This window comes from Coregonus clupeaformis, chromosome 29, assembly GCF_020615455.1.
Source record: "Coregonus clupeaformis isolate EN_2021a chromosome 29, ASM2061545v1, whole genome shotgun sequence".
Classification (NCBI taxonomy): Eukaryota; Metazoa; Chordata; class Actinopteri; order Salmoniformes; family Salmonidae; genus Coregonus; species Coregonus clupeaformis.
In genome coordinates this window covers 65,300,428-65,444,606 of record NC_059220.1, presented here as the reverse complement: position 1 = coordinate 65,444,606, position 144,179 = coordinate 65,300,428, and the positions used below count along the sequence as shown (strand labels likewise).

The following is a 144,179-nucleotide window of genomic DNA, read 5'->3' as shown; positions in this document are numbered from 1 at the left end:
GGTGGATTACTTTTAAACACTCATCCATCATCTCAAAATGTGTTTGCATTAACAGCTTATGCCATTTGTTTAGTGTTTTCTTAGCACACTGTGACAGACATTTTCTGGTTTTCCTGTCAGCTTGTCAATGTGACCTTTTCATGTGTTGTTGTGATGGTACTCTTCATCGGAGGGCATAATGAATGGAGAGTGTCATCTCATGTCAAGCCATGCTGCCATTCCTGTCAACACTTCATGTTAGCCTGTATTTATCAGTGCGATAAGATGGCTTTAATCCAGGAAGTAGCTCACCTCATAAAGGACACAGTGTGGTAAGAAAATATGTTCAATGGTAAGATAATTCTCCATCTACTGAGAAAATAACATACAAAGGGTTTGATTCTTAAACAGTGTTTCCCAACCCTGGTCCTTAAGTACCCCCAACAGTACACATTTTTATTGTAACCCTGGACAAGCACACCTGATTTCAACTAGTCAACTAATCATCAAGCCCTCAATGAGCTGAATGAGGTGCATTTTGTCCAGTTCTACAATAAAAATGTGTACTATTGGGGGTACTCGAGGACCAGGGTTGGGAAACATTTCTCTAAAACAATGGCTGAAACTTGTCGGTCACTCAAACTCTGACTGGATATTTGAGGCTGATATCTTTCACATGTTGGAGGGGGTGTGAAAATTGTGATTTGTCCACTAAAATGGCTGAATATTCCAGCTGAACAAACCTGATGAGGTCAAATGATTATCAAAGCTGCTGAACCAGAGAGTTGCTACATGGGCACTTGAAAGGGAAGCCACTGACAGTCCAAGGCTTCCACGTCTGCAAGAAAAGGGGGTGGACGGTATGTATAGAAATGCAGCTGTAAGCACTGGAATTATTAACATTTAGGTGTGCTTACAAGACAGTATTAATTCAAAGTAAGCAAAAAATGAAAAAGGCTGCAGTGCTGTAGATGAGGGAAGCCCACGTCCTCCCTTTTATTCTCTCATTTACTATTCATGTCATAACCTGCCCTCCATGACCCAATCCTACTTTTTTTGCAAGGATTGGACAGAGCAAAAAAAAAAGTATCCAGGCAACTGCATATCTCATCATTGACCTCTACATGCATCTACATATCTGGTTCATAGGGGGGTTTGTCTTTGAAGGGGTTTTGACACTTTTCAATAATTTGTACTTTTATATGAGGTCATAGCATTGGACTGGTCATGGTTTGTTGTGTCTTTCGAAAACCTACGTCAAAACCTATTTTCTGGATTAGGATACACACAGTCATACAGGACAGTAAACCAATATCTTAGTCAATAACAATGATGGAGGACAATATAAAATCTATAACGCCTTATTTGGTGTGATGTTGGGAAATCCCCTATGGTTTTCTGCTTCCATAAATGTACCTTTTTACTTATTCTAATGTCCTCCATCAATACTTTTTTGAGAAGCCTGTTTGAGAAGATATTTGCCTTTAACGTTAAATGTCATAAGTGGTTTCAAGATCATTAATGATGCTTATCATGTTTGACTATAATTAAATGTATATAATGCACAATTATTTACAACGTCCTTCAAAGACTGGCTAACATCTTAACATTCATAAACACACATTTTTGAAGGTCTTTTAGTTTGTCTATCATACATTTTTTTTGTGAAAACGTAAAGCTAACACACCAGTGATTTAGCTGTATAGAACACTGTTGTAGAAATAGATCTACAAGCAAAGGAAATGAGGACTTCAGGTGGATCACAGTATGTCAACAACAAAAACTCTTCACTTATTCATGGATTGTTTTGGTACACCAAACAACCTTGAAACATGAATGAAACGTCCCAGAGGCTGCTGGCTGGCAGAGGGAGGGATGTCAGTACTGGACCCACCAAGTGCCTCAGTCTATCACTAGACCCTTCAAGGCAGTCTAGTTAGCTGATGGAAGAGAATTGAAAGGCGAATCAATAGAGATCCCAGCTTAAATGTAGAGTGATTTTAATTGGCTTAGTGTTATTGACTGCTGCTTCCCTCTGGCTCCTGGACTTGTATTGTTCCTAAAGGCAACATTTTCTCCGGCTCTACAAAATGGAGATATGCTAATATTCAGCTAGCTGTTCATTAGATGGAATGAGCTCAAATGAGGAGTGACAAGTGCAATTCAGATAAATGTCTGTTAGGAACAACTTGATTTTGGTGCCCACTGTGTCTTTAGTGTGCATGAGAAGACATATAGTGTATTTTTAAGATCAATGTGTATAACCAAACACTGCATTCCACAGTAAGAACATCATACCAAAGGTCAAGCATGGTGGTGGTGGTGTGATGGTTTGGGGATGCTTTGCTGCCTCAGGACCTGGACGACTTGCCTTAATAGAAGGAACCATGAATTCTGCTCTGTATCAGATAATTCTACAGGAGTATGTCAGACCATCTGTCTGTGAGCTGAAGCGCAGCTGGGTCATGCAGCAAGACAATGATCCAAAACACACAATCAAGTCTACATGCAAATTGCTAAAAAGCAACAAATAGGACGTTTTGGAATGGCCTAGTCAAAGTCCAGACCTAATCCCAATTGAGATGTTGTGGCAGGACTTGAAACGAGCAGTTCATGCTTGAAAACCCACACGTTACTGAGTTAAAGCAGTTCTGCATGGAAGAGTGGGCCAAAATTCCTCCACAGCGACGTGAGAGACTGATCAACAACTACAGGAGTCATTGCAGCTAAAGGTGGCACAACCAGTTATTGAGTGTAAGGGGGCAATTACTTTTTCACACAGGGGAATTGGGTGTTGCATAACTTTGTTTATGAAATAAATGAAATAAATGTAATTGTTGTGTTATTTGTTCACTTATGTTCCCTTTATCTAATATTAGGTTTTGGTTGAAGATCTGATAACATTCAGTATTACAAATATGCAAAAGTAGAGAAAATTAGAAAGGGGGCAAATACTTTTTCATAGCACTGTATATGCATTAGGACTGTCCATGACCCCAAAAAATATTGGTCGACAGAGTGGTCTATTCGTTCGACCAATCGGTTGGTCAACATTTTTAAACGTGTATTTTTCCATATACAGACACACCCTATGTTTGAATAAAATCAACTATATGTAGGCTACTTTGCCAGTTGCTTTAAGCACTGCAATTAAGTGTTAAGACACACAAATTACTAAAGAGGAGCCAGAGATCAATATAGCCTAACCAGAAGAAGAAAATCTGTTCCCGACCCGACTCCTCCATTTTTACATTTACATTTTAGTCATTTAGCAGACGCTCTTATCCAGAGCAACTTACAGTTAGTGAGTGCATACATTTTTCATACTGGCCCCCCGTGGGAAACAAACCCACAACCCTGGCGTTGCAAATCAAATCAAATCAAATCAAATTTTATTGGTCACATGCGTCGAATACAACAGGTGCAGACATTACAGTGAAATGCTTACTTACAGCCCTTAACCAACAGTGCATTTATTTTTAACAAAAAAAGAACAACAAAAAAAGTGTTGAGAAAAAAAAGAGCAGAAGTAAAATAAAATAACAGTAGGGAGGCTATATATACAGGGGGGTACCGTTGCAGAGTCAATGTGCGGGGGCACCGGCTAGTTGAGGTAGTTGAGGTAATATGTACATGTGGGTAGAGTTAAAGTGACTATGCATAAATAATTAACAGAGTAGCAGCAGCGTAAAAGGATGGGGTGGGGGGCAGTGCAAATAGTCTGGGTAGCCATGATTAGCTGTTCAGGAGTCTTATGGCTTGGGGGTAGAAGCTGTTGAGAAGTCTTTTGGACCTAGACTTGGCACTCCGGTACCGCTTGCCGTGCGGTAGCAGAGAGAACAGTCTATGACTAGGGTGGCTGGAGTCTTTGACAATTTTGAGGGCCTTCCTCTGACACCGCCTGGTATAGAGGTCCTGGATGGCAGGAAGCTTGGCCCCAGTGATGTACTGGGCCGTACGCACTACCCTCTGTAGTGCCTTGCGGTCGGAGGCCAAGCAGTTGCCATACCAGGCGGTGATGCAACCAGTCAGGATGCTCTCGATGGTGCAGCTGTAGAATTTTTTTGAGGATCTGAGGACCCATGCCAAATATTTTCAGTCTCCTGAGGGGGAATAGGCTTTGTCGTGCCCTCTTCACGACTGTCTTGGTGTGTTTGGACCATGATAGTTCGTTGGTGATGTGGACACCAAGGAACTTGAAGCTCTCAACCTGTTCCACTACAGCCCCGTCGATGAGAATGGGGCGTGCTCAGTCCTCTTTTTTTTCCTGTAGTCCACAATCATCTCCTTTGTCTTGGTCACGTTGAGGGAGAGGTTGTTGTCCTGGCACCACACGGCCAGGTCTCTGACCTCCTCCCTATAGGCTGTCTCATCGTTGTCGGTGATCAGGCCTACCACTGTTGTGTTGTCGGCAAACTTAATGATGGTGTTGGAGTCGTGCCTGGCCATGCAGTCATGGGTGAACAGAGAGTACAGGAGGGGACTGAGCACGCACCCCTGAGGGGCCCCCGTGTTGAGGATCAGTGTGGCAGATGTGTTGTTACCTACCCTTACCACCTGGGGGCGGCCCGTCAGGATGTCCAGGATCCAGTTGCAGAGGGAGGTGTTTAGTCCCAGGATCCTTAGCTTAGTGATGAGCTTAGAGGGCACTATGCAAGCGCCATGCTCTACCAACTGAGCTACAGATTCTGCCATTATGCTCCTGAAGTAGCTGGTAATAGGCTACCAGTATAGCATATTACAACCAATGTGTTGTGATAATTGCTTCGTTTGCTCTATAACCTGTTAATTCATATGCCTTGTGACCGTGATATATAGGCCTAAGGCCGAGACAAGAAGACACAGTGGCAGAATAAATTCAACCACACTTGTTTTATCACAAAACCGAATAGCAACCTCTGTCCAGTGAAGTCCATAAAGCATATTGCATGTACAGTAACAGACAATTACATGTCCTACAGCATGGTCAAACAAGTTAATGTTTCCGACATTTTCGGACCACTAAACAACTATTGATTTAGAACCACAGAGAGTTACCGCAAGTCGCTCTGTACAGTACATGCTTTTATTTTTTGTTGTCCTAGGCTACCTGGCTAAAATGCTTGCTTGCTAGCCTAACTTCCATTCATGGGCAACGTTAGCTAGTTAACATTAGCCTTCTACATCTAGCTACATCCATCCTCTCAGGCCAGGGACACAACAATGTATGAATGTATGAATTAATAGTTGGATCAGAATCGCCATTATAATCATTGGCCAGTATGGAGAATTAAGTAAAACCACAAGTCCAAATCCTTATCTCCATCCATGGCTAATTTAGGAAAGGGATCATTTTAGCTAGCTGGCTAGCTAGCCATCGGAGGACAACAACACAAGGAGATGCAACAATTCAAGTTTTTCTGTCAATGAGGTATGCTCTCAATGGGATTTGATAGGAGTGACAATTTTTTTTGGTGCGCCAGGACCATTCACAGTTGAGCTCGCTCAGTTTAGCTCAATGCTGATTGGCACATATTTTATACTTTTTTTTGTCAAGGGAGGCCAGATGCTCGCTTCATATCTCAAAATCAATGTCATGTGGTTAATCAAAATTATATCTAAATGAAAATGCTCTGGATAAGAGTGTCTGCTAAATGATGTAAATGTAAAATGATACACATCTAAAAGTAACTTCTATTGCCATTACCAATATGTAAAAATGGCCTACATAAAGCCAACAAATAAAAACATTGCAGCCTGCAGGTAGAAAATATCCTGATAAAAATAAATATCCTATAAATCACATTGGCTATGCATGGCCTGTCTGCAAGGAACTTGAAACATTGTATCAAATATTAACTTGGGTCTGGCCTGAAGCTCATGCTAGCAAACTTGCAACATTGTATAAAATATTCTGGGCCCTCAAGAGTTTCCTGCGCCAGTGAGCTCCGGACAGACACAGCTGTAGGCTATTTGTGCAAGTGATAAGAAGTAATCAGGTAGGCCTTTTTTATGACATTTCCACCGGATCAGAGCATGACATTTTTCCCCCTTTTAATAATAATATGCCACTTAGCAGACGCTTTTATCCAAAGCGACTTACAGTCATGCGTGCATACATTTTTGTGTATGGGTGGTCCTGGGGATCGAACCCACTACCCTGGCGTTACAAGCGCCATGCTCTACCAGCTGAGCTACAGAGGACCACTGCAGGTGTGGTTATCGAAATGGAGAGAGCTGAATAGATTTTTCAAATAGGCTACATTGAGGAACTATTGTCACTCAATGGATGTAAAAACAGACTTTGTTTACTTGCTTTTTGATGTGAAGAAAACATTTATTTGAGAAGGTCCACAGTGATGGTGAGTTAAGACAATCAGAAATAGTAACAGATACCCAAATGGGCACATTTATAAGCCTACATTTGCACGCAGGCCAGGTAGCCTAGGCCGAGTTATATGCGTAATCAGGTGCACGTGCATGCTCCAAACAAAAGACAATGAATAAATTGACAACTGGTGAAAGGAATGAAATAAACCAAAACCTTTTCCTCACAAGTGTAGCCTAGGTTGTGCGCTCTGCAAACGTGTCCACTCCTACAATGACAACTCTAAGACTGTAATATTATTATATTGAATGCATGAACAGAAATGACCATAACCAAACAAACATTGTAGATTACCAATTATGTTAATTAACGGTAAATGTCCTACTGGTGACACTGGTGTGCCATTCCCACGGCCTCCGCAATGGATTAGTCCACTCAGACAGGCGTGAATCAGACAGGTGTGAATCAGACAGGTGTGTCGTGTGCCATAACATTATTTGTATATATTTGAAACTGCTCGACTAAAAACATATTGGTCGGACAACAGCCTATTGACTAAACAATTGACCAGTCGACTAAATGGGGTCAGCCCTAATATTCATATACATTTTCTTGCACCACAAGATACTTTAGATCAGCTTTTGTCATTCTGATAGACCAATAGGAGATGTAGTTTACAGTGCGTACACTGACTGTGCAGTTTCCTTTTGGTACGGTAATTGAGTACTGCAGGTCCACCCATGACACAGACAATGTAAAACTCTTGTTTGACATCTGACATAATGGCATATCCTCATGCATGAGATATAATAATAATAATAATAATAATATGCCATTTAGCAGACGCTTTTATCCAAAGCGACAGTCATGCGTGCATACATTTTTGTGTATGGGTGGTCCCGGGGTTCAAACGATATAAAAATACCAGAGGAGAAATTCAGTAACATTTCATTTTAGATGATTAATTGAAAGCAGTAAGAGTTTCATTAACCAATGAGAAAGTGGTTAAAAATACTGTAGATAAACATTCCTAATGGGGCTCCATAAAATGGTAAGAGTAGAATATGACAGTCAATGTGACTCAAGGATCTTAATGAATTCTTAAGATCTGCTGATGAAAACACTTTTAGCAGATAGAAAGGTGAGCTTCAAGACTCTGAAAAGCTCTGCTCTGATAGGGAGAGAGAAGACGTGGGAAGAATGTCAACTCCCCAGTTTCTAACGACAGCAGGAGATGTTTAAAACTTTCTGGAAATATTAGAGATGAATTATATATTGATTAATCAATTAGCTGAGGCAATACAAACTATTCAAAATACAGTTTAGAATTATGTTTAAATTGTGCCGTCAAACAACACTGTTTGGGTAGGGACTGGTAAGGATTACAATAAACAAGTAGTCAAAATACCACCATTTATTTCCTATCCCAACTTTGAAAACTTGCTGAATATTGTCAACACTGCACTTAACATATCTAATATTCATCACTTTTCAAGCTTTTATAACAGTTTATCAACATGACATTAATATGTTATTGCTGTTATCATTAGCATTAAAAATGGTCTTGTCCGTTATACCTACCACTCTACCTTATATTATAACCTATTAGGAACATATGACATTGATGGTGAGTCTTATCAATGTAATCATCATTTTCAATGGTGGATAATAGCCTACATACTCTTACAGTGTAAGAGACCTAGATATGCAAGCCATAGCAGGGAAATTATCTCTCTTTTTCATGGGGGACAAATTGTGAAAGGCAGGAACAGGTACAGTATCACAGTAAGGAGAGAACCAGGAGTCCCTTTCACTCCCAGCTATAAAATATGCAAGCGCTGCACATGATAATAAAATAAGACCTGAAATGTAGCCCTTAACTTTTGCTACATGCACAGTCAGCACGAGGGAATTACTGGTAGATTAACTTGGAGTACCCCTCTGTTTATTGCGTTAGAGCAGCTCTAACAAGCTAGTTTAATAATGCATATTCACTCATGCATATATTTTTGGCACTGTGTCAAGTACAGTGGATTAAACGAGTTTATAATCTCAAAACTGACACGTTCTATATCAGGCTTTGTTATTGAGCACCCTTTAAATGCCTTTTATAGAGGACCTAATGGCCATCGGGAGATGTTATAATTTCTCAGATCTCGCAAACCCCTAAAATCATTCTCAAGTTAGTGTCTATTAAAACAAATATAATAATGTACGAGTTCTATAATTGTTGAACTCAAACAGTGAGGTGTTAATTACTATCTATTGTTGAACATTTTCAAAGAGCTGTTGTATTTCAGTTGCTGTGAACTGTAAAGGCAGAGTCTTCGCTCAATGGCAGCTCAGTGCTTTTCTTTGCCATGTTTGAAGATTTGGTGAAGGATGACGCCATCTCCCATGCACTCTCTAACAGCCACTCTCTGGTGCTAGAGTCGATACTCCACCTACTGAGGTATTGATGGAATGGAGAGCTGGAGGATAGGCTTGAACTATTGCCAAACCTTTAGCAGAGGGAGAGAGAGAGAGAGAGAGAGAGAGAGACACAAACTAAGATTTCATTTTTCATTAATAACCCATCTAGGATGGTGTTGCTGTAACCCCACTGCTAGATGTTAAATATGTTAATATCTCCCACCACATGGATCATTCGTCAGGAACTTGGCAGATGGGGTTTTTATCCAAGTCAGATGTACCAACACGTGGATCCCCTTTTCTGTGCATTTCAATGGTTGATTCACCATGCTTTTCATATGGAAACAATATCTGCCTGTGTTCGATAATAAAAAGTTAATACGTAAATCCAATGACATTATATATTGAACAAAAATATAAATGCACCATGCAACAATTTGAAAGATTTTACTGAGTTACAGTTCATATGAGGAAATCAGCCAATTTAAATAAATTAATTAGGCTCTAATCTATGGATTTCACATGACTGAGAATACAGATATGCATCTGTTGGTCACAGATACCTTAAAAGAAATGGGTCTCAGGTACGGGGGGGTTCAATGCAAATAGTCTGGGGAGCCATAGAAGCCTCTTGTACCTAGACTTGGCGCTCCGGTACCGCTTGCCGTGCGGTAGCAGAGAGAACAGTCTGACCAGGGTGGCTGGAGTCTTTGACAATATTTAGGGACTTCCTCTGACACCACCTGGTATAGAGGTCCTGGATGGCAGGAAGCTTGGCCCCAGTGATGTACTGGGCCATACGCACTACCCTCCGAAGTGCCTTGCGGTCGGAGGCCGAGCAGTTGCCATACCAGGCAGTGATGCAACCAGTCAGGATGCTCTCGATGGTGCAGCTGTAGAACATTTTGAGGATCTGAGGACCCATGCCAAATCTTTTCAGTCTCCTTAGGTTTTATCGTGCTCTCTTCACGACTGTCTTGGTGTGCTTGGACCATGTTAGTTTGTTGGTGATGTGGACACCAAGGAACTTGAAGCTCTCAACCTGCTCCACTACATCCCCGTCGATGAGAATGGGGGTGTGCTCGGTCATCTCCTTTGTCTTGATCACGTTGAGGGAGAGGTTGTTGTCCTGGCACCACACGGCCAGGTCTCTGACCTCCTCCCTATAGGCTGTATCGTCGTTGTCGGTGATCATGCCTACCACTGTTGTGTCATCTGCAAACATAATTATGGTGTTGGAGTCGTGCCTGGCCATGTAGTTATGACTGAACAGGGAGTACAGGAGGGGACTGAGCACGCACCCCTGAGGGGCCCCCATGTTGAGGATCAACGTGGCGGATGTATTGTTACCTACCCTTACCACCTGGGGGGCGGCCTGTAAGGAAGTCCAGGATCCAGTTGCAGAGGGAGGTGTTTAGTCCCAGGGTCCTTAGCTTAGTGATGAACTTTGAGGGCACTATGGTGTTGAACGCTGAGCTGTAGTCAATGAATAGCATTCTCACACAGGTGTTCCTTTTGTCCTGGTGTAAAAGGGCAGTGTGGAGTGCAATAGAGATTGTATCATCTGTGGATCTGTTGGGGCAGTATGCAAATTGAGTGGGTCTAGGGTTTCTGGGATAATGGTGTTGATGTGAGCCATGACCAGCCTTTCAAAGCACTTCATGGCTACAGATGTGAGTGCTACGGGTCGGTAGTCATTTAGGCAGGTTACCTTAGTGTTCTTGGGCACAGGGACTATGGTGGTCTGCTTGAAACATGTTGGTATTACAGACTTAGACAGGGAGAGGTTGAAAATGTCAGTGAAGACACTTGCCAGTTGGTTAGCGCATGCTTGGAGTACACGTCCTGGTAATCCATCTGGCCCTGCGGCCTTGTGAATGTTGACCTGTTTAAAGGTCTTACTGACATCGGCTACGGAAAGCGTGATCACACAGTCGTCTGGAACAGCTGATGCTCTCATGCATGTTTCAGTGTTACTTGCCTCGAAGCGAGCATAGAAGTAATTTAGCTCATCTGGTAGGCTTGTGTCACTGGGCAGCTCGCTGCTGTGCTTCCCTTTGTAGTCTGTAATAGTTTGCAAGCCCTGCCACATCCGACGAGCGTCGGAGCCGGTGTAGTACGATTCGATCTTAGTCCTGTATTGACGCTTTGCCTGTTTGATGGTTCGTCGGAGGGCATAGCGGGATTTCTTATAAGCTTCCGGGTTAGAGTCCCGCTCCTTAAAAGTGGGCAGCTCTACCCTTTAGCTCAGTGTGGATGTTGCCTGTAATCCATGGCTTCCGGTTGGTGTATGTACGTACAGTCACTGTGGGGACGACGACATCGATGCACTTATTGACAAAGCCAGTGACTGATGTGGTGTACTCCTCAACAGGGGCGGCCTGTTCAATAGGGCGATATGGGCGACGCACTGCCAAACGGGAAAAGGAAGGGATTTTTTTTCTAATCAATTATATCACGGCAACAGTAGTTATCAGTGTTGTAATCTATACGTCTGATCTGCCACAGTGCCACACTGCCACTAAATGTCGAATCAGGCTAAAGTCGTGCTTCAAATGGCTCCCCCCCCTTTTGGGGCGATTTCAGTCAGGTTGAAAATCGCCCAGAAGTCTCTCATAGCCTCTAATGTAAAATCTATTTTTTTCAAATTTCAGAGCCTTCAATACAATCTCTATGGGTGTCTGAGGGCTTGCACTTACGCGCTTTCGTCATACGTAACATAACGTAACCATGAACGTAACTGAGAAAAGAGCGGATTGTGTCTTTGAAAGAAGTTCCTTTTTGTCGGCGAACAAATGAAGATAAATTGGCAACGAAACAATTAGGACCTCCCAGACCAAATTTAATAATTCAACAGGTTTCTACTAAAGGCGGAAAGTCCTACACCCGAGGATTTTCCAAAAATTGGTACGAACGGAAAAATAACATTGCCACTCAACTTGATGAGGGATACAGGCTAGCTGTCCGCCGCCACAACGATGAGGTTTACTGGAGAACTGAGACCAAGTAGAGACTTTGGACAGGGTGGATATGGTATAATAAAGGCAGTTTATTCAGAGGTAAAGATATCTGGAATCGCGTGCACGGACCCGTTCGTCAAACTCTTAGGGAGCTATAAATTAAGCCCCATTACTTACCATATCAGATAAGAGAAATTGCTGCAGCTACATATATTTTACATCCTGGCCCTACATAGTTCACTATTTGCATCACTTACCAAAATATTACATGTGGTCATATATGCTTGGAAAGTGGAGATGCCATAGAACGTCAAAAAAGTAAACATTGCTGGAGACACATTGCCGTTTTGGAGAAGACATCGCGTTTGCTAGCGAAGAGATTTGTTGTGGCAAATGAACTTGGGCTGGGAATTGCCAGGAACCTCACGATAAGATATATGCATCAGCATTGCGAGTCTCATGATTCTATACGTATTGCGATTCGATACTGTGATTTTATTGCGCACCATATGTCTGTTGCAGAGGGATCAGAAAGCCATGAGAACGAGTTTTGATCAGTCATGGAAATAAAAGTGCTGAAAACAAATTGGCTCCCAATGTGAAAAGATTGAGAACAAGCTATGAAGGAACAATAATGGTGTTTTGGTGCAGGTACAGCCAACTAGCGCTAAAATATTGCGATATTGTCAATACAGTATATCGTAAAGTATCACTATGTAACTCGATTTCTTTCACCCCAATCCCTCAAATTAACGGTAAATAACTGAATTGTTTGCCCCACATTTAGCTAAGATGATTAGCTAGCCAGCTAAAATGTTTTATTTAGTTAGCAGTCGCATCTACAATAGTTTACTGTCAATAACATGTCTCCAAAAATGACGCGGTGTCTCCAATTGTGTTGACATTTTACAATTGCGATGCGCATCCATGAGTATCCACTTTCTGTAGCTCAGCTGGTAGAGCATGGCGCTTGTAACGCCAAGGTAGTGGGTTCGATCCCCGGGACCACCCATACACAAAAATGTATGCACGCATGACTGTAAGTCGCTTTGGATAAAAGCGTCTGCTAAATGGCATATTATTATTATTATTATTATCTGAAGAGAGCCCCCAAACATTGTGTGCAGACATTTTATGCAATAAATGAAGTAGGTTGAATCTAGTAGTTCTGATCTTCTGATTGGTCCTGATGAGTTGGGCGAGGTCCCCTCCAGGCTACTGTCACTGTTGCATTGGCTCTGAGTCGGGTTCTTTGTCTTCAAATGTTCAGCCTAAGAGAGGGGATTTTGTGTGTGTGTGTGTGTGTGTGTGTGTGTGTTTAACAGTGATGATGTGTGTGTGTGTGTGTTTGTGTGTGTGTGTGTGTGTGTCCTCAGAGCAAGAACTCGTGAGTTGGAAGAACTGAGAGGCCTATGGCGTGGGTGTTGTCCTTGGCCACCTGCTGACAAGGCTGACAAGATAGGACCCTTTTATCCATTGTTATTGGATAGGAACAGAACTTATAACCAGCTCCTGACCTAAATAGATCTTAGCACAACATTTTACTCAACATATCATATTCCATATTCACTATAACAAATATATTTACTACGACATTAGCAAGAACCGCCACATCCTCAGCCGGCTAATCCAGTGTGTGAAGTTTTGCGGAGTGTTTGAGTTAGCTTTGCGAGGCAAAGATGAAACTGAGGGCTCCACCAACCCTGGTAAGCCAACACTTTTGAGATCAGTCAATAAATGCTTCTGGTATTGACTTATATGCTGCCCCTGTCTTCATGTTGTTGCTGGACATATCTTTTTTTAAATGTGTGTAGGTCACCTAAATCATCAGAAAAATTGCCCCCCCTGAGAATTTTTTCAGGAGCCGCCACTGCTCCTCAATGCCATTGGAAGAATCCCGGAACATATTCCAGTCTGTGCTCGCAAAACAGTCCTGTAGCTTAGCATCTGCTTCATCTGACCACTTTTTTTATTGACCGAGTCACTGGCGCTTCCTGCTTTAGTTTTTGCTTTTAAGCAGGAATCAGGAGGATAGAATTATGTCACAACGTTGACATCAGCAAACCGCTCGCCCACACACCCTCAAATTGCACACACCCTCAAAAATTTGAGACATCTGTGACATTGTGTTTTGATACAAAACTGCACATTTTAGAGTGCCATTTTATTGTCCCCAGCCCTAGTTGCACCTGTGTAATGATCATGCTGTTTAATCAGCTTCTTGATATACCACACCTGTCAGGTGGATGGATTACCTTGGCAAAGGAGAAATGCTCACTAACAGGGATGTAAACAAATTTGTGCACAAAATTTGAGAGAAATAAGCTTGTTGTGCGTATGGAAATTTCTGGGATCTTTTATTTCAGCTCATGAAACATAGGACCAACACTTTACATGCTGCGTTTATATTTTTGTTCAGTGTAGGTGAAAGAGATCATCAGATCTTGGTGTTAGCAGCGCTGTAACAAGGTAGAGTTTGTAGACGCAGATGGCGAACTGTGCATTGTTATTACCCAGTTGACCAAATATGGAGAAAGGCATTTGTGTGTTCCACACACAAGCCCCCTTCAAACTGCTCTACAACCAGTGTCTGACCGAAATCAAATATTAGATGTTTATCGCTGTATTGGGTTTATTTATGCAATAAGTGTTTTTCTCAATTTACCCAGTCCTGGATCTCCATATTCAGTACGAGAAAATACCTTTGATGGTGTAGTTTGTATCTTAATAATCGTCATAATACTGTACCCCCCTTGATGATCAGTGTTATTGTTTCCGTAAACACCAACTTTGTCTGAAATACATTACTTTATTCTGTTGCATTTAGATTCAAAGTCAAGGCAACACTTTGCTGTTGTTGACTATAACAAAGCATCATCAACAACACAATCATGGAACAAACCTCTACTCACAACCTGGTGTCAGAGCATTTCGTATTATTCTGAATGTAATTCCGATGATAATATGATATGTTACGTGTCATATGGTATGTATTAATTTGTGGATGTCCATCACCAATTTTGTATGATATGTTACGAATTACAATTGTAGTATATGTTACGAATTTGCAAAACAGACAATATGCTATGAATTTGCAAAACATACAATATGTTACGAATTTCCAAACGTATGATATGTTACGAATTCTTGATCGGTGCTAACAATAAATAGCTTGCTAACATTAGCTAGGCTAGGGGTTAGAGTTAAGATTAAGTATAGGAGTTAGGTTAAAGGGTTAAGGTTATGGTTAGGGGAAGGGTTAGCTAACATGCTAAGTAGTTGCAAAGTAGCAAAAAAATTGTAAGTAGTTCAAAAGTTGCTAATTAGCTAAAATGCTAAAGTTGTCCATGATGAGACTCAAACTCGCAACCTTTGGGTTGCTAGACGTTCGCATTATACGCCCACCCATCCAACCAGTCACCCTACTTTCGTTTTTGCCTTAAGTAACCTTCTGTCTTATGTAACCATACCAAACGTAACATATCATCCTAATCTTAATGTCCCGGATTTAGTTTACTATGTTACGTCTATGAGACCAGGCTGCATCTCAAGGGAAAGCGGGAGTCAAGTATTAAGGAAAATTGCACAAAACAATGCCATCCGGTTACCCAACACTATGAAAAGTGACTGGTTTGCAAAAATCCACTTCATCAGATTCTGTCATGCTGACATGTATCACTGTAAATACTGTGTTTTCTAAGTTATACAATACTCTACTACTTATACATTCGTCCTTACGCTCAGGTAATATGGCTTGTTCATGCTGCCATACATGCATCCAAACAAACAAACAAATAAACAAACAAACACGAGGACCAGGAAACGTTTATCAACTATCATTTTCTATTGTTGTTTTTAATGTATAATGTAAAATTTTTTATGGTTCTGAGACTCTTAAATGTAATGAAGCATTACTTCCCTCGCCATACATTGACTATGATGTTGTTCTTGTTGTGGTTGTTGTGTACAGTAAGGGAACTATTTCTATTATATATGCTTGGGATTGTAACTATACTACAGGCAATGGAGATAACTTCCTCAACACTTGACTACCGCTTGAAGAAAACAACTATCAAATTTTCGTTGCCCCATTCCTTTCGTTGCCCAAGTCTCATCTGATTGATGATGTTGGAGATTAAGTATTATTTACACCACAGCAGCCCACCATTAAACAGTGTAATATATGCTGTTTACAGTAACAACCTGCAGTGAGGGGAATACATTTGAATGCATTTCCATGAGATTAAAATGTTTTAAGTGTTTATGCGCTGACCCGAGGATGTTCAGATGGGTACTGTCCTCTCTTCCACCGAATGTTCCTAGGATAAAAATGAAGGCTGTTCTGAATGTTCCAGTCGGCCGGCAAGGGGCTCTCGGCAAACACACTTTCATGTGCTCAGCCTGACAGGCTTTTGAAGTAAGTGGTAGAGTCTGAGATTAGGCTGGGAGGATATCAGGTCGGCCTTTAGGGAGAGACGTTACCTGATGTTTATCCTCATCCTCCAACTTTAAGGCAACATTTTCAGAGAAAATATACTCATTTAGAACTACTGTACTGTATACCTGAGTGAACTCTATACCTGAGTGAACTGGTATACCTGAGTGAGCAAACAAAATGGAAAAAATATTCACTCCATATTCTATTAAGATGTTAGATATTGCATAGAAATATGTAGATGTAAAACGCTGTTCACTCAGAGTGGCTTCTGGCCATCATTAGTATCCTTAACAGATTTCCCTTTTAGTGTTTTACTTTATTTAATAAGGGGGAGTATTTCTATTTCTGCTTAAAGTTAGGCTTGATGTCTTGATGTTTTTCCAGAAGGTAGGAGGAGAACCACAGCTTGGACACCTCAAAAGCTTCACTCCAGGGACAAGGATTCTCTAGGAGGATAAACTAAACCTGTCTCTACTTCTATCCATGTGCATCCAGGCAAAGACCACATTAAAGTGTCACTACACATCTTCATCAATATTTCCAGCCGAAATATTTTCTAATTCTGCAGCACCCACAAACTGCATAACGGTACATACCTAGAACATTATGATAAGGATTGTAGGATTGAAGTACCACTAGTGACAGAATAAATAGTTCCTAAAGGAGGCCTCCGTTTGTACAGACATTAATGTACAGACTTTAGGTATTGGTCATAGCTTTCGAAAACACAGTTTACTCATAAGTTACCAGTGAGCAAGTCCCACAACCAAGGACAGATTAGCTCTCCAGATTCATCTACATCTCAGCACTCAAGAGGTTAAATACATTGCAAGTACATTAGAAGGCATATACAGTACAGTACCCCTGGCATTATATCTATAAAGTATTGTGCTGATTGAGTAATTTATTTAATTAAGCCTGCAGTTGCATTCTGCCACAAACAATGTTTTATGCATTTTGAAATCCTATTTATGGTATTCATATTTTAAATGTGTGCGTTAGTATTTATATCATTGATTAGTTCAAAGGAGCTACTATCCATGTCTATATAAAGTAGAACAATTCCTGATTTTGCGCTTGGATAGAGGATGACTTTACTGTTGACTTCAAGGTATAGCTATGTCTGATTTGATTACATCATTGAATAACCATGCCAATATGAAGCTACGTTTTTGGTCGGAGAGCAGCAAACCTCTTCCAATCAGTTTTAGGAGGGATATTAGAAATGTTTCGAAAAAAAATGTGTAGGTCATGCGATACCTTCAAACTTTTACCTGCCCACAAACATGTCCTATCATGCACTTTAGTAACCGTTGTCTTGAAAACTCAACTTACAGTCAACTAATACACCACTCATTTATTCTTGATACCACCTTAACCCCCACTGTCCGTGAATCTACAGTAGTGCTCCGATAGTGTCCTTTACTGTGATCATAACCCATCCATCCTTCAGGGGAAAAATCATTGGAATTTAAAATCATCCTTTTCTTTGGCCCTGGCATCTCAATTAGCAACAGGGGCAAGCGACAGAGACCATCCGGTAAGGCTGGGTCTCTGGAAGGAAGGTTCCTCTCCAGATTAGGGACGCCCATATGGTCCTGTCATGTTCCTCCCTAATGAGGATTAATGGCAGTCATGACAGTCTCTTCTTCCAGAGCCAGAGACAACCACACTTAAAGCCCACTTAACTTGGAACTCCGTCTGAACTACAGTAGATGCCAAAGTCCCTTAATCGCGATGTCAAAGTTTTGAGACCCCAGAAAGTCTCCCCTTTTAGACCCATGCTTTTGGCGTTCCCATATTTGTATATGATTTCTGCTGTCTTACTAAGACAATGTCAAAGATTTCTTATCTCTGGTGTATTTTTCACTTTTCATATGTAATTCAGAATTGAACAGAGGGTTTGAGTTTTAAAGCAGTAAAGCAGATGGTGTGTTAGAGTTTGTAGTAAATGTGTTGTGCAGGAAACAAGGTCCTGTCATTTCAATTAAAGATGAGTCTGCGTTGCTGAAATCGTCTACAGTACATCTACGTTCTCTGAATGACGCATCAGAAGGCAAAAGTTGTGTCTGAACACAAGTGCTGAAAGAAACCGAATGAAAAGACAACTCATTAGTCCTACTAGCAATGTCTCTGTTTCTGAACATTTTATTTGTTTTCTAGCATCTCATGGGGAAAGCCGAGGATATTCAATATAGCTGTCACATCAAGGCCATAATGTTTTTCATTGTAACAATGTAGTTTCTCCCCATTCAAAGCTGCTGTCTGCAATGTCCTATTCAACTTCCTCTGAAAGGGAGATATCTACTCACAGCTTTTCAGGCTACGGCAAGGTCCCGTTGTCTTTGTTTCCGCAAACACATGCAAACTGCTTTGTGTTCAACACACAGGGGACAGATAGGTGAGTGAGTTCCAGTGGGAAAGCATTGCTTACCTACTCACACTATGGGGAAAAACACTGTCAATTGAACAGTGCTGGATTAACACATTTTCAGACCGGTATACCCTATGTCTACATCATTGCACACATACTGTGGCCATTGAGGGAAGAGCAAAGAAATCTAGTATGGGGGTACAATCTCAGGATTAATTCTGTGATTTGGTTATCAGATTACAAAAATTAATTATATGTACTGTCTGATTAATCATTTTAAATGTCCCTTTGGATAGGGATAGTGTAAGTAAGTTAATCAAAGGCAGGAAGGAATACAAAGTGAGCAATACAATTATGCACATCAATGAATGTTTCCTTTACATTTCCAATTTCCACATCAAGCTTAAACCAATTTGTCTCCATTCAACATATTTCCATTAACACCCCCCCCCCCCACATAATGAAATATTGTCCATGTAAAAATGTTGGACACGGTAGAGAAAACATTCATCAAAAATGTTAACTTACCTTGATATACGGTATTAGCATTATCTGTACCGTAAAAAAAATACCAGTCAACATTAAAATGCCTACCGAGGTTGGAAACGTAATCCTTTTGGGTTTTGATCTGAACATTTTCATGGATTTTTTTGGGTTTGATACTTTTTTCCACCTGTACTGTTTGTGTGTTGAGGTGTGAGAATGTGTAGCACAGCTCTTTTACAGTATGGTGATGAATGATGGCTGGGACTTTCAATTCCCTCTGATACTCACCATCCATCTGCACTCGTTTTTTACTTGCTCACACACATATTATATGAGGTGAAACAACATACAGTAAATGTTATTTTTGAATCAATTTTACATTTTATTGGTGATCAAAAACGAGAGAGATGGACCTCAAAAGTCCAAAACCAAAGGCTTTTAATGAGCGATAGTTTACTTTCCCCTTTAACTGTAAAGACTGATATATTAATCACTGAAGGAGCTGTAATATGAATGAGTTATTGAGCAGATAAATTCACAGCGTGAATCTGCCTTTTCCTTTAGAAAAGGGGGATACTGTCCAGCTGATTCACACTTAGTATCACAATGTATAAGATACAAAGCCAGAAATCCTCTAGGTTTGTCCTCCCATTATGAGCTCATGTGTATCTATCTGTCTCCAACTGGAGACGAACTGGAAGAGTGGAGCAATGGGATTGTAGGGGAGGGGATGGTTGACTTTAGGAGTGGTTGTCCTGTGTTGGATTTGGAACATTACATCCTGATGGATTTCATGTTCGATCAGTGTATCTGGTCCCTTATAGAGGAGCCTATTGTGGGGTTTGGCCAGGATGGCTAAGTGCTGTACCGTGAGGCTCTGAGGGGACCTTACTCCTGTCTGTCCACACAGCCATAGTTTGTGTACTCCTGCCTTGGTCAGACTGACGGCTGATCCCAGAGTATGTAAATTATGCACACGAACATACACATGCATGTACATAAGCACACACACATGCAAGAGTACACACACACACATGCATGCCGTAAGCACACACTCACTCCCCTCAAAAACAACAGGGAAGAGTGTGGATGAAACCCTCACCTCATTCTGGCCCCTGTCACAAACGCTTCTTGTCGTCAGGCGTTCATTGGCTCCACTGAGCTGGTTGCCAGGCAACCCAGGCTGCATTAATATGCGCGGTAGAGGGAGCAGGGGAAGCCTCTTCTCTCTGGAGCGTGGCAACTGCTACGACAGCGTCAGCATGGGTAGGAGACTGAAGCACCTGCTCTTATAGCCATCCAGCGCACACACACTGTTCAGTAGACAGCAAAGGAAACACAGCCACTGGAGCAGAGTCACAGGAAAAGCCTGGTTAGGTTGCTAACAATTTACAGGGGGTAATCCACTGTCTGAAATCAGTTGAAGTTGTTGGTTGTTTGAATTTCTATTTAATTTTTTACATTAAAATTGAAAAGCCAGCTGAAACTGTTTTAAATTTGCTAAGCCAAAGTTTGACAGTGTGAACTAGTATTTTAAAAAGGATGGTATATCGTATGGTCTAGTATGTATTTTAGGGTTGACGTGTACAGTACTCTGATGTGAGAAAGAGGACTAAAGTATTTGGTGGAATCAACCGGGCTTTGCAAAGCAAAAAGAGGGGAGAGTGAATTTTACACATGAAACCACTTCCCTCATCATCTGACTCCCCACTTCAACCTGACATCATCTCCCCATCAGAAGAGGAGTGGAGAGGAGAGCAGTACTGCTCCAGCTCCGGCTCGTCAACGCTGGGGAGGAGAAACTGACGACAGAGCGAACTTGGTCACTAGTGAGATGCAACTCGGGGAGGGAACGCTCAACTGCCGCGGGGTACGACATCTGACTAAAGAACCCCTCGAATTGGACAGCCTGGAAGACGAGCCAGCCCTCTCCCTCGCATCCAGTGCCCCTCCACTGCCAAAGTATGAGAGGAGCTGACTTTTCCCTTAGTTGCCAAGGATGTCTGTGCACTACGGAAAGGCAAACAACCCCTCCAGCATGTCCAATGCTATGTTCCTCCTGATGCTCTGCAAGGTAAGTCATCTACAAAAGTCTCACCCTGGTTCGCATGCAGTCAACTGGGGTTACCATATGTCAAGCTGACAGCTCCTCATGCGCTGTGGGCACTTGTATCTTGTTCCTGCTTGTTGACAACAACAGAGTTATAGAGGCTTATTACTATAACCTAGATTTTTTATCATGGTTGTTTTCTCTTTTTGCAGTTCAACTAAGCAAATTATTAGCTATTCTTTTTAAATGTTCTTAATAATATCTATTTTTGTCTAGAGGAAAATGTTGAGAAAATAATAGTCATGGAAATATTAGGGTTTTAATATTTTCGGGTAAGGTGTTAACTTAGTTACGTCTAGCGGTAAAGAACAAAGCTTAGATTTGAGATTCATAAAAATTATGTTCCTCTTCTGTCTCCTGTACAAAAAACCAAACAGTTTAATAGTGTTTTATGATTGCACCTCTTCTGTAAAATTTGACATTTTATGCAAAATAAGATATTTAACTATTAATTTCTCTTGAGGATATTGGGATATTGGCGCAGTGCTAGATGCAGAAGACAATGTATTACAAGCTCTTTCTTTTTCTTTGTCACTAGATTTCAATTAGAAGAGGTAATATAAAATTGGGTCAAGATCGATATGTGTGATGTGGCTCTAGGGAGTCTTAGTAACTGGGCGGTCAACTATAATGAGTAAATCAAGAAAATCTCATAAAATATTAAATGTGCTTAATTTAGTGAAAGTGTGTGTGTGCGGGGTTGTGCAAGGGTGAATTTGTGTGCATGTGTTTATTTATTTATGTATGTATGTGTGTGTGTGTGTGTGTGTGCCTTGCAAAAGTATTCAGATCCCTTGGATTTCTTCACATTTTATTGTGTTACAAAGTGGGATTAAAATGTATTTTAATTGTCATTTTTTGTCAACAATCTGCACAAAATACTCTGGATGTGAAATATATATATATATATATATATTTTTTTTTTTCTTTAGATTAATACAAATTAAATAACTAAAATATAGTTATTGCACTAGTATTCAGCTTCTTGGATAAATACATTTTAGAAACACCTTTGGCATCGATTACAGCTTTGAGTCTTCTTGGGTTAGTCTACACTGAGTGTACAAAACATTAAGGACTCCTGCTCTTTCTATGACAGACTGACCAGGTGAATCCAGGTGAAAGCTATGATCCCTTATTGATGTCACCTGTTAAATCCACTTAATCAGTGTATCTGAAGGGGAGGAGACCGGTTAAAGAAGGATTTTTAAGCCTTGAGACAATTGAGACATGGATTGTGTATGTGTGCCATTCAGAGAGTGAATGGGCAAGACAAAATATTTAAGTGCCTTTGAACAGGGTATTGTAGTAGGTGCCAGGCGCACCGGTTTGTGTCAAGAACTGCAACGCTGCTGGGTTTTTCACGATCAACAGTTTCCCGTGTGTATCAAGAATGGTCCACCACCCAAAGGACATCCAGCCAACTTGACACAACTGTGGGAAGCATTGGAGTCAACATGGGCCAGCATTCCTGTGGAACGCTTTCAACACCTTGTAGAGTCCATGCCTCAATGAATTGAGGCTGTTCTGTCCTAAATGTTTTGTACAATCAGTGTATAAGAGCTTTGCACACCTGGATTGTGCAATATTTGGCCATTATTATTTTTCAAAGTTCTTCAAGCTCTGTCAAGATGTTGGGGATCATGGCTAGAGAGCCATTTTAAAGTATTGACATAGCTTTTCAAGCAGCTTTAAGTCAAAACTGTAACTTGGCCACTCAGGAAATTTCACTGTCTTCTTGGTAAGCAACTCCAGTGTAGATTTGGCCTTGTGTTGTAGGTTATTGTCCTGCTGAAAGGTGAATTCCTCTACCAGTCTCTGGTGTAATGCAGACGGAAGCAGGTTTTCCTCTAGGATTTTGCCTGTGATGAGTTCCATTCCATTTCTTTTTATCCTGAAAAACTCCCCAGTATTTGTCGAGGTCAAGTATACCCATACCATGATGCTGTGACGAGTACTGAGGATACGAAGAGGCAGGACGCAGACGCAGGAATCAACAAGGTAAAGGTTTACATAACAAAGAGCGAGTAAATGACACAACGTTAACAATTACACACAACAATGACTGAACAGTCCAGGGCTATATAGTGGTGGTGATGAGGTGCAGGTGCGCTGGAGGTGATTAGGGTGCATTGGGTTTCCATTCCTGTGTTGCCGATGTGGTGCGCTCAGTCCGGTGGCTCAGTAGACCGGCGAATCAGAGTGCCAGAGGGAGCAATGGGAGGAGACGTGACAGATGCAGCCACCACCATGCTTGAAAATAAGGAGGATGTTACTCAGTGATGTGTTTTGTTGGATTTGTCCCGAACATAAGGCTTTGCATTTAGGCCCAAAAGTGTAGTCCTTTGCTGTGTTTTTTTTTACAGTATTACTTTACATGTTTTGGAATATTTTTACTCTGTATATTTGTATTCTTCTTTTCACTCTGTCATTTAGGTCATCATCTTGGAGTTACTACAATGTTGTTGATCCATCCTCAGTTTTCTCCTATCACAACCATTTAACTCTGTAGCTGTTTTAAAAATCACCAATGGCCTCATGGTAACATTCCTGAGCAGTTTAATTCCTGTCCGCGGCTCAGTTCATAAGGATGACTGTATCTTTGATTTGTCTGGGTGGTTTAATACATAATTCACAGCATAATTATTAACATGACCATGCTAAAACAGATATTCAATGTTTGATTTGTTATTGTCACCCATCTACCAATCACTCCCCTTCTTTATGATTATGTTATTTGTTAAGCCAAATTTTAGTCCTGAACTAATTTAGGATTGCCTAAACAAAGGGACTGAATACTTTTGCAATGACTATATTTTAGTTATTCACTTTGACATTAGAGTATTTTGTGTAGATACAAAAAAAGACAATTAAATCCACTTGAATCCCACTTGTAACACAATAAAATGTGAAGAAATCCAAGGGTCCAAAGGGTCTGAATACCGTTGCAGGGCACTGTACAGTACACTCTGAATGAGTGGGGGGTTGTTGTTTTAAAACAATGCCAAAAGCAACTCTGCCTGTCAGACCCAGTTAACATCTGGAAATGTTTGACATGCTCAGAATTATTCAAGTGGCAAAAGGTTTACTCTTCACTGATCTGCAGACGCTGAACCAGACTAGGTGTAGCTGGAGAGCCTGGATGTGTTGTTCCAGGTATGAACGTTCCCTTGTTTCCATCATGATGCACTTTTTTTCTTGGCCACACTTGCAGCTTTTGTTCTAAAAGACAGGAACCAGGGTCCTCATTTATAAACATTGCATGTACAAAATATATCCTAAAACATGCGTGCGCCAGTTTTCCCACAAAAGTTGGCATTTATAAAAACTGAACTTGGCGTGAGAATGTCCTTACTTCCATTCAAACTTAAGACCAAGGCTCTCCAACCCTGTTCCTGGAGAGCTACCCTCCTGTAGGTTTTCACTCCAACCCTGTTCCTGGAGAGCAACCCTCCTGTAGGTTTTCACTCCAACCCTGCTCCTGGAGAGCTACCCTCCTGTAGGTTTTCACTCCAACCCTGCTCCTGGAGAGCTACCCTGTAGGTTTTCACTCCAACCCTGTTCCTGGAGAGCTACCCTCCTGTAGGTTTTCACTCCAATCCCAGTTTTAACTAACCTGATTCATCTTATAAACCAGCTCATTACTAGAATCAGGTGCGCTAGATTAGGGTTGGAATGAAAACCTACAGAATGGTAGCTCTCCAGGAACAGGGTTGGAGAGCCCTGCTTTAGTCCATGCGTACCCACATTTTCTAGTGGTTGAAGTATTCTACTACAAGCAGGCAAGTATAGGCCTTAGTATTTTGTGCAAATGGGGGATATGATGACACGCTTATTCATATTTTAAAAAATCTGGAAAACATAATAACAAGATGCAGCAATTTGCCATTAGTGAAAAGTATGAAAATCTATGTGTTTTATTTTGGAATCTAAAGTAATTAGACATCTATTTCCTATTAATTTTATTTTCATAACCATTGCAGAATAAATTCCTCACCTTTTCTGGCAGTGATGGGTTCAAATTCCCGAAGTAGCTATATAATACAAATTACCATGTGCATCCAATAATTTAACTGGGTTTAGTAGTCTAGTAAATAGATAGGTTATGTATTTCAAGTTTTGCTGAACGTGATTTTTTTGGAACTAGCCTAGACAATGTTTCTGAATTCGCGGGAAGTCCAGCATATTTAGGTTGCGTGAAAGGTTTAAGCAAAACATTGTTGAATTCAAACGTTCTGCTGATAGGTCCACAACAATTTGAAACTGTCACAGTCCTTTGTCAAATACAGCATAAGTTACTGCAAAATATTAACATTTTCTGCCAACACTTCCAAACACATTTGATCTCGCCATTGCTCTTTCTTTTAGAAACTGCCATAGCCTAATTCCAATAGTTCCAGATTATACAGCAAATCAAGGGTGTTATTGGAACCATAAAAGGTGAATGTAGGGCGTGTTCCAGATGGAGTTATAATGCTTGTTCACACATGCACAGTTTTAGGACGGGTCTAATTTATAACGGGAAACGTATGGCATGCGCCAAGTTTATAAATCTCTATATTTTTAGAGGTAGGTATTCTTTTCAGAAATGGCGCACGCAGCTATTTAGTGTGACATTTACGTAAAGGTTATAAATGAGGCCCCAAGTGTGAATAATTACTTTTTAAACCAGTTTATGACCTAAAAAGTAAATGCTTGCTTCAACAAAAGTATCTACTGGAGAAATTACAGATTTCGTTTTTTAAAAGCTCCGGAAAAAAACGTATTTCACGACGGTATTTGCACTATAACTGGATAGTTTTTGCATAATGATAACTAATAATAATGGACTAAATTTGAATCAATTATTTTAGTCTTGCTTTAATGTTATGCACATGGTTTTTAATGCACTAGTGCTGAGTGATTAGTGCTTTTTGAGGTCGGTTTGGTTTCGGTTTGATTATTAAAAAATTATCAAACATTAAATTAAATGCTGTAACAACACAGAATAAAACAATTGATAAAAGTCCCATGATGGTGGTGACTGCCCATTACTGCTTATCACTTATTAACCATCATTTATTCACATTACTTTAATAAAATATTTCAGCTGTTGTGTATATTACATTTGTTTTATTTGATGACTTTATTATTTAATTCCAAGTCATCACCTCATCTCTATAGAGCTGCTGCCTATACTGTCTGACAAAATCACAATTGTATTAGTCCTTCAAAGTAAGGCATACTTTTATGACTGCTGAATACCAACTATCAATCACTTAGATAATGTATTTTTAGGTAGAGATACCTCGCGAAGCAACTGCTCTCCTCTTGATCATGCATTCTTCTCTCTTCTTTCCATCTCCGTGTCTGCGTCAAACAGACCGACAAGGAGCGCAATGGATTATGGTCATTGCAGTCAATTACCATGTTTTCTGTACTGAACTATGTAGAATATTGGCCTTTTGGAAACTACAACTCCCTACTACATCGCATAGTTCGGGTTTGATCTGATTCATCTCTAGAGAAACTGGCATCGAGCTCACAGAAGAAAAATAAATAATGGAATTCAAATAATTGAACCAATGTCAGTCAAAAATAACCACATTTTCAGTTAATCGCTCAGCACTACAATGCTCCAATCACAAGTATTACACAAGTATATATAGTTTGAAGGTCCTCAGCAACTAATTGTGTATAGTGCGACCAGGAATCTGTATTTTGGTGTAGTTTTCTTACTATAAGCTTACAAAAGTGACTACTTAAGTACACAAAGTAACCCACAAAGAAAGCCTAACAGGTGTAAAACAAAGCGAAGATGACATACAGTACCCATGCGGCCATTGAGTAGAGTGCATTGTATAGTCCAAATGCCACTGATTGCAACACACCTTTCCTGTTGTAAAGCGTGAGTACTGGACCGGGCAGCCAGCGCAGTAGAGGTTTGTCTGGATGGACTCCAGAGCGTTTGTTTGAGAGGAGCAGCACTGCACTCTGTGGTAAAGCTGTTTCTCTGCTCCTAGTTTTGGCAGGGCCTTCATCTCTCTCTCTCTCTCTCTCTCTCTCTCTCTCAAGTGCAGTTTGTATCAGCAGCGAGCAGGCGTATTCAAGCATTAGGGCCCATCCAGCAGCATACTACACAATGTGTGCCATTCAGTTCGAGGGAAGCCCTGTTTATAGCACTCCCCAAGAGGGGCAATCACAGTCCATTGTTGACTTCAAGTTGGATTTCACCTGTTGTCCATCATGAATATAATTGACTTAATTGAATTAGCTTATTCTTACCCAAATGATATTTGCTGCATAAAACATGCTTCAGAAATTAGTAATTGGTGAAGTAATGATTGATTGGTTAATAGTTCTGCATTGTTTGAATCGAAAATCATCATAACCGCACCTCTCTTGCTTGTTCCAATTGTCCCCATGAGACCACAAATGCCACAAGATGTTACCAAAACTTGACATATAACTTGTTTCACTTGTCAAGCCTTGGTAACATCTGCGACCAACATCGAGTTGAAAGGTCCATTATGTGGGTTGGTGCCCATATAATACCTGGTCAACCCTCTCACCCTCAACTCTCACCCTACTTACTTCACAGACTCTCACTAGACTGTATTATACTGTAATAGATGTGAAGCAAGGAAACGTAAAGGGAAAAAAGTACAGCAGGGCCTGAGAGCTGACTGAGGACACAATAAAAGCTAATTTGTCCTCATGCAGACCTGTTCCAAAGGTTACACAAATTTCAATTACACCAATGGAGGATTTGCAAATGAGCCTTAATAATCTGGATGTCGCAGATGTTAATTATAGCAAACAATAGTGTGAAATGGGATTAATCATCAGCCACAGAAGATGAACTGTATTATTTTTTGTAGACAATGTGATGGATGGGGAACAGACACCAGCTGAATGTTAAACTTTCACTTATGGGGGTTTGCCCACAAGTGGATTCAACTAAAGGGTGATAACTATAATGATAAATTATACATAACTATAAACGTTGGCGAGCATCCACACCATCAAACCGTTTTTCGTTTATCGTTCTACAGTACACCTGTCAATCAACTGATCAACGCATCCTACTGCACACTGTAGGCTTATTAATAAGGTGGTAACACCGACCATTCAGTGCTTCAGGGTGTGTTCATTGTCATAGTGACAACTGCAAATAATACTTCAATGTAGCCTACATGTAATGAAAAATCATATTTTAAAATCATAGAAACATAGAAATCATAGAAAGTCATAGAAACTCTCATTTAAATGTAGCAATTCAACAACAAACTACGTTTAGCCCGTGCATCTTTTACATCATGGCTTTGCTTGTCTCGTTGCTCAAGTGGTTTGCAAGTGATTTCCATTTTTCTAATGATTGTCAATTTTTTTGGATCTTCTTTTTCGATGTGCTCATCTCTCTGTCTGTCCTGTTAATTTGGCCTAGGCCTATTTTACATTCAGCAATTACAAAGAGCAAGCCTGCTTCTCTCCACGAAAAGGCTATTAGGCTTAGTATAAAAAATGCAAAAATAAATGTCCTATAGCTTTTGCAGCCTATAGCTTTTCTTGGGATTTCACATGAAGAGGAATAGCGGAGAGGCTTGCGTAGCCTATAGCCTATTGCGCACGGGAACAGCTGGAAGAGAGAGGCTAGAGATGTGTAGCCGAAGTAAGAAACGAAAATTAGCTAAATATTAGGCCATTCATTAGCTAAATAGTAGAGCTATAAATATTTACATGTCAAAGTGAAATATTTTTTTTTACAGATTATTTAATGGCAGATCTGTGCGTTCCTCAAGGCTGCGCTCTGCGGTCCCGGACACGTAAATCTCCACTATTGATTAGGCCTATGTTTTTAGACAAGAAACGTATTCTACTTAGGCTATAACAACACAATGCAATGAGGACTGTATTATTGTTAGCGAGTGAGTACACAAGTATTGTCTAGGGCTGTAAACTGCAGTGATGTAGGCCTAGACTAATTTGAATAACCGCTCACACGCCCTGTTTTGAATGCTTCATGCCGAAATAACTGCATATAGCCAAGGCCTGATTTTGCAACAATTTGGATGAGTTATGGGTCTATTCTCAACAGTTTAGAAGGTCCAGAAAGGTACATTAGCAGGCTACTCATATGGTGTATTTTGATCACACCATCGCGCGCTCTCTCTCTCTCTCCTTTCAAACTCTCCTAATTCACATACAGCAAGCAAGAGCAAGCTGGAATTTCTCATCGAAAGGATAGTAGTAGTAAATAAAATGCTTGAATTATATGTACAACAAGCTAATGTAGTCTAGCTTTTCTGGGACTCCCAGAGCTAGGAGGAATAGCTGTAGCTGAGAGGCAGCGGAGAGGCAAGGTGATCAATTGCAGAAGAAAAACCATGTGAAGACAGACTAGAGATGTGTAGCCTATTAGCAAGAAGCTTGTATGCAACCCATCATTCATTAGCTAAATATTAGGCCTAATACTACAGTGAATAGCCCATACCCAATGAATTTACACAGTGAAATATATTTTTTAATCAGATTATGAAATGACAGGAAACCCTGACCTCCAGGGGGCCCCCATTGATTTTGTTAGTCACTCTCACTCAATATCATTAACATGGCATAAGTCATGGCAAAATGTCTAGAATTGTAGGAAATTAGGTTTAAAACTGCAAACATTTCTCTCCACCCCATGGCAAAATCAGTAGAATTGCAGGAAATTAGCTTTAAAACTGTAAAAATGTCTCTCTACCCCATGGCAAAATGAGTAGAATTGCATGAAATTTGTTATAGAATTGCTAAATTTACTTTCTGCCCCATGGCAAAATGTGTAGAACTGCAGGAAACTTGCTTTGACCTTTTACTGCGCTAAATCAGGGTCACACACTATGTTTCTTGGTAGTATTAAACAAAGTATACACCTCACACACATGGTTATGGGCTTGAAAAAAAAGAACACTCCTGTACCATGTCAGATATAGAGTTGACATTTATAGAAGTTTGAGAATGCATCCCAATATTACACTTTATATACTGTATATATACTGTATATATATACAGTATATATCTCCGCCCGTCAAGAGGGTGGCCACAAATAAATGTTGCTCGCTTGGTGGGGGGCCCCCAATCAAATTTCGCCTACAAGATTCAATCGCTAGGTTTGCTTCAGTTTCATCCCATTAAGGAAAGGCAAGAAACACAAAACTGGCACCTGTTGTCATTCATCGCACATATGCTGATCATCATCACTTGCTTAAATACATAAAAGTGTGTTATGCTAATTTCAGTTACATTATTTGTCCCCCCTCTCTTATTAAGAGATGGAGTCCATGAGAGGCTACTTTTGGATACTTTCTGAATGGACATAGAGATAAGCGAACACACACACACACACACCTTAAATGGACCCATCAATCAAAGCCACCAGCACATCTCAGACACAGACAAATCACATTTCTCCTTTCCTAAAAACGTATTAAAACCTAGGCTCATCTTCAAATCTTGGCTGTAGTCCATCAAAACGTAGGCCTAGGCTACATTACAGCATAATGCTTTATACCATGGCATTGTTGAATACTCGTTTCTTATTGGCTTGAAGGGTATTCTAGAGCGTGCATTATTTAAGTGATAATGGCTGAGAAGCCGGTGTTTGGAGGATATATTGGCACGGTATTGTTAGGCCCGAGACGAAATTGAGGGCGAGCAAACCATGCCAATATATCCTCCAAACACCAGCTTCGAGGGCATTATCTCTTTTATACAATGGGTTACCAACATATTCAAATACTGATTGACATATTTTCATTAAAAACGTTATTTTGATGAATTTATTTATATTATTTCATCCTTTCACAAGATATAGTCCCGACACAAATCTAGGGTTGCTACCCAAGCTAAATAGTAGAGCTATAAATATTTACATGTCAAAGTGAAATATTTTTTTTTACAGATTATTTAATGGCAGATCTGTGCGTTCCTCAAGGCTGCGCTCTGCGGTCCCGGACACGTAAATCTCCACTATTGATTAGGCCTATGTTTTTAGACAAGAAACGTATTCTACTTAGGCTATAACAACACAATGCAATGAGGACTGTATTATTGTTAGCGAGTGAGTACACAAGTATTGTCTAGGGCTGTAAACTGCAGTGATGTAGGCCTAGACTAATTTGAATAACCGCTCACACGCCCTGTTTTGAATGCTTCATGCCGAAATAACTGCATATAGCCAAGGCCTGATTTTGCAACAATTTGGATGAGTTATGGGTCTATTCTCAACAGTTTAGAAGGTCCAGAAAGGTACATTAGCAGGCTACTCATATGGTGTATTTTGATCACACCATCGCGCGCTCTCTCTCTCTCCTTTCAAACTCTCCTAATTCACATACAGCAAGCAAGAGCAAGCTGGAATTTCTCATCGAAAGGATAGTAGTAGTAAATAAAATGCTTGAATTATATGTACAACAAGCTAATGTAGTCTAGCTTTTCTGGGACTCCCAGAGCTAGGAGGAATAGCTGTAGCTGAGAGGCAGCGGAGAGGCAAGGTGATCAATTGCAGAAGAAAAACCATGTGAAGACAGACTAGAGATGTGTAGCCTATTAGCAAGAAGCTTGTATGCAACCCATCATTCATTAGCTAAATATTAGGCCTAATACTACAGTGAATAGCCCATACCCAATGAATTTACACAGTGAAATATATTTTTTAATCAGATTATGAAATGACAGGAAACCCTGACCTCCAGGGGGCCCCCATTGATTTTGTTAGTCACTCTCACTCAATATCATTAACATGGCATAAGTCATGGCAAAATGTCTAGAATTGTAGGAAATTAGGTTTAAAACTGCAAACATTTCTCTCCACCCCATGGCAAAATCAGTAGAATTGCAGGAAATTAGCTTTAAAACTGTAAAAATGTCTCTCTACCCCATGGCAAAATGAGTAGAATTGCATGAAATTTGTTATAGAATTGCTAAATTTACTTTCTGCCCCATGGCAAAATGTGTAGAACTGCAGGAAACTTGCTTTGACCTTTTACTGCGCTAAATCAGGGTCACACACTATGTTTCTTGGTAGTATTAAACAAAGTATACACCTCACACACATGGTTATGGGCTTGAAAAAAAAGAACACTCCTGTACCATGTCAGATATAGAGTTGACATTTATAGAAGTTTGAGAATGCATCCCAATATTACACTTTATATACTGTATATATACTGTATATATATACAGTATATATCTCCGCCGTCAAGAGGGTGGCCACAAATAAATGTTGCTCGCTTGGTGGGGGGCCCCCAATCAAATTTCGCCTACAAGATTCAATCGCTAGGTTTGCTTCAGTTTCATCCCATTAAGGAAAGGCAAGAAACACAAAACTGGCACCTGTTGTCATTCATCGCACATATGCTGATCATCATCACTTGCTTAAATACATAAAAGTGTGTTATGCTAATTTCAGTTACATTATTTGTCCCCCCTCTCTTATTAAGAGATGGAGTCCATGAGAGGCTACTTTTGGATACTTTCTGAATGGACATAGAGATAAGCGAACACACACACACACACACCTTAAATGGACCCATCAATCAAAGCCACCAGCACATCTCAGACACAGACAAATCACATTTCTCCTTTCCTAAAAACGTATTAAAACCTAGGCTCATCTTCAAATCTTGGCTGTAGTCCATCAAAACGTAGGCCTAGGCTACATTACAGCATAATGCTTTATACCATGGCATTGTTGAATACTCGTTTCTTATTGGCTTGAAGGGTATTCTAGAGCGTGCATTATTTAAGTGATAATGGCTGAGAAGCCGGTGTTTGGAGGATATATTGGCACGGTATTGTTAGGCCCGAGACGAAATTGAGGGCGAGCAAACCATGCCAATATATCCTCCAAACACCAGCTTCGAGGGCATTATCTCTTTTATACAATGGGTTACCAACATATTCAAATACTGATTGACATATTTTCATTAAAAACGTTATTTTGATGAATTTATTTATATTATTTCATCCTTTCACAAGATATAGTCCCGACACAAATCTAGGGTTGCTACCCAAGCCGGCTGGTCGTTCGTTCTATCAGCTCGGTTGCCAGAGACGCGACCCGGTCTTTCAGTCTTTTTGTTCTGTATCCCAGTCGTTCGTTCTAAATGTTCTATTGCCATACTGGCTGACAATGTTCTTATCCCTTGCTTGCTAGCTAGCCAACTATGGCTAACTTACAGTCACGCCAGAAGTAGCTGCATTTGCATTTGTTTAAGCTGTTTTCTAGTGTCATCTATTTCGATACATCCATAACAATGAGCTAATGAGGCGCGATTTCGCCTGGCATAGAAAATGTGCTCACGTGTCAGGACACTGTTGTTCAGAGGAGCTAGCCAACAACACAGCTAACACAATCACTTCAAACTGAAGCTGGAAAGACTGCAAACTAGCTGCACTTCGTTTCGTTATACTTTTTTTCAATTGACATTTCTTTGTATATATCCATAAAAATTATGCCAGCTGAATCATGATTTCGACTGGCTGAGAAACGCTGCCTGCCTGTCTGTCTCGTCCCGACTCCCGACACGTTCATTACTATGGGACAGCTGGAGATCGAATTTGAATATTGAAACAATGTTGCAAATGTCGGAGAGACAGACAGCAAGGTTTATAGAAATCTCCGCCGTTGAAAACGAAATGTTAGTCTAAAAAATGTGAGATAATGTCTATATGCTTTTTATAGCGGAGATCAAGTTTATAAATTGCCTGGCTGGGCTGATAAAACAGTGGATTGCGCAGTCAGATGGAACAGAGTAAATACGCATTTTAACGTCATATATTTAGCCGGTTGTAACTTGTGGAATAGACACTGGCAATCAGCATTCAGGATTAGACCCACCCGTTGCGTAATTCCCTATAACGCATGGTATATTGGCACGGTGGAATTCAATGGCTATAGTTCATTCTTACATGTTTTGTTTGAGCTGCTTTTTAAAGCAAAAGTCTAATTGAAAACATTATTTGTATTGTTGAATTAGATTTTCATAATAACAAGCTATGACTGATGATTTGCTTAGCTAAACAAGCTGGTCGGTTTGTTTGCTTACCATGGCAACTACTGTAGCTAGTAAACGTGCTAGCTACTACATTTCTACTGGCAAATGAACACATTTCTAGTGTTAAATGTGTTCAATTATAGCCATGGTATAAAAGGGATAATCAACTTGGGCCTCTATGCGTTCTCTGGAAAATAATGCAACTCCATGGAGTTGGCCAAAGATTTGCCGATACTGTTTGCCAGAAGCCTGATTTTTCAGTAAGGGCATTCACAATGAACTGGCAGGGAAGTTTGAATGGCGAGGGCTTCTCTGGTGTGATGTGATCACATTGGCTGGTGGTAAAAATGCAATTAAAGGGAATCCTCTGTTCTCCCGGCGTTCAGTGTTTATATTTACAATGAAATGTATTACATCAGAATGCCCAATGTTAGAATGTTTCCAATCAAATGTATGAATTAACTTAGAATGTTTTCCTATCAGTCTAATTTGCATACACTTTGTGATTGGATGATAGCTGTGAGGGTATCGAATCAGGATCAAATCCTCTGATATCCTCGAGCTCATTAATGATAGAATGTTTATGAGATTGCCGAATGGCCAGCCTCGCACACATAGAAACAAGAATGCTTCAAAAGAACGCATTTTTGATTGGTTGTCAATGTTTTATCGTCGGAGGGACAGTGAAAAAAACACTCTGAAAGTGATCCAAACAATAGCTCTCGTTATCGTTCCCCAATCTTTTTGTAGTTATCGTTCTAGTGTGAACGCTCCTGTTCACTTGAACAGTTATAGTTATCGTCCTTGGTGTGGACAGACCTTAAGACTGTGGTGTGTTTTCTCAAAGTCACACTGGAAAATGGTCTCCCAGGGAACTGAAAGGAAAATGTGTATGTCCTGTCATTAACCTATCCTTCAATCCATTTGATTTTGTTGTAATTATTGATGATGTGAGCCAAAGAAAGGGATGATACTGTCATGACTTGCCCTCATGGGTTGAGGATCAAACATTCCTGCTAGGCAAAGGTTTGAACACCCCCTTTCCTGGAGGCCAGTTTTATGACTTAACAGCCGGTCATAAATAGTTTGCAGAAAAGTACTCCTTTTGGTCTCTAGTATGGGAAGAAATAATTTCCCTGTGAGACAAAGGTAAGTCTTCTCGCCAAGACTCCAACATCCAAAAGTGGATAATGAAACAATATTCCTACTTAAAAGAATGTGGGAAATGGTCAGTGGGGATCTAAAGAATAATCATGTCATATTGTAATAACTGTAACTCGGAAAGTGTACATATTCTATCTATCAAGTTTACATCTAAATGTTGTATAAAATATATGATTAAGTATGAGAGTATTTTGGTGAATATAGGAATGTGATTTTAGTCTTCTAATGAGATAATAGTTTTTCATATAAACTATGCACAGTGACTAGCCACGCCCCGAGTGGCATCAGAGATCGTGTAAACATGATGGAACGCCTCTTTTACCCCGAGTGCATAAAAAGCCTTGAAAAACAAATCAACCTTTAGACCAGCAGACGTGAAGCGTGAGCTAAACATTGCAAATGGTTGAAACTCTACAGACCAAGAAGCTTGAAGCATGAGCTAAACATTACAAAATGGTCTAAAACAACAACTCCATTACCAAAGGAAGACCAGCAGACGTGAAGCGTGAGCCAAACATTGCAAATGGTTGAATTTCTACCCAGACCAGCAAGCCACACAGCTTAAAATGGTTGAAACTCTACAGACCAGCAGACGTGAAGCGTGAGCTTAACATTGTAAAATGGTTGAATTTCTACAAGACCAGAAAGACCAGAAAACGTGAGACGTTAGTCCACAAGTTTGAATTGGAGAAACTCTGAAACTCTCAACCTCTACACGAGGTGAATAAGAAGACAATGCACTAGACCTTATCATTTCAGTCTGCAGCTGGCATGTATAGTCGTCTAGAGAACTTTCACTAAAGACACGAAGTGGGAAGGACAATCCCTCTCAGACAACCGCTGGTACATGTGAAGTATCTATTCTAACCAGCACTACGACCAGAAACTCTACCAAGGACATTGGGCTCTCTGGTGGGCAAACCAGAGTCCTACATCATCAACTCAACTATCGAGGACAGCTACACGTAAATACATGTTGCATTTCTAATCCGAATGAGCGTTATTAGGGTGCATAAGTATTATGATTACTGTGAGCATAGTCTCCAAAGTAACCACGATAGTTTGAATCTCTGTCTCTCCCTTCCACTCTGACCCTCCTTCTACCCAAGCAATCATGCTAATGTTAGTCCAGTCCACTAGGGACCTGTTTTCATTGTATTATGTTAGTAATCAATAACCTATGTGTGTTTGTATTGTGTTATTAGTTAGTTAGTTAGTAAATAAATAATTAAGCCAATTTGTGTATTACTGATTCATCAATAAGGTTAGGGTTCTTGCAGGTTCAAGGATTATGTTCAGAATGAGACTGATAAGAGGTAATTATTTGATAAGTGACTGTTATCGATATATAACATATCTTCTAAGAGTTTAATTCGGGAGATGGTAACTCGTTCAACAACTTCTTCCGTGGTGCCCCAAATTCCTAATTAGTTAATTGTTAAATGATTAATTTAATCGAGTTACAATTAAACATAGTTAGGTGATTCGATAAATAACAGTCATACATTAAAGTAAGTCACGTCACGACAATACTGTAGGCCAACAAATGGGTTCGAACTCACAGTGTGTTATACTAGCTGTTCCGTCTCGCTTCCGCATTGTCTCCGTGCTGCTCTGCTGTTTGTTGCTACTTGGCTACCTGCCAAACTATTCACGTTTTACTTTTAATAAACGTTTAATCAATCTCTGTGTTCAACAAATTTACAAACTTTTTAGTTTTGTCCTCACTCATCTTTTTTCGTTAAACTTTTTTCACCCCGGACGTTTATCCCGAGACAGAAGAGTCATTTTCCTGTGCGTTCTAGCTGCCAACTTTACGTTATTTTCCTTTTTTCCATCGCAACTTTTTTCCCTTATTCAACTTTTTCACTCCGGACGCTTTATCTGGACATGGTTCATCAACATCTTCAACAGCCGAAGCTAAGTAGTAACATTAACATGATGTCTTCTAATTGCAGTCGCTGTACTCATAATATACAGGAGAATTCTCGCCTTACGGCGAGAATAGCTGTGCTACAAGCCCAGCTTCAGACGCAATCGTTAGGCAAGGGTAATATCAGTGTAGGAAAGGAAGAAACAGCGTCTGTGCCACCAGTAAGTACAGACAGTAACGTTAGTATAAATCCCCCCGCACAGTCCCCGCAGCCGGACAACTTTCTCATGGCTTCTGGAGGGAAATACTGTTGGAATGCTCAACCGGTGTCGCTCATTCAGCCGACAGAAACCTTCAACCGGTTTTCCCCATTATGTAGCGAGTCGGAGTCTGAGTCTGAGTCTTCTCTAGTCTCTACTCCTCCCGTTACGGGGTCTGAGACTCGAAGGCTCCCACCATTAGCTCTGACAAATTGAAAACCCTAGTCATTGGCGACTCCATTACCCGCAGTATTAGACTTAAAACGAATCACCCAGCGATCATACACTGTTTACCAGGGGGCAGGGCTACCGACGTTAAGGCTAATCTAAAGATGGTGCTGGCTAAAGCTAAAACTGGCGAGTGTAGAGAGTATAGAGATATTGTTATCCACGTCGGCACCAACGATGTTAGGATGAAACAGTCAGAGGTCACCAAGTGCAACATAGCTTCAGCGTGTAAATCAGCTAGAAAGATGTGTCGGCATCGAGTAATTGTCTCTGGCCCCCTCCCAGTTAGGGGAAGTGATGAGCTCTACAGCAGAGTCTCAGCACTCAATCGCTGGTTGAAAACTGTTTTCTGCCCCTCCCAAAAGATAACATTTGTGGATAATTGGCCCTCTTTCTGGGACTCACCCACAAACAGGACCAAGCCTGACCTGCTGAGGAGTGACGGACTCCATCCTAGCCGGAGGGGTGCTCTCCTCTTATCTACCAACATAGATAGGGCTCTAACTCCTCTAGCCCCACAGTGAAATAGGGTGCAGGCCAGGCAGCAGGCTGTTAGCCAACCTGCCAGCTTAGTGGAGTCTGCCAATAGCATAGTCAGTGTAGTCAGCTCAGCCATACCCATTGAGACTGTGTCTGTGCCTCGACCTAGGTTGGGCAAAACTAAACATGGTGGTGTTCACCCTAGCAATCTTATTAGGATAAAGACCTCCTCCATTCCTGCCATTATTGAAAGAGATCGTGATACCTCACATCTCAAAATAGGGTTACTTAATGTTAGATCCCTCACTTCAAAGGCAGTCATAGTCAATGAACTAATCACTGATCATAATCTTGATGTGATTGGCCTGACTGAAACATGGCTTAAGCCTGATGAATTTGCTGTGTTAAATGAGGCCTCCCCTCCTGGTTACACTAGTGACCATATTCCCCGTGCATCCCGCAAAGGCGGAGGTGTTGCTAACATTTACGATAGCAAATTTCAATTTACAAAAAAAAAATGGCGTTTTCATCTTTTGAGCTTCTAGTCATGAAATCTATGCAGCCTACTCAATCACTTTTTATAGCTACTGTTTACAGGCCTCCTGGGCCATATACAGCGTTCCTCTCTGAGTTTCCTGAATTCCTATCAGACCTTGTAGTCATAGCAGATCATATTCTAATTTTTGGTGATTTTAATATTCACATGGAGAAGTCCACAGACCCACTCCAAAAGTCTTTCGGAGCCATTATCGACTCAGTGGGTTTTGTCCAACATGTCTCTGGACCTACTCACTGCCACAGTCATACTCTGGACCTAGTTTTGTCCCATGGAATAAATGTTGTAGATCTTAATGTTTTTCCACAAAATCCTGGACTATCGGACCACCATTTTATTACGTTTGCAATCGCAACAAATAATCTGCTCAGACCCCAACCAAGGAGCATCAAAAGTCGTGCTATAAATTCTCAGACAACACAAAAATTCATTGATGCCCTTCCAGACTCCTTCTGCCTACCCAAGGACGTCAGAGGACAAAAATCAGTTAACCACTTAACTGAGGAACTCAATTTAACCTTGCACAATACCCTAGATGCAGTTGCACCCCCTAAAAACGAAAGACATTTGTCATAAGAAACTAGCTCCCTGGTATACAGAAAATACCCGAGCTTTGAAGCAAGCTTCCAGGAAATTGGAACGGAAATGGCGCCACACCAAACTGGAAGTCTTCCGACTAGCTTGGAAAGACAGTACCGTGCAGTACCGAAGAGCCCTCACTGCTGCTCGATCATCCTACTTTTCCAAATTAATCGAGGAAAATAAGAACAATCCAAAATTTCTTTTTGATACTGTTGCAAAGCTAACTAAAAAGCAGCATTCCCCAAGAGAGGATGGTTTTCACTTCAGCAGTGATAAATTCATGAACTTCTTTGAGGAAAAGATCATGACCATTAGAAAGCAAATTACGGACTCCTCTTTGAATCTGCGTATTCCTCCAGGGCTTAGCTGTCCTGGATCTGCACAGCTCTGCGAGGGCCTGGGATCGGGAGAGACACTTAAGTGTTTTAGTACTATATCTCTTGACACAATGATGAAAATAATCATGGCCTCTAAACCTTCAAGCTGCATACTGGATCCTATTCCTACTAAACTGCTGAAGGAGCTGCTTCCTGTGCTTGGCCCTCCTATGTTGAACATAATAAACAGCTCTCTATCCACCGGATGTGTACCAAACTCACTAAAAGTGGCAGTGATAAAGCCTCTCTTGAAAAAGCCAAACCTTGACCCGGAAAATATAAAAAACTATCGGCCTATATCGAATCTTCCATTCCTCTCAAAAATTTTAGAAAAAGCTGTTGCGCAGCAACTCACTGCCTTTCTGAAGACAAACAATGTATACGAAATGCTTCAGTCTGGTTTTAGACCCCATCATAGCACTGAGACTGCACTTGTGAAGGTGGTAAATGACCTTTTAATGGCGTCAGACCGAGGCTCTGCATCTGTCCTCGTGCTACTAGACCTTAGTGCTGCCTTTGACACCATCGATCACCACATTCTTTTGGAGAGACTGGAAACCCAAATTGGTCTACACGGACAAGTTCTGGCCTGGTTTAGATCCTACCTGTCGGAAAGATATCAGTTTGTCTCTGTGAATGGTCTGTCCTCCGACAAATCAACTGTACATTTCGGTGTTCCTCAAGGTTCCGTTTTAGGACCACTATTGTTTTCACTATATATTTTACCTCTTGGGGATGTTATTCGAAAAACATAATGTTAACTTTCACTGCTATGCGGATGACACACAGCTGTACATTTCAATGAAGCATGGTGAAGCCCCAAAATTGCCCTCGCTAGAAGCCTGTGTTTCAGACATAAGGAAGTGGATGGCTGAAAACTTTTACTTTTAAACTCGGACAAAACAGAGATGCTTGTTCTAGGTCCCAAGAAACAAAGAGATCTTCTGTTAAATCTGACAATTCATCTTGATGGTTGTAAAGTCGTCTCAAATAAAACTGTGAAGGACCTAGGCGTTACTCTTGACCCTGATCTCTCTTTTGACGAACATATCAAGACTGTTTCAAGGACAGCTTTTTTCCATCTACGTAACATTGCAAAAATCAGAAATTTTCTGTCCAAAAATGATGCAGAAAAATTAATCCATGCATTTGTTACTTCTAGGTTAGACTACTGCAATGCTCTATTTTCCGGCTACCCGGATAAAGCACTAAATAAACTTCAGTTAGTGCTAAATACGGCTGCTAGAATCCTGACTAGAACCAAGAAATTTGATCATATTACTCCAGTGCTAGCTTCCCTACACTGGCTTCCTGTTAAGGCAAGGGCTGATTTCAAGGTTTTACTGTTAACCTATAAAGCGTTACATGGGCTTGCTCCTACCTATCTTTCCGAGTTGGTCCTGCCGTACATACCAATACGTACGCTACGGTCACAAGACGCAGGCCTCCTAATTGTCCCTAGAATTTCTAAGCAAACAGCGGGAGGCAGGGCTTTCTCCTATAGATCTCCATTTTTATGGAACAGTCTGCCTACCCATGTGAGAGACGCAGACTCGGTCTCAACCTTTAAGTCTTTACTGAAGACTTATCTCTTCAGTAGGTCATATGATTGAGTGTAGTCTGGCCCAGGAGTGTGAAGGTGAACGGAAAGGCTGGAGCAACGAACAGCCCTTGCTGTCTCTGCCGGGCCGGTTCCCCTCTCCACTGGGGTTCTCTGCCTCTAACCCTGTTGCAGGGGCTGAGTCACTGGCCTGCTGGTGCTCTTTCATGCCGTCCCTGGGGGGTGCGTCACTTGAGTGGGTTGAGTTACTGACGTGATCTTCCTGTCTGGGTTGGCGCCCTCCCCCCTTGGTTTGTGCTGTGGTGGAGACCTCTGTGGGCTATACTCGGCCTTGTCTCAGGATTGTAAGTTGGTGGTTGGGGATATCCCTCTAGTGGTGCGGGGGCTGTGCTTTGGCCGGAGTGGGTGGGGTTATATCCTTCCTGTTTGGCCCTGTCCGGGGTTTCTTCGGATGGGGCCACAGTGTCTCCGGACCGCTCCTGTCTCAGCCTCCAGTATTTATGCTGCAGTAGTTTATGTGTCGGGGGCTGGGGTTAGTTGGTTATACCTGGAGTACTTCTCCTGTCTTATCCAGTGTCCTGTGTGAATTTAAGTATGCTCTCTCTAATTCTCTCGTTCTCTCTTTCTCTCTGAGAACCTGAGCCCTAGGACCATACGTCAGGACTACCGGGCATGATGACACCTTGCTGTCCCCAGTCCGCCTGGCCTTGCTGCTATTCCAGTTTCAACTGTTCTGCCTGCGGCTACGAAACCCCTACCTGTCCCAGACCTGCTGTTTTCAACTCTAAATGATCGGCTATGAAAAGCCAACTGAGAGACCTGAGCCCTAGGACCATACGTCGGGACTACCGGCCGTGGTGACTCCTTGCTGTCCCCAGTCCGCCTGGCCTTGCTGCTATTCCAGTTTAAACTGTTCTGCCTGCGGTTATGGAACCCCTACCTGTCCCAGACCTGCTGTTTTAAACTCTAATGATCGGCTATGAAAAGCCAACTGAGATTTATTCCTGATTATTATTTGACCATGCTTGTCACTTATGAACATTTTTGAACATCTTGGCATGGTTCTGTTATAATCTCCACCCGGCACAGCCAGAAGAGGACTGGCCACCCCTCATAGCCTGGTTCCTCTCTAGGTTTCTTCCTAGGTTTTGCCTTTCTAGGGAGTTTTTCCTAGCCACCGTGCTTCTACACCTGCATTACTAGCTGTTTGGGGTTTTAGGCTGGGTTTCTGTACAGCACTTCGAGATATTAGCTGATGTAAGAAGGGCTATATAAAATAAAATTGATTGATTGATTGATTCTCCATGGGACTCATCTTTCAATTTGAATCATACTTTTGAGGTTATTATCAATATAACATCAGTTTCACATTCAAGACACCATCTCCAGGTCAAAACTATACAACACACCAACCAAGGCTTGAAGCAGGTGGTATTTCTATTTTTAATGTACATGAGTTTTCATGCTTTTACAGTTACAAGTGTACACATGAAAACTACTGACCCGTTAGAGGAGCTAGCTTTGGTCCTCTGGGTCGTGTCCGGATGCCAACCTGCCCAGGCTGCTCCTCCTGTGGGCCGACAACATGCACCACAGACCTGGCTAATGTACCCCTCATAAACCATAAGCTATATAGAGACATAAGTGCAAGCGTGGAGAGTGATTTCATCCCGTGAGCCATTCGCACGATGACCAGTGTGTCAATCAAGATGGTCTCTTAGCTGCTCCTTGACAGTGTTTTCCACTATGGCGGAAGGCAACTAGTGTGTCAGGTCAATCATCTTGGGCAATCCGCTGAGCTATGCTTCTTTCCTCCCCTTCATCCCCTTCCTTCAGTGAGTCAAACAACAACTGGAATGAGAATGTGTTATTAAGAAATCTAAGAAATAGGAATAAAGAACCTATGAATGAGTAACACATTTTCTTCATCTGAAGTACTAGTGTGATCTTTCCAATAAAATAGATACTTATAAGATATATTTTAAATACCTACAATTAGTTCATTTCAATTTATAAACGCTGGATATGAGGCAGATGATAGAAAAATCAACAATGTGGACTAGTATTTGACTACATCTTTTTCCAGTTGTAAAACCCATTTACAGCACTGCCCTACCAAGCAAAAAGGCAGTAACTGCTCATTTGGTTGAAAATGAGTTACTGTCATGTTTGTTACATTAAATACATGCTTAATCATGTGGACAAGTATCCTGCCTTTATTGTGTTGTATTTTGGAGAAAATGGGGGTCATGTTAGCAGTAATTGCATAAGGTTACTGTGAAACCAAGGTAAATAAAAGCCATTTTTCTCAGTTCCACACTATGAGCAGTTACTGCCTTTTTGCTTGGTAGGGCAGAGCAGATGACTATATTTTATTCAGTGGATGATGGAAATTAATATATTTTGATAAAATCTTTTCCATGCACTTAAATAAAGATTATTCTGTAAAAGCATGAAGAAAAGGAATGCAACATGCAGAAGCAGCTGTGATGTGTGTGACCCTACATCCCTACTGTTTGTGTGTGTGTGTGTGTGTGTGTGTGTGTGTGTGTGTGTGTGTGTGTGAGAGAGAGAGAGGGGGTTGCAGGGTCTGTGTTTATCTATCAGAGCTTGCCTAGCACATTTTGCCATGAAAATAAAACAACTCAGCATACATTATGTTTTATTTGCCCAATATTTCAAATTGACACAATCTCCTACATCAAAATCAGGTTATTCAGCAAATGTCTGATAACACAGTGATTAGGGTGCAGTGAGCATTGCTAACTCTATATGACATGTATTCACCCTCCTCTTCACACTTTGAAGCAGATAATGAGCTATGGTACATGCATCATACAAAACACAAATCGTTTTCAAAACTGTTGAAAGATGTAAAGCCCATAAAGCTATTTATTTATTTTCAACTACTGGCTTTCACAGATTTCCAATTATGTTGTAATTTCTCTGCTCCAAATAATTGACAAAAGTCATTTAGATTTATTTGTTTATATTCCTTATGGCTTGTTACGACTGTTTCTCAATATACAAGCAGAACAGTTGATTCATACATTGATTTATTTTGTGTGTCTCTTCTTTTCCAGACTGGTCTGAAAGGGAAACTGCAGACCTTTCCTGAGAAAATGGTAAACACTGCCATCTGTGATGAAGAAAGAGGAATGCAAGACAAGGAAGGTATAGAGGAGTCCATTCTGGCCATGCTTGGGATCATCGGCACTATTCTCAACCTGGTAGTCATCATCTTTGTCTACATCTACACCACGCTGTGAATAAACTCATTTGCATTGAACAGGCCTACTGGGCCTGCTGGCTGCAGCCATGTTGTTTGGCTGGGGGTTGAGACTGTGCCGAGGTGGCACTGTGTCGTCGATAGACTTTCCCAACTACCAAAGGGATCTAAGGCTGTGTGATTACCGCATTAAATGTAACCTACGGCAGTGTCATAGAGCAGTGCTGAAACTCTGTCTATGGGAGACTGGCCCATTCATATGGGGCCTTTGTCTGGGGGTGTCAGTATCATCCCTAGTCTCTGATGCTACTTTGACCTTTTAACCTGTAAATATGCATGAGGCTAGCACGAGCCACGCTCTCAAGATCCAGCTTTCTTTCACGGGTGCCAAGCCGAGGAGAAAGTAAAGAGACTGCAATCTGGTGTAAAATAAGCTTAAAGCACTGCAGCAGTCTTTTGAAAAAGCCTGATAAACATTTTGATATTAAAAGGGATGATGCAGCATAACCAGAGGATGGAAAGATGACATTCTGGAGAAAAGGCATGGTTAGTGCTATCCGGGTTCCTTTGAACGTCCCTACCCTAAACCCTAACCCTAACCTATACCCCTACACTTACAGTTGAAGTCGGAAGTTTACATACACCTCAGCCAAATACATTTAAACTCAGTTTTTCACAATTCCTGACATTTAATCCTAGTAAAAATTCCCTGTCTTAGGTCAGTTAGGATCACCACTTTATTTTAAGAATGTGAAATGTCAGAATAATAGTAGAGAGAATGATTTATTTCAGCTTTTATTTATTTCATCACATTCCCAGTGGGTCAGAAGTTTACATACACTCAATTAGTATTTGGTAGCATTGCCTTTAAATTGTTTTACTTGGGTCAAACGTTTCGGGTAGCCTTCCACAAGCTTCCCACAATAAGTTGGGTGAATTTTGGCCCATTCCTCCTGACAGAGCTGGTGTAACTGAGTCAGGTTTGTAGGCCTCCTTGCTCGTACACGCTTTTTCAGTTCTGCCCACAAATGTTCTATAGGATTGAGGTCAGGGCTTTGTGATGGCCACTCCAATACCTTGACTTTGTTGTCCTTAAGCCATTTTGCCACAACTTTGGAAGTATGCTTGGGGTCATTGTCCATTTGGAAGACCCATTTGCGACCAAGCTTTAACTTCCTGACTGATGTCTTGAGATGTTGCATCAATATATCCACATAATTTTCCTTCCTCATGATGCCATCTATTTTGTGAAGTGCACCAGTCCCTCCAGCAGCAAAGCACCCCCACAGCATGATGCTGCCACCCCCGTGCTTCACGGTTGGGATGGTGTTCTTCGGCTTGCAAGCATCCCCCTTTTTCCTCCAAACATAACGATGGTCATTATGGCCAAACAGTTATATTTTAGTTTCATCAGACCAGAGGACATTTCTCCAACAAGTACGATCTTTGTCCCCATGTGCAGTTGCAAACCGTAGTCTGGCTTTTTTATGGAGGTTTTGGAGCAGTGGCTTCTTCCTTACTGAGCGGCCCTTCAGGTTATATCAATATAGGACTTGTTTTACTGTGGATATAGATAATTTTGTACCTGTTTCCTCCAGCATCTTCACAAGGTCCTTTACTGTTGTTCTGGGATTGATTTGCACTTTTCGCACCAAAGTAGGTTCTTCTCTAGGAGACAGAACGTGTCTCCTTCCTGAGCGGTATGACGGCTGCATGGTCCCATGGTGTTTATACTTGCGTAGTATTGTTTGTACAGATGAACGTGGTAACTTCAGGCGTTTGGAAATTGCTCCCAAGGATGAACCAGACTTGTGGAGGTCTACAAATTGTTTTCTGAGGTCTTTGGTGATTTATTTTCATTTTCCCATGATGTCAAGCAAAGAGGCACTGAGTTTGAAGGAAGGCCTTGAAATACATCCACAGGTACACTTCCAATTGACTCAAATGATGTCAATTAGCCTATCAGAAGCTTCTAAAACCATGACATAATTTTCTGGAATTTTCCAAGCTGTTGAAAGGCACAGTCAACTTAGTGTATGTCACCTTCTGACCCACTGTAATTGTGATACAGTGAATTATAAGTGAAATAATCTGTCTGTAAACAATTGTTGGAAAAATTACTTGTGTCATGCACAAAGTAGATGTCCTAACCGACTTGCCAAAACGATAGTTTGTTAACAAAAAATGTGTGGAGTCGTTGAAAAACAAGTTTTAATGACTCCAACCTAAGTGTATGTAAACTTCCGACTTCAACTGTACCTTAACTATAACCCTTACCTAACCCTAACCTTAACCATTACCTTAACCATTTTAAATTTCAACTTCAATGAGGTAGGGACATCCCATGGATCTTGGATTGCAAGGACCGAAAAGGCATGTACAGTATGAGTAAATGGATAATTTAGCCACAACTCTTTTTACACGAGTACTATCATATTTTAAAACAAAAAATGTTTACAGAAAAATACTTTGAACTGAGTGTGTTTAGTGGGTAGGCAATGTGTAAGTCAACCTGAGTTTATGATGGTTCTATGCTATTTATTGTTGTGTTCTGATTTCTATTTTCAGAAAAAAACATTTTGGACCCTTTTACTTTACATCATTTATTTACTGTAAGTACAGTGATAGAAAAGGAGACAACCATTTTTGGAAGGATCTCTATTTTGGCACTAGCAAAATGAGGAGGAAATGCTCAATTTCTAAGAGTTCTTGTTAGTGTTGTTGAGAGAAATTTTTTTTCAGGAGTATCAAGAATCCAAGTGAATTAAATTATGTTTGAGTTTTGTTTTCTGGAGGTAGGTAGGTATTTGGTGAAGTAGGGCATAGCATCAAATATGATCACAAACAGGTGATCTTCATGAGACATGATAGAGTATTAAAATGTGCATTTAAAATGGTGATATGGGAAATAATATTTATACAGTATAATCAATCACTTTATCTAAATGTATATAGCATTTACTGAGCTTTGGAGCTTCAATTGAATAGACTACGTTTTGTGTTGCCCCCTCCTTCAGGACTGTGCCAAGTAAGTAATCAAACGTAAACTTCTGCATATTGACTGTGTTGCCTTGAGATTATATGTACAGTGAATTTAAAAGCACAATTTAGATATGACTATTCACAGTATGTACGAATGTATGGGCAAATGTGTGTAAAGTGTGTACACTGCAGCCTACAACCTCTTGTGAATTTAAGAAAGTGCCTAAATTCAAGTTCAGTATCTCAATCCCATCGTTCAGATCTCAAAGCAGAAGAGGATAACATACAAGGGGATCTATCGGCAAGACATACCACACAGAACAAAGTCTGTGAAAGTGCTTCTCGGCTATTGAACCTGCCCTAATGGCTATCTACAGTACAACAGCTCCATAACGCTGGTAACTAATTACAGATGATCCTAGCTCATTGTATTATGATATCCTCCATCAACTTTATATCTACTCTTGATTTCCATTAGGAGCCATTAGAAAAGGTTCAAAATTACTCCCAAAGGTGACGTGTTCCTATTCCATTTACTCCAGAATTGGCAGAGACTTGGATGGGGACAGTAGTGGAGTAAGTACATGGACAATGTTGAGAATGTATTTCAGATTTGTAATTTAATTTTAAGTTCTTGCCATTTTGTTTCTATTTCTGTTGTTGTGTAATTGAAATACTTAGTGAAACTAGGTGCTATGAAATGCAGTTTCATAGCATTGCATGGGTCTCAGTATCCATCAGCATCCCTTTTATTTACCTTTTATTTGATATTTTTACATCCCAGATGTATTTTTACATCCTTATTTTCAATTATCAGAGCCAGTCTCCCAGACTCCTGGATAAAAAGCATGCTCAATGAAAACTGTAAAGTGCTTGTTAGTCCAGGATTAGTCTTAATCTACGTCTGGGAAAACTGGCCCGCAAAGCCCATTACACGTAGTTTAACAGGTAATACTGGAAGAAGTACTCCCAGTACTGGAAAACTCCCAAACATTCTCAGATCTTCCTTTTGTTTTCATGTCTAAGATTCAGAGTTTTGTTGCGTGCCGTTTTGTTAAAAATAATGAAATAAAACCTATAAAAAATATTAAATGACACAATGTTTCCTTTGATTATCTTCAAGGATCATGGTGAAAGGTCAAACAAATGTATTCAGTCAGACTTATATTTGGTAACTTTCATAAGTGTCATTTTTAAAAGACTCATCTTTCTACAGAATATCTGGATTTTCCAAATTTGTTTGAAGTTGAGAGATCGTTTAGTGACGTTTGGGAAATGATTTACAACTGAAAGTGAAAGGCACTCACAATCACTCTCAACAGAGAGCTTTGAAGAAATAACTTATTCCCCACTGACAGTCAGACAGAGATAAATACACTTATTTTGAGGGAGAAAATTGAATTTAGAGTTGATAGCGTTCCACACAACGAGACAGACTTCTCTGTCAAATTCCAAATCAAACTGAAAGACAGAAAAAAAGAAAAGAACACAAAGCACGGCGGACAAAGAGACCAAAACAAGTTTCTTTTTTATTTAGTCTCCTTGTTGTATGAATCATTTAGGTCATATATGTGTCAAAATAATTTCTCCCTCTATTGGGAATACACTGGAATTCCAAACAGACTGGAATAATCCTGTTCTGGAAAAAAGAAAGAAAAGAAAAACAGCTTAACACATTTTTTGAATATATTGGATTAGGCAACGAACCAAGTAAACAGTGTTGTTTGAAGATGCACAGCTGCTTAAATTCAACCAAGCCCAGGAGCCTGCTTTAAGCTATGGTTTCACCTACAGCAGCCAACAGCCTCAGTTCATTTCCCTTTGAAGCTGGGAGATGCTTCCTGAAGAATGGGTAGAAGACTGCAAAGTACCAAAGAGAGATGATTCAATCAACCTCATTGTCCATGTACTGAGCATTTGTATGTTTTAATCTGTATGTTTAAAATGGGCAGTGCAGCTACAAACGTGATTATCTTGTTTTTTTCCCACACTATGAGGTCGAAATAACACTCTGGTATTGTGAAAATGATGATAATGCCCTTTTTGTGTAAGAGCTGTTGACCCACATCATGAAGTCACAATGTGATCTTATTATAATATACCAATGACTGTTGATCTGGGTGGGTAAGGGTGTGGGCTCTAGACCACCTTATCAGCAAATCAGGGCTGTGTATGTAAATATTTTCAGATTTGTTTCCTAACGCCCACACAACCAGACTGAGAATTTGAAGGACCAAAGGAAGCTCAGGGAAATAAATGATAGAAAAATATATTTTGGAGTTATTTTCATTTTTTTTTAAACACACAGCTTCCTTTTTTTTACAAAGACTGCATGGGTGCTTAAAATGTTTGGTTGGATAATCTATTCAACAAACAAACGTCACAACAACAAGATACAGTATGCACAACAGTTATATTTATCAAGTTCAACTCAAACATTAGAGCTGCTTTAAAAAATGGATTCTTCCAACACATTTGAGTTATTCTTTCCAATGCACTCAAGGCATATTGCATACAATACACATTTGCCTTTGCCAAATTGTAAACACTACATAACAGTGCAGGCAAATAAAAAATTCAGGATCCATACTTCAACTAGAAATATTACACTCTGGGACAGCATCAGCATGTACTCTGTCCCTCAAATGATTATTCTCAATGAGAAATAGGATCACATGTGTCATCTGCCTGAGGAAAAAGCTGTATGCCACAGTTTGACTACGAAATGTGATGTTTTCCAAACAGCTATGGTTGGTAAACGTACGTTTTTTTACATATTAAGTTGAGACACTGTTACCTAACTCTGCAAAAGTGAAGCCAAACACTCAACTCACTTAAGGTTTCACATCTGGTTAAGTTAGGGGAAAGGGGGATACCTAGTCAGTTGTACAACTGAATGCATTCAACTGAAATGTGTCTTCCGCATTTAACCCAACCCCTCTGAACCAGAGAGGTGCAGGGGGCTGCCTTAATCGACTTCCATGTCATCGGTGTCCGGGGAACTGCCTTGCTCAGGGGCAAAATGACAGATTTTTTACCTTGTCAGCTCGGGGATTCAATCCAGCAACCTTTTGGTTACTGGCCCAACGCGCCTACGCGCCAGGCTACTTGCCGCCCCAAACCTTAAAGGGTTAAGGTTTGGGATAGGGTTAAAATAGGGTTAAGTTTAGGAATTAATTCTGAGTGGTTAAGGGTGAAGGTTTGGGAAAGGCTTGCCTATCACTGGGAAAGCGTGGCTTTTACGCCCCTCCACCATCCCCGTTTATAAAGCTCACTGTTGCCCCTAGTGGCCGGTTTTGAAGGCAATTCTATACATTCTTGGGACCTGGATGAATGTCTAACTTTGACTTCAAACAAGAGCGATCTCCCTGGTACGCTGGTATCTAAATCTTAATATGAATCTCAATAGATACAATGTAAAGATATCAACACGATCCACATTTATTACGTTATTCCACCTTTATTTGTGACAGAAAAGAGGCTTTGGTAATGCTGCCATGTTTTCACGAAGCACATACCCTGGTCAAATCAAGCTAAGTCAAGCGGTGAGCATATTAAAAGTAATTTGTGTTTAGTGCAATATTATGACAGGCTATGGCGAGTTGCATAATCCCACAGAGGGAGGAAGGAGTGGTAATCCAGCCCATCATTGTGCTTGATGAGCCAATTCAGGTTCAGAGTTCACCTACTGCTCTCATTCTGAATTCTTGTTCCCTGAAGCAGGCTGTCCCAGGTAATCAAGCGCTCTCATCATGCATATGTAAACACACAGGGACTGTATGTCATGTTACTTTCATTCCACAGTTTTCAGTCAAAGATTGATCTACATTTCTCTTCCCCTAAGTAAAGATGCTTCAAATATGTATGCAAAGTATCATTAACCTTTGACCCTAAAACACTATCCTTGAATACCCTTGTCTCCTTCTTCATAATCACTGAATGGAGAGTACTGCATGGATGAATGCATAACCTATCCAGTCCTCACAAAGGAAAGGAGATCAGGAGACGAGGAGAAAGTTGGCCATTCAAGAGTATTATTCAGACTGTGAAAGGTGAAACACAGGAAGGCACTGTAGGATAGAGCTATCCCATTGCTGGTCCCTCTCTGTAACAACAAGGTCAGAGTTCACCTAGGAGTCCCCACACAGAGCTACCCTACAGCCTCGCTTTGCTGTATCCAACAATTAAGGATGTGAGAGGATTTCCCCAATAGATGTGTTCTACATACTGTAGCATATCCAGCAGCCCACCCACCTGCCTTCTGCTTCCCTCACATTTATTCATGCAGTGAAGTAAATCCTGTCATCAGAACAGGAGTGGGGCTGAAAGCCATGACAAATCCTGATATAAATGTAAAACTCAAGAAGAAAAAGCTAAAGTGTCAGGTTTAGTGAAAAGGGTGTCCGATTACAGATTTTCCTTGTAGAGTGTTTCTGCTGAGTATAATGTTCATATTGAAAACACAGTGACTAAAATGCATTGATCAAGAGGAGGATTTGTTGCAGCGGAGGGTGCAGAGCTGGTGGCCGGGGTAGGGGTAGCCAGGTAGCCATGGCCAGCCGTAGCAAAATGCTTGTTGAAATTCTCGATTATCGTAGATTCATCGGTAGTGACAGTGTTTCCTAGCCTCAGTGCAGTGGGCAGCTGGGAGGAGGTGCTCTTATTCTCCATGGACTTTACAGTGTCCCAAAACTTTTTGGAGTTAGTGCTATAGGATGCACATTTCTGTATGAAAAAGTTAGCCTTTGCTTTCCTAACTGATTGTGTATATTGGTTCCTGACTTCCCTGAAAAGTTGCATATCGCGGGGGCTGTTCGATGCTAATGCAGTACGCCACAGGCACAGGAAATACTTACTATACATGCATCTTTGTAGGTAACCTCAGATATAGACCACTGCGCCACTCCCGAGTGGCACAGTGGTCTAAGGCTCTGTCGTAGCTGGCTGTGACTGGGAGACCCATGGGGCGGTGCACAATTGGTCCAGAGTAGGGGAGGGAATGGCCGGCAGGGATGTAGCTCAGTTGGTAGAGCATGGCGTTTGCAACGCCAGGGTTGTGGGTTCGATTCCCATATGGGGGGGCCAGTATGAAGAAAAAATAAATGTATGCACTCACTAACTGTAAATCGCTCTGGATAAGAGCATCTGCTAAATGACGTAAATGTAATATAATCCTGTACAGGCAGATAAACATGATAAAGTATGATTTTCAAACAAGAACATATCTTTAAGTTTGCCGTTTTAATAACGTTTGGCAAACAATATTGTTTTTTACTGCAGACCTCTATCAAGGCAATGACTACAATCCATCCTACTCCAGTAATAGTGATGGTCTTTTCAGTTTCAGCACTTAAAATGTTGTCCAGAGAGAAAGTAATGAGGACTTTTCATCACAGGCACCCTACTGAGTGAAGACTGAACTATGTCAGTTTTAAAATCGGCCCGTTAGATATCCAACATCCTTTATTAACATAATAATAATAATAATAATAATAATAATAATAATAACAAGACAGGACAGGACAAGAAGGTGAGAAAGTAATTAAAAGTTAAAGATGCTTCAAAGTGCTTTGTCTCGCATTTAGGATACAAGCCAAGGACTTTCACTTCAAGTAAGGGAACAAATATGCTTTGTAGTCATCTTTAGTTAAATGTACAGTACCAGTCAAAAGTTTGGACACACATACTCATTCAACGGTTTGTCTTTATTTAAAAAAAAAATTACATTGTAGAATAATAGTGAACACATCAAAACTATGAAATAACACATATGGAATAATGTAGTAACCAAAAAACTGTTAAACAAATCAAAATATATTTCATATTTGAGATTCTTCAAATAGCCACCCTTTGCCTTGATGACAGCTTTGCACACTCTTGGCATTCTCTCAACCAGCTTCACCTGGAATGCTTTTCCAACAGTCTTGAAGGAGTTCCCACATATGCTGAGCACTTGTTGGCTGCTTTTCCTTCACTCTACCGTCTGATTCATCCCAAACCATCTCAATTGGGTTGAGGTCGGGGGATTGTGGAGGCCAGGTAATCTGATGCAGCACTCCATCACTCTCCTTCTTGGTAAAATAGCCCTTACACCGCCTGGAGGTGTGTTGGGTCATAGTCCCACTAAGCCCAAACCAGATGGGATGGTGTATCATTGCAGAATGCTGTGATAGCCATGCTGGTTAAGTGAGCCTTGAGTTCTAAATAGATCACAGACAGTGTCACCAGCAAAGCACCCCAACACCATAACACCTCCTCCATGCTTTAAGGTGGGAACTACACATGCGGAGATCATCCGTTCACCCACATCGCGTCTCTCAAAGAGAAGGCGGTTTGAACCAAAAATCTCAAATTTGGACTCCAGACCAAAGGACAAATTTCCACCTGTCTAATCTCCATTGCTCGTGTTTCTTGGCCCAAGCAGGTCTCTTCTTATTATTGTGGTCCTTTAGTAGGGGTTTCTTGGCAGCAATTTGACCATGAAGGCCTGATTCACACAGTCTGTTACTTAAACTCTGTGAAGCATTTATTTGGGCTGCAATCTCTGAGGTTGGTAACTCTAATGAACTTAACCTCTGTTCTTGAAATGTTCCGTATTGACTGACCTTCATGTCTTAAAGTAATGATGGACTGCTGTTACTCTGTAGCTCAATTGGTAGAGCATGGCGCTTGTAACGCCAGCGTAGTGGGTTCGATCCCCGGGACCACCAATACGTAAAAATGTGACTGTAAGTCGCTTTGGATAAAAGCGTCTGCTAAATGGCATATTATAATGATGGACTGTCGTTTCTCTTTACTTATTTGAGCTGTTCTTGTCATAATATGGATTGGTCTTTTACCAAATAGGGCTATCTTCTGTATACCCCCCTACCTTGTCACAACACAACTGATTGGCTCAAACTCATTAAGAAGGAAAAAAAATCCACAAATTAACTTTTAAGAAGGCACACCTGTTAATTGAAATGCATTCCAGGTGACTTCCTCATGAAGCTGGTTGAGATAATGCCAAGAGTGTACAAAGCTGTCATCAAGGCAAAGGGTGGCTATTTGAAGAATCTCAAATATAAAATATATTTTGATTTGTTTAACACTTTTTTGATTACTACATGATTCCATATGTGTTATTGGTAGTGTAGGTCATCATTATATGTTATATGCATGTTTTCACCAGTGGCGACCCGTCATTCAGGGCAGGTGTGGCAGAGCCCCACCTGTTTTGAGCCCCACCTGTTTAGTAAAAAAATACTATATATATATATATATACAGTGGGGGAAATAAGTATTTAGTCAGCCACCAATTGTGCAAGTTCTCCCACTTTAAAAGATGAGAGAGGCCTGTAATTTTCATCATAGGTACACGTCAACTATGACAGACAAAATGAGAAAAGAAATTCCAGAAAATCACATTGTAGGATTTTTTATGAATTTATTTGCAAATTATGGTGGAAAATAAGTATTTGGTCAATAACAAAAGTTTCTCAATACTTTGTTATATACCCTTTGTTGGCAATGACACAGGTCAAACATTTTCTGTAAGTCTTCACAAGGTTTTCACACACTGTTGCTGGTATTTTGGCCCATTCCTCCATGCAGATCTCCTCTAGAGCAGTGATGTTTTGGGGCTGTCGCTGGGCAACACGGACTTTCAACTCCCTCCAAAGATTTTCTATGGGGTTGAGATCTGGATACTGGCTAGGCCACTCCAGGACCTTGAAATGCTTCTTACGAAGCCACTCCTTTGTTGCCCGGGCGGTGTGTTTGGGATCATTGTCATGCTGAAAGACCCAGCCACGTTTCATCTTCAATGCCCTTGCTGATGGAAGGAGGTTTTCACTCAAAATCTCACGATACATGGCCCCATTCATTCTAATCCTTTACACGGATCAGTCGTCCTGGTCCCTTTGCAGAAAAACAGCCCCAAAGCATGATGTTTCCACCCCCATGCTTCACAGTAGGTATGGTGTTCTTTGGATGCAACTCAGCATTCTTTGTCCTCCAAACACGACGAGTTGAGTTTTTACCAAAAGTTCTATTTTGGTTTCATCTGACCATATGACATTCTCCCAATCCTCTTCTGGATCATCCAAATGCACTCTAGCAAACTTCAGACGGGCCTGGACATGTACTGGCTTAAGCAGGGGGACACGTCTGGCACTGCAGGATTTGAGTCCCTGGCGGCGTAGTGTGTTACTGATGGTAGGCTTTGTTACTTTGGTCCCAGCTCTCTGCAGGTCATTCACTAGGTCCCCCCGTGTGGTTCTGGGATTTTTGCTCACCGTTCTTGTGATCATTTTGACCCCACGGGGTGAGATCTTGCGTGGAGCCCCAGATCGAGGGAGATTATCAGTGGTCTTGTATGTCTTCCATTTCCTAATAATTGCTCCCACAGTTGATTTCTTCAAATCAAGCTGCTTACCTATTGCAGATTCAGTCTTCCCAGCCTGGTGCAGGTCTACAATTTTGTTTCTGGTGTCCTTTGACAGCTCTTTGGTCTTGGCCATAGTGGAGTTTGGAGTGTGACTGTTTGAGGTTGTGGACAGGTGTCTTTTATACTGATAACAAGTTCAAACAGGTGCCATTAATACAGGTAACGAGTTGAGGACAGAGGAGCCTCTTAAAGAAGTTACAGGTCTGTGAGAGCCAGAAATCTTGCTTGTTTGTAGGTGACCAAATACTAATTTTCCACCATAATTTGCAAATAAATTCATTAAAAATCCTACAATGTGATTTTCTGGATTGTTTTTTCTCATTTTGTCTGTCATTACAGGCCTCTCTCATCTTTTTAAGTTGGAGAACTTGCACAATTGGTGGCTGACTAAATACTTTTTTTCCCCCACTGTATATATATATATATATATATATATATATATATATATATATATATATATATATATATATATTATTTCTTTTGCAAGTTATTTTGGCATTAATAGGTGTCACATATCAGTTTGTAAACAATGTTAAAAAAAAGTCATTGAGTTAATAAAGCCAATTACAAAGATGGTCTCTTCTTTGCTTTTTTTTGTAAGGCAGCTCCAAAATGCAGGTGTTTCAGCCTAGCTCAGTGCTTTCTGTGGTGGTGGGGCAGCCAGCGGATAATACAGAGCGTAGGGGTTGGTAACGTTCTCTAGTTGCGCCGTGATTGGCTCAGTGTTCTGTCACTCATGGGGACACTACATCACTGCAGAATCTACGGGGAGGGCTAGAAAATTCAAGCCCCTTGGGTGCTGCCATTAATTTACATTAGAAGTGCCCATCCAAGAATGCTCAAGGTCATTGGCCACAGATAAAATGACGTCAAATCATGTTATATCTACCGTAGCTTTGATTGGACTGATCATGTCAACATCATACTTTCAAAATCTTAGCTAGCAAGCTAGACAAGTAGTCATCATCATGAATCAAGTCGACAATCTACTGGCAAATCCTTCTCAATCCTTGTCATATGAAGAGAAATTATAGATAAAACGTATCAGTGCTCATCGGCCATTGGACATAAACATTACATAACAAGTTGGAAATCGCAAATTCATCAGTGGCTAACTACAAGTGTTGCAAAGCAATCACTAGCCTGTTATTCAGTGGAGAGAGTGTGTGGTCCAAGTCTGGGTTTAAGGGTCTCTTTTCCAAGCTTAAAAAGATAAACATTCACATGCAACACCATGGGCCAGAAAATACATTGGATACATTGGCCATGCTGTCAATCGAGCATGACTTCTGCTGCGTTCAAAACAACTGGGAAATCTCAGACTTCAGTGACTTCAACACAACTGGGAACTTGGAAAAAAACTAGTTCCGACTGGGATAATACGTTTTGAACTGTCATCCAAATCAGAATTTCAAGTCGGGAACTTGGGCGTCTTTCTAGAGCTCCGACCTGAAGATCACTGACGTCATGATTCAACCTTGTTTTTTTCAGAGTTCCCAGTTGTCTTGAAAGCACCATAAATCCAGAGAATGCCAGACTTTGATGACAAAGTTTGATGACAAAATCTGCCCACAAGAAGGACCACCGCGCCACCTTCCTGTTCAAGTGAGCACAGCACAACAAGGTGAGTCAAAATATTTATTGTATGCTGCTGCATAAATGATGTAATATGCCAGGGAGATATGTATACTGTAGCTAAGAAAGTAATACTAAGTGTATGTTGTGTAGTAAGCTGTTAGTAGTCCATGTGCCTCACCCTAATAATTTGGTCCCTCTCCCCCTCATAACTTAGCCTACTGTTCTGACTTGGTGGTGCACATATAGCCTATAGCCTGTTTTAGAGAAATGTTAACATCGAATATTGTAAGAGCTTTCATTGTCTGCTTTTTGCCCCCTTTATTTATCCTACGGTTCTGAGTTGGTGTACAGGGAGAATACTGTAAGAACGGCCCATGTTCTGAATTCTGTCAATGTACATTTCAAAAGTGCTGAACAAATAGTTATATTGACTATGTCCGTCTTAGCTCGCTCATTAATGTCTTAATCGAAATTACCGATTGCCTCTTATCCACTCATCGTTCTCTTGTGCCATAGTTTGTACATCTTAATTGTCAGTAGAAGCCACATTTGTTTAAGCAAGGCAGCCATATCAGCTATGTTTTTTAAAAAGGCAGTAAGTGAGGCTGAATGAACTTGCCAGACAAGGCTCCGCTGATAGCCAGGTTTAGCGGTGGTAAGGATTCACTCCATGGTGCTGAAAAGAAAGCGCTGTTGTTGGGACAGCTTTATGTGGGCACCGTTTGTCACCGTTATTAGTGTTCTGTTGTGTTGTGTAGTAGCTTTGCTGGCATTAATCTAAAAACATTTTTTTGAGTTTGCCCCACCAAGATTTACATGCTATGTATTTTGCTCTAAAATCATTACACTACTTGTAAATTGTAGAAATACTAATTCTGCTCCCTATTTTGGTATTTCAGAAGTTTAGAAGTTAAACGTATTGCTTGTCTGCATAAAAGCCTGTCAGGCAAATAAAAAGCTGCCAGAAAAGGTCATTCAAAAAACATACATGCAGGTGTAAATAAAATAGGTTAGTGCTATTCCCGGATCCTTGGGACATCCCTACCCTAAACCCTAACCCTAATCTTAACCTTAAGCTTAACCCCTACCCTTACCCTAACCATAACCACAACCATAACCCTTACCTAACCCTTACCATAACTATTTAAAATGTCAACTTCAATGGGGTAGGGACGTCCCAAGGATCATGGACCAAATAAAATATGCTTTATAATTCAGATTATGACATTCAACTAAGAATACCTAAACTGGCAAGATACTGTACATCAAAGTGGCTCCTACTTTTCCATTGCAGGAAGGATATGATAAAACGAGGAGAAATGACCTTGGCTAAATTACATTCTGGCAATAAGGCTGATAGAGGGTGTTGAAAGCACTGTATGAAAACTGTTTGCATAATTTCAGGAAGGCTCTTTTAACATGAGTGAGTCCTGACTATGATTAATTATGCTAATATTTACTTAGGGCCTGGTGTTACAGAACAGCATGATGAAATAGCCTTCTTGTCATCCGTCAGCCTAGTTTTGCCTTTAATCCCAGAAGATCTTCCCAAATGCTGTGTTAGCCAACTGGAACGCTTTAAGCTGGATGATTTTCACTTGGACTACATGTTGGCATGGAATAAGTCGCAATCCCTCAGCTATAGCTGCTTTGGAGTGTTCCAGAATTGTCCTCAACCTACATGTGCTTGCAGTACACCCAGGTTTGCTTGCATCATGTCTGTATTGCTGTATTTCAGCATATCTCTACTGTGAGTTTATTCTTGAATGGATCAAAGTCATGTGTCTCTGGTGTATTCTTCAATTGATTTACCTGCCAATTCCTGTCAAAGCAATTTTTTACTTTATATTCATTGGTAAGCAGAAAGCAAACAGCCTTTTTGTATTGTGTTGGAGAAGACTGGATCCAGAAATGAAAAGTTGTTTTTTTAATGAGGAGGAGGGACATCTGTGCTCTGTTGTCTCAGAGTCAGAGTAGTATCAAGGCACAGTCTATCTGTCACTGTTGCCTCTCCCTGAAGTTGTGCCCACAAAACAAACACTAACAAAACCCGGACAAAACTCATCAATAAATGAGGCAACTGCTTTTCTGACCCAGGAACATGTTGTAGGATGTTGGTTGGGAAATGCAGTATAAATGCATAGGGTCAGGGAAAAAAAGGGCTTAATTGTTAAGATACTGTATTTTACATTCAGCAAGAGTAAGCTCGAGTTTATTCCAAGGTAATTTAGTGGTGGTTAACTGCATGCACAGGCCTGCAGGTTTTAAGCTTACCGCTCAATTAGCGTTTTACACTGGGAAGAGAGGATGATGTGACTTTCTGGCAAAATAATTAGGAGTAGTAGACCTGAGGTAGTGTGAAAAAGCTGCAGACACTGTGGTCCTCAAAGGCTGAAACACTCCAATTCACTTAATAAATCAGCCTCTATATTACTGAGCACTGAGGTAGTATGTTAGCCTTTGAGCTGCTGAATGTACAGTACAGATATACAGTAGAACATTTAATTTCACTCTGTGAAGCATGTTATGGACACAAACACAAATGCTGTCTGAAACATAATTGTAGGGCAGTGCTGTTTGTGCATGTTAACAAGGTATACTTTAGCATGCCCAGTGTCTTGTTTATAAGAAGTATTATCTGTGTATACAGTAAGTGAGAAGAACATAATCTCATTCGAAGTATCAACTCATAAGAATATCGAAATAATAGGAAAAAAATATATATACTGCACAAAACTATTAAATCATTCTGTGTAGTCATTTTGGGTCACTCAGGGTTTGTGTGAGAGAGTAAAGGTAATTCCCCTCAGCTAGGAGGACCACTGGTCAACAGTTCACTGTCATTGGAGAGAGCAGAAGTCACGCTCGGTCAGTGAGCAATACCACTCACACAGCTCAGAGAGGACCACAAGTCTCAATGAACCTCGTTAAGATGTTGCCACAGCGACTCCGGTCGGGCATTTGGCTGAGGCCCATGTCATAATGGGGTTACTGTCAACACAGTCAGATTCTGTCACGGTAGGGCTATACAATACGTACAGCTGTCAGGCCCTGTACGGGAGAAGGCAATCTGTTTGGACTGTAGCCACCCGTTTAGGGGCTATGTGGGATGGAGTTGGAGACACTGACAGAACAGACATTGCGAGAGGAGGACGAGTGCCAAGGAAAAGCGGGGATATCTCTCTTTGAGCCGTCAGAATGATTTCACAGCCCCACAGACAAGTCTGTTTTCAAAGTGTGGATGAGCAGAATGGTCCAACTAAACCCAGGGATGGATAATGATGAGCTTAAAGCGGTTGGTTAGCATGCTGTGTTGTGTTGCACACTGCCCTCTGCTGATGGCTGTTTGCTTTTGGGTTTGGATGTGATTGTTTTGATTGACTTCATTTATCCACATAACTTTTAATTCTTCCTAATTCATGTGAGATTTAGAATAACATTTAAACTTCAGAATGGTATCAGTGTACTGTAATGAGTGTGTTCACAATGGGCATTTTGTGACCATTCACCCCCTGTGCTGTATAGGTTAAGTATCTTCATGGCTCTAAAGTACACACACACAAGGATGAGTCATTCATCTATCTAGCAGTGTTTTCAACATCATATAAAACACTACTGAATCATTGACGCCAAGGTAGTGGGTTCGATCCCCGGGACCACCCATACACAAAAAAAAAATAATGTATGCACGCATGACTGTAAGTCGCTTTGGATAAAAGCGTCTGCTAAATGGCATATTATATTATATTATATTATATTATATTATATTATTATTATATTATTATATTATATTATTGATATCATTGAATATTCTATTTTATCAGTTTTTAAGCAACTTTAAGTTTCAGGTTCTGAAGTTTGCAAACATATCACATCACATATGTGAGATCAAGCGTACCCAACCAAGCCTTAACAAATTAGGGTAAGAGTGTTACGAATGAATCATTGTTACTGTATATTCACCAGTGGAGGCTGCTGAGGGGAGGACGGCTCATCATAATGGACGGAATGGAGCAAATGGACGGAACGGAATGGCATCAAACACATGGAAACCATTTGTTTGATGTGTTTGATACTTTTCCACAGATTCCGCTCCAGCCATTACCACAAGCCCGTCCTCCCCAATTCAGGTGCCACTAACCGCCTGTGATATTCACCCATCCCTATTCCTTCTCACTGAAAACCTGTCAAAAACCTGCTGTGCAAGCTCAACAAAATGTGAGATTTGCTGACCTCTAGTGAGACACAAGGTAATAGCAGATCTTTCTAACAAAATGGAATGGCTAGATGGTTATGATGACCAGTAAATGTGAGGGAGATTTGTGCTCCTCAACTCTAATCTTGGAAGTTCTTCAGGTCATATGTATGGGAAAGGGAAATATGGTAATACATGTCAGCCAATATAATAAAACAATTTAATAAATGAATAATATGAATAGTAAATAAAGAAATACATGTCAGCCTGTACACATGGTCAGTGCACACTATCCAGTTTTGTAGATTTACAGTATTTATAAATTTTCCAATGAAAATAAATACAAAATCAATTCTACCTATGTAGAGACTGATATTCCTCTCAGCCAATTGTACAACACTGCACACTATGTTCACTAGCAATAGTATTTCACATTTCTTTCAAGTTCAGTATTGAGACTAACTATTGGGGAAAACTCATGTTTTCCATACCTCTTATTGTGTGCTAAGGTACTTCCATCTCTGAGACTCTCCCTGCAAGGAAGTGCATCCCCAAACTAACAAGCCTGTCTGTCTGGAGTGGTTTGATTGTACTGTCTGTGTCTTGCGAGAAAGTGGGTCAACATGGGCACTTACTCAGAGACATAGGCCGTGTACGAGAGGATCAAAACTGCAATGTATCATGGGTAAATTGTGACTGACTGACTGATCTACAAATTTATTATGAGTAGTTATTTATGATGCAAGGTTCTTTGTAGATCATTCAGTCAGTAGTCGCCTGCACAGTCAGCTGCAATGTCGAACAAGCCCATAGCCTTACCCAGAAGTCACAGCCCACAGAGAATCAGGATGTTTCCCAGGAAATGAGCCATGCAGTGCAGTATCAAAGACTACCACATAGGTGTTTCCCAGCAGTTTGAGGAGCTCTGACACTTTTGAGGCAATTAAAGACACCTCCTCAATTGCAGAGATATAGTATAGTGTATGAACTCAATATGAGGTCTCTTACCTTCCTGATTCTCTGACTCTGGCTGTGGCTTTGGTTTATTGCACGACCATCTGGGATTTGGAGAGAAAAATAAGCACACCAGAAAACAAAGGTTCGTAGATGAATGACTCACTCTGAATAGAATGTGACCAGAAAAGACAAACATGATTAGTGTTGACAGGTTATATTGTGTTCAGAAATCATCACATTGCTAGATGGACCTTTGGCAGTGAACACACACTGGACAAACAAAGTTCCCTCTTTAAAGTTGCACTTAATCAAATCTAATAGAATGCAATATACTGTATACCTTACATTGTACTGTGTGGTAAGAATAACCAGCACTTCAACAAAGGTCCTCTTTTCATGAGTGCTGTTACTGTAATGGTCTAATTTCTCCTAAATGTAGATTTTTCTCTCATCTGTCCATCTCCTAACATGTTGTCACTGTCACTTGTCCACTCAAGCTTAACATTGTTGTGATCTATCACCCACCAGGTGCCCTTGGAGAGTTCCTCAATGAGCTTGACACCTTGATAAGCTAATTTGCCGACGATGGCTCACCTCTCATCGTACTGGGCGACTTCAAACCCCTGACGAATGACTTCAGCTCATTTCTTTCCAACTCTTTTTTTCCTCTCATTGCCTCTTTTGACCTCACCCTTTTCCCAGTCCCCTCCCACTCACAAGGCAGGCAATACACTTGAACTAATCTTTCCTAGAGGCTGTTCGCCTACTGATCTCCCTGCAACCCCCCTCGAGGTCTCTGTTCACTACTTTGTTTATTTTTCTCTCCCTCTCTACTCCAACCCTACCCAGATGGTCATGCAATCTTCGCTCTCTCTCTCCCACTATTCTCTCCCCTTCTATCCTATCATATTTTCCTTCTGCTAAATCATTCTCCCTCCTGTCTCCTGACTCTGCCTCTTCAACTCTCCTCTTCTCCCTTTCCGTCTCCTTTTGACTCCCACTCTCCCCTTTCCTTCCTCCCTCACTGCGTGCTCACAGAATAGGGATGTGGGCAGCTAAGCGAAAATGGAGGAAAACTAAACTTCCGGGGGAACTACAGTATCATCATCAACTACAGTGGAACTACAGTATCATCGTTCCACTCCCTCCTCTTCTTTTGTATCTGCTGCTAAAGCCGCTTTCTATCACTCTAAATTCCAAGCCTCTGCCACCAACACTGGGAAACTCTTTTCCACCTTCTCCTCTCTCCTTAATCCTCCACCTCCTCCCCCTCCCTCTTCCCATTCTGCAGACAACTTTGAAAAAAAGGTTGATGACATCCACTCCTCATTCACTCAGCTTACTGAGTCCACTGGTCCCACTCACACATAACTACCCTATGTCTTGACCTCTTTCTCCCCTCTCTCTCCAGACGAAATCCTGTGACTAGTGATGTCCAGTCGCCCGACAACCTGCCCACTTGACCCCATCCCCTCTTCCCTTCTCCAGACTATCTCCTGGGACCTTCTCCCATTCCTCACTTCCCTCATCAACTCATCCCTGACCACTGGCTGCGTCCCCTCTGACTTTAAGATGGCCAGAGACGCTCCCCTCCTCAAGAAACTAACACTCAACCCCTCTGATGTCAAAAACTAAAGACTGGTGTTTTATTTTCTTTCTATAACACTTGAGCGTGCTGTCTCTGACCAACTCTCTTGTTATCTCTCTCAGAACAATCTTCTTGACCCTAACCAGTCAGCCTTCAAGCCGGGTCACTCAACTGAGACTGCTCTTCTTTGTATCACAGAGGCTCTCTGCTCTGCCAAAGCTTACTCTCTCTCCTTTGTTCTCATTCTCCTAGATCTATCTAATGCTTTCGACACCGTGAACCATTAGATCCTCCTCTGCACCCTCTCAGGGCTGGGCATCTTAAGACAGAATTGCATCCTACCTGGCAGGTTGCTCCTACCAGGTTGCATGGAGAGAATCTGTCTGCACCACATGCTCTCACTACTGGTGTCCCCCAGGGCTCAGTTCTAGGCCCTCTCCTCTTTTCTCTATACACCAAGTCACTCGTCTCCATCATATCCTCTTATGGTCTCTCCTATAATTGCTATTCAGATGACACTCAAGTACTTTTCTGACTCCAACCCTTCTGACACCTAGGTGGCGACACGCATCTCTGCGCGCCTGGCCGATATCTCAGCTTGGATGTCGGCCCACCACCTCAAGCTCAACCTCGACAAGACGGAGCTGCTCTTCCTGCCAGGGAAGGCCTGCCCGCTCCAAGACCTCTCCATCATGGTTGACAACTCCACGGTGTCCCCCTCCCAGAGCGCAAAGAACCTTGGCTTGACCCTGGACAACAAATCAAATCAAATTGTATTTATCACATGCGCCGAATACAACAGGTGTAGACCTTACAGTAAAATGCCCTTAACCAACAATGCAGTTTTAAGAAAGAATTTTAAGAAAAACACACAAAAAAATACAATATAAAATAATACAAAATATAAGTAACAAATAATGAAAGAGCAGCAGTAAAAATAATAATAGCGAGGCTATATACAGGAGGTACCGGTACCGAGTAAATGTGCAGGGGCACCGGTTAGTCGAGGTAATTGAGGCAATATGTACATGTAGGTAGAGTTATTAAAGTGACTATGCATAGATAATAAACAGAGAGTAGCAGCAGCATTAGATATTCAGGAGTCTTATGGCTTGGGGGTAGAAGCTATTTAGAAGCCTCTTGGACCTAGACTTAGCGCTCCGGTACCACTTGCCTTCCTCTGACACCGCCTGGTATAGATGTCCTGGATAGCAGGAAACTTGGCCCAGTGATGTACTGGACATTACGCACTACCCTCTGCCTTGCGGTCGGAGGCCGAGCAGTTGCCATACCAGGCAGCTGTAGAACCTTTGAGGATCAGAGGACCCATGCCAAATCTTTTCAGTCTCCTTAGGGGGAATAGGTTTTGTCATGCCCTCTTCGTGCCCTGTTGTTCTCTGCAAACATCAAAGTAGTTACACGCTTCCGCTACTTCAAATGACATTGAGAGTACATTTGGCCAGTGGACAATATGTAGGATGGCTCTTACATGCGTTGGTTTCCCCCCTGGCGACCACAAATGTGACAGGGATTGTTTCCGAGGTGCTGTATTAGTTCATGTAAATTTGCAGAGAGTGCTTGGCCACACTCAGTTGGTGACAAGTTTTATGCACCAGTGCAGCAAACACGAGAAGTGCATACCGGAAACAGCCCAATTAAGATAAAAGCAGGAGTTCCAGGCAGCACGGGGCACGCAACCACTCCCCTCGTCTGTGGCAAGCTCTCACCAACTCTGCCTCATGTTCATCATATTAAATATGAAGCAATTACACAGCCCTATACTCAACCACGCTGCTACTTATCCTCACATTTGAGCTAAAAAAGATCCCCTTGTTGTTTCCTTGTTTTCATCTCCTGGGAGAGAACTTCAGCACAAACTTGTCATCTTTGTGAGGTGTACATCCCTGTGTGTTTCTCCAATCTCGTCTGAGAATTATGCTGATAGGAAAAGATGAGGGATAAATTCTTGAAGTTGCATTTGGATGAATAAATTAGAAGCTAAACTGGAATACATTTGCATGCAGATGAGATTAAGATCCTGACACAAGCTCATTATTGGTCTCTCTCTCCTCCCATTCCACTGAACATCATCATCAGGGTTTTCCCATAATTCATTCAAGGGTTGGCGTTGACGCTAAGAACAACGCTCACTGGCAGGCTTTTGTGATGAATCACATTAACACTCAGATGAGACTGGAATACAAGACAGTGGTGATTAGGTTATGCTTTAGTTGTTAAAAGGTTCAGTTGTCTTGATAAACTGTTCATGTGTCCCCTGGACTCTAAAGCAGTCTTATTTACAGGCTAAACAATGTCCTCTGCCCCGTCTTACCACTGGAAAATATTACTACAATTTACACATTATATAGCAAACACTATCCACATATCCTAGCGTGAATGACTCGCCTTTGGGAAGCCATTAATGTCCAGTGATTAAAAAAACTATTGAGTTTAGCAGCTTTCAGAAAGCAATATGAAATGTGTCTAGGTCATACGGTACTTTATATTATGCCTCTTTTTTAGGGGTGTCTGCCTGGTGAACATGTGGACTACGCTCTTGCTTTTCTCATTGGGACACCATCATCATAAGTTACAGTGGTGCTGCTAAAAACTTTCCATCCAGCTCTAGCTAAGCAGGTGGGTGTCTAACCTGGATTCTCTGCACTGGTTCATTGGAGGGCATGTTTTGTCTGTGGCACACAATCTCTTGCTAATCCAATTAATTAGCCCTGCTGCAACGTAAATCTTCGTGCAGCACAATTTAAATTAAGTCAAAGCGTGTCCCGCAGGTTAAAATTATCCAATTATATTTAGATTTACTAATGTGTTGCTTCCGTTTTCCAACTGTCCTTTCGCTGGCGTGGAAACGAACGCAGCAAGCATGCAAATGTTTCTAAAGAAGAAGGGGAGGAAATGGCCTGTCATAAGCTGCTGCCTGAACATAAATGGAATGAAAAACAAGGTGGGGGTGGGAGTGAGGGGTGGGAGGTGGGGTCCGTGGGGAAATCTAGTGAGAAACGTAGAGCGAGGCTCAGCCCCCCCATCCCCTTGCCATCAGTTACCTGAGTACATACTCCTCTCCCCCCCAGACACACCCATGTAATGTCTGCTGTTTGAGCCGGAGGCTACGTGATTGAAACCCTGATGTCCTACTGTCTATGTGGGATTAACAGAGGCCAGAAGCTGATAACCTACTCTCACGGACAAACATGCTCTAGTTAAGACCTCCTTTTAGGATATCATCACTGCAGTTTGACATCAGTTACTGCAAGCAGTAACATTTGACATTAACTGCAAAAAGTTGTGATCACACTCAAATTTACGAGCATTAGATAAAGGTTACGAGATGTCATATCTACCTTCAGGATGCTCGATAGATGTCCTTTGGTATTCTGCTTTACATCTACCTCTCCATGCAAATTCATAATACACAGAGTGTACAAAACATTAGGAACACCTTCAGAACAGCCTCAATTGGTCAGGGCATCAAATCAAATCAAATCAAATCAAATTTTATTGGTCACATGCGCCGAATACAACAGGTGCAGACATTACAGTGAAATGCTTACTTACAGCCCTTAACCAACAGTGCATTTATTTTAAACAAAAAAGTAAGAATAAAACAACAACAAAAAAGTGTTGAGAAAAAAAGAGCAGAAGTAAAAATAAAGTGACAGTAGGGAGGCTATATATACAATAGAATAAAGTGACAGTAGGGAGGCTATATATACAGGGGGGTACCGTTGCATAGTCAATGTGCGGGGGCACCGGCTAGTTGAGGTAGTTGAGGTAATATGTACATGTGGGTAGAGTTAAAGTGACTATGCATAAATACTTAACAGAGTAGCAGCAGCGTAAAAAGTATGGGGTGGGGGGCAGTGCAAATAGTCCGGGTAGCCATGATTAGCTGTTCAGGAGTCTTATGGCTTGGGGTAGAAGCTGTTGAGAAGTCTTTTGGACCTAGACTTGGCACTCCGGTACCGCTTGCCGTGCGGTAGCAGAGAGAACAGTCTATGACTAGGGTGACTGGAGTCTTTGACAATTTTGAGGGCCTTCCTCTGACACCGCCTGGTATAGAGGTCCTGGATGGCAGGGAGCTTTGCCCCTGTGATGTACTGGGCCGTACGCACTACCCTCTGTAGTGCCTTGCGGTCAGAGGCCAAGCAGTTGCCATACCAGGCGGTGATGCAACCAGTCAGGATGCTCTCGATGGTGCAGCTGTAGAATTTTTGAGGATCTGAGGACCCATGCCAAATCTTTTTAGTCTCCTGAGGGGGAATAGGCTTTGTCGTGCCCTCTTCACGACTGTCTTGGTGTGTTTGGACCATGATAGTTCGTTGGTGATGTGGACACCAAGGAACTTGAAGCTCTCAACCTGTTCCACTACAGCCCCGTCGATGAGAATGGGGGCGTGCTCAGTCCTCTTTTTTTTTCCCTGTAGTCCACAATCATCTCCTTTGTCTTGGTCACGTTGAGGGAGAGGTTGTTGTCCTGGCACCACACGGCCAGATCTCTGACCTCCTCCCTATAGGCTGTCTCATCGTTGTCGGTGATCAGGCCTACCACTGTTGTGTCGTCGGCAAACTTAATGATGGTGTTGGAGTCGTGCCTGGCCATGCAGTCATGGGTGAACAGAGAGTACAGGAGGGGACTGAGCACGCACCCCTGAGGGGCCCCCGTGTTGAGGATCAGTGTGGCAGATGTGTTGTTACCTACCCTCACCACCTGGGGGCGGCCCGTCAGGAAGTCCAGGATCCAGTTGCAGAGGGAGGTGTTTAGTCCCAGGATCCTTAGCTTAGTGATGAGCTTTGAGGGCACTATGGTGTTGAATGCTGAGCTGTAGTCAATGAATAGCATTCTCACGTAGGTGTTCCTCTTGTCCAGGTGGGAAAGGGCAGTGTGGAGTGCGATAGAGATTGCATCATCTGTGGATCTGTTGGGGGCGGTATGCAAATTGGAGTGGGTCTAGGGTTTCTGGGATTATGCTGTTGATGTGAGCCATGACCAGTCTTTCAAAGCACTTCATGGCTACAGACGTCAGTGCCACGGGTCGGTAATCATTTAGGCAGGTTATCTTAGAGTTCTTGGGCACGGGGACTATGGTGGTCTGCTTGAAACATGTTGGTATTACAGACTCAGTCAGGGACATGTTGAAAATGTCAGTGAAGACACTTGCCAGTTGGTCAGCACATGCTCGGAGTACACGTCCTGGTAATCCGTCTGGCCCTGCGGCCTTGTGAATGTTGACCTGCTTAAAAGTCTTACTCACATCGGCTACGGAGAGCGTGATCACATAGTCGTCCCGGAACAGCTGGTGCTCTCATGCATGCTTCAGTGTTGCTTGCCTCGAGCGAGCATAGAAGTGGTTTAGCTCTGTCTGGTAGGCTTGTGTCACTGGGCAGCTCGCGGCTGTGCTTCCCTTTGTAGTCTGTAATAGTTTTCAAGCCCTGCCACATCCGACGAGCGTCAGAGCCAGTGTAGTATGATTCAATCTTAGACCTGTATTGACTCTTTGCCTGTTTGATGGTTCGTCGGAGGTCATAGCGGGATTTCTTATAAGCGTCCGGGTTAGAGTCCCGTTCCTTGAAAGCGGCAGCTCTACCCTTTAGCTCAGTGCGGATGTTTCCTGTAATCCATGGCTTCTGGTTGGGGTATGTACGTACGGTCACTGTGGGGACGACATCATCGATGCACTTACTGATGAAGCCAGTGACTGATGTGGTGTACTCCTCAATGCTGTCTGAAGAATCCCGGAACATGTTCCAGTCTGTGCTAGCAAAACAGTCCTGTAGCTTAGCATCTGCGTCATCTGACCACTTTTTTACTTAGCCGAATCACTGGTGCTTCCTGCTTCAGTTTTTGCTTATAAGCAGGAATCAGGAGGATAGAGTTATGGTCAGATTTGCCAAATGGAGGGCGAGGGAGAGCTTTGTATGCGTCTCTGTGTGTGGAGTAAAGGTGGTCTAGAGTTTTTTCCCCTCTGGTTGCACATTTAACATGCTGGTAGAAATTAGGTAGAACGGATTTAAGTTTCCCTGCATTAAAGTCCCCTGCTACTAGGAGCGCTGCATCTGGATGAGCGTTTTCCTGTTGATTAATGGCCTTGTACAACTCATTCAGTGCAATCTTAATGCCAGCATTGGTTTGTGGTGGTAAATAGACAGCTATGAAAAATATAGATGAGAACTCTCTTGGTAAATAGTGTGGTCTACAGCTTATCATAAGATACTCTACCTCAGGCGAGCAAAACCTTGAGACTTCCTTAGTATTTGATTTTGTGCACCAGCTGTTGTTTACAAATATACAGAGACCGCCACCCCTCGTCTTACCCGAGTCTGCCGTTCTGTCCTGCCGATGTAGCGTATAGCCTGCTAGCTGAATGTTATCATTGTCGTCGTTCAGCCACGACTCCGTGAAACATAAGATATTACAGTTTTTAATGTCCCGTTGGTAGGATAACCGTAATCGTAATCATGGACTCTACAAGGTGTCGAAAGCGTTCCACAGGGATGCTGGCCCATGTTGACCTCAGTGCTTCCCACAGTTGTGTCAAGTTGGCTGGTAGTGGATCTCTACTCCGAATAGCTCGTTCCATCTCATCCCACAGATGATCAATTGTATTGAGATCTGTTGACTGGGCAGGCCACTGCTGTAAGCTGAATTCACTGTCATGTTCGTGGAACCATTCCTGGACAATCCTAGCCTTGTGGCAGGGGGCATTATCCAGCTGAAAAAATCCACTGCTGCCATGAAGGGATGCACCTGATGGGCAATTATGTTCAGATATCCTGTGGCATTCAAACGTTGCTCCACTTTTATCAAGGGGCCCAATGTGTGCCATGAAAACACACCCCACATCATCACACTACCACCACCAGCCTGCAATGTCGACACGCGGCATGATGGATGCATGTACTCATGTGGTTTTCTCCATACCCTAGTCCTCGCATCAGCGTGAAACAGCAGGAACCAGGATTCATCAGACAAGGCAATGGCTTTCTAATTCTCCAGTGTCCAGTGTTTTCGTTCCTTAGCCCACTGCAACGGCAGTTTCTTGTTTTTTGCTGAAAGAAGTGGAACTCTAAGGTCGTCGGCTGCCATACCCCATTTGTGTCAAGTTACAACGATTTGTGCATTCCTTTATGGGTCTTTGGGCACCAATGTTGTACTGGAGTGTCAGTTGACTAACTCTAGCCTGTCTGTTGCTCTGCACAATTTGTGTCAGCCTCCTTTGTCCTATTTCATCAATGACACATTTTCGACCACTGGCCTGCCGTTTAAAAACCCAGCAGCGTTGCAGTATTTGACACACTCAAATCGATGTGCCTGGCACCTACTACCATACCCTGTTCAAAGGCACTTAAATATTTGTGATCCGTTTCAGGAAACGAGGCGTATGTCGCGGGTCACTACTTCACAGGAGAGCCGTTTGAACGTAAACTATTTTTAAAAATCAAAATGCCTTTTCTTGGCAGAAATGCCTTCTCGGACATGTGAACTTTCATGTGCCTTAATAACAAACTTGTATGCCATCTGTAAATACGAATAAAATGGTTAAATTATGAGCCTAGTTGGTTTAGCCAAAGAAAAAGACAGCAACCTTCCCGCTAGCCATGATTGGCTGAGATAATGAGTGGGCTGGACATGCCGAGAGATGAGTTTGGATTGGTCTGCCATATAGCTCGCTTCTGTCTATTTGAGCTGGTCAGTATGTCTAGGTAATCCTGTCTAACGCAGCTTTTTTTAATGTATTGTGTATTAAAACTGCATAAGTGTTGCTCTCCACTTTCTGGAGGACCGAGTTGTGAAATCAGCGGAATTCGAGTATGATAGCTAAGGAGATGGAGAAAACACCTGTCTCTGGATTACATCTTCAAACTAAGGGCAACCATGGCATCCGACAGGAGACGCATCCATCCATGAATGATGTATACGGGTAAGATAGTCTAGCTAGCTACATTTTCAGATATTACACGTTTCTAATTTTGACAGAAAGAGCCATTTGCTTGGCTAGCTATAGCCTAATGTTAGCTAGCTAACATTGAACCTGGTTGGTTAGCTACCTGCAGATTCATACAGGGTAGTAACGTCATGAGTTGTGATTATGGTTCATTGTTTACCTAGCTAGCTAGCTACGTCTTAACAAAAGACTCCACTATGCAAGTAACCATTTCGGGTGCGTTCGTAAATTCAGTCTGGCCATCTACTCCGATTTCAGAGAACTCTCGTCTGAGTGTGCCAGAGCGCAGAATAACTGATTCATTTACGAACTCTCAACACCCATTGAATATGGCCGGTGTCAGTAAACGTCGGCAAAAAAGCTTAATTAAATTGTTGCCAGCAGCACAGTTACAGTCACCAACACTCTGGATAACATGAAAACAGACTAACCAGCTCTGCTAGGGCGAGTAAAATGGTCAGAGTGGGGTGTTCTCTCATTATGTGTCTGGAAGTAGCTAGCAAGCTAGCCGATGTTAGCCAGTTAGCTTGGGTGCTTGACTGCCGTTGTGAGGTCAGAACTTTCGGATCAACCCTACTCATCGGCCAGAGTGTCCGTTGTGCACTCTGAACGCTCCGAGAGCGACACGTTTTGAATTTACGAACGGACAATCTGACAGCACAGTTGCAGTCACCAACACTCTGGATAACATAACAGCCTAACCAGCTCTGCTAGGGCGAGTAATGTTCAGTGAGCTGTTCTGTCATTTGTGTCTGGAAGTAGCTAGCAAGTTAGCTTGGGTGCTTGACTTCTGTTGTTAGTACAGAACGCTCGGATCAACCCTTAAAGAGATGGGTGGGGCTAAAGCTTAAGAGGGTGTGAACGATGCTGAATGGGTGTAGACAAAGAAGGGCTCTCCAGTAGTAGTACCAAAAGATTCAAAGTCCATTTTCTCAAAAGTGAGTTTACAAGTTGATCAACTTTCAAAACAAAATTACTTTCCCATTGTTCCTCAACTGTAGTGTATGATATACCATTTTGTAGTTCTGAGTCTCTAATTTGATCCAATGTAAAAAAACACAATTTCAAATTTTGCTACATAAGACCGATTTGTCTTGCCCATTCACCCTCTGAATGGCACACATACACTGAACACCTGCGGTTTGAGTGTGTCAAGAACTGCAACGCTGATGGGTTTTTCACACTCAACAGTTTCCCGTGTGTATCAAGAATGGTCCACCATCCAAAGGACATCTGCCAACTTGACACAACTGTAGGAAGCATTGGAATCAACATAAGCCAGCATCCCTGTGGAACGCTTTCCACACCTTGTAGAGTCCATGCCCGACGATTTGTTCCTAATGTTTTGTATACTCAGTGTACACAATCCATGTCTCAATTGTCTCAAGGCTCAAAAATCCTTCTTTAACCTGTCTCCTCCCCTTCATCTACACTGATTGAAGTGAATTTAAGTTTAGTAGAAAAAATCAATAAGGGATCATAGTTTTCACCTGGATCATAGTCAGTCTATGTCATGGAAAGAGCAGGTGTTCCTAATATTTTGTACACTCAGTGTATAATGCAATGGTGTAAAACGTGCCATGCATTGCACAAGGAGATTGCATTTGTGGTAGTCAGAAGTCTGAACATGCGATCTGAAGCGGAGGACGGGGAAGGAAGCTCAGCGGATTGGGAGTGAAGGGGGAGGTCATGACCTCTAGATGATGGGACATGGATGCATTTTGGCAGGTACCTGTTACAGACAGGACTGCTCTTATTAACATAACTTATTTTAAAAGCATGGGAACTGGTTAATAATGTTATTTTATATCCCAGACATTTTTTTCTATGTCCCACAAAAAAACTCAACAAAGCGACCTATGCAAAGCCTCTGTCACTCAGAAACGTATTCCAGTGTCTGCCTGCAAGCTGATAATCTTTGCCAGTGTGTGTGCATGTTTAGGCTACCTGCCCCTCCCCCCTCTGAAGCATTGGCTACTGTACTGATATTACAAGCGTGAATCAGAAGATAGGGAGAGAGATTTTTAATTAGCTAGAGAATAATGGATTAACTTTTTCAATTCTAGTTATGGATACTATAGGCCTAGTTATCACGTTTCATGTTGGAACAGTGGAACGGAACGAAGAAAATAGTGGTTATGTTCAGAACGAAAAGATTGGAAAATAATTTCTGTTCCAAACCCTGATGCTAAAAAAACGCAATTAAAGAAATGCTGTGACCTTGACCAGCCAGTGGTGTGATGGCCTTTTTGCTTCCCATTTAGTTTCACAGGATAGGGCCTGTAAATAGATTACAATAAATCGTTTTTAAATTGTAAAGTATATTTATACCAGCACAAAAGCACTCAGAGGCTGTTGTCTGAGGCTGACACATTGATGATGACACTAGATGCAATATAAGTCCTGAACAAGATTAGCTATTCCCTCCTAGTCCCCAACAACGGCCTGCCTTCTGTGTCTGAAAGGTTTGGTCTCTATGACATTGGAGGACTGAGAGTAATACAAATGCTCACTCAAATGATTTCATTTTAGAAAATTATCCTAAAGCTATTTAATAATTATTACAACAAATACCTATTCAACAAGTTGTACATTCAAAACTATTCTATTTGACATGCCTTATTCCTTTACATCAAGGAGGAAATAAATATTAAAAAGAGGCTTCCATGCAATATTTATCCAATAAGGCAACCCAATGAACTCATATGTTTGTGGGGCGAGAGGGGTTGGATGAGCTGACTCTATAATGTACAGTAAATGTCAGAAACCTACTACACTTTACTTGTTCTTCAGAGTGCAAAGACAGGTTTGATATTTATTTTTACATGGAAAACACACTTTCTTGGCTTGGAAGCTTACTTTGGTAAGTGTTAAACTGATTAAGAGAGTGGAACTAATCTCTTCAAGTAATTTGAGATAAAATAAAACACAGAGAGGTTAGCCCTGACCTGAGGCAACAACAGCAGTATAACTTAGGATAATGTGAAGCACTTAATTAATGGCGAAAGCTAAAGGGGAAATAATGTGTCATGCTATCACTGTCCCTTGTCAAAACTATGATACCATGGCAGATTTGAACATAATAATGATGGGAGATCATTTCTATGATAACTTTTAAATATGAATCTTTTGGTTTTAATTAGAAAGAGCAAAGGATTATATAGTTCCTCCTCCTGGGCCAAACACACTGCGGTGCTATTCTCATTCACGCAACTGAAATGGAATCTCATTTGCAAAGATGTTTGCATTCTACGAGGAAATACATTATTATGTTGTCACGAAGGGTGTCGGGTTGGAAAGGTTATACATGCAATACCAAGAGAGATTGTTACATATGTATTGGCTTGACGGTTCACACAGGAAAGTTCAAAGATTTGACAGAAGAACTTCTGAACCCTAAATCTTTAACAAGAGCATGTTTAACATGTTTGTTATGTTAAAAAATAGATAATAATGAATATTAAAATGTCTACATATCCACACAGGGAAGAGAAAACACAATGGAAAAACATTTATTCTTCAGCTAGGTCGCTAGAGTATTATTTCCAAGAGCCAATACATGTTCTATAGTACAGTACTGAGAAAACATTAGCAATTACTCACACAGATGTACACACATCCGCTATACAGAACAAACACAAACACACTCATTATTTATATTTTAATGTGTGTGTCATCTTAATGTAAGTGACTCAATATATGAGTATGCTAGTGTGCTCACTGTTTAACATTCTTAAGCTGTCCTTGGACTGTACAGTAGGTGTTGTGGTAAATAAAAACAGTGGGGGGAAAAAGTATTTAGTCAGCCACCAATTGTGCAAGTTCTCCCACTTAAAAAGATGAGAGAGGCCTGTAATTTTCATCATAGGTACACGTCAACTATGACAGACAAAATGAGACGAAAAAAAATCCAGAAAATCACATTGTAGGATTTTTAATGAATTTATTTGCAAATTATGGTGAAAAATAAGTATTTGGTCAATAACAAAAGTTTCTCAATACTTTGTTATATACCCTTTGTTGGCAATGACACAGGTCAAACGTTTTCTGTAAGTCTTCACAAGGTTTTCACACACTGTTGCTGGTATTTTGGCCCATTCCTCCATGCAGATCTCCTCTAGAGCAGTGATGTTTTGGGGCTGTCGCTGGGCAATACGGACTTTCTACTCCCTCCAAATATTTTCTATGGGGTTGAGATCTGGAGACTGGCTAGGCCACTCCAGGACCTTAAAATGCTTCTTACGAAGCCACTCCTTCGTTGCCCGGGCGGTGTGTTTGGGATCATTGTCATGCTGAAAGACCCAGCCACGTTTCATCTTCAATGCCCTTGCTGATGGAAGGAGGTTTTCACTCAAAATCTCACGATACATGGCCCCATTCATTCTAATCCTTTACACGGATCAGTCGTCCTGGTCCCTTTGCAGAAAAACAGCCCCAAAGCATGATGTTTCCACCCCCATGCTTCACAGTAGGTATGGTGTTCTTTGGATGCAACTCAGCATTCTTTGTCCTCCAAACACGACGAGTTGAGTTTTTACCAAAAAGTTCTATTTTGGTTTCATCTGACCATATGACATTCTCCCAATCCTCTTCTGGATCATCCAAATGCACTCTAGCAAACTTCAGACGGGCCTGGACATGTACTGGCTTAAGCAGGGGGGACACGTCTGGCACTGCAGGATTTGAGTCCCTGGCAGCGTAGTGTGTTACTGATGGTAGGCTTTGTTACTTTGGTCCCAGCTCTCTGCAGGTCATTCACTAGGTCCCCCCGTGTGGTTCTGGGATTTTTGCTCACCGTTCTTGTGATCATTTTGACCCCACGGGGTGAGATCTTGCGTGGGGCCCAAGATCGAGGGAGATTATCAGTGGTCTTGTATGTCTTCCATTTCCTAATAATTGCTCCCACAGTTGATTTCTTCAAACCAAGCTGCTTACCTATTGCAGATTCAGTCTTCCCAGCCTGGTGCAGGTCTACAATTTTGTTTCTGGTGTCCTTTGACAGCTCTTTGGTCTTGGCCATAGTGGAGTTTGGAGTGTGACTGTTTGAGGTTGTGGACAGGTGTCTTTTATACTGATAACAAGTTCAAACAGGTGCCATTAATACAGGTAACGAGTGGAGGACAGAGGAGCCTCTTAAAGAAGAAGTTACAGGTCTGTGAGAGCCAGAAATCTTGCTTGTTTGTAGGTGACCAAATACTTATTTTCCACCATAATTTGCAAATAAATTCATAAAAAATCCTACAATGTGATTTTCTGGAGAAAAAAAATCTCAAATTGTCTGTCATAGTTGACGTGTACCTATGATGAAAATTACAGGCCTCTCTCATCTTTTTAAGTGGGAGAACTTGCACAATTGGTGGCTGACTAAATACTTTTTTCCCCCACTGTAATTCAAATAAAGTTCCAAAGGGAGTTGAGGAGTTGCTTGAAGAAAATGCTTGCAGTGTTTTATTCAAATGCATACATATCAATTACTGCAAAACTTTTTCAGAAGATTGACTTTGTATTCCACCCAAGATGATGTACAGTATGATGTGCTTTCATATCCGCTAAGCCTTGTGCCAGAGACAACATCAGAGCTTTGAACAAGCCCTATATAGCTTACAAGAATACATAACATGAGTCAAGAGAGTTTAGATATTAGGCTTCAATATCATTTCATTCAGTAGACATTATGTACAGCTTCTACAATTGAAGCCAAACTAGGTTTCTGTAAGGTTTTCTAGATCTGTCGACAAAACAAACAGCCCATGACTCCGTATTGCTGATTGTGGATGGTTGACCTTCGGGTGGTGTGGAGATCATTGCTCCTAGCTGTCATGAAACTATGGAAGTCATGGCAACAAACACAGCAGAGTGTAAAGTCAGAGCCATGCATTAGCGTCATAAACTGGACTGACGTGTGACGTCAGCAATGGTAAGTTATGGGCCATTATTCAGCCACTGAGGACAGGGAGACGTAAATGGAATAAGTACAGTAAGACCTTGGTCAGATGTCTCTAAGGATGAGGCTGAATGCCACAAAGCGATGGAGAAATGCATGCATGCTAGACAATAGGCATGAGCGTCACATGTGATGTAAACTCTGGGTGAGAGAAAGGATATGGACCAACCAAGGGGTCACCAGGGACTCCATTTGCTGAAAGTCAACCGCCTGCCCTGCTTCTTTCGCACATTGACAAATGTTGACAAATGGGTGTCCATGTGCTGTGACTTTCAGGGGAGTGAGAGAGAGATTCAGCCTCCAGGTATGATGCCTGCCACACAGAGTGGTATACTGCTGTGTTTGCCTTTTTTTCTCTCTGGTGGAGGAGGTGGAGGAGAAGGAGGAAGAAGAGTACAAGGGTACATGTGGCACATGTGTGTTCCAGCTTGGAACTGCAAAGCCAGCTCCCTAACAGGCATACATGAATCACTCTGATGCCTGCCATTGGCTGATGGAGGGTCTGGTAAATAAGACCTGAAGGTTGGATGACAGGGGGTCATCCTGACATCACGACGCCCACTTGCCCTCTCCAGCTGCTCACAGATGGGCACTCCATGCCAACTCCCCACCCTATCCCCATTACCCAACCCCACTACCACCCACTCACCCTGGGCACTGTGTGGATCCAATGAGACAGCTACTTCCTGCCTGGGAATAGCTATAGAGTGAACCACAATTGCATCAGTGACTGGTGCCACTTTGCCTTATCCCATCTGACTAGGCAGTTACAGCTGTGCTGCGGGCTCTGAGAAACACAATGTAACAACAGCCGACTACAATTTGGATTGTAATAATGAAGAAATGCTTTAATTTAGCCGGCCCAGATGTGGTGTGCAGGTGCTGTGGGGAACCTATCACATAACCTACCTTCTTAATTTGCTGTTGCCATAGCTGCCTGATTCTGGAGCTCTGGATTCTGGAGCTCTGGATTCTAGTGGAACTGAAAATGGAACTAGATTATGATTTCACTATGTGGTAATAAACAGCTTGAAAGCATCACAAGCTACAACAATGTAGAAATAATTATTCTTCACAATGGAATTATTCTAAAAAATCAAAAGAGCATTATTTCCAAACCCTTTGATGTTGTCATACTTTCTTGTCAGGACCAATACTTGAGCTAACAATTTCAAGATAAGCCAGATAAGAGGCATATGATGCTATGTGTATATTATAGCTACTTTAGTGCAATTCCTCTGCAGGATTATTTGTGTGGAAAATAGCCAACAGTTCACCAACAGCTGCTAGCTATAAGGAGATAGTTAGCAATGTTTTCTGACAGAAGGTTAGTATATGAGCACTTGAAAGAGGTATTTTGAATACCAAATGTTATGAATGTTGTGTAGAGCTCAATCCCGCTGGGTTGCTCATGGTAAAACACATACATGAGAAACTTGATGAATTGCAATATATTCAGCTGAGCATTAATAATGAATAATGTACCTATTTGAGTATGCATCAATTGACATGAAGCAAACAAAGACAGGGGAAGCAGATACACAGGGGCCATGTTGATGTGTCTATGTCTGTGTCTAGGTACGTGTGTCTAGGTTTGTGTGGGTGTGGCGAGAGGACCATCAATTTTCCAATCCCTCCATCTGCTTTGACAAATGCTAAACCAAGGTGGCTGAGTGTTCCCATAAAACCTAATTTCCCTCATGGTTTTGGTCCAAAATCCCTATCTGGCAGCTTCATATTGCATTTTGATTTATTAGTCTTCGATTTCGATACTCGTAATGCTATTCATAAGGTTCCTACCCACACAGCTGCCTCAGTCAAATTAAGGAACAACAAAAGTCCCACAAGATTAAGGACGTTTAGGAGTGCTCAGAGAGTGTGACCGCCCACTGAGCGAGAGAGACACACATACATAACACCAATGGCTGTGCACTGGGTCTCTTATCACTGCTCTGTGACAGCAACAACAGAATCAGTCAGCCACAGGCAGCAGGCATTCATAAATGTTTATCAGGTAGCATCCCAGCTCATTACAATGCGCAGACTGAAACAACCTGGGCTGACGTATTTTGTTTGTTTGCTAAGTAGTCTAGTCTTGCATACATTGTTTTGTCGTTATCTTATTTTTTGAAAAAGGGAAAATTAACCCCCATTGTTTTCAGTATTCTATAAGATGCTGACAATAATAACTACCATCTTATCTATAATAACCACAGCTATAACCTTCTGTAAGTCAGATATGAACATCTTGAGTGCAGAACCTAACTCAATTGTAGCTCAATTGGTAGAGCATGGCGCTTGTAATGCCAGGGTAGTGGGTTCGATCCCTGGGACCACCCATACGTAAAAATGTATGCACACATGACTGTAAGTCGCTTTGGATACAAGCGTCTGCTAAATGGCATATTATTATATTATTAGAACCGCCAGCACAAGAGTGGATTACCAAAAGTATTTATGGGTCATTCTACAGATTTGGTGACATTTCAGTATTGTCAGTGTCCCAAGATGTACTAGTGTTATAACTTGTCAGAACATTTATCAAACTACACTTAAATTACAACATTTCAAAGTTTTACATGTTTTTAATATGGAGTAGAGAATATGATTTTAAACAGAGATGAATTTCAATACTTATATGTTTGCTTTTCTTAGGAGTATTAAGAATTTCGCCTGTCCCTATTGACCATCATGCAAATGGCGTGACTCATTTTGAGTACACAGTGTTAAATAATAATGCTTTTTTTTGTTAAATTAATTGTATATGCCCCCCTTATTATGCATAATCCATTTTCTCAGCATAAGACATTTTATTTTCTGAGAAATTCAGGCTTTTACCCCTGTCCTTGTATTTCTTTCAACCCCGTAACGCAACAATACCCCCCACTCACAATTAAATAATGGTTTGATCCTGTGGACATCATTTATGAGGAAGTGACATCATACAAGTCTTCAGAGAAGCCTGGTGTGACAAGTGGTAAGCTGCTCTCTCACTTTTTATAAATATTTCATGTTTTTAAGCACATATGGGCTTTGTCAATCTCAGGTATTCAACTCTGTTGGGGGGAATTCATAGTTAAGATTTTACCAAGAATTGTTTTTATAGCTATGAAGTATAACAATGTCTTTTGTTGAATAAGGCCATGTGGCACACTGCTAGCTGCTAGCATCCCGAATTAGCAACAGATTAGCACAAAATCTTCAACCCTGTCACATTCAACCCCATCACATTTTTCAATGTTACGGGGTTGAATGGCTGTTACAGGGTTGAATAGCTGTTAAATCTTAGCAATATTTAATGTATATTGCTTAATACCAATCATATTTTCTTGTTGAATGTTTGTTGTTTACGGTTTTACAGTATCAACTAAAAGTACGAGGAATTTTTGAAAATAATAACTTAAAAAAAGTGACAATTAATTTGTTCTCTCTCCTATATACATTGACATATTTAGGAGTATTATCTGCAAGTTCATGTTCATTTTACTACATAGTGATTAAAAGGATACAATATTTAGTCTTGAAGAGTAAGCAGGTCATTGACTTGACCTTGACCTACAATTTCAGATTCAACAATGGAAAAAACAGCAGCAGAAAGGAACACACATAGAGAGGAAGGTGAGGGACATCCGCGCGCCGGTGGTCAGGTAATTCTCCTGGAAATGTAAGATCTTTAAGACACGAGGTGGTGGTGGTCATGGACACACAATCAACAGAAAATAAAGTTTTGTTGCTTTAAAGCATAATTTGGTAATGCATAAAAAGACTAGAGAATGTAAATGAAGACTAGTCTAAAAAGACATACAGTATACTGCCTTGGCAACTGGTGCGTGAGGGGTTCATGTTCACTAGCCGACTGGTTTGTACTGACATATTTAGGAGTATTATCTGCAAGTTCACGTTCATTTTACTACATAGTGATTAAAAGGATACAGTAATTAGTTTTGGAGAGTAAACTGGTCATTGACTTGACCTTGACCTACAATTTCAGATTCAACAATGGCAAAAACAGCAGCAGAAAGGCAAAGAGAGTACAGGGCAAGAAGAAATGCTGATCCAGAACGAAGGGAAAAGTACCTCAGGAGTGAACGCATGAGATGGACAAAAGATGTTTTAGCAGGAAAGAAGAAAGGAATAGGAGATCTAGATAAGAGAGGTCAAAAGATGAGGAGAAAGGGATGGAGAAAAGCGAAGGAGCGGCAAAAGCAAAGGGAAATGGCTGTTAATACTATTGCCACCCCTCCACAAAGTCCTGATAGAGACGTGGTGATGTCACATGAGCCCACAAGGTTAGGAAAAATATTGTGTGTGTGTGAGAGAGAGAGAGAGAGAGAGAGAGAGAGAGAGAGAGAGAGAGAGAGAGAGAGAGAGAGAGAATAGGAGTGCAAAGGAGTGCATACAAATATGATTTCTGGTAACTTTGTACACTATTTCTTCAAAACTGCAACATGTTAGTGATCTCAAAAGATAAAACATATGACACGTGATGCTTTTCACTAAACCCTGTTACATGATTTTCAACCCTGTTGCGGTGCATTCATCCCTGTTACGAGATTATTTTTTAAAATTTTTGTATTAAATACACAAAATATAACATCAATAGTGTTTTTATTGTGTGTATTAAATCAGGGTAAATAAGGCTATTTCAATTTTGTCAGGAATTACGCAGCATTCTTGCACATTTCTTGCGAAAATGTGGAGTTAGATTAGAAATGTCTTCATCGTAAACTGGAAAGGATGGTGCTGGTCAGTTTTTCTTGATTTTCTCTTTAATTACAATATGCCATTATTTACAAGGGACATCTAAACTGTGAGATTATGCCAGAAGCTGATCTCAAGCTTATTGGAAAAATGAATAGTTGAATAACAAAATGACTGTGACGGGGTTGAATTAAATTGGGACTTGTTTGAGAAAATAATACAGAATAATAACTTAATACTCTACATTGAGATGGGAAAAGGTATTTTATATCAAGTACACACATTACTTTGTCACATCAAATAAAAAAAAGCTTAAGATTTTAATGTTCATTGTTTCATCCTCCTCAATCACAAAAGGCACCGAATCTGTAGAATGACCCTTATCCTACCTACAAAAGGATGTCTGTGGCACATGGTACACCTGAAACTCCTGGTATGGTAACTTTCTAAACAAACTGTACATACAAACCAAGAAATGGGACCAGAACGTATGAGTAAAAAGTCTCAAAACTTAGACAGTCAACAGCTGGATCTGAGTTCTCCTGTGAGAACTGAACTGAAGCTAAATCCCACTCACTCACTGAGGGATGTGTGCTCAGCAAAAAGAGTAGCAAAAGTGACTGAGGAACCAAACTGCTGATCCGGTATGTCTGCCTCATCTCCTCCATGGCAAAACTCAACAAAAATGATCAAAAACCCATTATAAGATGAAATCAAGGCCATAAACATTCACCTAGCAGGTCGGTTCCCTCGCTTTCATCTCCGTCCTTTAACATCCTTTATTCTCCTCCCTTTAATTAGCTCTCTTCAAAATGTATCCCTTCCCGCCACTGAAAGTACATTAATAGGCCAAAGAATGCTTGAGGTTTCAAAACTTTTTGTATTCCATCAGCCATTTGTATCAAACTTACAGTTCTAAAGAGCCATATCAGTTTGTTTTATTTCTCTTTCTTTTCTTTCTTCTTCTCTTTCTCTCTATCAGTCAACAACGGGGGAGAGTGGTTGGGTCAAAGCTACTTGAGTGAAGGAGTAACCCTTTGGGGTCACGGCTATAGTAGGTATTCCAAATCAAATCAAATCAAATGTTATTGGTCACATGCGCCGAATACAACAGGTGCAGACATTACAGTGAAATGCTTACTTACAGCCCTTAACCAACAGTGCATTTATTTTAAACAAAAAAAGTAAGAATAAAACAACAACAAAAAAAGTGTTGAGAAAAAAAAGAGCAGAAGTAAAATAAAGTGACAGTAGGGAGGCTATATATACAGGGGGGTACCGTTGCAGAGTCAATGTGCGGGGGGCACCGGCTAGTTGAGGTAGTTGAGGTAATATGTACATGTGGGTAGAGTTAAAGTGACTATGCATAAATACTTAACAGAGTAGCAGCAGCGTAAAAAGGATGGGGTGGGGGGCAGTGCAAATAGTCCGGGTAGCCATGATTAGCTGTTCAGGAGTCTTATGGCTTGGGGGTAGAAGCTGTTGAGAAGTCTTTTGGACCTAGACTTGGCACTCCGGTACCGCTTGCCGTGCGGTAGCAGAGAGAACAGTCTATGACTAGGGTGGCTGGAGTCTTTGACAATTTTGAGGGCCTTCCTCTGACACCGCCTGGTATAGAGGTCCTGGATGGCAGGAAGCTTTGCCCCAGTGATGTACTGGGCCGTACGCACTACCCTCGGTAGTGCCTTGCGGTCGGAGGCCAAGCAGTTGCCATACCAGGCGGTGATGCAACCAGTCAGGATGCTCTCGATGGTGCAGCTGTAGAATTTGTTGAGGATCTGAGGACCCATGCCAAATCTTTTTAGTCTCCTGAGGGGGAATAGGCTTTGTCGTGCCCTCTTCACGACTGTTCTACTGTTCTTTTCTGAATATTGTTGGGCCAAACCTGTATTTAGTGACCCCCATACTGGAAGAAGTCATGTGAAACGTGCTGTATCAAAGCCAGTGGCAATCAGCTCAGTAATGTGTGAAAGACACTGGCGTAACAGACAAGGCCTGCACGAGCACTGTGGGGCCATGCGCCTGTCATCGATGTCTATTTTTTTTAAATGTAATAAATCACTTTGACACTAACCCTCCAAAAAGTCATTCAGAAACCTTTTTAATTTCCATATGTACTAGGAAGCTAAGTGTTTGTTTCTTGGGCTTCAGGAATGTGGCTGAGAAAGTGCCTCAATCCTTGAAAAATAAATAATTTAACTCATTGAAAGTATAAGGGGATATTGGTGAACAAATGCCATGGTCAAGGCTACGACGGCACCAGTACAATGAGTGGAGCTTACTCAGGTGTTTAAAAGCACATATCAGACCAAGAGCCTAATGCTTCTTAGGTAACCTAGTTCTTTATGAGTTTTAGTTTAGAAAACAATCTCTTCCGCAGAAGCGACAGTTACAGGGATGGTAAAAACAGGTTGATTGCCGTAGTAACATCAGGGAAACATCAGGGAAACTTAAAATCTGCAACATCTTTAATTGAGCCTCTCATTGAAAACATTTGCACACAAAAAAGGAGGACTTCAGGAGACGAGGAGAGTCTCTCAAGTTTAATTTCATTAAATTTACCTTGAATATTGCAGCCCATTTGTGTAGGCTATTAGCCAGACAAAACCTGCTGAGTTCAACAATAAATAGTGGCTGAATGTATCCTCAAGCCGACTACTTTTTTCCTCATTGTTAGGCTTTTTGATGTGTAATTTTTATAAAAAGTCTATAAATACCAGCTAAATAGCAGCTAAATATGGTATATTGCTATAGATAGTACACTGCATAATGAAACTATCCCTAGTAAGCTAGTGTTTTGAGGGTGGACTGACTGTATTATTTGGGGACGCGATAGCGCGAGGTTGGTTCGTGATGCAGGTTCAGATAGCCTATACAGGACAGTTGTATACTCAAAAAAATCAATCGGTAGCTGATTAGTATGCTGTTGCATATTTTTTTTTTTTTTTACAATCTGTGATGTTTGAATTTCCAACTTCAATTACTGAATAAGTAATTACATTATTGCCACTAGCCCCGACCTTGCAGGGGGTCCAGAGAAACTGCATTATGCCAGTGGTGAAAGAGGAAATCTTGTGCGGTATGCCTCCCAGTCCCAATCCAAGGTAGTTTCATTGTTTATTTTACTCCCAGGTTACCAGAGCCATGTATTTTCTGCAGGTTATCATAGGTGTCTCATTAATGCAATGTATTCTAGAATTCTGATGATGACACTTTAATTCCATTGCAAGTTATTCTCCAAAACTAAGGTGTCTAATCAGTGGCGATTTTAGCATGTAAATCTTGGTGGGGCAAAAAAACAAAATATGGGATGCATGCCAGCAAAGCCACTACACAACACAACACTAAACAATACATGAAATGCACTATAACTGTGACAAACTGTCACGACTTCCTCCGAAGCTGCCACCTCTCCTTGTTCGGGCAGGCTTCGGCGTTCGTCGTCACCGGCCTTCTAGCCACTGCCGCTCCTCATCTCATCATTCCATTTGTTTTGTCTTGTTTATTACACACACCTGGTTCATCTCCCCTCATCAGTACCTGTATAAGTGTTCCCTCTGCCCCCTTGTCTTTGTGTGTGATTGTTTATTGTGGAGGATAGAGAAGCTCGGTGGAGCTCCGTGTATTTTGTATCGCCGGGATATTCCCTGTGTGCCTTGTATATTCCAGCGTGCCTGTTTTGCGCACTGGAGTGTTTTGACGTGTTACTGCGTAACTCTGTGGTTCGGAAATAAATCCTGTTATTCTGTGAATTACCCTCCTGCGCCTGACTCCTTCGAAAACATCTCATCACAGAATCACACACCAAGACATGGAGTCAGCATGAGAGGAGCACATACCTGGAGTCGTGGCACGGGTCCGGGAGCATTCGACGATGCTAGCCAGCTTGGGAGAAGCGATGGATTGGGTTCTCCAGGTCGTCCAACGCCTGGAGAGGAGAGGACCCGATCTTTTGGGACCAGCTGAGCGACCGGATCCAGCCAGCCACACCCCAGCACCCAGACGGATTCATATATCCCGACCACAGGATTTTGACGGGACAGCTGCCCTCTGCCAGGGATTCCTCCTACAACTGGAGTTATACTTCTCGAACATCAGCCCGGCACCATCGGAGCAGGAGAAGGTGTACGCCCTCATCTCCTGCCTCTCGGGGAAAGCCCTGGAGAGGGCCAACGCGGTCTGGAGTGAAGGAGGAGCCGTGTTGGACAACTACGGGGAGTTCGCTCGCCTCTTTCGGGCCGTCTTCGATCACCCGCCCGAAGGTAGAGAGGCGGGCGAGCGGCTGGTCCACCTGAGGCAGGGGACGAGGACTGCGCAGGACTTCGCCCTGGAGTTTTGTACTCTAGCGGATGGGTCCAGGTGGAACGAGCGGGCCCTCATCGACCACTTCCGGTGCCATCTACGAAAGGACATCTGAAGGGAGCTAGCCTGCCGGGACACCACGTTTTCGTTCAATCAACTGGTGGATATGGCCATCTGGTTGATTAACCTGCTGGCTTCTAGAGGACGTCCTGGAAGGGGCCTGCCCGTTCCACCCCCCAACCCAGATCATGAGATGATGGAGCTGGGTGGAGCGGCGATCCAGGAGAGCAGAGGATGACAGCGCCAGTGAAACTCCTGTGGCACGAGAGAACATTCTCCTGCACGCTGTCGTCAGCGTTCTTTTGGGTCCGGAGGCGGCAGGCAGGGCACTCTCGCGTCACCCCAGGTATCGAACACCCACACTCGTTCAGAGCCCTCTGCTGCGCACTGTACCCTACACATCCACTTTCCTGATTACCCGGTAGTTCCCCAGTGTAAGGCGCTGGTCGATTAAGGCACAGCTGGGAACTTTATGGACAGGTCATTTGCACATAGTCTAGGCATTACATTGGTTTCCCTATCCATTCCACTCCCCATCAGAGCACTTGACAGTCGACCATTAGGGTCCGGGTTCGTTAGGGAAGTTACAGCACCAGTCACTATGGTTATGCACGAAACCCATAGAGAGCAAGTCACCTTTTTTGTTTTTGAGTCTCCTGATTTCCCTGTTGTGTTAGGTCTTCCTTGGTTAGCACTACACAACCCCAACTTTTCATGGCCACAGAGGGTTCTCATGGGGTGGTCACGAGAGTGTCAGGGTAGGTGTCTAAGTGTTTCCGTTCATGCAACCACGGAGGAAAGTCCAGACACTACCTCCACCGTGCGCCTTCCCCTCGAGCACTGAACAAGGGGACAATATGTTATAGTTATCCTCTAACCCTCATTCCATCTGTGATCGAGTCAATGCATGGGGCGCGCTTCTTCACAAAATTAGATCTCCGGAGTCCGTACAACCTAGTGCGTGTCCGAGAGGGGGACGAGTGGGAGACCGCATTCAGCACAACCACGGGGCATTACAAATACCTGGTGATGCCGTACGGTTTGATGAATGCTCCATCTGTCTTCCAGTCCTTTGTGAACAAGGTGTTTCGGGACATGCTTGGTCGCGGTGTAGTGGTCTACATCGATGACATTCTGGTGTATTGCTCTACCCGTACCGAGCATGTGTCCCTGGTTCGCAAAGTGCTGGCCCGACTGTTGAAACATGACCTTTATGCCAAGGCAGAAAAGTGTCTGTTTTTCCAACAGTCCGTCTCCTTCCTTGGCTACCGCATTACTACCTCAGGTGTGGAGATGGAGGGAGATTGCATTACAGCCGTGCGTAATTGGCCGACTCCAACCACGGTCAAGGAGGTGCAGCGCTTTATTGGCTTTGCCAACTACTATCGGAGGTTTATCCGGGGCTTTGGCAAGGTCGCAGCTCCCATCACATCTCTGCTGAGGCTGACAGAGCCTTCAGTAACCTGAGGGTTCTGTTCACCTCAGCCCCGGTACTGGCCCATCCCGATCCATCACTACCATTCGTAGTGGAGGTGGATGCGTCCAAGGTAGGGACAGGCGCTGTCCTATCTCAACGCTCGGGCACGGCACCCAAGCTCCGCCCCTGTGCCTTCTTCTCCAAGAAGCTTAGCCTGGCGGAGCAGAACTACGACGTTGGTGATCGATAGACAACACCCCCATACTCCCGGCCTTCTGCACCGGTAGTATGGGCGATGGACGCGCACATAGAGCGGGCGTTACGCACAGAGCCATCTCCACCTCAGTGTCCAGCTGGGCTGCAGTATGTGCCGTCTCTTGTCCGTGACCATCTGATATATTGGGCACACATGTCCCCCTCCTCTGGTCACTCAGGTATCGGTCGTACAGTGCACTGCCTGACTGGAAAGTACTGGTGGCCTACCTTGGCTAAGGACGTGAGGGAGTATGTATCCTCCTGCTCGGTGTGCACCCAGAGTAAGGCACCTAGGCAACTCCCAGCGGGTAAGTTACAGCCCTTACCAGTTCCACAACGGCCATGGTCCCACCTCTGTATTGACTTACTCACTGATCTTCCCCTGTCAGGGTAAAACCACCATCCTGGTCATTGTGGACCGCTTTTCAAAAGCCTGCCACCTTCTTCCTCTGCCCGGTCTCTCCACGGCCCTGCAGACTGTGGAGGCCCTGTTTACTCACGTCTTCCGGGCACTACGGGGTGCCAGAGGACATAGTCTCTGACCGGGGTCCTCAGTTTACATCCAGAGTCTGGAAGGCACTCATGGAACGTCTGGGGGTCTCGGTCAGCCTTACCTCTGGGTTTCACCCCGAGAGTAATGGGCAGGTGGAACGGGTGAATCAGGATGTGTGTAGGTTCCTGCGGTCCTACTGCCAGGACTGGCCGGGGGAGTGGTCAGTGTTCTTGCCATGGGCAGAATATGCCCAGAACTCTCTCCGCCACTCCTCCACTAACATATCGCCTTTTCAATGTGTTTTAGGTTATCAGCCGGTTCTGGCACCGTGGCATCAGAGCCAGACCGAAGCTCCTGCGGTGGATGACTGGTTTTGGCGCGCGGAGGAGACGTGGAACGCTGTTAACGTCCACCTCCAGCGCGCTGTGCGTCATCAGAAGGCCAACGTTGACCACCACTGCAGTGAGGCCCCGGTCTTGGTACCGGGTGATCGGGTCTGGCTCTCGACCAGGAATCTGCCCCTCCGCCTGTCCTGCCGGAAGCTGAGCCTGCGGTTTGATGGGCTGTTCAAAGTCCTGAGGAGGATAAACGAAGTTACATATAGGTTATTACTCCCTCCAGATTTCCGTATTAACCCCTCGTTCCATGTGTCTCTCCTCAGGCCGGTGGTGGCTGGTCCGCTCCAGGAGTCTGAGGTGCGGGAGGTTCCTCCGCCCCCTCTGGACATCGAGGGGGCCCCGGCATACTCCGTCCGTTCCATCCTGGATTTGAGGCATAGGGTGGGGGGCTTTCAGTACCTTGTGGAGTGGGAGGGATACGGTCCGGAGGAGCGGTGCTGGGTTCCAGTGAGGGATATCCTCGATTCCTCCCTATTGCGGGATTTCCACTGTCGCCATCCGGCTCGCCCTGCTCCGCGTCCTCCTTGCCGTCCCCGAGGCCGGTGTCGGCGCACTGCTGGAGCTCCGAAGCTGCCACCTCTCCTTGTTCGGGCAGGCTTCAGCGTTCGTCGTCACCGGCCTTCTAGCCACTGCCGCTCCTCATCTCATCATTCCATTTGTTTTGTCTTGTTTATTACACACACCTGGTTAATATCCCCTCATCAGTACCTGTATAAGTGTTCCCTCTGCCCGCTTGTCTTTGTGTGTGATTGTTTATTGTGGAGGATCGAGAAGCTCGGTGGAGCTCCGTGTATTTTGTATTGCCGGGATATTCCCTGTGTGCCTTGTATTTTCCAGTGCGCCTGTTTTGCGCACTGGAGTGTTTTGATGCGTTACTGCGTAACTCTATGGTTCGGAATAAATCCTGTTATTCTGTGAATTACCCTCCTGCGCCTGACTCCTTCGAAAACACCTCATCACACAAACGGTGCCCACAAACTGTTAGGGCCTACATACAGCTGTCCCAACAGCAGAGTCCCAACAGCAGTCCCAAAATCTTACCACTGCTACACCTGGCAATCAGCGGAGCCTTGTCTGGCAGCGAAACAGTTCATTCACCCTCATTTACTGCCTTTTAAAAAAACATAGCTGATATTGCTGACTTGCTTAAACAAATGTGGTTTCTACTGACAATTGAGATGAACAAACTATGGCGACAACAAGCGGATAAGAGGCAATCCGTAATTTTGATTAAGACATTAATGAGCGAGCTACAACGGACGAAGTTAATATAACTATTTGTTCAGCACTTTTGAAATGTACAGCGACAGAATTCAGAACATGAGCCGTTCTTACAGTGTACTCCCTGTACACCAAGTCAGAACCTGAGGATAAATAAAGGGGCATAAAAGCAGACCATGAAAGCTCTTACAATATTCGATGATTACATTTCTCTAAAACAGGTTATAGAATACATGTGCACCACCAACTTAGAACAGTAGGCGAAATTAAGAGGTGAAAATAGACCAAATTATTAGGGTGAGGCACATTGAACACCGTTTGGGTCTTTGCGTGTCAAAAAAGATACACGTCAAATAACACTATTTGACACGTTAAATAAGCTTTTAATTTGAAACGTCAAATAACACAATACTATTATAGAATTTGCACGTGCAAGCCAAGCGCCACCACCATCAGTAGCACTGTCAAAGTTGTACAAAAAAAAGTCTGCAAACAAGCACACACCGGCCACGAACGATGTGTTTACAATACCGCGTTGGTGAAAATAGACCAAATTATTAGGGTGAGGCACATGGGCTACTAACAGCTTGCTACACAACATACACTTAGTATTACTTTCTTAGCTACAGTATACATATCTCCCTGGCATATTACATCATTTATGCAGCAGCATACAATACATTTTTGTGCTCACTTAAACAGGAAGGTGGCGCGGCGGTCCTTTGTTGGCAAATTTTGTCATCAAACTTTGTCATCAATGTCTGGCATTCTCTGGATTTATGGTGGGAACTCTGAAGAAAGAAAAAAAACACACAGCCACTCCACTGAATAGCAGGCTGGTGATTGCTTTGCAATGCTTGCAGTTAGTCATTGATTCCTTCCAAACCACTCATTGTTGAATTTACATTTTCCAACTTGTTGTGTCATGTTTATGTCCATTGTCTGCTTTTATGTTTAATCTATAATTTGTCTTCATTATTTATCTTCAAATGACAAGGATTAAAAAGGATTTGCCAGTAGATTGCGACTTGATTCATGATGATGACTGCCAGCTAAGATTTTGAAAGTAAGATGTTGACATGATCAGTCCAATCAAAGCTACTGTACATATAACGTGATTTGACGTCATTTTATCTGTGGCCAATGACCTTGAGCCTTCTTGGAAGGGCACTTCTAATGGAGCTCCATGGCAGGACCCAAAGGGCTTACATTTTGGATGTCTACCCTTACTAAGGACTTAGACTTGGCGGTGATGTAGTGTCCCCATGTGTGACTGAGCCAATCACGGCGCAATGCTCCTATTTTCTGCTGGCTTGCCCCACCACCACAGAAAGCACTGAGCTAGGCTGAAACACCTGCATTTTGGAGCTGCCTTACTCAAGAAAACAAAAAAGAGACCATGTTTGTATGCGGCTTTATTAACTCAATGATATATACAGTGGGGGAAAAAAGTATTTAGTCAGCCACCAATTGTGCAAGTTCTCCCACTTAAAAAGATGAGAGAGGCCTGTAATTTTCATCATAGGTACACGTCAACTATGACAGACAAAATGAAAAAAAAAATCCAGAAAATCACATTGTAGGATTTTTAATGATTTTATTTGCAAATTATGGTGGAAAATAAGTATTTGGTCAATAACAAAAGTTTCTCAATACTTTGTTATATACCCTTTGTTGGCAATGACACAGGTCAAACGTTTTCTGTAAGTCTTCACAAGGTTTTCACACACTGTTGCTGGTATTTTGTCCCATTCCTCCATGCAGATCTCCTCTAGAGCAGTGATGTTTTGGGGCTGTCGCCGGGCAACACAGACTTTCAACTCCCTCCAAAGATTTTCTATGGGGTTGAGATCTGGAGACTGGCTAGGCCACTCCAGGACCTTGAAATGCTTCTTACGAAGCCACTCCTTCGTTGCCCGGACGGTGTGTTTGGGATCATTGTCATGCTGAAAGACCCAGCCACGTTTCATCTTCAATGCCCTTGCTGATGGAAGGAGGTTTTCACTCAAAATCTCACGATACATAGCCCCATTCATTCTTTCCTTTACACGGATCAGTCGTCCTGGTCCCTTTGCAGAAAAACAGCCCCAAAGCATGATGTTTCCACCCCCCATGCTTCACAGTAGGTATGGTGTTCTTTGGATGCAACTCAGCATTCTTTGTCCTCCAAACACGACTTGGGTTGAGTTTTTACCAAAAAGTTATATTTTGGTTTCATCTGACCATATGACATTCTCCCAATCCTCTTCTGGATCATCCAAATGCACTCTAGCAAACTTCAGACGGGCCTGGACGTGTACTGGCTTAAGCAGGGGGACACGTCTGGCACTGCAGGATTTAAGTCCCTGGCGGCGTAGTGTGTTACTGATGGTAGGCTTTGTTACTTTGGTCCCAGCTCTCTGCAGGTCATTCACTAGGTCCCCCTGTGTGGTTCTGGGATTTTTGCTCACCGTTCTTGTGATCATTTTGACCCCCACGGGGTGAGATCTTGCGTGGAGCCCCAGATCGAGGGAGATTATCAGTGGTCTTACATGTCTTCCATTTCCTAATAATTGCTCCCACAGTTGATTTCTTCAAACCAAGCTGCTTACCTATTGCAGATTCAGTCTTCCCAGCCTGGTGCAGGTCTACAATTTTGTTTCTGGTGTCCTTTGACAGCTCTTTGGTCTTGGCCATAGTGGAGTTTGGAGTGTGACTGTTTGAGGTTGTGGACAGGTGTCTTTATACTGATAACAAGTTCAAACAGGTGCCATTAATACAGGTAACAGTGGAGGACAGAGGAGCCTCTTAAAGAATAAGTTACAGGTCTGTGAGAGCCAGAAATCTTGCTTGTTTGTAGGTGACCAAATACTTATTTTCCACCATAATTTGCAAATAAATTCATTAAAAATCCTACAATGTGATTTTCTGGATTTTTTTTTCTCAATTTGTCTGTCATAGTTGACGAGAACCTATGATGAAAATTACAGGCCTCTCTCATCTTTTTAAGTGGGAGAACTTGCACAATTGGTGGCTGACTAAATACTTTTTTTCCCCACTGTATATATATATTTCTTTTTTTTCTTTTCTTTTTTTCTTTACATTGTTTGCAAACTGATATGTGACACCTATTAATGCCAAAATAACATGCAAAACAGGCCTACCCCTAACATATCATACTAATTTGAGTGTCCCGGATTTACATAGGCCAATGTAAAATAAATTAACATAAAGTAACATATCGTAATAAATAGAGTCCCACGGATTTAAGTAAAATATATTACGTTTTGCTCTGAGACCAGGCTGTACGTCTGACTCAAGCAGATAGGCAGAGCATATAGGCTAGGTCTTCTCTGAATCAATGAACTGCATGGGAATATTGGAGAAAACAAATCTAATTTACTCACCTGTCCTTTTCTTTGGTAGCCTAATCAGTGTCACTGTAAAATGTCGGTCAGGATACCGACATGATGAGGCACGTGAGCTTGAGAATAATGCCCTGATTGACAGCTAAATATTATTTTTTTTCTAACGCGAGAGGTAATCGATTATAGCTGCGTAAAACTGTGTAAAAGTAGGAATCTAATTGAGAGAGAGAGAGAGACAGAGAGGGGGAGAGATGGGGGAGTAGGCTATAGCCATTGATCACCCGCCTCCATCCATATAGACTTCGAGAACTCAGTAAACAGCAGCATCATTCAATGTTCTCTTCGCTCTTCTCGTGCTGTCTCTCACGCTCACATCCCATTCTCCCGCTCTTTGCTCGCACAGATGTGGACCTGAAGACCAGTCATCTCTCGTCACACAATTGCCGTTTATATGAATTTGCTCGACATTTCACATGAAATTAGACAGATCCTGAAGACCGCTGGGCGCAAAAAGACCAATTATCTTTTTGGGAATAAGATAAACTAGTCACCCATTTTTCCATTTCTTTTTGGGTGCGTAGTTGGTTTGACTATAGCAACAGTATGGATCTCTCATTTATGGCTGCACAGGTAAGAATATGCGCCGTGCTTATGTGTCAGAAAGTGGTTTAGGCTATTTGGGAAAAAAAGTGGATGAAAAGCGAAGGCCTGTTTTAACTTTTGCTTTATGAAATTTGAGGGCGTGGCATATTCAATTGTTGTACATTTTTAAGTAATCAATCTAGTGAAATAGAAGCAATTATTGGTACCATGATTGTGCTCGATTTTCTTTTTTTATATCCACGAATATTGACCATGAAGATCGCCATTTCACCATTCACTATAATGGGGGATCCTGTTTTCTGGAAACAATGCCTAGAGTACCGCGGTCGGCCTTCAACTTGAAATTCTCAATGCAAGGGGACAGTTGTTCTCCCCTGGTTTACACCGATCCAATGCTTTTTAACTTGTAAGAAAAATAAGTTAGCTACCTAGCCTCGCCACTCAACTCCAATGAGATGTACTTTATACAGTGCCTTGCAAAAGTATTCAGACCCCTTGGATTTATTCACAGTTTATTGTGTTACAAAGTGAGATTAAAATGGATTTAATATAAAAAATAAATTGTCAACAAATATCTTTTTGGGAATAAGATAAACTAGTCACCCATTTTTCCATTTCTTTTTGGGTACATAGTTGGTTTGACTATAGCAACAGTATGGATCTCTCATTTATGGCTGCACAGGTAAGAATATGCGCCGTGCTTATGTGTCAGAAAGTGGTTTAGGCTATTTGGGAAAAAGTGGATAAAAAGCGAACGCCTGTCTTAACTTTAGTTTTAGTGGCATATTAAATTGTACTTTAGTGTTAGAAATTGATGACACATTTAGTCTGAAGATATACTGAACAAAACTATAAACGCAACATGCAACAGTTCATAGAAGGAAATCAGTCAATTGAAATAAATTCATTAGGCCCTAATCTATGGATTTCACATGGCTGGGCAGGGGCGCAACCATGGGTGGGCCTGGGAGGGCATAGGCCCACCCACTTGGGAGCCAGTCCCACCCACTGGGGAGCCAGGCCCAGCCAATCAGAAATATTTTTTCCCCACAAAAGGGCTTTATTACAGACAGTAATACTCCTCAGCACCCCCTCCTCCTCCTCAGACGATCCCGCAGGTGAAGAAGCCGGATGTGGAGGTCCTGGGCTGGCGTGGTCTGCGGTTGTGAGGCCGGTTGGACGCACTGCCAAATTCTCTAAAACGACGTTGGAGGCGGCTTATGAACATCCATGAACATAAGATAGGCCTATTTGAAACATTGCTGTCTCCTAACAGCATTTACCCGCCAGATTCAGTTGCTTGAAAAAAAAAAAAAAGCTTGAAATCCCAGTTGAAAACCCCATTAGATTTTTGCCCAAAGTTTAGGAAAAAACTATAACTGAACATAATTCATGATGGTTTTTATTTTATTTTTGTTTGTTTTGGAGTCAAAGATAATAGTTTGTTAATTATTTAATTTCAGTTTACGAAATAGTTTTTTCATGATTAGTTTTCCCATTAGTTTCAATTTAATTTACTATAATAACCTTGTCTCTGTCACATTTGCTTGTTTAAAATGTTACATACCCCTAAATTAGTGCTGTTTTCATTCATCTGCTCAGGTGCCGGGACATTTGTCTTGACAGATACTCAATAACATTCTCTAGGTGGGATAGAAATTAGGTACAATAGTGGTAAAGAACATTCAAGGAAGCTGATGAGCCGAACAAAATTACTCTGATATTCATCTGTTAAATAATTTAAGCTATAATTAGTCATAGTCTCAATAGTATCATTATTACTCATTTGTCAATTAGACAAACAGGTAACTGCCAAAATAATGGAAACACTTGAGTAATATACAAAGTATATTGAAAGCAGGTGCTTCCACACAGGTGTGGTTCCTGAGTTAATTAAGTAATTAACGACCCATCATGCTGGGAAGGCCATTATTTTGGCCATTACTTTGGCTACCATGGCTATGCCCCCGTACTATGACAATGCCGCCATCCACAGGGCACGAGTGATCAATGAATGGTTTGATGAGCATGAAAACAATGTAAACCATATGCCATGGCCGTCTGTCACCAGATCTCAACCCAATTGGCGCCTGAGACAGCGTTTTCCACCACCATCAACAGAACACCAAATAATGGAATTTGGTGTCGCATCCCTCCAATAGATCCCTTCAATAGAGTTCCAGACACTTGTAGAATCTATGCTAAAGTGCATTAAAGCTGTTTTGGCTCGTAGTGGCCCAACACCCTATTAAGACACTTTATATTGGTGTTTCCATTATTTTGGCAGTTACCTGTAGCTAGTTGTATTCCATTTTAATTCAGCCGATTCAGAAGATAACACACAGTATTAAATGAATGAATGGAAAAGTTCCCATTGTTCTCTTAAGGGCCATTCAATTCATGGATTGAACTGACTGAATTAAACTGATTTCAATGGAAAGCACAGACATTGTACTACTGTATGCATCAAATATCATTTTCACACAACTGATGCTCCCGAGTGGCGCAGCGGTCTAAGGCACTGCATCTCAGTGCTTGAGGCGTCACTACAGACTCCCTGGTTCAATTCCAGGCTGTATCACAACCGGCCGTGATTGGGAGTCCCATAGGGCGGGGCACAATTGGCCCAGCGTTGTCCGGGTTTGGCTGGTGTAGGCCGTCATTGTAAATAAGAATTTGTTCTTAACTGACTTGCCTAGTTAAATAACATTTTAAAAACTGTCTGTTTTAATCCCACTAGCGCAGACTCATCATGCTGGAGTTTTATGAACATGCTTTTCTCAGAATGGACAGGCTAATTTAATGGAGGTGAAACTAATTCCAAAGCTTTGAGTGGCCCCGTAATGGCGTGCCAGAAGAAATGCGAGCAGCAGGCCTTGGAGTCTTGAAGATTGACTTTGCAATGAGAAAACATGGGTGCTTTTTTGTCCATCCATCCCAGTGTACCGGCACTGCCTGAAAACCGATGGACATTCTACTCCCACTTTGTCTCTAAAAGATAACTGATGCCGCCAGGGGCACAACTTTCACTGGGAACTGGGGGACATGCCCCCCCCCCCCACACACACACATTCTGAAATGGCATTTTTGTCCCCCCCCCCCCACAGTTTTATCATTGCAATGTGATACAAAACAAGGCAACGTGTGCTTTAGGACCATGCAGATGCCTCAGAGCGGTCGGGTAGGCTGTTTGGAGTGTTTATCCGACTAGATAAAACCAAAGTTGCGCCCCTGGATGCCATCATAACTATCTTTCCTACAGAGAATAGAAGTTCCAGAGAAGCTGAACTTTTCTAATGCAGGCTGCAGAGTTTGCTGTGGATTTTGTCCAGCAGTAGATAGTGGCTGATGGTGGGTGGTGGAGAGGGGCTGGGGTTGTGTAGTCCACAGAGATCAAATTACTCTAGTACATAATTATATGGTGTAGTCTATCACAGATAGTAAATAACAGAGAGAATAGCCTAAGCATGGGCCATGTAAACAGAGATAACAACATTGTACACAATTATTTATTCATAATTGAGGAGAATATAGGAAATACTTTTCAGTAAAGCTTCAAGCAAATAATGAATGTTGATTGTTCTTGTAACAGGTGCTAGCATTATGCATTGCAGGGAGAGCACTTTTGATGCCCACCACACAACAAGACCTCCTCATCCTGAAGGTCGCAGGCATAAATATCAAAGGTCATCTTTTTCCCTTTACTGTATATTTCAGTGCTCAAGTTCAGTGAGGTTAGGTAACCCAAAGTTACCACTGTCCTTCTCTCTCTTTACTGAAAGGGGTGAGTAGAATCTCATAGTACAAATGTAAAACGGCCTTCATTAAAAGTGCTCAAACAATGCATCCTTTTGTGTTTCATAAACTATTTGCATATGGCGGCACTGCCTCAGTAATTACAGTAAAAGGTAATACTTCATTAGATCAAAAGTAGAGCCGCCCTCAAGCATTACAGGACATGGATTAATAGGCAGCAATCATAACACCATGGCTCTTGAATGCCAAATTCAGAGTGATAACGCTGTCTGCTGTCTACAATAGACACAGTTATGAAACTATAAATCCCGTAACCTACAAACACTGCTTAAGATTATTAACGCAATACAATTGAAGGAATATGCCATACAATGTACAGGGCATGTTGCTTCCCCATCCATCATACATGCTCAAGAAGTAGATCATACTTATTATTTTTCATTAATAATAAGTATACTCAATAAGATCACTATAAACAGCCATATTGTTTGGCCATATTACAGCAGAACTTGAGCCAAAGGGACAGCATTTACTCATTGTTGATTAAGAGTAAGCTGAGGTGTAACCTTCTCCCATCGATTACTCAGTGATGCAGGACTAATGTTTTAAGCGTGGTTCCATGTCAGGGTGTAAGTGCTGTAGAGACCATGCTGGTCCTGTAGAGTCAGCCGAATCCATGGCCCCAGTGACTGATCTGTCACACAGAGCCATACAGACTCCATCAATTCAGAACCCAATGACTCCATCTACAGATTCCCATCTATCCAGGCAGCACTCTTCAGCCCTTTAGCCATCACCTCAGGCTCGTCTGTGCTGACAAACTGGGGAGAGACTTTCTCTCCACCGCCATAGCTTTAAAAAGTTACTACAGTCAGTTTTGGGGAGAGGGGTATGTTCATTTCCTTTTTGGACAAGTTCAAGTTCCTAAACCTCTTTTCATCACTTGAAAATTATAAACACAACAATTTCAAAGGTTTTACTGAGTCACAGTTCATATAAGGAACTCAGTCAATTGAAATAAATTAATTAGGCCCTAATCTATGGATTTCACATGACTGGGAATACAGATATGGATCTGTTGGTAACAGATACCTTAAAAAAAAGGTAGGGGCGTGGATCAGAAAACCAGTCAGTATCTGGTGTGACACCCATTTGCCTCATGCAGCGCGACACATCTCCTTCAGGCTGTTGATTGTGGCCTATGGAATGTTGTCCCACTCTTCAATGGCTGTGCGAAGTTGCTGTATGTTTGCGGGAACTGGAACACGCTGTCGTACACATCAATCCAGAGCATCCCAAACATGCTCAATGGGTGACATGTCTGGTGACAGGCCATAGAAGAACTGGGACATTTTCAGCTTCAAGGAATTTTGTACAGATCCTTGTGACATGGGGCTGTGCATTATCATGCTGAAAACGAGGTGATGGCGGCGGATGAATGGCACAACAATGGGCCTCAGGATCTCGTCACGGTATCTCTGTGCATTCAAATTGCAATCGATAAAAAACAATTGTCCGTAGTTTATACCTGCCCATACCATAACTCCACTGCCACCATTGGACACTCTGTTCACAACGTTGATATCAGCAAACCGCTCGCCCACACGTCTGCCGTCTGCCCGGTACAGTTGAAACCGGCATTAATCCGTGACGAGCACACTTCTCCAGCGTGCCAGTGGCCATCGAAGGTGAGCATTTGCCCACTGAAGTTGGTTACAATGCCGAACTGCAGTCAGGTCAAGACCCTGGTGAGGACGACGAGCACACAGATGAGCTTCCCTGAGACGGTTTCTGACAGTTTGTGCAGAAATCCTGTGGTTGTGCAAACCCACAGTTTGATCAGCTGTCCGGGTGGCTGGTCTCAGATGATCCCGCAAGAAGCCGGATGTGGATGTCCTGGACTGGCGTGGTTACATGTGGTCTGCGGTTGTGAGGCCGGTTGGATGTACTGCCAAATTCTAAAACAACGTTAAGAGGCTGCTTATGGTAGAGAAATTAACATTAAATTATCTGGCAACAACTCTTGTGGACATTCCTGTAGTCAGCATGCCAATTGCACACTCCCTCAAAACTTGAGACATCTGTGGCATTGTGTTGTGTGACAAAACTGCACATTTTAGAGTGGCCTTTTATTGTCCCCAGCACAAGGTGCACCTGTGTAATGATCATGCTGTTTAATCAGCTTCTTGATATGCCACACCTGTCAGGTGGATGGATTATCTTGGCAAAGGAGAAATGCTCACTAACAGGGATGTACACAAATTTGTGCACAAAATCTGAGAGATAAGCTTTTTATGCATATGGAACATTTCTGGGATCGTTTATTTCAGCTCATGAAACATGGGACCAACACTTTATATTTTGGGTTTATATTTTTGTTCAGTAATACATCATGGTAATAATGTATTTGAATGGTAAATCTATATTGATAAACTGGGTCAATCAAGATGTATCCGAGGCCTATCCACAATACAGGTGAATGCATATTCAATATAATAATAATAATATAATATACCATTTAGCAGATGCTTTTATCCAAAGCGACTTACAGTCATGCGTGCATAACATTTTTTGTGTATGGGTGGTCCCGGGGATCGAACCCACTACCTTGGCGTTACAAGCGCAGTGCTCTACCAGCTGAGCTACAGAGGACCACAATAGGAGTGTGTGCATGCATTGAGTTATTGAGTTTGTTTTGGCTGATTTCACATGGGGCTACAGATGACAAACAATATGTTTCCCTTCCATTTGGGACCAATTTTATTGCACTGATCAACAACATTTGCGTAGAAGTAGCTTATTCTATTTTTAAAAATGGGCTGTCTCTTTAACAAGTAATGGCATCATTCATGAGGCAGTCAGTTCGCTGAGGCAATAGATAATCTTTGGGGGAGAGGTGTGAGAGAGAGCGAATAAGTGAATTAATAACATTTTTGGTGACAGTCAGCTTTGAAAACAGCATATTTTGCATTATGGTTTGAATTACTAAGGTATTGAATTGATGTCAGCTTTAGCTGTCATTTAGCAAGGAAAGTTAGCCTACAAAGCTGGAAGCTACCGGTATCTTCTTCCATTGTAAAGTGTTCTAGCCTGTATGGACATTGTTTTGTGAACAGTAATTAACAGTTTCAACATTTCTACATGCCGTGGTGCATTATTCAAGTGTGTTAACTTCTTTGCATCATGAGTGGGGAGCTAACATGAAGCAGCCCAGACTCCCAGTGCAGGCTAGCAGTGAGTAAGTGGAGCAGGCAGGGTGCACACTATAATAAGGGGTCGGCTGCGCTGATAGACAGGCTTGATCCATGAGACACATTTGACAGAAGTAACCAAAATAACATGTTTTTAGAAATGTTTGCAAATGTATTGAAAATCAAATACAGAAATATCCCATTTACATAAGTATTCACACCCCTGAGTCAATACTTTGTAGAATCAACTTTGGCAGCGATTACAGCTTTGAGTCGTCTTGGCTATGTCTGTATCAGCTTTGCACATCTGGATTTGGGGATTTTCTCACATTCTTCCTTGCAGATTTTCTCAAGCTCTGTTAAATTAGATGGGGAGCAGCGGTGAACTGCAATCTCTTTCCACAGATTTACAATGGGATTCAAGTCTGAGGTTTGGCTGGGCCACTCAAGGACTTTCAAATTATTGTTCTGAAGCCATTCCAGCGTTGCTTTGGCTGTATGCTTGGGGTCATTGTCCTTTTGGAACGGAAGTCTTCGCCACCAGTTTAAGGTTGTTTGCACTCTGAAGCAGGTTGTCATCAAGGATTTGCCTGTATTTGGCTCCATACATTGTTCCCTCTATCCTTACCAGTCTCCCAGTCCCTGCCACTGAAAAGCATCCATATAGCAGAGGGTTTCCATTAGGAAAATGTGACGCAGGACATTTGCCGGCAGCATTTTAATTTACCGGACATTTACGATATTTACCGGACCCATATGCATTGGTTGCGTAATCTGATTAGGGCATCCACCCATGATTCTCAGAATGACAGAAATCATATTTAGTTTATGGTAATTAATCTTAACAGAACATGCAACTCGGATGCAACGGCATGCGTCATTCTTACCGAATTCCGATGAGCAATTTGAAGATGTTAGAATACATCCATAAGGCTAGGAGGGGAAGCTAAGCTTTTCCTAAAGTAAATGTAATTAAATTGCCAAAATTATATAGCCTAATTAGCTTACTCCTGTCTATACATAAATAAATAAAATCATAAAAAATAGGCTACTACACCAGAAAGCATGATTTGGCCACAGAGGATCATTAGCAAAACAATTTTTTTTTAAGGCTGTGGATTGTTTTAAATTGCATAGTCTACAGTCGGAAGGGCCCCCGATTTGGGCAGAGCGTGTAGCAAATACCAAATATTGTCAGTGAAAAGCAGAGAGACCCAGCCAGACATATCACAATATTTAAAAATACAATCACGGAAAAACAGTTTGGAAAACAAATGGCTATTGCTGTAAAGAGAAGTCAATGACAAGACACCAATCTGTCTTTTAGTTATCAAAATTCTCAACTTAATTGAGCGAAAAGTATCTTATTGGCACCAGCGGAGAACATCGGCCATATCCCCGGTGAGTGTGCATATTCACTGTCTTTATCATTGGGTCAGTGCCACTTTTGTTTGTTTTTGGACAATAATTTCCTACTCCAGGTTAGATGGACGTCATATTGTATTTGTGTCTCCCCTTTTCGTAGGCCTAATATATATGTACAGTGGGGGAAAAAAGTATTTAGTCAGCCACCAATTGTGCAAGTTCTCCCACTTAAAACGATGAGAGAGGCCTGTAATTTTCATCATAGGTACACATCAAATATGACAGACAAAGTAAATAAAAAAATCCAGAAAATCACATTGTAGGATTTTTAATGAATTTATTTGCAAATTATGGTGGAAAATAAGTATTTGGTCAATAACAAAAGTTTCTCAATACTTTGTTATATACCCTTTGTTGGCAATGACCCAGGTCAAACGTTTTCTGTAAGTCTTCACAAGGTTTTCACACACTGTTGCTGGTATTTTGGCCCATTCCTCCATGCAGATCTCCTCTAGAGCAGTGATGTTTTGGGGCTGTCACTGGGCAACACAGACTTTCAACTCCCTCCAAAGATTTTCCCTTTGCAGAAAAACAGCCCCAAAGCATGATGTTTCCACCCCCATGCTTCACAGTAGGTATGGTGTTCTTTGGATGCAACTCAGCATTCTTTGTCCTCCAAACACGACGAGTTGAGTTTTTACCAAAAAGTTATATTTTGGTTTCATCTGACCATATGACATTCTCCCAATCCTCTTCTGGATCATCCAAATGCACTCTAGCAAACTTCAGACGGGCCTGGACATGTACTGGCTTAAGCAGGGGGACACGGCTGGCACTGCAGGATTTGAGTCCCTGGCGGTGTAGTGTGTTACTGATGGTAGGCTTTGTTTCTGGGGCCCTTACTGATGGTAGGTCTACAATTTTGTTTCTGGTGTCCTTTGACAGCTCTTTGGTCTTGGCCATAGTGGAGTTTGGAGTGTGACTGTTTGAGGTTGTGGACAGGTGTCTTTTATACTGATAACAAGTTCAAACAGGTGCCATTAATACAGGTAACGAGTGGAGGACAGAGGAGCCTCTTAAAGAAGAAGTTACAGTTCTGTGAGAGCCAGAAATCTTGCTTGTTTGTAGGTGACCAAATACTTATTTTCCACCATAATTTGCAAATAAATTCATAAAAAATCCTACAATGTGATTTTCTGGAGAAAAAAATTCTCAATTTGTCTGTCATAGTTGACGTGTACCTATGATGAAAGTAACAAAGCCTACCATCAGTAACACACTACGCCGCCAGGGACTCAAATCCTGCAGTGCCAGACGTGTCCCCCTGCTTAAGCCAGTACATGTCCAGGCCCGTCTGAAGTTTGCTAGAGTGCATTTGGATGATCCAGAAGAGGATTGGGAGAATGTCATATGGTCAGATGAAACCAAAATATAACTTTTTGGTAAAAACTCAACTTGTCGTGTTTGGAGGACAAAGAATGCTGAGTTGCATCCAAAGAACACCATACCTACTGTGGAGCATGGGGGTGGAAACATCATGCTTTGGGGCTGTTTTTCTGCAAAGGGACCAGGACGACTGATCCGTGTAAAGGAAAGAATGAATGGGGCCATGTATCGTGAGATTTTGAGTGAAAACCTCCTTCCTTCAGCAAGGGCATTGAAGATGAAACGCGGCTGGGTCTTTCAGCATGACAATGATCCCAAACACACCGCCCGGGCAACGAAGGAGTGGCTTCGTAAGAAGCATTTCAAGGTCCTGGAGTGGCCTAGCCAGTCTCCAGATCTCAACCCCATAGAAAATCTTTGGAGGGAGTTGAAAGTCCGTGTTGCCCAGCGACAGCCCCAAAACATCACTGCTCTAGAGGAGATCTGCATGGAGGAATGGGCCAAAATACCAGCAACAGTGTGTGAAAACCTTGTGAAGACTTACAGAAAACGTTTGACCTGTGTCATTGCCAACAAAGGGTATATAACAAAGTATTGAGAAACTTTTGTTATTGACCAAATACTTATTTTCCACCATAATTTGCAAATAAATTCATTAAAAATCCTACAATGTGATTTTCAGGAAAAAAAAATATCATTTTGTCTGTCATAGTTGACGTGTACCTATGATGAAAATTACAGGCCTCTCTCATCTTTTTAAGTGGGAGAACTTGAACAATTGGTGGCTGACTAAATACTTTTTTCCCCACTGTAGCTACTGCTGTACATACTGTATAATTCCTAGTATATCTTGTGTAAATTCATCTGGTGTAGATACGTATAGATTGCAATTGTATTACTGTTACAGTGCTATTTGGGTTGATAATTGGATTCATTTCAACATTTCTGTTTTTTATTTTTTTATTGATTATTTATGTACTGTTTGACGTTATACTGCATTGTTAGGAGCTAGTAACATAAGCATTTCATTGCACCCGCTATAACATCTGCCAAACTGTGTACGTGATAGGCTTTGCGGTATACCGAATATACCGTATACTGGGTATTTGGAAAAAGCCATGGGATGGTTTTTCAATACCGTCAATACTGTAAAAAATATTTATTTGACGTTTTTCAATCAATTTGAATATTTGTAGCTCGTTTTTAAGTTAATAGCCTGCAGTCAACGTGCAATAAGTTAAGAGATAAAGCAGATTGCGTTCTTCATTTCACCTGTCACGTTATTTTAAATTATGAAGTTTACCGTAGTTCCCCAGAACAGTTGAGCCAGTCACGTGTTTGTTTGTAAATAGCACAACGGGAGAAAGCTGGAGCTGGTGAGTCCATAGCGTTCTATATCGATCGGCTAGTCTTTGTTGTGTGGCGCACATGAGGTGATGAAGTTACACTTGCAATTCACTACTAAATGTTTGCCATCAGATATGTTATAATGGCTTTCTGACAGAAGTCAAAAGAGCTCTGAATGAATTATCTGTACAGTTGCCATTTTTTCCCCTGTGCTTCCTACTAGCATTTTTTTTCTCCTCCGTTCTTCTCCCCTCTGCTCTGTGTACACATGCTGCTCTTCCTTCAGAAAAGCATGCATCACAACTTTGTTAATTTGCAAAAGATGTCTCATTCACTTTCGCTTGTAAATGTCCACACTCACCGACAATGACTGTCTCGTTACACAATTGATAGCTATGCTTGTATAACTTTAGGAGCTGGATTTGCCAGTCTTTGCAATTAGTTTATGTTCGTTTTCGCTCGTTAGCATTTAGCTAACAGTGTCTATGTGTTTGTGCAAATGTTGTTCGCATTCTGGTAATAGAGGCCCAATGGGCTTTTCATGTGTTTTTAGCGCCCCCTTGTGTGCTATGCCGGTAATACCGCAAATCCCGGGATGAGAGAAGGACAGGATGACGATATGAAATTCTGGATACTGCCCAAGCCTAATACGTGACCAATAAACTTTGATTTGATTTAGAAGTATTGTTGTCCGTTAGTTTACTACAATCAGGGGAGGGGTGGTAGGCTCTGGGAAATGCTATGATAAAGAAAATAAATAAGGGGGATTAGAAATTATGCAAACAATTATCTGCAATATTATAAATGATACTCCCCCCTCCCCTTATCACAAAATAGAGAGATATTAAAAAGGGGGGTTTCAAACACTTAAAAAAATCTCTTGGTTTGCAGAACGTTTACGTCATTTAGCAGACGCTCTTATCCAGAGCGACTTACAAATTGGTGCATTCAACTTATGATAGCCAGTGGGACAACCACTTTTTTTCAATGGGGGGTGGGGGAGGGGCGGTAGAAGGATTACTTTTATGCTATTCCAGGTATTCCTTAAAGAGGTAGGGTTTCAAGTGTCTCCGGAAGGTGGTCAGTGACTCCGCTATCCAAGCGTCGTAGGGGAGCTTGTTCCACCATTGGGGTGCCAGAGCAGCGAATAGCTTTGACTGGGCTGAGCGGGAACTGTGCTTCCGTAGATGTGGGGGCGCTAGCAGGCCAGAGGTGGATGAACGTAGTGCCCTCGTTTGGGTGTAGGGTCTGATCAGAGCCTGAAGGTAAGGAGGTGCCGTTCCCCTCACAGCTCCGTAGGCAAGCACCATGGTCTTGTAGTAGATGCGAGCCTCAACTGGAAGCCAGTGGAGTGTGCGGAGGAGCGGGTGACATGAGAGAACTTGGGAAGGTTGAACAACAGACGGGCTGCAGCGTTCTGGATAAGTTGTAGGGGTTTAATGGCACAGGCAGGGAGCCCAGCCAACAGCGAGTTGCAGTAATCCAGACGGGAGATGACAAGTGCCTGGATTAGGACCTGTGCCGCTTTCTGTGTAAGGTAGGGTCGTACTCTGCGAATGTTGTAGAGCATGAACCTGCAGGATCGGGTCACCGCTTTGATGTTAGCGGAGAACAACAGGGTGTTGTCCAGGGTCACGCCAAGGTTCTTTGCACTCTGGGAGGAGGACACAATGGAGTTGTCAACCGTGATGGCGAGATCATGGAGCGGGCAGTCCTTCCCCGGGAGGAAGAGCAGCTCCGTCTTGCAGAGGTTCAGCTTGAGGTGGTGATCCGATCAGAACAAATCTGATAACCTAGCCAAAGGTGATCGATCTGTTGAGCAGGTTGAAGGATTCATCCCATATTATTCTGTACTGTCTTTGTTTTTTGTGGAGGGCAATCTGCAGTTCAGAGTGACAGTAAAACTCACACCGCCCAGTGTTCTCGCTTCACTATTTCATAAAGCCCTCCTCATAGCAGCTCCCTCAGACTTTTATGAGAGTGGAGGAGGTGGCAGCTGATGCTGTGGGATTGTTATTGAAGAAGAAGACAAAGAGAGAGCTTTATAAGTGACAACGAGGTAACCTTATTTGACATGTCTCCATAAATAGATGATGTTCACTGTAGGGGTTGAGGAGAGGTTGGCCTCTTTACAGCATGATTTCCTCAGCGTTTACTGGTGCTTGATGGTTCCACCTTTAGAGCTGAGAACACAGAACATGGAACACATCAAAGTGGGAGCTGGGCACTGACTGAGACCCCGCCGCAACGTATCCTGGGGGATTGTATCTGTATTTGGGAGTCATCGGGCTGTAGCCATGGGCAACCGCTGCAGGTTGTAAAATGTGGGAGTATCGAACAGCCTGAGGTTTAGCCCATTTCCTGTCAAACTGAGAAATCTTTATCGTCCCTGCATGGTGTCAATTGACCGACACAATAGAAATTGTGTGCATCAAGCCATGGGTGATTCTTGAGGCAGGTGTCAAGAAAGCTGTCCAATTATAGTCAGAGTTGGCGGCGTTTCTTTGACTTACTTGATAACTGATATTAATAAAGTTGCTCAGCTGCCATATCGTATTTAAGCAATAAGGCACAAGGGGGTGTGGTATATGGCCAATATACCATGGCTAAGGGCTGTTCTTATGCACGACGCAACGCGGAGTGCCTGGATACAGCCCTTAGCCGTGGTATATTGTCCATGTAACACAAACCCCGAGGTGCCTTATTGCTATTATAAACTGGTTACCAACGTAATTAGAGCAGTAAAAATACATGTTTTGTAATACCCGTGGTATACCGTCTGCTATACCACGGCTGTCAGCCAATCAGCATTCAGGGCTCGAACCACCCAGTTTATAATACATCTTAATCTATTGTTCTGTCATGGCTCTAGCACACATATTTGCAAAGCAGACAACTACAATAGCATCGTCATGCTATTTTGGACTTGGCTGAAAGAGTGATTGCATATTGAGTCAAAGTCCTACGAGGAGTGAAGGGAGATTTAGTCATATCTGACAGAGTAGTATGAAGTAATAATAATCCTGGTGGGATTCCAAACCACTCAGTGCATGACACATCCTGTATGACCTCTTATGTATTCTGATGCTCATTGCCATGGATGAATAATGCATTCATATGGATATTCTACTTCAGACCCATTACATTTTTATTTTTTTTGCTGCAGCTTCAACTCTTCATTAATACTTTTGGGTAACATTTTACTGTGTAATGGAGCTTACAGTAGGTCGTCCACAGCAGGCTCGTGTTGTGCAGTTTTCTTCTTTCAAGGATGTTTTGCTTCCTTCAGCTCTGCCTCCACTGACCTTCTTCAGCTGTGCCTGCTTTTCCCTGTGTGTAACGTGGGTGCACAATAAGTACTGTATATGTTATACTGTACTTTGATACTGATCGATAAACGCTGAATTACTCAACTGACGTGGGTATTGTATGAGAGAAATCTAAAGCACAAAACCTGGCTTCTGAGCTGACTGTATTTTTTTCATGCAATATCCTCAATTTCGACAATAACCTTGACGATTCAATAAAACTAGCACTTCAAAATCAGTAGCATTAGTGAGCTAATCTCCTGCCTCCTTCAATCATAGATTTACTGAGTGAATAAGATCCTTGAACCTGACCTTGAAGCTATTCACAGACTTAGCCTGAATCTGTAGAGGAAAAGGCATGGCAGGTATTCCCTATCAAACCCTGTTCTCTCCGCAACAAGCGAGGCGGCGAACAGAAGCTTGTTTACCGTCGGCACTGTGGAGCCTCTCATACTTCAGTGTGAAATGGGAAGCCAAGGCTTTGTTCGGGTACTGTTGTTTTTACTGAAGCTCTGAAAGCAAACGCTGTGGATCATCAAACCAAACGGTACTGTTAAAACAGAGGGTTTCCGCTGGAGGTTATCCTTTCATCCTGTCTGTCAGTCCACAGGTGGTTTGTAAGCATAGATAACAGCATCTACAACATATGCCTAGCTGTCTAGTTACACAATTGATTATGTAGCTTTACATATTTTGTGGCTCTATCAGATTGTGTCTTAATCAGTATTGGTATCTGGTATCCTACTTATTTTTCATTCAATTTGACGATCGACAGGGTGTAGACTGGTCATGATTCATTTAAAATGGTAAGAAAGAAGAGATTGTGGCATATTTAAGCAATAAGGCACGACGGGGTGTGATGTATGGCCAATATACCACAAACCCCTGAGGTGCCTTATTGCTATTATAAACTGGTTACCAACATAATTAGAACAGTAAAAATAAATGTTTTGTCATACCCGTGGTATACGGTCTGATACACCACGGCATTCAGCCAATCAGCATTCAGGGCTCGAACCACCCAGTTTATAATCAGTATTTGGTATCTGATTGCCTGTTTATTTTCAGGTATGATAGGCCTATAGACTTGTGTTGTGGCTTATCTGCTTCCTGTTGGTCTGTCATTGAGAAGATAACACTTCCTCTCGCTGAGGCAGACTGAGCGAGCATGGTCCTTTTTATACTCTTAACGAAGGGGTCTTTGGCTGTCTCTGTAGTAGAACCCTTTTTTGGTTCCAGCACTTCCAGGTAGAATAACCCTTTTTTATTCCAGGTTGAACTGAAGTACCAAAGAGACAACCCTTTATGAAGCCTTTTTGCTAAGTGTAGTCAATAGCTCTACTTCTCTTACAGCACCTCTCTGTGTTACATTTTACATTTACATTTTAGTCATTTAGCAGACGCTCTTATCCAGAGCGACTTACAGTTAGTGAATACATATATATATATTTTTTATACTGGCCCCCGTGGGAATCTAACCCACAACCCTGGCGTTGCAAACACCATGCTCTATCAACTGAGCTACATCCCTGCCGGCCATTCCCTCCCCTACCCTGGACGAATTGTGCGCCGCCCATGAGTCTCCTGGTCGCGGCCGGCTGCGACAGAGCCTGGATTCGAACCAGGATCTCTAGTGGCACAGTTAGCACTGCGATACAGTGCCTTAGACCACTGCGCCACTCAGGAGTGTTGATCAACATAATAAGAGCCACTTTGTTTACTCGACTTTATGGTAATGGTAAATGACGCTAAGATTTTTCTCCCTTCAACACAACTCACTCTAATATGCAGAAACCATCTAAATACTGTCAGTTAGAGACATTTCTTATGCAAATCATTTTGAATGCCACATACTGTGTAAATAAATGTGTGAGCGTATGTCCTTCACTTCAGCTGAAATATCACAATAAATGACAGTAGGCTATTTTATTCCCACCCAAAGACTTTAAAAGGATGTATTGGGGACACGATTCATAGGCAAAGTTTATCTTTGTAGGCATATGCCTCCCCTAAATACCCAATGTTGTACCAAAACTCCACTCTTTCACTGTCTCGGACTGGGCCTGCGTGCCTCTGCTGGCACAACTCGCTCATCTAATCGCTCTAGGTTGGATTTCTTACAATTCATATCTTTCTCATATATTGTATTCCTTCCCTCTGTTTCACTGTTCTGCCCTCCATCTTTTTATAGGAGTAGTACTGCCAACAATACATTATCGTATGAGTTTTTCTTCACGGTTTTAGGTGTTTGGGGGACTGGGCCTTGTGAAAATGTTGTTTTCATCCTTGGATGCAGCTCTCTCTGGCATCAATATGAAACCCAAAACTATAACATACAAAATCAAAATATTGGATTCCAAGGTGTATGATGCCCTCATAACGTTATTTGAGCTTGTTTCATGTCCTGGAGCTTGATTCCTATTAAGATAAGAGACATGGACAGGCCTGTTTTGCGTGGATAAGCTGCTTCCTTTCTAGTACTGTATTACTATAGGCAATACAGATGTTCAGCAGCTGAACAAACACCTGTGATGATGGTGTAATTGCTGCTGTTACTGCATAAAAGACCCATTCATGTCTCTGAATGATTGCTGTTGGTAATTGCACTTTGAGCAATTTCACTCCGGAGACACTTGTTTGCCATTAAGTATTTCACTGTACTTGTGCATGTGAAAAATAAAATGAGAGAGAGAGAGAGGGAGAATGTTTATGTGTGTAACAAACGGATGAAGATTCCCATTCTTTTTCATCACATCAGAGTGATTCATGTCTCATTTGGCCTCCTGGACACATCTACACATACATACACACACACGCACACATACTTTAACAAACCTAACTCAATGGTCAATCTAAGCGCAGGCGGTAGCGCTATACGTTCAGGGGTGTGTCAGAAATATTTTTGCTATTTTCACTATCACAATTATCGGCGCACTTGCTGGCGTTGGCGCGAAAGTGCTGTGTTTTGATGAATAAAGAAGTTGTGGCTGTGTCGAGGCTTGGCCCCTCACTGGCCAATCAGAATGTGCTCCATGGCGAAATATGTGGTTGCTTCAAGTTGTGTATTTACGGTCTTTCATGTATTGCCTTGGAATCAACTCCAATTCGAATGTTAGTCTGTTATAGTTTGTTAAATGGCTTCCAGAAACAAAATAACAAAATGTAGACCTATCTTTGCTAAATACGTTAACTTGAACCCATTTGCAGTCCAGCTTGTTCTAAGTAATTGCATGGCTTCAATAGCATTCACACTGATATTGGGGGTAGGCCTACTGTAAATTGCATTTTGGCTGAGCATGGACATGTCAAACATTGTCAATAAGCAAGATTACATTAATTATTGATAAGGCCTAAAAAGAGAACAAATATTTATAATCAAATTCTAAACAAAACGAAACAACAACTTGTTTTAAATAGGCTATGTCATAGTTACAGGCACCATCAATTCTCCCCATGGCCATATGATATTAAAACAATGCAGACTATGGAGGGTTTTACGGCACATCCAAACTTTTCACAGTAGCTGGACAAGATCCAATATATATAGAAAGGGAGAATGTCCACTCACCGTTATACTGCTCCAGAATAGGCATATGTTTAATGAACATAATCGGAACCATCTTACAGATCAGATCGCATTCACACATCTCCAGAGGCTGCATTGCATGCGCGCCACGGACGTTGTAACCATGAAACCAGGAAGGTTAATCATTCTAATAAGATTGGTTGTAATAAAATGTTAACGAAAAACAAGCAATCTGTTTTTTTTAACACTAACAACTAAAAATAAATGTAAAATGTAATGATATCATAAAATCGGCTGGATAAAAAAGACATTGCTGTTGAATCAGCCTTCGTTATAGTAGGCCTAAGGGATGGCTTGGGTTTTGAACATATCAAATGGAAAACAATACATTTTTACAGGTTACAGATAACTTCTAAAATGAGGTTCACCGAGGTTCTCATCTCTCCTTTCATGATGTTTTACGCACGTCCAAAACGGGACCTGCATGGCTAAAATAATGTGGGCCTGCCTACAATGCATAGATAAAAAGGGAATGTCAGCTCACTGTTTTACTCCTCTCAAACTTTATATTTTAATAAAGCTTTGGTGATTAAGATTTATTTCCAAGCGGTCTCAGGAGCCAAACCCTTTATCGACAGTCTTGACTACTTCGCGATGGCATTGGGCAGTACAAAAAAAAGCCTTAATTGAGAGGAGGGGAGGCTATGCTTGGTTTTTAAAATGTTTTTATATTTCTAAATACGAAGTATACAGGCACCAAAAGCACATTAGTCTACTGTTGTTCTATTCACGTCACAGGCTGCATTTCCGCTGTCAAAATTCATGCCATAACCAACTGTGTAACCGCTAAAACCAGCTTTTGGTTGGTCTTAAATATCCCTATCAGCACTGCCTGAAATTAGCACTTTGGATCATGTTTTTAAGGACACACCTTAAATATTTCCACCCCTCCCATCTGAGCGCAAGCGAGCTGATATAAGACAGGTAAATTGCCGAACATGGCGTTAGGGCTGGAAAATGCCAGTGCGACAGTTTTCACATGACGAAATTGCAAACTAACGTGCGTTTGACACTAGCGCCACCTTAACGCCAGCCGAAAATAGAGCCCTAAGAACTTTAGTCATGTTTGGAAGATCCTTTAAGGCATGAGTGCTCTCTATCTAACACACAATAGGGATGTGACAAATGTAAAAATGTTCTTAACGTTTAAACTGCCATTTTTTCTAGTTGAAACGTAAAAAAATAAATACAAATTATGACGTAAATTCACAATTCAGATATGGTCGCGTATGACCGCTAGGGGAAATGCAGTTCAATCTACCGCATTTCTGGCTACCTACCAGATGGCGCTCACCTTACTGCTGTCCCCCACCCACTCAGTGATGATGGTATTAATGCCGTTTTAGGTTTTCTGTTGTGGGCCTCTCCTCCATGTTCTCAGTTGTCAGTACATGGGACTTTATGTCCTACTTCCCATCAATGTGATGGCTCGTTGCAGTGATGTATGACAGCGTGTTCATAGACGTGCAACAATTTGTTGTTAACGGCACGTAGGGAGTTTAAGAGCTTGCGCTTTTACTTGCAGAGCAATCATTGTACAATTTCTCCATCAGGGTCATCACGGTTTCCGACATTGGTATCTTGTAGTCTGGTTCTAGATATGCCATTTGGGCATTAAAGCCGACATCTTATACCATTGACAATGGCTGCATATCAACTGCAATAATATCTGCAATCAGCGCTGTGATTTTCTCACTCTGTCCCTTATTGCACTGCTGCCAGTAACGGGTTGGGTCTCACGGTGCCTCCCTTTCAGCATTGCCCCTGTACTGCCACTGTAGCTCAATTCTACCTCGCAAAGTTTGCATTTCATCACCTTCTTATTTAACTTCTCAAAGTATTGCTATACAGGTCGTTCGCTGCTGTCGCTTCCCTGTCTCACTGCCATTTTTCCAACTGTTAAGGACAGTGACGTGCGCTTTATATCCATGGCAAATCATTTGAAAGATGCATATCTCCTACTTACAGCATTGTTGTGTTAGGTATTTGTTTAATGTTTATTTTTGCCTCTATGATGATGTTTGGGACCTGTTAGTGATAGTTTTGTGATAACTGCACTGTGATTTAATTTTGTACAAATAAAAATAAAGGTTTTCGGTTAGGGATTTTTTTCTAAACGTTAATCATCCCAAATTCGGTGTACTGATAGTACCACGACCATGAGCAGGGTAGTCTTGTAGGAAAGGACCTTCAGGTCCACAGACTCCAATGGATCAAACGGAGGCTCAAACAGAGCGTCCACGACCAAAGCCAGGTCCCAGGTCAGTGCCAGAGGCTTAGACACTGGTCTGAGCCGAAGCGCGCCTTTCATGAACCGCAACACCAGAAGATGAGACCCCCGGGATAGAGCTGTCAGTCCTTACAGAGCCCCCAGCCCAGCTCAACCTGCCTTAGACAGCTCCTTTGTCCCACCCCCCATACACGCGGAGACCGACTCAATCGGTGCCTCCAGTGATGCTATCTCTTTCATCGTTACCCAACGCTTAGGTTTACCTCCACTGTACTCATATCCTTCCATATCCTTGTCTGAACATAATGCCCTAAATCTATTCTACAACGCGCGGAAATATGCCACTTTTTTTCTCTGTACCCAACGCACTAGAAGACCAGTTCTTAAAGCCTTTAGCCGTATCCTTATTCTACTCCTCCTCTGTTCCTCTGGTGATGTAGAGGTTAACCCAGGCCCTGTAGCCCCCAGTATCACTCCTACTCCCCAGGAGCTATCATTTGTTGACTTCTGTAACCGTAAAAGCCTTGGTATCTTGCACGTTAACATCCGAAGCCTCCTCCCTAAGTTTGAGTTATTCACTGCGTTAGCACACTCCGCCAACCCTGATGTTCTAGCAGTGTCTGAATCCTGGCTTAGGAAGGCCACCAAAAATTCAGAAATGTCCATCCCCAACTACAACATTTTCTGTCTCGATAGAACTGCCAAAGGGGGTGGGGTTGCAATCTACTGTAGAGAGAGCCTGCAGAGCTCTATCATACTATCCAGGTCTGTGCCCAAACAGTTTGAACTTCTACTTCTAAAAATCCACCTTTCTAGAAATAAGTCTCTCACTGTTGCCGCTTAATACAGACCCCCCTCAGCCCCGAGCTGTGCCCTGGAAACCATATGTGAACTGATTACCCCCCATCTATCCTCAGTTCAAACTGCTTGGTGACCTAAACTGGGATATGCTTAACACCCCGGCCAACCTACAATCTAAACTAGATGCCCTCAATCTCACACAAATTATCAACGAACCTACCAGGTACAACCCAAAATCTGTAAACATGGGCACCCTCATAGATATCATCCTGACAAATGTACCCTATAAATACACCTCCGCTGTCTTCAACCAGAATCTCAGCGATCACTGCCTTATTGCCTGCGTCCGTAATGGGTCCGCGGTCAAACGACCACCCCTCATTACTGTCAAACGCTCCCTAAAACACTTTAGCAAGCAGGCCTTTCTAATTGACCTGGCCCGGGTATCCTGGATGGATATTGACCTCATTCCGTCAGTAGAGGATGCCTGGTTGTTCTTTAAAAGTGCTTTCCTCTCAATCTTAAATAAGCATGCCCCATTCAAAAAATTCAGAACTAAGAACAGATATAGCCCCTGGTTCTCCTCAGACTTGACTGCCCTTGACCAGCACAAAAACATCCTGTGGCGTACTGCATTAGCATTGAACAGCTCCCGCGATATGCAACTTTTCAGGGAAGTCAGGAACCAATATACACAATCAGTTAGGAAAGCAAAGGCTAGCTTTTTCAAACAGAAATGTGCATCCTGTAGCACTAACTCCAAATTTTGGGACACTGTAAAGTCCATGGAGAATAAGAGCACCTCCTCCCAACTGCCCACTGCACTGAGGCTAGGAAACACTGTCACCACCGATAAATCTACAATAATCGAGAATTTCAACAAGCATTTTGCTACGGCTGGCCATGCTTTCCACCTGGCTACCCTACCCCGGCCACCAGCTCTGCACCCTCCGCTGCAACTTGCCCATGCCCCTCCCGCTTCTCCTTCACACAAATTCAGACAGCTGATGTTCTGAAAGAGCAGAAAAATCTGGACCCCTACAAATCAGCTGGGCTAGACAATCTGGACCCTTTCTTTCTAAAATTAGCTGCCGAAATTGTTGCAACCCCTATTACTAGCCTGTTCAACCTCTCTTTCGTAACGTCTGAGATCCCCAGAGATTGGAAAGCTGCCGCGGTCATCCCCCTCTTCAAAGGGGGTGACACTCTAGATCCAAACTGTTACAGACCTATATCCATCCTGGCCTTAAAGTTTTTGAAAGCAAAGTTAACAAACAGATCACCGACCATTTCGAATCCCACCGTACCTTCTCCGCTATGCAATTCGGTTTCCGAGCTGGTCATGGGTGCACCTCAGCCACGCTCAAGGTCCTAAACGATATTATAACCGCGATTGATAAAAGACAGTACTGCGCAGCCGTCTTCATCGACCTGGCCAAGGCTTTCGACTCTGTCAACCACCGCATTCTTATTGGCAGACTAAATAGCCTTGGTTTCTCAAATGACTGCCTCGCCTGGTTCACCAACTGCTTCTCAGATAGAGTTCAATGTGTCAAATCGGGGTGCCACAGGTTCAATTCTCTGGCCGACTCTATTCTCTGTGTATATCAATGATGTTGCTCTTGCTGCTGGTGACGCTCGGATCCACCTCTATGCGGATGACACCATTTTGTATACATCTGGCCCTTCAACCTCCAAACGAGCTTCAACGCCATACAACACTCCCTCCGTAGCCTCCAACTGCTCTTAAACACTAGTAAAACTAAATGCATGCTCTTCAACCGAACGCTGCTTACACCCGCCCACCCGACATCACTACTCTCGGCGGGTCTGACCTAGAGTATGTGGACAACTACAAATACCTAGGTGTCTGGTTAGACTGTAAACTCTCCTTCCAGACTCACATTAAGCATCTCTAATCAAAAGTTAGATCTAGAATCGGCTTCCTATTTCGCAACAAAGCCTCCTTCACTCATGCTGCCAAACATGCCCTCGTAAAACTGACTATCCTACCGATCTTTGACTTCGGCGATGTCATTTACAAAATAGCCTCCAACACTCTACTCAGCCAATTGGATGTAGTCTATCACAGTGCCATCCGTTTTGTCACCAAAGCCCCATATACTACCCACCATTGTGACCTGTACGCTCTTGTTGGCTGGCCCTCACTACATATTCGTCACCAAACCCACTGGCTCCAGGTCATCTATAAATCACTGCTAGGCAAATCCCTGTCTTATCTTAGCTCACTGGTCACCATAGCAACACCCACCCGTAGTATGTGCTCCAGCAGGTATATCTCACTGGTCATCCCCAAAGCCAACACCTCCTTTGGCCGCCATTCCTTCCAGTTCTCTGCTGCCAATGACTGGAACGAACTGCAAAAATCTCTGAAGCTGGAGACTCTTATCTCCCTCACTAACTTTAGGCGTCAGTTGTCAGAGCAGCTTACCGATCACTGCACCTGTACACAGCCCATCTGTAATTAGCCCATCCAACTACCTCATCCCCATATTGTTATTTATTTTGCTAATTTGCACCCCAGTATCTCTATTTGCACATCATCTTTTGCACATCTATCATTCCAGTGTTAATACGAAATTGTAACTATTTTGCACTATGGCCTATTTATTGCCATACCTCCATAATTTACTACATTCGCACACACTGTATATATATTTTCTGTTGTATTTTTGACTTTATGTTTTGTTTACCCCACATGTAACTCTGTGTTGTTGTTTTTATCGCACTGCTTTGCTTTATCTTGGCCAGGTCGCAGTTGTAAATGAGAACTTGTTCTCAACTGGCTTAGCTGGTTAAGTAAAGGTTAAATAAAAAAAATAAAAACAGATCTATGTTGGCCCTGCCGAACCGGTCCCATATCTAGGCAACCAAAGAGGGGTGCAGGCTCCAGGAAAATAAGTCGCCCTGAGCGACAGGAAATGCTCCATATGAGCAGATAACGGGCCAGGTTTAGGAGAAAGAGAGACTGCGTCCCCCCCTGCCTGTTGATGTACGCCACAGCCCTCCTGTTGTCGGAACTTACCAACACATGCTGGCCCTCCAACATTGGAAGGAAATGTTTCAGCGCCAGCAAAACAGTCAGTCACTCTAGGTAACTGATATGCAGCACCCTTTGCGCTGTTGACCAATATCCAAGTAGCGCCCACACAGCACTCCCCATCCCAGTAAAACTGTGTCTGTCATTATCACCCTGCGGGACACTACCTGGCCCATGAGAACCGCCTGCAACAGCAGTCGCGGATCCCTCCAAGGAGTCAAAACCCTTAGGCACGACAGGGATACCTTTGCAACCGATGGCAGTGCAATCACACAGCGCTGAAACAGATGCATCAACAGAAGTTCCACAGCTATCATAGAGGAACCGTGACAGACAGAGCCAGAAACTGAATGCGCTGAGATGGAGTCAAACAATTTTGATTGTGATTCACTATGAACCCCAGAGACTGAATATGGGAAACCAGTGTGGCAGTGTGAAGCTCCACCCTTTCCCTCGACTCCACTATGACCAGCCAATCATCTAGATAGGCCAAAACTCTGATCCCATGGCACCGCACCGGTGCCAAAGCTGCCTCCACCGCCATAGAATATGTGCGATAGGGAGAGGCCGAAAGGCAGGCCCAGAAAATCGTACCACATCCACAAAATGAAACATCAGAAACTTTCTGTGGGGAGGATGTATAGACACATGAAAATACAGTGGGGAAAAAAAGTATTTAGTCAGCCACCAATTGTGCAAGTTCTCCCACTTAAAAAGATGAGAGAGGCCTGTAATTTTCATCATAGGTACACGTCAACTATGACAGACAAAATGAGGAAAAAAATTCCAGAAAATCACATTGTAGGATTTTTAATCAATTTATTTGCAAATTATGGTGGAAAATAAGTATTTGGTCAATAACAAAAGTTTCTCATACTTTGTTATATACCCTTTCTTGTCAATGACACAGGTCAAACGTTTTCTGTAAGTCTTCACAAGGTTTTCACACACTGTTGCTGGTATTTTGGCCCATTCCTCCATGCAGATCTCCTCTAGAGCAGTGATGTTTTGGGGCTGTCGCTGGGCAACACGGACTTTCAGCTCCCTCCAAAGATTTTCTATGGGGTTGAGATCTGGAGACTGGCTAGGCCACTCCAGGACCTTGAAATGCTTCTTACGAAGCCACTCCTTCGTTGCCCGAGCGGTGTGTTTGGGATCATTGTCATGCTGAAAGACCCAGCCACGTTTCATCTTCAATGCCCTTGCTGATGGAAGGAGGTTTTCACTCAAAATCTCACGATACATGGCCCCATTCATTCGTTCCTTTACACGGATCAGTCGTCCTGGTCCCTTTGCAGAAAAACAGCCCCAAAGCATGATGTTTCCACCCCCATGCTTCACAGTAGGTATGGTGTTCTTTGGATGCAACTCAGCATTCTTTGTCCTCCAAACACGACGAGTTGAGTTTTTACCAAAAAGTTATATTTAGGTTTCATCTGACCATATGACATTCTCCCAATCCTCTTCTGGATCATCCAAATGCACTCTAGCAAACTTCAGACGGGCCTGGACATGTACTGGCTTAAGCAGGGGGACACGTCTGGCACTGCAGGATTTGAGTCCCTGGCGGCGTAGTGTGTTACTGATGGTAGGCTTTGTTACTTTGGTCCCAGCTCTCTGCAGGTCATTCACTAGGTCCCCCCGTGTGGTTCTGGGATTTTTGCTCACCGTTCTTGTGAGCATTTTGACCCCACGGGGTGAGATCTTGCGTGGAGCCCCAGATCGAGGGAGATTATCAGTGGTCTTGTATGTCTTCCATTTTCTAATAATTGCTCCCACAGTTGATTTCTTCAAACCAAGCTGCTTACCTATTGCAGATTCAGTCTTCCCAGCCTGGTGCAGGTCTACAATTTTGTTTCTGGTGTCCTTAGACAGCTCTTTGGTCTTGGCCATAGTGGAGTTTGGAGTGTGACTGTTTGAGGTTGTGGACAGGTGTCTTTTATACTGATAACAAGTTCAAACAGGTGCCATTAATACAGGTAACGAGTGGAGGACAGAGGAGCCTCTTAAAGAAGAAGTTACAGGTCTGTGAGAGCCAGAAATCTTTCTTGTTTGTAGGTGACCAAATACTTATTTTCCACCATAATTTGCAAATAAATTCATAATGTAACGATCCCGGCAGTCTGAGTCGGGTCCTGTCTGTGGACTAGTTTTTCTGCTCGTGATCTCCAGTTTCCCGAGGGTTCTGGAACGCTCCGGGGAGCTCTCTTGATTTCCGCACCTGCATCCCATCAGCAATCTGCACACCTGGTCCTGATCATCACCCTTCTTAGGCTCTGGCCTAACATCCATTCCCTGCCGGATCGTTAGCCATGAACAGTAGGTTTACCAGAGTATCAGTCCTAGAGCTTCTAGCGTTAGTTTTGTTGTTTTGCACCTTGTTGGTTTGTTGTTTACTTACCTCCGTTTTGTTCCATCTGCAGTCACTCGTCCGGAACCTTCATCCAACCTCTGCCTGGTGGTCGGCGGCTGCCGAGCCATGACTGGATCAACCACTGCACCCCCAACAACTGATCAACGCCGCCCGCTCTGTTCCCTGGATTATTCAGCATCACTCTTGAATTTGTAAATAAACACTCACCTTCGTTTCAACTTACCTTGTCCTGGTCTGCTTCTGGGTTCTGGCTTTGTAACGCGTGACAGAACGATCCGGCCAGTAATGAACCCAGCGGACCTGGACTCTGTTCGCCATGCCATTTCCCATCAGGAGAAGATGTTGGGACAACATAGCACGGCACTACAGGAGATAGCGTTGTCAGTTCGGAACCTTTCTACCGGTCTGACGGAGGTCCAGAACCAGCGCAAGTTTCCGGTGGAGGATCCACTACCGGTTTCACCCATCTCGCCTGCCGCGTCTGGAGCTGTGTCCTTCCGTGAGCCCAAGGTTCCGACGCCGGATAAATATGAGGGGGAGCTGGGAAGATGCCGTTCTTTCCTTATGCAGTGTGGGTTAGTGTTCGATCTACAGCCCTACTCTTATGCCACAGACAAGGCTAGGATAGCCTTTGTGATTGAGTTGCTGCGTGGTCGAGCGCTGGAGTGGGCTTCAGCCGTTTGGGAACGACAAGACCCCTGCATGGCTTCATACCAGGGGTTCACGGCCGAGATGAGGAAGCTCTTCGACCATTCCGTCCGAGGGAGGGACGCAGCTAGGCGCCTGTTTTCGCTTCACCAAGGAACTCGTAGCGTGGCCGACTTCGTGATCGAGTTCAAGACGTTGGCTGTGGAGAGTGGGTGGAATGAGGAGTCTCTGCAAGCGGCCTTTTACCAGGGTCTGTCGGAGCAGCTCAAGGATGAGTTGATCTCCTATCCGGAGCCTAGTGACCTGGACAGCTTGGTAGCCTTGTCTATTCGGGTGGATAATCGAGTCCGAGAGCGAAGGAGGGAGAAGCAATGGGGTCCGTCCAATCGATCAGCTTCTCAGTTCCCAGTCGGGTCGGGTGGTGGACCAGAACACGTCGATCATTCTCCACCACAAAGGATTAGTGGAGAGGTCCTCTCTCCCGATTCTGAACCCATGCAAGTGGGGCGGCACGGGTTAACCAAGGAGGAGCGTCAACATAGACGTAAGACCAACTGCTGCCTCTACTGTGGTAGCTCGGGACATTACATCTCCACTTGTTCCCGGCGGTCGTCAAACTGCCCGGCTCGCTAAAGTTGGGAGGACTTTTAGCGAGCCAGTTTCAACCTCTCAGTACCTCTGTCAGACCCCGTTTCCCGGCTACCCTTGTGAACAGGAATCAGAGCTTAGCGATTAACGCTTTTATCGATTCAGGTGCCGATGGAAGCTTTCTTGATGCCGAGTTGGTGGAACAGCTGGGGCTTTCCAAGGAGCAATTGCCGGAAGCCATTGAAGCGACCACTCTGAACGGCAGTAGTCTGGCACGTATCACGATGAGGACTGAACCGGTTAAGATGCTGTTGTCGGGGAATCATTCGGAGATGATTTCATTCTTCATTCTGCCGTCTTCCCATGTTCCTCTGGTCCTTGGTTACCCCTGGCTGAAGGAACACAATCCCACGTTCGATTGGGTGACGGGCAAGGTAACGAGTTGGAGCCTTGATTGTCATGCTAACTGTCTCAAGACTGCCTGTCCCCATTCGGTTCCCAGTCAGGTGATTGAGGCTAAACCCCCAGATTTGTCCCTGGTTCCCGAGACATATCACGATTTGGGGGAAGTGTTCAGTAAGCAGAAGGCTCTGTCACTCCCCTCCCCACCGACCATATGATTGTGCCATCAACCTGTTCCCTGGAGCTGTCTACCCCAAGGGAAGGTTATACAGTATCTCCCGCCCTGAACGTGAGGCTTTGGAGACCTACATCAAGGAGTCCCTAGCTGCTGGTCTCGTTCGTCCCTCGTCATCACCCCTGGGGGCAGGATTCTTCTTTGTGGGTAAGAAGGATGGCTCTCTTCGACCGTGTATTGATTATCGGGGGTTGAATGACATCACGGTCAAGAACAAGTATCCCCTGCCCTTGATGAGTTCTGCCTTCGACTCCTTACAGGGTGCTACGGTGTTCACCAAGCTAGACCTACGCAATGCGTATCACATGGTCCGGATCAGAGAGGGAGACGAGTGGTTGACGGGTTTCAATACACCGATGGGTCACCTGAGTATCAGGTGATGCCGTTTGGACTGACCAATGCTCCAGCGGTATTCCAGAGTATGGTGAACGACGTCCTGAGAGATATGATCGGTCTCTTTGTGTTTGTTTACCTGGATGACATTCTGATCTTCTCGAAGGAACCTTCCGACCACGTCCAGCATGTCCGGCAGGTTCTGCAACGATTGTTGGAGAATCGCCTGTTCGTGAAGGCCGAGAAGTGCGAGTTTCACGCCCACACGACATCCTTTCTCGGGTACATCATCTCCAGGGGAGAGATTAGGATGGACCAGGAGAAGGTTAGAGCGGTTCTGGAGTGGGCCCAGCCCGGTACGAGATTGCAGCTCCAGAGATTTTTGGGGTTTGCGAATTTCTACCGCAGATTCATCCGGGATTACAGCCGTGTGGCCGCTCCGTTAACGGCCTTGACTTCCAGTATCAGGAGCTTCAAGTGGAATCCGGAGGCGGATCGAGCGTTTCTGGATTTGAAGAGGCGATTCACCAACGCACCGATTCTCTCTCAACCGGACACGGCCCGTCAGTTCGTCGTTGAAGTGGACGCGTCTGATGTGGGAGTTGGCGCCATCCTGTCGCAGCGATGCTCCACGGACAGTAAACTCCATCCCTGCGCCTACTACTCTCGTCGCCTTTCGCCTGCGGAGAGGAATTACGATGTGGGTAACCGGGAGCTTCTCGCGGTGAAACTTGCCTTGGAGGAGTGGCGCCACTGGTTGGAGGGGGCGGAGCAGCCGTTTATTGTCTGGACTGACCACAAGAATCTTGCTTACGTGCAATCGGCTAGACGTCTCAACTCCCGTCAGGCCAGGTGGTCGTTGTTTTTCGGACGATTCAATTTTTTCCCTGACGTTCCGACCTGGATCTAAGAACGGCAAGGCGGACGCCTTGTCTCGGATGTTCTCCAAGACGGAGGAGAGTGGGTCCAAGACCGAGACAATTCTCCCCGGAACTGCGTCGTGGGAGCTGTTAGGTGGAAGATTGAGGAGGAGGTGATGGCGGCTCTTCGGACGCAGCCCGGTTCCGGTAACGGTCCACCCGGTCGGTTGTTTGTGCCTGAGTCGGTTCGTCCTGCGGTCCTCAAATGGTCCCACGCCAGCAAGATGGCTTGTCACCCTGGCGTGGCTCGGACGATGGCGTTTCTTCGCAGACGCTTTTTGGTGGCCTGCCATGGCCGAGGATACTCGGGGTTATGTTGCTGCCTGTCCAGTGTGTGCGCAGAATAAGAGTACCAATCGGCCCAGCTCTGGACTACTTCACCCCCTTCCTATTCCCCGGCGACCATGGTCGCACCTGGCCCTGGACTTTGTCACGGGGTTGCCCGCTTCTGAGGGGAACACGGTCGTTCTGACTATCGTGGACAGATTCAGCAAGTTCGCCCACTTTGTGCCAATTGCCAAGCTTCCCTCTGCCTCGGAGACGTCCGAGATCCTGGTTAGGGAGGTTTTCAGGGTCCACGGGTTGCCCAGTGATATCGTTTCCGACCGTGGCCCTCAGTTTACCTCTGCTGTCTGGAAGTCCTTCTGTTTGGCCATTGGAGCTACAGTCAGTCTCACATCTGGTTTTCACCCCCAATCTAATGGTCAGGCGGAGAGAGCCAACCAGAAGATGGAATCCACGCTACGCTGCCTGGCCTCTTCCAACCCCACCTCCTGGGTCTCTCAGTTGCCTTGGGTTGAGTATGCCCACAATACTCTCCCTACATCTGCCACTGGGATGTCTCCCTTCCAGTGCCTGTATGGCTACCAACCTCCCTTGTTCCCTTCTCAGGAGAAGGAGCTCTCAGTGCCTTCTGTTCAGGCCCATATTCGTCGTTGCCACCGGATCTGGCATCGGGCCAGAAAGGCACTCCTTAGAGTTTCGGACCGGTATCAGCTCCAGGCGAATCGTCGCCGGATCCCCGCTCCCACCTACACCATCGGAGATAGGGTCTGGTTGGCCACACGGGATCTTCCTTTACGGACTGAGTCTAGGAAGTTGTTACCGAAGTTCATTGGTCCGTTTGTGGTGGAGAGGGTGATCAATCCGGTGGCAGTTCGACTCAAACTCCCGAGGACGCTCAGAGTCCATCCCACCTTTCATGTCTCCTGCCTCAAGCCTGTTTTCCTCAGTCCTCTGTTGCCTCCTCCGCCTCCTCCTCCTCCTCCTCGGATGATCGGAGGTGGTCCTGCCTACACGGTGCGACGCATCATGGATTCCAGACGGCGGGGCCGGGGTTTCCAGTATCTCGTGGACTGGGAGGGGTATGGTCCTGAAGAGAGGAGTTGGATTCCGCGGCGACAGATCCTAGATGCTGACCTCATCCGTGAATTCTACCGCCTCCATCCTGGCGCTCCGGGGAGTCCGCCCGGTGGCGTTCGTCGGAGGGGGGGTACTGTAACGATCCCGGCAGTCTGAGTCGGGTCCTGTCTGTGGACTAGTTTTTCTGCTCGTGATCTCCAGTTTCCCGAGGGTTCTGGAACGCTCCGGGGAGCTCTCTTGATTTCCGCACCTGCATCCCATCAGCAATCTGCACACCTGGTCCTGATCATCACCCTTCTTAGGCTCTGGCCTAACATCCATTCCCTGCCGGATCGTTAGCCATGAACAGTAGGTTTACCAGAGTATCAGTCCTAGAGCTTCTAGCGTTAGTTTTGTTGTTTTGCACCTTGTTGGTTTGTTGTTTACTTACCTCCGTTTTGTTCCATCTGCAGTCACTCGTCCGGAACCTTCATCCAACCTCTGCCTGGTGGTCGGCGGCTGCCGAGCCATGACTGGATCAACCACTGCACCCCCAACAACTGATCAACGCCGCCCGCTCTGTTCCCTGGATTATTCAGCATCACTCTTGAATTTGTAAATAAACACTCACCTTCGTTTCAACTTACCTTGTCCTGGTCTGCTTCTGGGTTCTGGCTTTGTAACTCGTGACACATAAAAAATCCTACAATGTGATTTTCTGGATTTTTTTTCCTCAATTTGTCTGTCATAGTTGACGTGTACCTATGATGAAAATTACAGGTCTCTCTAATCTTTTTAAGTGGGAGAACTTGCACAATTGGTGGCTGACTAAATACTTTTTTTCCCCACCCACTGTATAACAAAAACACAACATGGTGGAACCTTATCCTTACCTACCTGGCTGCCAAGAATAACATGGTCTGAAAAACTAAGAGACAGATCTCTCTCTCTGTGTGTGTGTGTGTGTGTGTGTGTGTGTGTGTGTGTGTGTGTGTGTGTGTGTTTGTGTGTTTGTGTGTGTGTGTCGAGCAGATGCTGTGTACAGTAAAAATGTGAAATGCTTGCCTGTGGTGCACTGTGGGAGATGGAGTCCTCCAGCAGTGGAGGTGACATTGAGGTGTCAGACTAAGGAGGCTGAAATGGCATCTCTGGCTACATATCCAGGTCCCTGATGTCAACTGGCCGCTGAGTGTCCTGGAAGCTCGTTGCGTGTGTAACTTCTGCTCAAATGTGTGCCAACTTAAGGCATTTTCTTCACACACACACATGTAGGCACGCACACACATTCCTATCCAAGCCCAACTATCATTTATCCACTGATAGAGATATACAGTATAATTTTGAATTTTATGAATTGTTGCATCAATAACTGCCTCAAATGGAGAGGGAGCCCTGTCAATTAAAATGCTCTTGCTTGTTTGTAGGTGACCAAATACTTATTTTCCACCATAATTTGCAAATAAATTCATTAAAAATTCTACAATGTGATTTTCTGGAAAAAAATGTCTACATTTGTCTGTCATAGTTGACGTGTACCTATGATGAAAATTACAGGCCTCTCATCTTTTTAAGTGGGAGAACTTGCACAATTGGTGGCTGACTAAATACTTTTTTCCCCACTGTATGCATCCTTCAGATCTATGGACATGAACCAATCGCTGGGATGCACCGACTGCAATAGCCGGCAAAGTGTGAGCATTTTGAACTTGCAAACCTGTTTGTTTAAAACACGCAAGTCCAGGATGGGACGTAACGTTTCATCGCTCTTGGGAACTAATAAGTACCCGGCTGTACCAACCGCTCTGTACTTCTGACACGGGGATCACCTAAATAGCCTGCTTTTGAGTGTGCTAGGACCTTGGGGACCATTGATGTAATGACGCCACAAAAAGGAGGAGGACGCACAGCGAACTGCAGACCGCAACCGCTTGTCATCATCCTCGTCACCCATGGTGAAACTGCGCATGTCTGCCACTGGACGGAGCACGCTGCCACTCTCCCATACATTATCTCCTAAAGGGGCAAAGTGCCACCCTGAGGACTGGGATACAGATTTTTTTTAGGCATGCTTGTTTTCATATCCACCACTCTTGACAGCCGTGTGTCTGAATGTGGGGAAGGAACTGCCCACACCTGGACGATACTGCACTCTCAATACCCTTGAACACAGAGGAACCATGGGTAGAAACAATGTGCTTTCGTGGTACCGCTGTTCTGATACCCGGCCCACATTGGGTTCGGGGACTTTTGCAACTAGTAACTTGCCCCATTTGACCGAGCCACTTGGGAGCACTGTTTCCAAGCTTGTGAGCCCTGAGAACACGCCCCCTTCCCGTCCTCCAGCTAGGGTCGCGAGGTCTGCTCCTTCACCTGCATCGTGGAAGAATCAGCTTTCACCCCACTCTCCTTCGACCCAGCATGGTGTCTGTGCCAAGACGTCTGCCGCTGCCGAAACCGACCTCAAAGCAGCCCCCTAGCCCGAGGCAACCTGCCTCTGGCCTGGACCCTTTCCTTCACTCTTCGGGAATTGCCGATATGCCCTCCGCAAAGGATCTTTGTGGAAAAAAGGACCCGTAGATCTGCATCCTGTTTTTGTTACTCCTTGAAACGGGCCTGTAAAGACTCCATAGCTGAGCCCAACAACCTTGTTGGCGAAACTGGCTCATCCAAATACATCTGCCTGTCCCTGTCATGAAACACACCCTCATTCTGGTACACTTGGTCTAGCTGATCGGCCGAGAACCGGCACTGTTTATTCGGTAGAACTGTGCTAGGATTAGCTCCCTTGTTAGCCTCTGTAGCTAAGTAACTCACCAGCTTTCCATCCACCGGCGGTGTGCAAACGAGCCCCACTTCCTCCATAGCCTTTACATTCATGAACTCGCCATAACCTAGTAGCACCAGCCTGGCTGAATGAGGGGAGTCCCAGGTTGCCTTTATTTAGGTAAACGGCAAACTCGTTAAACAGGGGTAAGCGACGCTTCACCACTGAAGGGACAGGAAATAAATACCCCAAACCTGGAGGAACTCCGCTGCGGGGAGAAGACTGACAAGACTGCCCCCAAATGATCTGCCGCCCTATGACACAGCTCCATCAAAGGCGCATTAACCACCAATTGGATGATAACAGTCTGGTTCACTCTCCCCCTGCCGAATCCAAAGCCGGGGCTTTAGGCTGCCCCAGACTGTTATCATCCAATTCACACTCTATAAACACTTCAGAGCCAACCAGGGATGCTATATCATCCCCGGAATCCGGACTCTGAACACTGCCAGAGAAACCGGAATAAGCCTCACTCGGCTGGGATAACACCCCTATCAACTCCGACCACCGCTGCTGCTCTCTCCTGGCCTTAGACAATCCCATTTCCGAGGTCGCTTCACTGGAAGACCCTTAGCCAGCAGCCCCAATCTTTCTCACAGTCAGCCCAGCCAGAGACAATGGTCACACAAACTGGTCTGAGCCAAAGCCTCCTGAGCGTGTTTCCACCCCAGGCTAACAGGACAGCACTCGTGAGTATCTTTCATTTTCATTGTTAGACCACATGCCCTAGGGCACGGTCGGAGGTTCAAACTCGGCTGGTTGGCCTTTTTGATCTTACCACTGGCCATCTTACTCAAGCAAGAAAACACTGGCTACACAAGTAGAGCAGAAAGTAGTGGGGTTTTATCAAACACAAAAAAACAATACCAAGACCTTCAGGTGAATATGATTGATCATTGACTCCCCATAGTATCTTATACCGAGTGACCGGCTGAAAGGGAACTGTGTACACACCACATTGCAATCTCAACACTATGTTTGTCATTGGACTATGGCCATGTTGTGGCTCTTCAGTCCAACTGTCCATTAACATGAAGATCACCGATGCTACTTGTTATAGACTTATGGTTTCAGGGATGATTGCCTGATCACAATAGTAGTAGTAGAAAGAGAAAGTAATTTAATCTGCACAAGCATAACCCTCACATTTTAGAAAGGGGAACTTCATGATTGGTTGATCGTGTGAAAGGTTTAATTTATGTCCCAATCTGTCATAATACTGACCACTTTAACTATTACAGATCACAGACATGAAAATAATGTACACACACGTGAGTCACAGAGCTACACAGTAGTGGCCTGAGGAGAAGCTATTTGTCATACTCTTTGACAGTGGCAAAGGCATTTATTGGTCCTATATTGCCCTTTACCATGCAGCTTACTGTGGATGACGGTGTTTTTGGCTGCTCTTCATATTTCGAATGAGCTCAAAGCACAGCTGCCCTCTCAGAAACTAAGTCTTACTTGAGTGGAGATATCTCAATATTGAACACAATATTGCACACTGTTTTTGTGCATCGTTTTCCCCCCACACATCTTTTAGTGTTCAAGTTATATATTTCTGCCGTAACTGCCTTTCCCCCCATTATGCAAAGCCTTTTGACCCTAGGTCCTGTTAAATTAGCATGCCATAACAGATATAGATGGGGGAGGATGTGAGTATCATCCTGGGTATGTGACTGACAGTCAAGGAGATGTGTGGATGGGGCATGGCAATATGATCTAATGCCCCACAGTGTCAAATCAGAGAGGAGCAAACTCTCCACTTTAGAGATGGGGCTGCACCTCTCTGTCAGCCGCCTGCAGTTGTCAGGAAAAGCCATTATTTGTTGCTAAGCGCATCCCCCCGGCAACAGGCACAGAGCTCATTGAGTGCAAGGAGAGCACTTTTACTGCCACAATGACATCAGTGCAGAAGATGGATACAGAGCTCCATGGCATTCAGTTTTCTGAGACGGACACTTGGTTTGCATGCACTCTGGAGTGGAAGTGCTAGATCTGTGCAGGCCCTTGGTACACTCTAAGGGTCTGGTATTATATTATGGATTTTCACTGGTGTGAAGTTTAGTTTTCAGCAGAGGTTTTCAGACAGGAGTACACCAAAGAGGTGTAGCAAATCAAATCAAATCAAATTGTATTTGTCACATACACGTGTTTAGCAGATGTTATTGCGGGTGTAGCGAAATGCTTGTGCTTCTAGCTCCGACAGTGCAGTAATATCTAACAAGTAATATCTAACAATTTCACAACATATACCCAATACACACAAATCTAGTAAGGAATGGAATTTAAGAATATATACATATATGGACAAGCAATGACAGAGCGGCATGGACTAAGATACAGTAGTATATTACAGAATAGAATACAGTATATACATATGAGATGAGTAGTTATTACTAAACATTATTAAAGTGACTAGTGTTCCATTTCTTAAAGTGGCCAGTGATTTCAATAGGCAGCAGCAGCCTCTAATGCGCTAGTGATGGTCCCAGCTTTGATGCACCTGTACTGACCTCGCCTTCTGGATGATAGCGGGGTGAACAGGCAGTGGCTCGGGTGGTTGATGTCCTTGATGATCTTTTTGGCCTTCCTGTGACATCGGGTGCTGTAGGTGTCTTGGAGGGCGGGTAGTTTGCCCCCGGTAATGCGTTCGGCAGACCACACCACCCTCTGAAGAGCCCTGCGGTTGCGGGCTGTGCAGTTGCCGTACCAGGCAGTGATACAGCCCGACAGGATGCTCTCAATTGTGCATCTGTAAATGTTTGTGAGGGTTTTAGGTGCCAAGCCAAATTTCTTCAGCCTCCTGAGGTTGAAGAGGCTCTGTTGAGCCTTCTTCACCACACTGTCTGCGTGGGTGGACCATTTCAGTTTGTCATTGATGTGTACTCCAAGGAACTTGAAGCTGTGGATAGGGGGTGCACTCTCTGCTGTTTCCTGAAGTCCACGATCACCTAACGTGTTTGCTTATTTTTTTCTGGCCACTCTTCCGTAAAGCCCAGCTCTGTGGAGTGTATGGCTTAAACTGGTCCTATGGACAGATACTCCAATCTCCGCTGTGGAGCTTTGCAGCTCCTTCAGGGTTATATTTGGTCTCTTTGTTGCCTCTCTGATTAATGCCCTCCTTGCCTGGTCCATGAGTTTTTGTGGGCAGCCCTCTCTTGGCAGGTTTGTTGTGGTGCCATATTCTTTCAATTTTTTTTATAATGGATTTAATGGTGCTCTGTGGGATGTTCAAAGTTTCCGATATTTTTATATAATCCAACCCTGATCTGTACTTCTCCACAACTTTGTCCCTGACCTGTTTGGAGAGCTCCTTGGTCTTCATGGTGTCGCTTGCTTGGTGGTGCCCCTTACTTAGTGGTGTTGCAGACTCTGGGGCCTTTCAGAACAGGTGTATATATACTGAGATCATGTGACAGATCATCATACTTTTTGTAGTCCATGATTGTCTGTAGACCCTGCCACATACGTCAAAGAGGCTAATGAGGGTCAAAGAAGGAACGAGATTCTGGTTATTTTAACTTGTGCAAATGCTTAGTAAATAAATGCCCTCCTTATGCAAGATCTTGATATGACCAAACAAGCTCTCTCAAGAAATGGTTAGATGTATAGGAAATTCTCAGCAGTGTTCAGTATTTTTTACCCAGTTCATCAGGGCCGGTGAGAAGTGATTCCAGTGAGTGTGTTTTTATTTTTAAAAATCATATGAGAAATGCATGACTAACATCCACACATACAAACATGGGAATAGTGTGCAACATTACAATTAGTAATGTGTGGGAAAAAAGCGCACATGTTTTTGTGTGTAAACTATACTTTAAAACACATGCTGCACATTTCATCCGGTGCATACAGTTGAAGTCAGAAGTTTACATACACCTTAGCCAAATACGTTTAAACTCAGTTTTTCACAATTCCTGACATTTAATCCTAGTAAAAATGTCCTGTCTTAGGTCAGTTAGGATCACCACTTTATTTTAAGAATGTGAAATGTCAGAATAATAGTAGAGAGAATGATTTATTTCAGCTTTTATTTATTTCATCACATTCCCAGTGAGTCAGAAGTTTACATACACTCAATTAGTATTTGGTAGCATTGCCTTTAAATTGTTTACCTTGGGTCAAACGTTTCGGGTAGCCTTCCACAAGCTTCCCACAATAAGTTGTGTGAATTTTGGCCCATTCCTCCTGACAGAGCTGGTGTAACTGAGTCAGGTTTGTAGGACTCCTTGCTCGCACAAGCTTTTTCAGTTCTGCCCACACATTTTCTATGGGATTGAGGTCAGGACTTTGTGATGGCCACTCCAATACCTTGACTTTGTTGTCCTTAAGCCATTTTGCCACAACTTTGGAAGTATGCTTGGGGTCATTGTCCATTTGGAAGACCCATTTTCGACCAAGCTTTAACTTCCTGACTGATGTCTTGATGTTGCTTCAATATATCCACATAATTTTCCTTCCTCATGATGCCATCTATTTTGTGAAGTGCTCCAGTCCCTCCTGCAACAAAGCACCCCCACAGCATGATGTTGCCACCGCCGTGCTTCATGGTTGGGATGGTGTTCTTCGGCTTGCAAACATCCCCCTTTTTCCTCCAAACATAACGATGGTCATTATGGCTAAACAGTTCTATTTTTGTTTCATCAGACCAGAGGACATTTCTCCAAAAAGTACAATCTTTGTCCCCATGTGCAGTTACAAACTGTAGTCTGGGTTTTTTATGGCGGTTTTACGAGCAGTGGCTTCTTCCTTGCTGAGCGGCCTTTCAGGTTATGTCGATATAGGACTCGTTTTACTGTGGATATAGATACTTTTGTACCTGTTTCCTCCAGCATCTTCACAAGGTCCTTTGCTGTTGTTCTGGGATTGATTTGCACATTCGCACCAATGTACGTTCATCTCTAGGAGACAGAACGCGTCTCCTTCCTGAGTGGTATGACGGCTACCTTGGTCCCATGGTGTTTATACTTGCATACTATTGTTTGTACACATTAACCTGGTACCTTCAGGCGTTTGGAAATTGCTCCCAAGGATCAACCAGACTTGTGGAGGTCTACAAATTTTTTTCTGAGATCTTGGCTGATTTCTTTTCATTTTCCCATGATGTCAAGCAAAGAGGCACTGAGTTTGAAGGTAGGCCTTGAAATACATTCACAGGTACACCTCCAATTGACTCAAATGATGTCAATTAGCCTATCAGAAACTTCTAAAGCCATGAAATCATTTTCTGGAATTTTCCAAGCTGTTTAAAGGCACAGTCAACTTAGTGTATGTAAACTTCTGACCCACTGGAATTGTGATACAGTGAATTATAAGTGAAATAATCTGTCTGTAAACAATTGTTGGAAAAATTACTTGTGTCATGCACAAAGTAGTTGTCCTAACCAACTTGCCAAAGCTATAGTTTGTTAACAAGAAATTTGTGGAGTGGTTGAAAAACAAGTTTTAATGACTCCAACCTAAGTGTATGTAAACTTCGGATTTCAACTGTACATAATTAAAATGTATGCTTATATACTGTAAATGATTAATGGCTTGCAGTTGTAGACAGAATTTTTTATTTATTTAATTTTTGAAAGCTATCTCACGATGAAGAACGAAACATTTAATCAGTTCTCAAACTGCATAGATGCTATTTTAATTATTGTAATGAAAGGCTGAGGAAACTCATTGAAAGACTGAGAGAAAGTACATTTGAATATTTTATTTGTGAGTAAAAACAACATTTTTCCTATACAAAGACGCTCAGGATTTGTGAAACAAATAACTTTGTCAGAGGACAAAAGATGACATCAACGTCGTAAAAACACCAGCATTACGCAATGTGACTCTATACTTGCACTTAGCACTATTACTCTGGACATATACTTGTGGCCATTGTAATGGATGACCTAATCTACAGCGCCCTGTGGTTTTTTCTCTGAATATTAATATGAACCCAACAACAACACATTACAGCACTGGGAAAATAGTCTGAATCGAGCACTCAAACCAAGCAGAAAATAGTTGTCTCTCTGACATCCACCAGCTACTGTTCTCTCTCAAAATACATATATATTGACCTATTTATTCTACAGTGCCCTGTGTTTTTTCTGAACCCAAAAACAACATGTTACAGCATGGGAAAATCGTTAGAACCAGAGCACTCAAACCAAACAAAGACAGGAGAGTAAAGGAGAGTGTCCCTGAAAAATAAACAGCTCTACTGTTCACTGTCAAAATACAGAGCTATCGCTATCCATAACTTGTCAGCACATTTTCATACCCTGTCCAAACCACCAACACAGCTCCAGTGAGAGGCCAAGTCGGAGCTATTCCCTTTGGAACAGTTTGGAGACAGAGGGCCATCTTTTAAAATTCATGAGGCTCACTGAAAGAGAGTAAAATACCACTAGAAGAGATCTTATGAAGGACCTCCAGGCACAGAATGCTCTGCAGTGTGAAATCAGTGTTCAGGGGATAGAAACAATTTTGAAAAATCTAAATTCTTCGGCGTTCGTCGTCACCGGAGTACTAGCTGCTACCGATCTATGTTTCTGTGATCGACTTGTTCTGTCTTGATTGTGTACACCTGTTTCCCATTATGTTGTATTGTTTCCCCTATTTAACCCTCTGTCTTACACTGTGTGTTGTGTGTGATTGTATTCGTGATCGGCAGTCGTTAGTGTGCGGGTTATTTCCTCCCTGTGTGGAGATTGTGTATTCTCAGTTTACTTTCAAGTAAAGTACGTTTTCGGATCATCTCTGTGTCCTGCATTTGACTTCGCCCACCGCATTTCACTGACGCCTTTGACATATACATTCATGACAATGAATACTTCTTCAGACAATTGAGAAAATACATAATAAAAAAGCCAATATACACACTTTCTCCTCCTCTGCCTTTCTGAGCTCCTCTCTAAATCCTCATTTTGAAGTGAGGGAATACTTTTTTGGCAAGATTAAAGATGAAATTCTGACTCATGAAAAAATTTTAAGCTCTAAAACCTTCAATTCTCTAATAGCTCTGCCTCAGCCCTGTCTTTGAGGCAGTGTCCTTCTCGGGTGTCAGAAGTTTGGGTGTTAAGTTGGTTTGCCTGTTCACAGAGTGTGTGGTGCAGCCAAGGGAGTCATGGACCAGAGCACTTCAGACACAGACACAGAGTAACACGTGTCAGGATTTAGACACTGGAATGAGGATAACTGGCCAGATGTCACACACGCACACACACACACACTGCACTCATGTAACAGTGAAGTCTTAATCAAAGATTATCTTATTTGTGTGCTAAGAGTCAGGCATTGACCTTCCTCTCAGTTGGTTAGAATGGAAAATCATCTTTTGTTGTTTGTGCATTTACATTTTTCATTGAGTTGATCACGCAACTGCCAATTACCAATGCTCATCACCAGGGAGGGACTTGTATTTTGTAAATAGAAGATTCAACTCATCACCATCACAGGAATCCCAGCTGTGAATGTAAATTACTTTGAACTTGATTGATGATCGAGGTAACTGTGTTACGTGATTTATTAATTTAGTCATATTTGTATGTGATTTAAATGAAACAATATACTTCTAAAAGAAGTGAAGGGAATTGAATTCCAATCTCAACAGGCTATACAAGAAGAGGGCAGAGATAGCTTAAAATGTCACACTAAGATTAGAGTCATTGAGTGACTCATATGCATTAAATTACACAGCCTGGCCAAAGCTTATGGGACAAGAGAAAAGATACAGTACAATACTACATAGTAAAGCCGCCATACTCAACCGGCGGACTGCGGTCCGGATCCGGACCCAGAACGGGGTCAATATGTTATGGGACACCAGGAAGACTACCTGTCGCCATTAGCGTCGGCTAGTGGGGATCCCAATAAAAAATCATAATACATACCACGGATTCCGACTTTAAAAAATAACTCAGTCGGGCTTTCAACTTACTGCTGTTGAGAGTTGTAATAGTAGAATGCACAAGGTGCAATTTCAAAATGGGGTAGTGCATGGGCAGTTTTCTTGTTGTTATGTCATTCACTGACAGACCTTAAAGAGCTATTTATAACCGGTCAGAAATGTCCAGTTGATCAACTACTGGCCATGTTAACTAAATAGGTAAATTAGGCTAACCAGCTATCTAAATCTTGTAGTTATCATGGCCAGATTACGTTCCCAGTTGCCTTGACCCTCAGGGGGCCCATTTTCAATGCCCTGGCTGAGGGAAGGAGGTTCTCACCCAAGATATGACGGTACATGGCCCCGTCCATCGTCCCTTTGATGCGGTGAAGTTGTCCTGTCCCCTTAGCAGAAGAACACCCCCAAAGCATAATGTTTCCACCTCCATGTTTGACGGTGGGGATGGTGTTCTTGGGATCATAGGCAGCATTCCTCCTCCTCCAAACACGGCGAGTTGAGTTGATGCCAAAGAGCTCGATTTTGGTCTCATCTGACCACAACACTTTCACACAGTTCTCCTCTGAATCATTCAGATGTTCATTGGCAAACTTCAGACGGGCCTGTATATGTGCTTTCTTGAGCAGGGGGACCTTGCGGGCACCAACTGTTGTCACCTTCTCACAAAGCTGCTTGGCGATGGTCTTGTAGCCCATTCCAGCCTTGTGTAGGTCTACAATCTTGTCCCTGACATCCTTGGAGAGCTCTTTGGTCTTGGCCATGGTGGAGAGTTTGGAATCTGATTGATTGATTGCTTCTGTGGACAGGTGTCTTTTATACAGGTGATTGATTGATTGCTTCTGTGGACAGGTGTCTTTTATACAGGTAACAAGCTGAGATTAGGAGCACTCCCTTTAAGAGTGTGTTCCTAATCTCAGCTCGTTACCTGTATAAAAGACACCTGGGAGCCAGAAATCTTTCTGATTGCGAGGGGGTCAAATACTTATTTCCCTAATTAAAATGTAAATCAATTCATAAAAATTTTGACATGCGTTTTTCTGGATTTTTTGTTTGTTATTCTGTCTCTCACTGTTCAAATAAACCTACCATTAAAATTATAGACTGATCATTTCTTTGTCAGTGGGCAAACGTACAAAATTAGCAGGGGATCAAATACTTTTTTCCCTCACTGTAGGTGGCTGGGCTGGGTCACTGTGCTACACGCATTCTATTGAGTTAAATATTTACTATGAAATGCTGCTGGGCCACTGAGAGAAATAACATCAATGAGACTCGAGTTGTAAATCTAGACGACAGAACAGAACCGTGGTGGACTGAGGTAAAATTCCACCTGGTCTAAGTCAATACATAATGGAAGAGGCCAAATCTATTGTTCTGTGAGGTTACATAATTTGAGGTGACTTAATTTGCTCTTGCTACCCGTTTGTTGTCTACCTGAAGTCAACTCCAGATGACCAGATGATAAAGAACAACAGAAATGAGGTATTTATTGCCCATCAGCGGTTGAGTGTTTTTTGTTTTGTTTTTTGGGGGTCGGCCATTTTAAAGAGCATTTCCTGGTGGCTATATCCTCATGGGATGCAATTACAGCACATTCTACACAACGCTTACTTTAATTGGGCCCTCATCATGGCATGATGCCAGGAACAGATGGGGCGCATTTATCAGGGTGTGATAGCAGGTGTACGGTGGTGGTATGGTTTCCTATAGCGCTACCTAGTTATAGTTTATACTCTATAATGTATTGTAGATATTACATTGACCATGCAAAGTGGGCATGTTTCGTCTTATCTGATATAGCACTAATAAACTGCTCGCAATGTTAAAATAGATCCAGCTATGGCCGTTTAACCAGCAGTTCCGTTACCCTGAAGCGGGGTAAAGAAAGTACAGCACCAGTGTTTGGTTCCTCTCAGCCTGGCCCTGGCCCTGGTCAGCGACCAGAGGACTAGCTCTATTACGCAGCCACTCACCCATGCAAGTTTACTGGTATCGGTTTCCTGACATTAAATGCATTGGATATGGCCCTCATTGCCCACTTAAATGTACAGCCTCCTGGGGATGCCCCATACCAGGGTTTCTCTCTTTCCATTCCATTAATGCTTACCACTCCCTGTGCTGGCCTCATGTTCCTGTGCATTGGGGAATAGCGGGTTTGGACGACGCTGGGGTAAGTAGTGATATGAGAGGACCAGTATTTACTTAAAACCTTGACAATTCTTGCATGTTATTCAAGGCTATGACATGGACGTTTTTAATGTTGAAATGAGACATGATCATGGTGTTTGGGTTAGATGTGTCTCTATGCGTGTAGATTTTTGTCACTCCTCTTTAAGCTCAGTCAAACCTACTACTACCACTACGGAGAAACCCTTAGGTACATGTGGAGAATACATACATTACATACACATCAAACAGACATATGAGTCAGACGTTCTGATGGGATCAAACCACTGTAGATCAGTATTCCCTCATCCATCCATCCATCAGCTAACCTCAGTATTTACTTCTGGCTGAGTGATCACTAAGTGGGGTTAGAGACTCCCAGGCTACTTCCCCCATACATGGATGTCCGCTCCGATCATGCTCATGAGGAATAACTGGCACACAATTGGATGTGTCATGTTATTATTCACCACCGGGGGCCAATGGCTGGCGAGCAGCGGAATACTTTTAAAAAATAAATTTCCCTGTGTGTGTGTGTGTGTGTGTGTGTTTTTTTTTGTCTCAATTAATTATTGTGTGTGTGTGTGTTTGAGCGCCAGCGGAGAGAGAGTGAGAGTGTTTCGGTGTATATAGTGCGACCGCTCCACATCATCCCATCCAAATGTATTTTTAGCATTGTTTTTTCAACAGCCCTCCGAGGAGAGGAGAAGAGGAGTCTGTTTTCTAGTTTGAGAGCTAGTGTTCTTTTGTTCTCAGCACACCTCATCTTCCATCTCTCTTCTGCTCTGCCGACCAGCAGCGTTCTTAGGGCTTCTAATTGTCCCAAGCAATAAAATCACTCTCACTTCCCACACATTAAATATTCATTCAGTGTTAATTAAGCCCTATTTCCCAGGGTGGGAACTCGCCTGTGTGTGCGCATGGGGGATCCACGGCACGAGTAGAAACCTTGTTCCCATTTGCAACAAGATGCAGTGATATCACGTTCACCATTTATTTTAATATACTGTTCTGCTTTAACTTGCTAATACAGGGCCCAAGAACAAATCCTACTCACAGGATAAGGGATTTTAATGTAATGTTAGATCAAATGTGCAGTACCTACTGGCAAAGAGCTCTACAGTGCATATTAAATAAAATAACACCTTTCAGTTTAGTCAATCATATCTTCTCTAATTCTCTCTCTTTCTCTCTGTCTCTATCTCTCTTCCTCTTTCCCTCTCTCCCTCCCTCTCCTCCAGATCCCAGTCATGACAGGGGCCTTCATGGACTCCTCACCCAATGACAACTACAGTGCCGACCATTCGCTCTTCAACTCCTCGGCCAGCGTCCACGCTGCCTCCGCAGCTGCCTCAGCCCAGGCCCAGCAGGACGACCAGTCCTCGTCCAGTGACGCCATCTGGCTCTGGATTGCCATCATCGCTACTATCGGCAACATCGTGGTGGTGGGAGTGGTCTACGCATTCACGTTCTGATCCATCTCTCCTTTCCGCCCACCAAGCCAAAAATTAGAGAGCCTCCCCATAGGGGAACGTGATAAAAGACAAATTACAAATATCACATACTGAATGATCAAAGGGCTCTTGGATGCGGATGCTGGCTATGGTGTGGGGGTTCTATAGTTGAAGCTTCAGCATCATTCACTTTCAATAAAAAAATCCTAAGGTTTCAGGATACGAACAGTATACGCAGTACGCAAGTTCAACTGGAGTCTGAAGGGTATTTTCAACTTTAGTCACCTAACTTTCAGTAGACATCACGCTCCTGGATGTTGTGTGTTGCATTGTGGGGCTGAAGGGGCTTACAGATACAGGCAGGGTGAACTGGACCATCTTAAATGTCCCCCAGATAGAAGAGAGGCAATTAAGAGGAGTGCTGCTTAATTATTTGGATGAACAGAGACGTGAATCTTAAAACATTAAAGGGACTCTGGGATTACTTCTGCATTAGCCATGGGCTCAGCTTCTTACAGCTCGTTATCTGTTCTGCCAAAGGAAGGCTCAAATTATTAGCTTTCCTTTGTAATATCGACAGAAAATGGACCAACGGACACTGGCTTTAATGAAACATCCTTTTAGATCCTCCAACTGTTATTGCTTCTCAGTTTCTTTAGCAGTGCCACACCAGCTTATGGTCCAATAAAGACAATCACTTCACCGTCTAATTTACTCTGATCACAACAACAAAATCTTAATCTGAAACATTATTTATTACCCTATACAATACATCTATCAAAGACATTTCACTTTTTTTACAACAAACCTCTCAGTATACGACCGAGGCAGACTTGAAAGATATAAGCACAGTTTACATGAGCAGGAAAAATATTATATAGCTTTAGGTTGTCAAAGCTTAATTGTTATTTAGCTACCCTCTTTGGAGTCTTTACATGCTGTATGATCTAAATAAGTGGGGTAATAGAAAGGCTGGGCGTTTTTCAATCTGTTTCCTTCAAGCTGGGTTCTTTACATGTAGAACTGTTCAGTGAAATAGCTTTGTACTGCGGTATGTCCAAAGGCAGTTGTTACAATGGTGATTTATCCACATCCTTTATTGAGAATATTAACAGGCTCTTTTCAAGACGCGAGCAAGGCCCCTGGTGTCACCACAACACACATTCTAGTGAACATGTACATGGATGTCAGGGTGATAATTTCATTGGGTTATCACAGTGACAGTGCTATGAGTTTGTATCAAAATGATTGACTGATTTCTGTCTAGAACGGAACTGAAAAGAACATACAATACTCACTAAATGATGATGGAGATTGCTTGGTAAATGTGATGGTTTGATCAGAACATGCTCAATCTCAGCCTCTAAGCTTTCTGTTCAGCTGAGAAGAGCTGATACAGGAAAGAGTCGCTCTCTTCTTGATTTTCTTTTGTCTTCTCTCTAGGAGACCGTTGTTCTTGAATGTTGTCTGGCTTGCCTCATAAGCTGCAAGTGTAATTATCTGAGAGAGAGTGATAAACATCTATTTGAGCCAAGTTCTCTATTATAGCCAGTGAGTTATATCGGCCACGTTATCTAATGAATAATTAATAACATTCGGTTGCTGAAGTGAATAGCAATTTTCTTGTGTATACATCCCCCACTCTTGAGCTGATGCAGAATGTCAACCCACTGGGCACAGACGTCATTGAAATGAAAACTGTTGATTCAACCAGTGTTTGCCCAGTGGAAAAATGTATTCCATCAACCTTTTTGACATCTTTTTGTAATATGATATATTATTTTAAGCTACAGGGCATCATATAGTATATCGATGACCTATTTAAGGATCTGGGTAGGGGCTGTTTGTATTCAATTATATTTCTTATGTGATCTAGATAAAAGAAGACTTTGTAGTAAGACTATCTACTGTAAAAGGTTGTAGAGGGTTTCTCATGTCATGGTATATGTATACACTGTATGTATTGGTATTTCTACAACATACAGTAAGAACTTACTTACATTACCCAACCATGATAGAACTTCCAGCAAATTGTATTATTTAAATCCCCAAATTAGGAAGTAATAATATAACGTTGAGATAAGGTCTTCCGAAGACCGTTACTTAATTTTTTAATAAGAGGTAAATGTATGAGTGTTTAGCAATGTTGTAATTCACATAAGTTACACAATATTCTTTTTTGTAAGAAAATGTATTACTATTAAAGTTTCAGGATTGCTGTATATGTCTCCATAAATCCTTATTGCATGAAAAATGTCCCATTCAATCCAACAGGGAAACGCATCAACATAAGTTTTACTTCAACACTGTAAAGTGGCACTCATATGTATTGCAAGAGTGTTAAATGTAACACCTTCTGAGCTAAATGTACACTGGGGGGAAATTAATAGAGATCTCACCATAAGACTTAGGCATCGATTCAATCCGTAACGCCGAAGTTCAGCGCCAAAGCGCGATTGACATTTAAAGGCAATGTTCCTGTGTTCACGGAGACTGCAATCACGGTAAACGCTGCATACAGTATGACGGCTCAATCAGAAATTACCTTAAAATGTCAAGTGCACTATAGCGTTGAACTTCGGCGATACGGATTGAATGGAACCCTTACCCTATGCACAACACAATATATCACATGAGTAGAGATAGGCTTTTCAGTGTGTTTGTGAGACACAAGCCTGACAGGTAATGCATTTGTTCTCAGAGACAAGGTCCTGGCACTGCTTCCTACTGAAGGTATATGCACTGGCACTGATTACTAGTGGACGCTGTGCGCCCAGGTGAGATTGATGCAAGACAAGCATTGTACCATCACTCACTCTGACACAGGCACAGGTTGTATATATCTGTCTGGATGAGAGCCACTGTCATTCCTTCACTGAAACTAGGAGAAGTTGCCTCATTTTACTTTGTTGTGATAGATGTCGCTAGAGTAGACTCTGGATATTGGCTATAGGCTGAGTAGTAATCATTCATATAATTAAGATTATGAACATTATTGTAAATTGTGTTTACATTACAATGTTTATAGCTATGCAATAACAACATTGTCATATATTATTAATTACCCTCTAACTCAGATACATTAACAGCACATCTGAGACAATAGATTTGCCCTTCAAGTACATACTACTGAAGTACATTACAAGGCTTGTGAGATTCTAGTCCCCCTGACTCAGCTAGAGAGAGCGTTATGCTCAAGAAGTTGTAGCAAATCCCTTTGATGCCAGGTCAGAAATTAGCACAGAGGAAGAGCATTAAGAGATCACCCCCACAATGCCCTGCAACTGCATTCCTAAGCCCCTTCCATGCCTGGGTAAACTGAATGTCCTCCGCCCACCGCTACAGTCAGTCAGTAGCCTACTTAATATCTGAATCTGCTTCAGCCTCACACAGCCACAGGCTTTTCAAAATCCACATCATAAGGAAAGAAAGCGGAGGAGTGAAGTCAGCTGTGATCTCTGCACACCCTTTCCTACTCGTTTTAACCTATTGTTGGTCCTCGCACTGCACTGTATATATCTACCCACACAGTTCCATTCCCTCAAAAGCCCCTTTAGAACCAGTCGGATAAAGACGATAACCATTGACCTGGCGAATGCTAATCTATGTTAATAGATGGTAATGATTGTGCTTGCAGGTGAACGTGCATGGCATTCAGTTTTGTCTTCTCTACTCCATCCACCACTGTGGGTATGTTCCTGATGAGGATGCTCACCACAGTGCGCCACGACCCCATAGTGAATTAATAATAGATAATAATGTGGGTTAATTTGAGCCTTGGGTTAGATTAATCTGTCTGAAGGTATAGTAGTGGAGGAGGTCTGAGTGCATGCTGCCAGGGAACCCCCCTTGTCGTCCCAGGGTGCACCACTCCAGCCCTCTCCTATCCAATCCCGACTGACAGCTCAGCAGTGAGGTGTTGAATATGCTAATGTGTGCCAAATGCCTCGGACACATCTTGTCAAACTGTGTCAGCTGAGAGACAGGGGCAGAAGCACAAGGGTCTTTTCCCTTTCCTCCCCACAGCCTCACTGCTGAAGCTACAAGTGGCGTAACATAACCATATATTAGCTTGTGTATGCTATGTTACATAAATATGCCCTGCCATACAACTCTACTCCCAGGAAGAAGTTAATCATGTATTT

General features: G+C 42.7%; 1 protein-coding gene across 1 annotated transcript; it reads left to right on the top strand.

Annotated features, from left to right (window-relative positions):
- Nucleotides 1-95,433: 95,433 nt before the first annotated feature.
- Nucleotides 95,434-142,208, top strand: LOC121544327 (uncharacterized protein C14orf132). The gene is made up of 2 exons (XM_041854248.2): nt 95,434-95,506; nt 139,822-142,208. Exons 1-2 carry the CDS (start codon nt 95,480-95,482, stop codon nt 140,053-140,055), a joined length of 261 nt encoding a protein of 86 aa, XP_041710182.1. The 5' UTR covers nt 95,434-95,479; the 3' UTR covers nt 140,056-142,208.
- Nucleotides 142,209-144,179: the final 1,971 nt, after the last annotated feature.

What these genes read in the sequence shown, in the direction of transcription:
- LOC121544327 (XM_041854248.2), top strand. Translation starts at nt 95,480, where the DNA reads ATGGATCTCTCATTTATGGCTGCACAG. An exon ending in TCTCATTTATGGCTGCACAG is followed by an intron (nt 95,507 to 139,821) that starts GTAAGAATATGC and finishes CCTCTCCTCCAG; the next exon opens with ATCCCAGTCATGACAGGGGC.